This window comes from Pholcus phalangioides, unplaced genomic scaffold (assembly GCF_987345545.1).
Source record: "Pholcus phalangioides strain wild (caught in Gottingen) unplaced genomic scaffold, Ppha-v1.0 ptg000008l_1, whole genome shotgun sequence".
NCBI classification, from domain to species: domain Eukaryota; kingdom Metazoa; phylum Arthropoda; class Arachnida; order Araneae; family Pholcidae; genus Pholcus; species Pholcus phalangioides.
The window spans coordinates 39,667,633-39,811,811 of NW_028301601.1; the positions used below are offsets into that span (position 1 = coordinate 39,667,633).

Below are 144,179 nucleotides of genomic sequence, written 5' to 3' on the forward strand. Positions count from 1 at the left end.
TGTCGGTAGCTTTGGCAGTTTTCTCGAGACCCCTGAGAAGCACTGAAAAAAAATTGGATCTTTTTTCTTTAGGCTTAGGCGTGAGCCCTTCGTTGTGTAGCCAGTCTTTTGCCGCCAAGAAGTCTTTTTTTGCCTGAAAAGAAATTTTGATCTGACGATCTATTATGGTCGCGGAGAAGTGGTCGGCACAAATTCTGGATAGTTGAACGTCTATGAAAAAACCAATTTCCTTTACTGTCAATCATGATCGACCAGGCCTCTGAGCCTTGCTCTGGTTGGCTGTCCGGGGCCGTTGGACCAATAGGAGATGAGTCGGACATCTCAGGTTGACAGGGCGTGTCTAGAGTCGAAATCGTTGGATCTTTGTCAGATAGGGTTGATACCATACGTCCTTCCGGTGAGGCATACGGGACGGGCTTGTCTTGTAGCTCCAAGGGTTGGATGGAGGATTCAGCGTCCGGGAGAGGCGTCGTTTCGTTGACAGCGATTACCTCGGGTGTTAATGATTTAGCACCCGGACATTGAGATCTGAAAGTAGAAGAAGTGACCTCGGTCGGATTTGGCGAAGCCTGATCCGGGAGGATTTCGTTTGGTGGTTCGTCTTCGTAGAGGAGACAAGAAGTTCCCTCGAGGTCCTTTAGCCTGACCACGACGTCACTCTCATAGGTGGAGGTTCGATGAGTGTTAACAATTTCCAAGAATTGTCGCTCTAATTCACATCGGATCTCGGTGGTGATCCTGGAATTAATGTCCTTCGAGAGGTCTATGAGAAGACTCACGGCTTGGCTCTGGAGATGTGGGTCATTCGCTGTCTCCTCTCTGGAGCGAAGTTTGTAGTCGCGCCGAGTACAGTCCACTTCCGTGAAGAATTTTCGCCATGCAATTGAATGCTTATCAAAAGATTCGTGATGCAGCAGGCAATGGTGTTTCTTCCCGGTAGCAGGCGCTGGCTTGGTAGCGGCTTGCCTCGGCTTCTTTTTAGTCCTAGCCATGTCGGGACCTGTAACGAAAAAAGAAATGGCTCCCTAGTTGGAGCGAGCAAAAACACGTCCGTCCCCTTCAGAATCTGGGGCGTTGAGTGTTGATGTGTTCTTTTCAAGTCACAAAATTTTTTTAATATCTGCGTCTACGTTTTTGAGATAAATTGACCCACTCCGCGGTACTAGTGTTAATAAAACTTGGAAAATGCAACCAATAAGTGTGTCGGTTACATTGAATCGAATATAATAGTGCTCTTATTGGTTGCATTTTCAAGTTTTATAAAAGAACTTTTGTAAAACTTTTACAGGTTAATACCGGCCTAAGGCCAGGATTACACTATAAAAGTTTCATAAAAGTTCATTTATAAAACTGGAAAATTTCAACCAATAAGGTTGTCGATTACATTTGACCGAATGCAACCAACAGGCTCATTGGTTGTTTCACGTTTTGTAAAATATCTTTTATCAAACTTTTATAAACTTAGAAAATGCTACCAATAAACGTTTACATATGCTCAAATTTAACCGATACGTTTATTGATTGCATTTTTCATGTTTTATAAATGAACTTTTGTGAAACTTTTATAGGACTTTTATCCCGGCCTTAGACAAATCATGTAGTGCAAGACACGGAAAACCAGATGTTGCGTGAAAATGCTTATTTTTGAAGATGTTGATTTTTCTAGGGAAAAAATTCATCTCTGCCTCTACCGGAAGTCGAACCCGGGTTTCTCGTTTGCTGCACAAGTGCTCTCACCACTAAGCTACAGAAATTTTTCTTCCATGGAGCGTATATGTTACAGCCGAAGCCCGAAATTGGTCACTTCGCGAACTGGCCGGCCCAGTTGATCCAGCCAATGTCCGAAATTTGGGCTCTCGCCGGGTTTTGGCGGCCTCCATCTGTCGTTCCCTATAAAGGGAACGACAGATGGACATCTGAATATCTTTATCCTAAGATAAAGATATTCAGATTCCTTTGATTGTTGGGGTTGCCATAGCTACCTCAAGGCCTAGGCCATAAATGATCAAAATTATCATAAAAAATATGCCAACACGGAGTTGACCCCGAATTATAGGGATCGATATAGGAATGTGTAAGAATTGACATACAAAGGCCGGCCAAAGACAGGCAGAAACCCGAATTTTGGACATTGGCCATTGTTTAGTGATGCGATGCTACATCGATTATGAACGAGAACATAACTAAACTTTAATAATCATTCAGCAGAGACATATCTTTCAGTGCAGAAAACTCATCATCCACCCCTGCCCAAAATTCAAAGAGTGATTCAATTTATTACTAAATTGTCTTTTTATTTCGCCACTTGCCGTGAAGTCTATGAAGATTTCTTCTAAGCAGTTGAGAGACCATGGGGAGTATTTCGAAATGGATCCCTAACCCACTCGTAACTTGCTACCAAGTTATCGTCAGCAAGAAAATACTTTTTGAAATTCTTTGCCAGCATGGATAAATGATTTTCAATGGTTAGAAAAACCACTTTCACATGTTGTTCTTCAGCTTTCTAAGTTTTAACACATTCATCCACATTTGCAAACATTTCCAAGTTTTTTTGCTTTAAATTTCTGCTCCACAATTCTAATTTTCTACAAAAAGCATTAACTTTATCACTTGTATTTGCTCCTTGGAGTTGAAGATTCAATTTATTTAATTTATCAAATATGTCTACCAATAGCTCAATTTCATCACAAATAAACGATCTCGAAACATCTCGGCTTCCGGTCGGTTTTCCTCTTCTAGAAAAATTGCGATTTCATCTCTTAATTCATAAACACGTTGCAAAAATTTCCTACGTGATAACCATCGCGACTCGCAATAAAATAGTAACGCTGAATGTACTGCACCCATATCTTTACAAAGTGCAGAAAAAAATTCTTGATTTTAGGGGTCTCATTTTTATATAATTTACTACAGTCACAGCCGTTGTTAGCACGTTATTAAGACCAGGGCTCATTTCTTTGGAAGCCAAAGCTTCTCTATGGATCATGCAATGTGTCCAAACACACTGCGGGGATTTTTGTTTCACGAGTGCTTGTATGCTTTGAAATTTTCCAGACATTGAACGAGCACCATCGGTGCATATTCCAACGCAATTTTTCCACTCTATTTTTGCGTCGTTTATAAAATCATTTAAGATAGCAAATAATGAGAGTGCTGTTGCTTTGAGTTCTATTTGTTTGCAGAAAAGTAGTAGTTCTACTGCTGACGTACCATCACAAAATCGAACATAAGCAATGAGATGAACATCTTTATTGATATCTGTTGGCTCATCAAGCTGAATTGAAAACAATTTGCCACGTAACTCCTCGAAAAGCTGATGCTGTACATCTTTAGCTATATCACCAATTCGACGGGCAACAGTATCATTTGATAGAGGTATGGACTGTAATTGTTTGGCAAAATTATCCCCAAACATAGTTTCTACAATCTCGATTGCAGCTGGCAAAATAAGCTCTTCACCTATGGTGTGAGGCTTTTTACATCTGGCTATTTTATATGAAACTTTGTAAGAGGCAAGTAAAGCTTTTTCATTCACAGACAAAGTTCTTATAAAAAATGATTTTTGCTTTTCATGCGATTTTAATTTCAATTCAAAGAATTCTCGGGGTTTGTTAACGTACTCACCATGAAGCGTTTCCAAATGCCGTTCAAGTTTATTAGGTTTCATGCTGTCTGCTGCCAAAATTTTTGAGCAAATGACACAAAGGTCTTTCTTCATTTACTTCAGTGCTGGTAAAACCGAAATTTAAGTATTCTTGAGAATATTTTCTTGATTTCATTTTTGGAACCACGCTACTCTGTGCACTTGTCGATGCTTCGTCTACTGCTCGCTAGCGCCCACTTAAACATTTATCCATGTTTCTGTACAAATCTACTGCGGCAATATGTATTTAATACCGTTGTAAAAACCGTATACACCTCCTCTAGAATAAAATCACTTGAAATCCATTGTTTTTTTTCTTTTAATTTTAAATAATTTAATATTAACTTGAATACGACAGCGCAAAAAAAAACTATTTCCTATGAAACATACACACAAACTCTTCTTTTGCCGTGATCTCGTCTCCACAAGCATCTCCCTTCTCTTCTTTACTCCTTTTTTTTTTCTTTCCGCAGTCCCCCCCCCCCCCCAACCGAAACTAAAACTAATGTCGTTAACTCCCACGAATAAAGGGGTCCTTTACTGCAGTTTTTTTTGTCTCAATCAGCTAACACGCACGCAGATTATAACATACACATTCACGATAGATTCGATAGTGATAGGGAACGGGGGGGGGGGGGGATACAGAGCTCCCTGTTGGGAGGGATGATTTTTCTAATTGTTGTGAATGGGTTGACATACATCCCATATTGTTCAGTATTTTCGTGACTTTCTCAGAGGAAAGATTGTTTTATTTTCGTTTAAAATAAGTTGATAAAAGTAATTTTCAGCAAATTATTTGAATGTAATATTCCATATGAAAGTTCCAAAAATTTCATAGGGGGGAGGGTGCCCCCCTGTACTGCACTTGTGGGGGGGGGGCGCGATGAAAATTATGATTGAAAATTGGGTCGCAAATACTGAAAGATTGAGAAACGCTACCGTAGAGTATTGTTATATCGAGGTTTTACTGTATATTTAAACTAAATAAGAAAATATAATTGTGTGTGTTTGATAAATATTATCATACTTCGAGATATGATTATGTGATTTGTATATAATTTTACGCAATACAATAGAGCTCCCCTATGGGCCAGTTAAGAGAACGAATTGGTTAGGCGATATGGTTTTCCCATATTCTTCCCATATTCCATCTTCTCATAGGCGTTCTTTTTTCCTGCAATAATTTTATAATAATTTTCCCTATAATCTCGGCTCGGGGGGGGGGGGGGGGTTAGAACCCTAAACCCCCTTTGCATACGCCAATGGTGATCGTGATCCATGGTCGGAAGGGCCGCAACTGGGGGGGGGGAGGGGACGGACAAGCAGGTATCTTGCCCAGGACCAGAAGAGTGCGCAAAATTCACCTTTTATAGCCTCTTCTTCAAAATTACGGGGGGGGGGGAGGGAAGGAATGTCAAAATATGTGCTTACCTCAGCTGATCAAGCATTTAATTGCGGCCCTGATGGCTAGTGTTCAATGTTAAAGTCTCTCGATTAACGATAATACCTCTATTATGGTATTTTTCTTCGTTCGCAGAATATCGTTATACTGAGATTTCACTGCAGTTTATCAAGCATAATACTAGCTACAATACCCGGCGGCTGTTTTCTTCATTTATTGGGAGGATTGGAAAAGTGACAAACCATTACAAAGGAATAAATATATAATACTGGCAGGATTAAAGAAGTGACAAGCCATTGTAAAGGCACGTGTAAAACGCATTACTAGGGAACCACGGTAATCAAAGTAAACATTCCGAAAGTGATTGTTGAGGCCCAGAAACCATTGTTCCCCGACGATTCTTCGTCCATTTCGGGTATCTGCCCTTCTCTGACGAACTTTTAAAGTAGCCTATCGTTCAATCCGGGCCCTGTTTGGTATATATCCAAATTTTGGTGACGATCGATCTAAAATTGTGGATTTGTAGAACATACACACAGACAGAAAATTAATTATATATAGATATATATGCACAGTATAAAATTTTTCCTTAGTTTCTCTCAGATAAGATATCCACCGCATCTCTATAGTTTCGTTGTTCACCAAGCAAGCAAGTATACTCATACTATACCAAATGAAACTACTGTAGAATCTCTACACATGACGAACCAGTTTGAAACGTGTTTTACACAAAACAAAATTTCTATCCAAACGTTTAACTTCAATTTAGACTATCAAAGATTATTCCTATAACGCACGGGTTCTCAAACTGTGCGCCTCCAACCTTTGTCATGGTGTGAGGTTTTCGAAAATATTCTTTGTTAAACAGCTCTGGAGAGCTGGTGGAGCTCGCGGATAAGCATTGAATAGGGGGAAAGGGCGCCTCAGGTGGAAAAGGTTTGAGACGCTCTGCTCTAACGTGAAGTTATTCCATGCAATGATTTTTTTGATAAAACGAAGCGATTCCGTTTTGCCAGGCGATTCACTACAGGCGTGCAAAAAGAATAAATAAATTTAGTGAATTAAAGAGTTAACCCTATCGACGGCTCAGGGTCGAACACAAAACCTCTTCAAAAAAAGCTACTTATTTTCACGAAATCTTTTCAAAATGACCACAGGGTCACGTGATTCTAGAATGCTTTCCCCCCAATATGTGACAATGGGTAATTGGCATGCATGATAAGCCGTCGAGAGGGGGCTGAACCGAAGTGAAAGGCTGGTAACGCCCGGTGATTGACCCTTTCTTCCCAGAAATGTACTTTCTCCTTCCATTCTCCAAAGTTTTTCTATTTTCCGAACTAAATAAAAAACACATAAAGGCGGGATATACGCAAAATTTTGAAGGAAATTATTGTAGCGTGTTTATAGATGCTCAGCATTCTATGGTAAATAACTCTATCAATATAGATTAGCTTTAACAGGCAATAAAATTTACTTGCTTTCGCTTGTGAAATATTGATATGATTAACTTAGTAACGGAATGTCAGAACGTACTAAGAAGAAATTACTAACCCATCCACTAGGTATTTAAAAATGTCCCAATATGTTCAAGTTGAACACTCTAAGTATTCTGAATCTCGAGAAGCATTCTATATATATGCCCCTTAATATTTTAATTGTATTTTTTAAATTTGCAAGTGTTGCAGTATGTTCTCGCGATTTTGAGGTTCACCTAAAATGTAAATTTTTTTTGAAAATCGCAAAGCTTTTTCGTAAATAATGTGCGTTGATTAAATCAGTGTTGTTGGAATTACTACTATTCGAGGCAAGGCATTGTAACAACTGGTATTTATCAGTTGATACAAATCTATTCGAGCAAAACTACAGCTACTTCCCAACCTTGGAACATCATTAAATAATTAATTTATCAAAACTTTCGGGTATAAAACTGCTTCTCAATGCTTTACTCACATTCTTTTTGAATATTCATTTATTTTTTTCATGATATCTTATGATCGTGGAGTTAATTTCAATAATGAGCGTAGGTTTAGTGAGATTGAATACGCATATTAGATATACAGTCATTTGCATCGGATTATAATGAAAGAATTCTCTATGAAATATATAAATTTGGTGCATTAAATCATGTTACAAAAAAAAAAAATACATGAAAACAAGTAACATACTGAGAAAATGTTTAAATACGCAAATACTAGAAGTAAATAAAGTCTCTGGAATTCAAAACGGGAAAGAAAGTTAAAAGAAAGTTAAAAGAGCCCGGATTAGACGCTAAAACATGCACTAAAAATAAAGTTTAATCTGCATTTTTAAAAATGTCGAAATATACCATGAAATAAAAACACCCGATCTTTTTCAAAAAATTAGAACACCCTAGAAATTTACGAGAGCAGTTCATAAAGAGCTCAAGTTGGAAAGCTCAAATTAAGGGTATGGTTGTAATTTACATTTTCATCTTTCCACCTATGTGACTTGCTGCAGCAATTAAGTAATAGCTTAGAAAGAGTCAAAATCACGATAGAAAATGCAATTTCTTTCTCCATACCATACGTCTTCAACTTCTGGAATCAAAAGGTAGAGAGCCTAACGTTCACACCTCTATCTAGAGATGTCTTCTAATCCATTGGCCTCTATTTTTTGTTTCCTCTGAAGACTTCGTTTGAAGATGAAAAACGCAGATAGTATCAAGAATTTGCCAATGTGTATCAAACCTCATCGATATTTCGATGGTTTCGTGATATCTGATGATTGTACCTGATACTAGTCTTTTCAAGAGATTGCGGACTCGAGCTAAAATAAATAAATTAATAAAAACTGATCAATTGCAAACCGCTATTGATAACTGTCCGATAGCGAAGATGGGATTTATAGCTGAGGCCCGATTCGGGTCTGTGCCGGACACTCATAAATTGAATGTCTTGATGCATAAAATCCATGGCCAAGACCAAAGATGGCCACAGCACAATGTATTCGTACGATATCAGCACGCGTCCCCCCCACCCCACAGTCCTAGCAAATACATTCGTAATTTTCTGCGTTTTTCAGAAATTTCCCGTTTTTCTACCCGCATTGCGAACATTGAATGCTTGTAGGTTTGCATACATAACGAGGAAAGACATGAAACTCTTATTCGATCAAGTTGATGTAAATTTGCATGAAAAAATTCATGTAATACAGTAATAGGTTTTAAGCCAAATGTTCTAATTTTCTCAAACAGCATTCGGAGTGTTCCAATTTTTTGAAACAAAGAGGAAAAAATTAATTTGGTATTTTACGACGCGTTTAATCTACTTTATGCAAATCTTTTGACACCGATATGCTCAAGATATGAATGCTCATATGATATGATCATGATAGAAAAGGAAAATGCAAATTAAACTGTACTGCTACAACCTTGAACTGCGCTTTCCAACTTGAATATTTCATGAACTGCTCTCGTAAATTTCTGGGTGTTCTAATTTTTTTTGGAAAGGATGTATATATGCGAAAAATTGAAACCATCGTTGAATAATCCCGAATTATGGCATCAAAAATGAAAAAAAAATGCACGCAAAATTGAAAAAAAAAATTATATATGCATTTGAAAGAGATAAAAAATGAATTGGAATGTTCCAACAAATCAAAAAAAGAAGCAAAAATACTCATATTATAATGCCGAAATATGCATAAAATATAAAAATATGTGCCTTAAAAATGCGTTAATATGCCTGCCCTAAAGGCTCAGAATATGTAGGGGGGGGGAGTATTGAAAAATATACGTATAATTAAAATATATATATATTTATTTATTTATATATGTATTTAAAGTGCGGAAATTTCCCTGAGAGGAAATACACCCAGGAAAAAAAGAAAAATCGTCCATTTCGGAATTCAGAAATAAGTCAGAAATGAAAAATATGCTAAAAAAAAGAAAACGCATTTATAGTGCAAAAATATGCATTTAAAAATTTCCAGAAATATGCCTCAAAATGAACAATAGTCAATGTTGGAATACTTTATTTAAAAAAAAATTGAGTTATCTGATTATATCGAGCGAAAAACTGAATGAGGGGAAGTCATTTTACTCGAGAATCGAGTAATAGTTTGGTATTTTTTATTTTTGTGAAAAATGGCATAGAATCCAAGGAAATGACTGAATTCGAATTCAAAAAGTAGCAGATCACATGGGCGGAGATACGGGGAGGTGGGATGAGGTGCACTGCGCCCCCCCCCCCCTTCCCCACCAACGTCAAAGGTTAAGTCGACTAGTCTAATGTATATGTGTATAGATATCATCATCACCTTGCTCCCACAGCAATACTGGCCGTGCCCCCCAGACTTCCAAGTTTATCACCGCCTAAGGCGGATAATCTTATCACAAGAGAGATTTCTGCACCTTTTCCAGGAAGTTTACATTCCTCAACTTTTTTTGGGGATCGCGAATCTTTACAAAGAAAACTATTAGTAACATCACAATAAAGGAGAAAAAACAGGACATTCCATCTTTGCATCAACCATTTTGACAAAAAAAAAGGGTTTGCCAACTTGCCTCGGCATTTATTTGATACAATACAGGTTCCTTTTCTGAGAAAAAGCGTTCACTAGTTCTCTCTCTCTCTCTCTCTCTCTCTCTCTCTCTCTCTCTCTCTCTTTCATTTTCGATTTATTTTTGTTGCACCATGGTCATTTTGTGCACACTTATCTGTTGTACCTACTGTGCGTACTAGAAGAATAGCCAGTTTTAAGAAGTCCGATAAAACAGCTGTTGTATTGGCACACAATAGACAATTGAAAGTGCAACAGAGATGAGATTTTTTTAAACTCAAGCACCTGTTATTTTGCTGTATTTACAAGTCTGGATTTACTGGTTCGCAAGTAAAATGACATGCATTCTGTATAAGAATATCTTAATACTAGGGGGGCTCTGCCCCCCCCCTGCCGCTTTTTGCGGCCAATCCCCCCCTTCCCTTCTCTTCACAACATATTTTGTTTATCTAGTCCCACTTCATCAGAGTGCTATAGAAAGGGACACGTGAAAGCACCAGCTTACTGAAGAAGCGAATTTTACAATAATAAAGCAACAAAAAACAAATGTGATTCATCAAGTAACCCCACAAAACTTCTCCACGAGGGTCCCCAGACTCCAATTCGCTGAATTTTAGTGAGGGACCCAGACTGGATTCATCTCGGGCTTCTGCTGTTGCAAAATTCCACGGAAAAAAATGATATTCATCCATGGCCCGCCAAAATTAATCCTGTCAATTTCCACATGGGGCCCCCGACCTGGAAGCTTGTCGGTCATCCCCCGCTGCGAGTGCTATGAAATATTTTCATTTGTATTCATTTTACCAACGAATAAAACCCATAGCCCCCAACAAAATACGTTTACAAAATACATTTATTTCGGACTTTAGCTGTTGCAAGTTCCACAATGTTAAACAAAAGACAACAATGAGATTAATCCAGGGCCCCCAAAATGAAACCTATCAATTTCCACATCGGTCCCCGACAGGCTCGTCATTGGGGGGGGGGGGGGTTTGGTTATATATATATACACATACATTGAGTACATGTTCTTTGCCCCCCCCGCTGGAAAAAGCTAAATGACGGCCCTGGTCCCCGACCTCGAAGCTTTACCGACTTCCACAGCTGCGAGTGCCACGAAAATTTTTCATTTGTATTCATTTTACCAACGAATAAAATCCAGCGCCCCACGCAATCACTCTGGACCGAATTCGCAGATTTTTATGAGGTGGGGGGGGGGGCTGGACTAGAAATATCTTGGGCTACCGCTATCGGAAATTTTTCAGTTTTAAAGCAGCAAGAAAACAATGAGGTCCATCGAGGGCCTCTGGAAATTAAGTTTTTTAACTTCCCCATGAAGATATATGTGCAATGCCATCCCCAGGTACCAAGATCCCGTGTGTTGGGAGCACCGGTGATTTATGTATATTATACAATGTCGGCATGACCCCCCACAAGGGCAGGGCTGACAGGGGCTGGAACGATTCTTATCACTTTTTGATTTTTCATACTATAAATTAACCTCAGAGGGGCCCGTGAAAAAGCTGGTTTGGGGCCCGCTATCTCTCCCATCCTAGGGGCCCCTACTGTAGGAAGTAGGAGCCTCTCGGTACTTACACATAACTTAGTCCCGATGGGGGATATGCAAGAGTTGGTCCCAATATGCAAGAGTTAAATGAAAACTTGAACCAAAATTGTAACCGACTTCCGTAACCCAAAAACGTAACAGATTTTCGTTACATAAAATCGTCACTAATTTCTGTTGCTTAGAAACAGGCCCTTTTCGAGTTTGGGATTTTATATTATAGAGTAGATAATAATTAATTCAAAGCAAAAAAGATTGAAACCCCTTTAAAACGTTGTTCAACGGACGGCTTTCAAAACGACGCAACGTACCAACGAGAACGACGACGACGGGGGGAGGGGGGCAAAGCATATGTACTCAATGTGTGTGTGTATATATACCATTTTTAGTGTATTTTTAAAAGCCGGGAGGGGCAACGCCCCCCACCCCCCGATGCCCCAAATGACAGGCCTGCCCAAGAGGTTAACGAAGCCACCCTGGAGACTTTTTTCCATGAGATGCTTCAATAATTTGGTGACAATTTCAGTAGAACATTAAATTACACAAAAATCATAGTACATAAAACAAATGGTATATAGAACATTCGTTAAAAAATATACACGACGATACCCTAACCCAGCGGTTCTTAAATTTTTTTCACTCACGGAACCCCGTGGACCTTTCATTTTAATTGATTTATCATATTTTGTTTATTCATTTCATTTTCCTCGACCTGTCACAGAGCCCTGGAAAATGCACACGGAGCACCGGTTGAGAACCGCTGCCCTAACCAAGCTACTAACGAGTGAATTAGCTCAAATATAATTAGTAATAACTGGAGAAAGAACTAATAACTAGTTCTCTTAGCACAAGCTGTAGCTTTCTGCGTGGATGATGAATGAATTATTGGATTTGGAATAAACCTCAGAACAGTGGTTAAATTTCATAGGTTTGAATACATATTCAAACGAATATTCAGATACGAATAATAAATATTTTTGTCAAAAAAATTAACAATCTCTAATTTACTGGTAAAAACTTTCCTTTTCTTTCTTTCTTTTTTTCAACTACAACGTGGGTATTTGTGCCCTTTTCAAACCAAGTAATCCTTCTTTTCTCAATAAGCTATTCTTCTTTTCAAACATTGATAAGTTTGGGGAGCAGAGGACTGTATTGTTGCAGGAAGGGGCAGTTTGACGACACTGTGTACCTGTCACTTACCGTACAATGAGACGGGGGAAGGAACTGGTTCTTGGCGAACGCATTTATGAGTTCGAGCCGAAATGACGGTAGTTGTCTTCGGACTCATATATGAGTTCAGGCCGAAATGACGGTAGTTGTCTTCGAACTCATATATGAGTCTTCACCGTTTAGAAGGTTAAAGTAATAATACTACTACTAAACCACACATGTACCTCGTTCATATTCCCCTGCGGAACCTCTAACGAAATGGTACATGCGGGAATGTGTGTGTGTACGTGTAGTGAAACCTGACGTAAAGTTTGTTTCTGTGTAATGCTTGTTATGTGTAGTGCTGCCATCTGCCACCAGTTTTTCTAAATACTAGTGAAGTGTAATGATTGAATAATTAATCGTTGTGGACCTGTTGCTCTCTGTGGCGAGACTTTTTAATGGGGAGATCGGCTCGCATTTGCGCCTCGAAGTTGGGAACGACAGGAAACCAACTTCAGCCGACCACCGCTATGGCGACGGTGGCGTAAAGTAATAATACTGAAAACTATTTTCATTGGCCTTGGTTGAAGCACCGGCCTGAAAAATTGTGTGTGTGTGAACTGAAATAATACAAATATTTATGTTCACTTCATCTATTCAACTGAGCAACTTTACAATTCTGTTACAGTCATTTATACGACGTTCAAGAGGCCGAGTCAAAACGTTTCATAAAACGTTTTATGTATAAGTCGAAGTGAATATAACAGACTTTTTGAAAAATTATCCCCCCCCCCTCATGCATATAAAATGTTATAAAATTTTATGTGTTTAATTGCATTCCAATTCTGTTCTAAAAAAATATTTCATACTTAAGAGGAAATTAAATCACATTTCAAATCATTTAAAGAAATAAAATTTGGCACAACATTACCTTTGGGACACGACATTGAGTACAAAATTGCAACAAAATCTTCTCGACTTGAAAAAATTTCCCCATCTTGGACTTTTTTTTTGGCAGTAGATTATTTTCAATCAGGAGCTTGCTCTTTGGCTGTCTCTCTACTTTATAATCGTTTCAAAAAGTTGAAACGAACATATTCAACTGGTTTGCAAGTAGGGCCGTTAAATCTTCCAAAATTTCCAGTTTCTTTAGAGAGAGCGTTTTTTGTTTTTCCGACATTACGAACGACGAATTTGACACAGTCAGCAAGCAGTGCCGTCTGAACGCATGGACCCACCCGAGCACGGCCCGGGGACCTCAAGAGAAGAGGGAGGGGGGCTCACAAAAATGGGAAGTAATTGAAATTTTCGAAAACTCTCTAGGTTGGGTCTGAGAAAATCAATTGGCACGGAGGCCCATGATGCTCTTAAGACGGCCCTGTCAGCAAGCAAAGCACCACATCGAAAGAACTTGCTGTGCATGTATACCTATTTTCGACAGACCTGTACCCCCCAAATGCTTACATCAGACTTTCTCCCCCTCTCGGGATAACGTTGAAAACATAGGGAGAGAAAAAATTCTTAAAGGTCATATGGACGTCAAAACAATTGAAGCCCATTTCTTCGGGACTCTCCACATCTGCGAATTTTCAGAAAGAGGCAATAAACAAATCATCTTAGTGTCCACTCTAAATGGTCATCAGCCATCTCACTGGTAATTTTCGTATACGTCAGCAATTACCCTAAAATTTATGTCTTTTGCGGTGACAATATGCTAGAACTGTTGCAGCAACGCTTTTTCACTGCATACAAAAATTTTGTGCGCATTTGATGGATATAAATTACGTTTTTCTTTTTTCAAAAGTTTCCGAGTTTTAGTCGGAGTGAAAACGTCGAATAATTGAGGTTTTACGTTGAATAAATGAATGAAATATTTTAACATTAAAATGTGTTTGTTGCATTGTTGTTTAAAATTCCAGCCAATTGATACCCAAGTTAAACATCGTATAAACATGAAAGTTGTATAACTGAGTGACGTATGAACGAGGTTACCCTGTAATTTGTAGATATGCCCTATTAAAAATAATCGTTTTTAAACTTTATGAAACAAAATTCAACAAACATCGCAACTGGCCTCGATGCAGGGCCAAACTCTTCTGACATTATTATAGTTAACTCTTAATGCTCAAAATTAAAATTTAACAAAAATTCAAATTTTTAGCTTTGTTTACCGTTCTTTTGGGCTAGAACCATAGGATTCATCCACGTGGGGAAAAAAAATTAATCCTTTATGTACGCAAACTCGTTCAACTATTTTACTAAAAGATTTCGAACAACTGTATTTTTGCAGACGCGAACCGTAAATATTTTTCTGTTCAACAATATCGTCTGTGAATATAAGTTTTGAGGCGAGATGTGTCCTCAAGACAGTACAGCGAATAAAAAAGGCCGATGCAGAATGTAGCCTTTTTTTTCAGAAGCAAGGAAAAAACCCCTTGATTTGTTCGGACTGGGAGAGGGAGGGGGTTACTAGAGGGCCGTGAGCGAAATCACGTGATTCAGTACACACGTCATTACAGCCATTTTGTACAATACTTTTTGCGGGAAAACGCTTTAAACGAGAAATCTCGATGAGTATCAGTAATAAGAGTTGGCACCAGAGAGAAATAATGCGGGATCCACTGTACACAAAAGCTTGCAGCAAAGCTGTCTCAGTATCGTAACCCACCCACGAGAGTGGGGCTGGCGGAGCTTCAGGCCTGGGGGGTCTGGACCATTCTTGTCATTTTTTCCACACTATTAGTTCACTAAAGAGGGGGTCCGCTGAAGAGCGCAGCCTACGGGCCCTGTTCCAGGTTGTTGGGGGGGTGGGGGTTCATGTGCTTTATCGGCACCCAGAGGCAATTTCACTGTGGAGTACGACGTCTGTTTACTTCAATTTTCATTCTATCGAGACATTATGGCCTTCTACGAACTGAAACAGCAGGGGTCGCGCGGTAACCCTGTAGGTCTCTACACACGCTCGACGACTAGATAAGGATTATTCTAGTGGCCTTCCTTATTCTAGTGGCTATAGCCCTGAGGACACACAAAATGCTGGTGTCCTTGACGTCTCAGTAGCCATGACCATCACAATGTCCTTTCTTCCTTCCAAGGAGAACGACTGCCATGAGAGCCGGGGGGGAGGCACCTTGTACAATGTTCTTTTCTTCGTTTCCGGGTTTTTTTTTTTTTTTTTTAGTTTTTTTTCGTTTACTTGTACATGTGTATAGTTTAAAAAAATTTCAATGAGATCTAAGGTACGTAGTTCAAGATATCCGTCCATACGAGTACAAATTGATATGATTGATATTAAAGAGTCCTGTCTATTTTCCTATGGGACATATCTGAAAGAAAAAAAAAATCAAAAAGATCTTTCCACGGGGCCCCCCGACTCTCGGGCTGGAGCCCTGTCAGCCCCCCCCCCTTGTGGGGGCCATGGTTTTTGCACCGGGTGCCACTAGACCTTAGACCTGCCCTGTGGTAACATACACAGTTTGATTTACTTTATGCAGACAAATATGTTAAATTAATAATAACAAAGATGGTAGAAAATGTATTTAACACTCACCTGTATTTGGATGTTTCTCAGAAGCTAAAATTGGCAAAGTTGAAATATCATTCAGCTTGATTGTTGAATCTCATATTCGAAGTCACTGAAAAAATGCCTTCCTCTCAGCTAAAGCAAGCAGCAACACGAACGAGCAGCGAAAAAAAGTAAGACCCAGTTGGTCACGTGACTTTCGAGTGCCATAGCCCTCTCTTTCTCGTTAGCCCCGGGGAAAAAAATGTATGACGTTGTTCGGATTTGAACACAGACACCGTTCGAAGATTGTCCCTATACATCTCACGCCATGCCTCTACCGATCGCGCTATCATAACCCATGAAATGTCATGAAATGAACTGATATTTCATTAAGGTCATCAAGTATCACGTTATTTCCTCACCTTTATTGTTCGTGGAAATTAAATGACTTTTTTGAAATTACGTGATTTTTTCACTGACGTCATTCAGAGAAAATGACCAAATTTTTACGTCATATTGGACGTCAGGTGACTACTTGGGTTATAATCTCGCCTAGCTCATGTTTCTTTGGAATCAGCGCTACCGGTCGTGATGTCACGCTACGCTATTATAGAAATATCAAATATGACCATATATATTATTCCACGAATCACACATTTGTGTGATTTCTGACCACGAGGTCCTGATGACGACTCTCCATTGTAGAGCCGAAACGGGTCGCCCAATTAAAATTTTGTCTTGGAAACGTGTCAATTTTTTGTATAAATATGGTCACGTTGGATCGATCTTTCTTATTTTTCTATCAGGGGATAGTCATAGTAGCGTAACGCTCGTATAATTGAAGAAGAATAGGAATTTGAAATCGATATATTACAGAGTGACTTTAGTAGGCACAAAAGAAAGTACATTATTTAGTCAGAAATCTCTCTTCATATGCAGGTGAAAGTTTTTTCCTCAAGAGGTTGAAGAATTTTCCTTTGCAATGTTGGATCATGCGAGATCTTACAAATCAGTGTGAGGTGCTTTTGCGCTTCGGCTGAAATGTCCTTCACGATCGCTTCAAATTTATTTTTTTTGTGCACGGTTTTTTTGGTTCAAGAAGGTGTGTATATTTTAGGAAATGAATTATATCCCTCCCCTTTTAATTTTCGCCGTAGAAGTATTGTATAAGCATCAGTTATGTGGTCGTTTACCTGCTTTAGGGAACCTAGTTCTCCCACGCATATAGGCCACGAACGATCTCCATATATAGTACCTTTTTTGCTGAATATACAAGGCTCTTTTGGAATGAAGTTGAATTTCTGGTTGTATTTCTCTTGATTTTAACATTGTAAAAATATTATGGAGCATGTGCGTACATCATGAAAAAAATTACAGGAAAAACCAGTTGTGTCAGTTCAGCTTATTTTCTAAATTGATTCGTAACAGAACACGCAAACAAACTTGCACAACTGAAATACAAAATGGTTAATTGCTCAAATTGTAGTCGATACATGGTATCAGTATTAGACTTGCTTTTGAAATTTTTTAGTGAAGTTAACACACGTGATCCCCTCTCTCCCCATATAGGATATACAAAAAAAAAAAAAAGAATCAAACAGAGCAATAGAACTGCAATAGCAGAAATATTCAACTATTACACTTTACTCAGTTTTACTTAGGAAGATTGAAATTTTTGATTTTTTGGTTGGTTAGTGTGGTTTTTGAGCTTTGAGGCTCGAATGTGAGCTGGTCTTCCATTTAAAAAGTCTCTCTGCAGAGAACAGGCAGACCTACAACACTATACTGACATAACATGTAAATTCAAGGATTTCTATCTTTACTTCAGAAAATGGATGGCTGCATGAACATGAAATAAGTGCAACTCTACAACATAAATATGTTAGGGCCAAGAACACGCATTCCGGCATGTGCGAATTCGTTAGAAATTCCGTAGAGGAATATGTACGAGATGCATGTACTGTTGGGTAGTAGTAGCAGCACTAAAATTCATGTACAACACTAAGTACACTTTCAAACATAAATAGACTCGTAATTGTGCCTCTTCTGGCACAGCTTTTATGTGCTCGGTGTGCAAGAAAGTATGAATGAAAGAAATGGTACCAGTTTGCAGATTTAAATTTATCATTGCAAATAAAATTTACGAGGCCTTCCTATATATATATGTACATGATGCTTCTGCGTGGACCCATGTATTGAGATGGCACTAGCCCCCAAAGCAGAATGTGCCGAAATCTGCGACATACGTCGCAGAACAATTACAGCTACTGCAGAACGATTTCGAAGAATTTTAAGAAAAAGTGCAAAAACCACTATTACGTGATAGATGCGGCCTGGCAGTTGAGTGGTTAGGGAACTGGCTTCTCACTGTGCAGGTCTGGGTTCGAATCCCGGTTCGGCATGGATGTTTACTAACACTAACAAATTCCCTGGACGGATCATACTGATCCCTTGGGAATACGTGTGGATCACGTTTTTAATAATAAATTTACCGCAGAACATTTCCAGTCAGCCGATGGCTCGTCGCAGAACACTACTAAACATTCTGCTTTGGGGACACTAGCAAGAACACAACCTGATACTAAAATAGGACATACTAAGAGATTTTTTTATTATCCTTCAACAAATTTTTTGGCAGAAACTTTTTTTACATAAAGCCGAGGTGGAAGAACTGAAAGAAACGTTTTCTCCTCTTCTATAGAGGGCCACTGCTATTACTTAACCATACTTGTATCTTGTAAACATTCCCTTCGGAAAATTCTACGGTTGGTAAAAAAAATTTTTTGGTTTAAACTAGGTTTTTTTTAATTTGAACCATTTTAAATAGCATTTACATTAAAAACCATTATATTTCTGAAAAATCATTCAATCTTTGAAGAATTGATTTAAACAAATATTTATTAACGTATCAAGTCTTCAAAATGTTTTGAAAAAATGGTACAGGTGCTGTATAATCCAGACTGCCAAATCCAATATAATCCAGATTGCCAAGGGCGCTATAAGTCGCCAACGCCGGCACTCTCAGTTCTTGCCGGGTTGTCATTGTTGTAGATTGTTCCTCGGTAGCTTCTTTCTAGAAGCTTCCATTACCCATCCATTATAGATGTCGCTTAAAGCGCCGGCGATTCAAACTGCTAACGGCGGTTTTTCCCTTTGTGCAGTAGCGTCGTTGTCTTGGATTATTCCCGATTACCTTTCGCTAGTTGTTTTTAGTGTCTTTTCAAACGTTTGAACAGCCATTTAGTTTTTTTTCGTTCAGAGCGTTAGGATTACATGAACCGGATTACATTTTCGTCGACTAGTAAGGTTGTGTCCTTTTTATTTGTTTTTCTTATTAATATTCGTTATTTCATTTAATTTCCGTTATTTATTTAGAAAAATCTGGATACCCAGAAAAAGTCCGGTTTTAATTTTTTTATACCTAGAGTATACTTATTTATACAGCATGCAGGACCGTTGTTTATTTAAAACAATCTGAATACCCAGAAAAAGTCCAGGTTTTAATTTTTTTATACCTAGAATAGTGTACATACCTAGTGTACTAGTAGTTATATTACTTCACAGACATTTTAATTTTCTTTCCCATAAGAAGTAGCACATCTCCTAGTGTATATCTTCCCGTCTTAATATTCAATAGTTGTTTTTTTATACTTTCACCGTTAAGCCCAGTTAATCAAGGTTCTACTGTATAGTAGTTACAAATTTATGAAAAATAATCAGCTATATACAATTTGATTATAATTAAAGTTTCGAGAGATTCCAAAACTACAATATATACATTTACTGGCCAGAATGACTTGAAAATTTTCATGGATACTCCTGAGCAATGGAAATTTCTTTGGCAAAAGAAAAAGTGCAAGTAGTGCAAAATGTACAAGTAGATTATGCTGTACTTGGCCAGCAGTATAATCTATTTTGTGCAACCACATCATTTCCGCACTTCCACAGCATCAGTGTGTGGATAGAACATATTCTATCAAGATGCACATTGCAATACCAGCAAAGCAGCTGCTGAAGACCCATTTTGACAGGATGCACCTTAACCTTTGCAACTTCTGGCTCTGGGGAAGGGGGGTACACCTCACTGTTATAAACAGTGGTCAGATTGCAAATTTTGGTGAATTGCAATCTCCAGCACATCCCCTATATGTTAGAAGTTCCTCAGGAATATTAATGTGGGGGCGTGTTTGATTTAATAAAACTGAATTGCAAGCACAATTTTTATTAGTTTTTGCAAAATAGCTTCCTAGTTAAGTATACTAAAAGTAACTGGAGAAAAAAACCTTTATCTATATACAGGGTGATCAGTGAATAAGCCCTTATTTCAAAATTAAATATCTCTACAACAAAGATCAATAGAATTATGCGGTAAATGGGGTACGTTTATTAGCAAAACGGTAAAAATGTTGTACAGAAATTTTGAAAATTTCTTCTTTTTTTTAAATTTTTTAAAATTTAAAAAAAACAAAACAAAACTGGAGATTTTGGGGTTCCGGAAATCCTCATTTGTGTGAAGAAAAACCACTGCATTCGCCTTAAGTTACTGCACGGGCTGCGGTATGCGCCGGAGGCATTATCCGCCTCTTCTTCGTGCGAGAAACGATCACTACTGAACGTTACGTTACAATTTTGGAACAATTGGTCAGCACACATGGCGCATACCACAACCCATGCAGTAACTTTAGGCGAATGCTGTGGTTTCTCTTCACACAAATGAGGATTTTAGGAACCCCAAAATCTCCAGTTTTTTGTTTTTTTTTAAATTTTAAAATATTAAAAAAACTAAATTTTCGAAATTTCTGTACAACATTCCTACAGTTTTGCTAATAAACGTACCGTTTACCGCATAATTCTATTGATCTTTGTTGTAGAGATATATAATTTTGAAATAAGGGCTTATTCGCTGATCACCCTGTATATAAAATTGATTTTCTGTCTCCGCTCGTGTGTGTGTGTTCTCTATACAAATCTACAATTTCAGATCGATCGTCGCCAAATTTTGCATTTATACCAAATAGGACCCGACTTGAATGATAGGCTACTTTAAAATTTCGTCAGAGCAGGGAAAGTGTCCCAAATGGGCAAAAAACTGTCGGGCAACAATGGTTTTTGGGCCTCAACAATCACTTTCTGAACGTTTACTTTGGTTACCGTTGTTCCCTAGCAATGCGTTTCAGACGTGTTTTATGTGCCTTTACAATGGTTTGTGACTTCTCTAATCCTGTTAGCATATGTATAATAGTTTATGCCTTTATAATGGTTGGCCACATTTTCAATACTCTCAGTAATGAGGCATTTGAATAGACATTATAATCATCATCAGCATCGTTTTGAGCGTCAGGAAAAGGGTGATCCTCATAGAAATCATGTTAAAATTGTTGATTTTACTGTAGAAATACAAAAATTTGGTGTGTTTTCTCTCACATCAGTAATTTTAAAATTTTATTGAATTCTTAGTTTTTGAAATATTGAGTTCTCTTAGAGATATATGAAGCCCAGGAGATTAAATATGAAGTAATTATTTGGACCTACTTTCGAGTTGGATATCCAGGCAATAACATTAATTTCCACTTTTTATTTATATCTTCTCAAGCATGAAAATTAAGTTCTCTGTATTGTCTTTTGATATTCAACTGCATAAATTGATATAGTTTAGGTTGTTTTAAAATCAATTATGGGTCTGTAAAGTACATCAAAGAAATTCCACATCTTTATTTAAGCATTTTTGGAAGCAGAAACAGGCAGAAATAGATAACTTGAAGTTCGGGAGGGGGATTGAAATACCTAGTGCCCCTTGAAAAAGGAAAAAAAAAAATGTTTCTATGTTTCAATGCTTTATCTACCGTATTACTGGATAATTGTTTTGTTTCATAATTTTTTTTGGTAGGTCATTTTACTTTTAATTAAAGCCTAAAAACAAATTTTTGCAAAAAATTAGTAAATAATGAATTAATTTACCTGGTATACTTTGAAGTATCATCAGTTCTTATACACTTACAATAAAAATCAAAACTAAATTTTTTTCTAATAGATTAATAGTTACAGTCATAAAATGTGGTAAAATGAATAAATATTCATTTTACCAAAACGAAATTCTTAATTTGTTATGTACATTTGTTAGAAAATACTTTAAGAGTGATACTTGGGTGGCATACATTTTTGTAACTGTATAGGCTATTGTTCAAAACTCCAAAGTCGATTTTCTTTTTTTTGTGGGGATGTAGCACGCAGAAAGTGTAATATGTAAACTTCATAATTATTAGTTTCTTGGAGATAATTGCTGTTATTTTGGGTTGCTGTATTTTAGATATATTTGACAAATATTATTAAGGACATCTTTTTTCAGCCATCTCTTTGGGCATTTTGCCTGTTGTGGTCTGTGTTTCTATATTTGTTTCTTTAAATCTAGATTTGTTTATTTCACGAAATCGCGCAGGAAGTCACCATATTGGTGAACTTAGACATGGTTTGCATGTCCCTCAAAGAAAGAGGGAGATATCATGTGATCCAAACAGCCTCATTGAAGAAAACCCGGGCAGCGCCGGGTATTACAGCTATATATTATATGATTAATAATATTAAAAGAATTTTCAAACACGCAAGTAATCCATTGAGTTAAGCAAAAAATAATTAAATTGCAAAAGTTGGTTTTTGTTAAAATGTAAGTAATATTTATTGATTAATTAATATGGGAACAGTGTTTATAATTACATTAATAAACATTTTATTTTAATTAATTATTAGAAATTTGAATGATTTTTCAGAAATTTTGTTTTTTTGGTGTTTTTTTAAAAAAAAAGTTCTTTTTACCAACCCTGATTTGAAGTATAGATGGCAGCACTGAGATATCAGAAACAACACTAGCTATACGCTCAGACTGTTAGGTGCACTCGCTTTGTTCCAGACTCTGCACGAAGCTGGGTGAAGAGATCTCGGCAACGGGATAAGTCCGGTGGTAGATCCCCTGGGCATTCATTCATGACAGTGTTGACACGATTCGAAACAGCAACATTGTGACAGAAACCTCACATTTTAAAATGTGGCAAAGCTCATGGTTTGCTTCAATAAATACATTCTGGCAGTGACTGATGAAAGACACAACAGTTTCTCTCTTCCTTCACTCTAGGTGAAAGAACTCCTTTCACAGGCAGTCTAGTCGATGCGACGATGACTTGTCATAGATTGCTAATAGCTTCTCCCATGCATCTATGGCTGTTATGCACATTTTTACAAAGTCAAAGTTCGCTTCACCTAGGCTCTGAGTTATGAGCAACAGTGCTTTTGTTACACCTGTAGGTGTAAACCTTGAGTAGTATGATTTCATTCTATGTGTAGATGTATGTAAGATTTCTTGAATTGATGAAACTCCACAGCCTCGGCAAGCAACGAGTTTCCCTTTTTGTTTGGAGGCACTTTCTCTCCTGTGACAAAATCCAAAAGTTTGTCGGTCTTCAACATTAGTGGCGTCATGGACATCTTCCATCTTGTCCATTCTTTTTGACACTGCAATCTGACAATCTGGAACTTCACGTCCATCGGATCCATGTGATTTCACTTCCGTCGAATGATCACACAGTAACAACGTGACCTCTGTATCGTTCCAATTTTAGTATATGTACTGCCAAAGCAAGTACAACAACGTGACCTGGAGCCAGACTTCACTATCTATTCTCAATAACCTCTTTCGACTCACAAATGCAAGATGTAGAATGCAGAGTTCAAAACACAATACGATGGCAGTACGATATCAGAACTCAACTTTTTAGAATAGTTGGACACCAAATGATAACGAAAAATGTGGTTATAGTTCATAAAATATGGGTAATATGGTCATCTTGTGTACAACTTTTTATTTTGATTCTTATTAGCCCCATAAAAAAATTCAAAACAACAATTCAAACATTCAAAAATGTTTGTCAGAATTTTAAGGAAGTTGCCAGATTTCCATAAGAAAGCACAGGATTTTTATCTTCTGAAAGTTGGCAGGTCTCAAATGGGTTCTCAATGTGCAGATAGCTTAACTTCAGATTACAAGTGATTACAGAGACGAGTAAAATTTTTTTGTTTTTACTAACCTTAAGTAGTATGATTTCATTCTATGTGTAGATGTATGTAAAATTATAGTATAATTTTTCATCAGGTTACTCTATCGTGTGTACAAAAGAAGAAATTTTTGGAGATACAAGACCTCTAATATGTCCTGGACCCAATGATTCTAAGGAAAAGATTTATTGTTGTGGACCAAAAAAACTGCGGTACTGCTGCAATTATGCTGATTACTCTTCAGCTATGTATGTATTATTTATCATTTATTAGCAATATAAATTTTGCATGGGGCCATCCAAGTATAACGTCAGCATCAATGGGGGATTTTTCAGATTTGTTTGCTTTTGATGATGGGGGGGGGGGAACTCTCTCTCTCTAATTATGATTGTTATCATGAAATATTTTTGATGGCATCTTTGCTAGAAATGTCAAAATATGCCAGTGAAAAAAACCTTACCCTAGTTTGTGACTACCTGAACTAACATTCCTGTCGAAAAGTCTTCTATATATACCGCTCTGTCCCATCTTACATATTATAGTGGGGCGGGGAGCAACTAAATTTTTTTGTGTCCACTCTGTGCATCTAGTGTGTTACCCTTAAGTGATTTGCTGGACCCCCATACAAAAGGAAATACATGCTCTTCTAATGGGAGCTGGGAATCACTAAGTGTCCATAGTGAATTGGAGGGGACTCCTCTACTTTTGTGTTCTTACCTATGCCAATGTTAAAATTTTTTGTGAATGAAGGGACTGTCACCCCCTCCTCTGTGCCGTCTATGCTCCCATATGATAAGGACAAGATAAAAAAACTGATAACTTGTAGCAAACTTCCTTGTTACAAAACCTTGATTTTGTAACAAGGAAGGAAACTAACTCATGGAAATCATTTTCTTATAGGTGGAAGGTTGTGGTTGCAATTGGTTTGTACATAGGTGGGATATAAAAAAACAAGGAAAAGCCTGGTGTATTTTACATAACTGGTGTAGGCTCGGGAAAAATTAATAATCATTGGTTAATCAAGATCAGACACATTCACAATAATTCTATCATCACATTGATGACTAATAGAATGGATAGCTAAAATTACTCAAATGGTGGTTTTTAAGCAACCATCTTGCAAATTAACATCTGGAATTTAGAGAAACCATGGTGAAAAAATTAAGAGTTTAGTGCTCAGTACCTCGGACCAACTATAGCAGTGGTTCCCAACCAGGGGTGCGAACTGGAAAAAAATTACATGTTGACTGATTATATACTCAGGAAAATTAAAATAACAAAAATTGAATTTTTCAATTCTTAAAAAAATATGAATCATTGCAATATTTCAATAACTCATTGGCTTTCACTTGCTTCGCATATGAAATTTTCGTCATAAAAGTTTCTTTTTCAATTGGCAATCATACTTGTTTCCCAATTTGGTTGAGAAAAAAATGTCATTATTTACCTAAATTATTTCTGGCTTGTTTGCATTGGTATCTCTTATTATTAGTATGTTATGCTTAGATTTGATACTCGTGAACATAACTCGGGATAAAACGTCAAAATATTTAGTGAAGTGTCAAAGAAACATTAATTTATAGTTGCTGCGACTAGAATCAATAAGTGAAAAGCTATTTAATGAATCTTTTTCTCCAAATCTCAAAAAATGTTTCAAAGGTTTTTTTTAGTTTTGTTTTTAAATTAAATTAAAAAAAAACAAAGCCAAAATTAAATATTAGCCATGGCCGAAAAAAAGACCTTAAACAATTAGTAAAAGAATTAATAGAAATTAATTACTGGATAATTAATGTAATCAATAAAAGAAAAAGAACCTGAATCTTGTAACAGATAAAAACAACATATAATCAAAGGAAGTGTCTTCCCGCACTTCCTTGGATAGCAGTTTTCTTTTCCCATGATCACACATCATGTGTTTCTGCTCGCACTGTGATAACGACTTTTTCTCTTTTCTTTTTTTCCTCTTCCCTTTGACCTTGAGGTCTTTATCTTTATTTTAAATAATTAGTAGTTTTGTTTGTAGCGCCAAGTGGGCGGTTTACTGACATTATATATATAGGTAGACTGGCTGATGTTTTTTCTACTTCTTACTTATTTACTTTATGCTTGCCATGAATTAAACTGGCTTTAATGTCGATAGCTTATTTTTAACCTAGCCCGACTTGACTTTCACAATTTTCGACTTTTAATTTGATGACTGCAGAGATGTCATTGATGTGCTATAATCCATCAAATACGCGAAATTTCAAAAAAGGACACATAAAAATTTGGTTCACGCGTCCTCCGGAACATGTTCTGTCCTAGTTAGAAAAAAGTAGAGGGAAAAAACCCCAACTACTTTGTATACTGTACTGTATTGATATACATGCGGGTTGTTGAATATATTTAGTTTCCCTTAATGATGAGCCATGTACAGAATTTTCAAAGAGAGTTTTGTAGTTTATACTCCCCTCAGGTTAAATATCTGAAATTACAGTACTTTCACTGCTATCTACTGGCATTCAAAGACAGCGGTCTATATGGTGTAAATTCATCTTGTTCTTACAAGATTGCAAATGCACATTTTTTGAAAAATCGTAAAGGATTTGGAAATCCTGTTCAAAGTGTAAAACATTTTCCGAGATCGGAAAATGAATCTGTAAAAACTCTACCTTGAATATCCACAGTTTTATTATGTAGCTGCTGTGTGGTAGTCACTGCATCTCATTTTAAAAATCACTAGTGTGTATGCAGAATCAGCTTTTGGAGGAGCAGAAAGATTTCTTCCATAGAAATTGTGGATCACGAATGCTAAAAAAAATAGTATAAGACCATTTTTTCCAATATTTTAATTTTCTACGAATATATTTTTGATTTTCTTTGAGGGGCATGGGCCCTCATACCCCCAGATTTTGTTTTTGGTGAAAATCCGGGTGTGGAACCCGCGATAGCGCAAATGGTAATCAGCTAAAAATACAATTTTCTAAAGTTTTCCAATTTTGAGTCAGCTATTCCTTCGAAAAAAGCTTTGGTTGCCATGACAATCACACAAACCTGCAGCACAAATATGTATATTAAATTTCAAATCCATGCATTACCAATTTCGAGGATAGATGCAGGGCCGCAACTGGGGGGGGGGGGAAGAGCAGGCAGGTGTAGTGTTCCCCCCAGGCTCTATACTAGAGGAGGCCGAGAAATCACCCGCTCGTTATAACTGCTTCTTCTACATTACTCAGGGTGCCAAAATGTGTTTGCCCCATTTGAGAAAGTTTCTAGTTGCGGCTCTAGATAGGTGATACCACCTACTGAACACAAAACAGGCTAAATGCTGAGCACACACAAGAACACTGTTAAGTTTCACCAATATAAATCTGACATAGCTCCAATATTCAGGTGTGAAAATATGTGGCAGTTAAATGGTGACAGATCAGATTGGTGGACCATCCGAGAAAGAAAATAAAATCATTCTACCATGAAATTGCATATGAATAGGGAATCGGAAGATAAGCATCTGAGTGAGAGTGTACTGAGAGAGAGAATCTCATTTGCTTTGAATTTAAATCAGAAGATATTATTAAAAGAACTAAGATTTTTTTAAAGAAATGAAAAATTAATCAGGAGGGAATTTATAGATTGATTTATTAGTAAATATATAAATGTGTGTCTCTAACTTTTAATTACAGTGGATCCTGATTATAACATTTTTCAAAAAACTGTCACAAAATAACGTAAGCAGGAAAACACTTCAAACGGGAAATCTTAATAAGAATTAAAGTTGGGTCGGGACCATGAAAATCAGTAGTACTAAGTGGAAAAACGTTCTAAATGGGAACGTTATAAGCGGGATCAACTGTATATTTGGTTTATACTTGTTATATGTGCTACATTCCATATGTTAAATTCTCAGTGTTAATGGGCTTCTTTGTAAGTTTTTCCTACTACTAGACAATGAAAGTAAATGAACCTTTGGATAGAACATGTTTTTTAGAAACGAATTACTTGATTCACAGATACCTTCTTCTCTTACCCAGAACATGGCCCACCGTTCCAGTAAGGGATGCTAGGGCATGCTGGAAAAAGAATTCATAGAGATACCAGTGAATTATGGGAGAGTGGAGGGCATACTTTTGCAAGATATTTTTTTTGAGAGGGACCCATTTTCACTCAAAAGGGACCCAGATTTTTTTAATACCCTGGGTCCCGGGACCCAGATAAATTAGAGTAGTGGCATCTTTGGACTGAATAAGATTGGTTATGGGCTATTTAGTAGGTAGTCATCGTCTTTTAAATATTTTACTTAAACCCGTGGTTAGCATTTTCCTGAAGATTACATCAACGTAGAGCTGTAATATGTACCGTATATATACTAATGTATAAGCTGACTTGTATATAAGCCGCCCCCACTTCAGGACCACCAAAACTGCAATAAATTGAAAACCTGTGTAAAAGCCGACGCAAAAAAATATTATATTTTCATGCAAAATGAATAGCTTACGGAAATTTACAATAGAAAATGATTCAAACTTTTTAATCCATTTCATCGTGAGTCTCCAGGCTCATCGTAATCCATCGGATCATCATAGGGTCTGCATCTTTGTTTTTATCTTCATCTGGGCTATCTCATCGCCATTGTCACTTTGAAAGAGGATATCATTTTCAGTTCCGTCCATCGTATTGTTGATGCAACACTTTTTTGGAGGATCGGATGATAATTTCGATGGAAACAGAATTCCACACCTCGTGTACCCATTGGCACATTAGGCCAATGTCAGGTTTCTTCAAGGCATCACTTTTTGTGGAATCCACTTATGTGGAACCACTTCTGATCATCGGAACTCATCCATTCGATGCGCAAATCCCTCAAATAGTCTTTGAAAGGCTTGTTGATGCTCACTTCTAAAGGCTGTACAATCGACGTTAGCCCACCCGGTGTCAGTCAATGATGTTTTTGATTTCTTTGCCTCGGCTTTGACATTATAGGTTCTGTGGGGTTTGAATATATCCTATACCAATAATGCCAGTTTCTCGAACACTACTACAAAAATGACTAATGATTGCAGGGGCAATATTTTCTCATCAAAAACTGACCCAATTATAAGCGACCCCCCCCCCTCCCCCCACTTGAGGAACGAATTTTTCCACAAAAAAAATTTGGCTTACACATGAGTATATACAGTAATCTATTGAAAAGCTGTGTGGAGATAATTACTTCACATGGAAGGAGTCCTTGTCCTTCTAATGGAAAAAGGTGCCTGGAAATTCATCACTGGTGAAGAACCAGAGCCAGATCCTGACACTGTAACCAGCAAGGAACTCAAACTATAACCTGCTGGAAGATCTAGCGTATTTGACTATCTGCCTCGCTATTGAAAAGGAATACAAAGCTCTCATCTCTGACACAGCCGATCCGATGGCGCTATGGCCTGGAAGAAGCTGGAGGAACATTTCCGACCTGATACCCGAGCTACTACTTTACATCAAACACCAACTCTGGCCATTTCACTATATTGCAATTTACTGCCATCAATAAGATGGGTTAGAAATGAAGGCGCTGTCTATCGGTGGTCACTTCAAGCTCGTTAGGGAAATATCTTATCTATATCCTCCCTTGGGTTTGAACCTAGGACCCTGACAGCAATCTTCATGGTGGTAGATGAGCATCTTACCACCACGCCACTTGGGCATCTCTGATACCTGAGCTGGCATCATTAGTTTGCTGGATCACTTCTTCAACTGCCGATATCAAGAGGAAATCTGTCTGTTCGCAGCAAGACTCAAGAAGAACGTATCTCATCTCCAAGATGCTGGTCATCCTTTAAAAAACCTGTATCAAGCTTTCCAGCTGATACATTACCTACCAGAAGATTATAAAGGTATTGTGCAATTTATATATAGGTGGGATGACAAGTCATTCAAATTTCATAATGAAAGAACTTTTGGCAAAAGAGAGTCGACTTGAGCAAAGCTTTAATGATATTGATAATGTTGCTTTGAAAGTCAAGCTAGAAAAGAATGACTCTGGTAAATTTCCAATTACTAAACGTGCTAAAAATAAGCCTAAAGCTAAGAATTTTTTTTAGGAAATAACTTTCTTCAAGTGTCATAAAAAGGAGCACATCACTGCTAACTGCAAAGTTAAAACTTCATTAAAACCTGATACCAGTATGATGGCACTGGGGTATCTCTGCAGCTTGTATACTTATTCTATTTTCTGCTGGTGGCAACACAACAAAAATCGGGAGTCAAAGGTATCTGGCGGGGGCCGGCATAAGATCCTGGCCTGAACACGGTGGAGCGTGACGCTCCACCATGTTCATATCTTTAAAAAAAGTCAAAAGCAACACGAAGATCGAGTGGACGGAAACATCAAATCAAGCTTTTGTAGATGGCTAGCAAAAACTCATTTCTGCTACTCTTTCGGGCTTTTCCACATCTATCAGCCAAACTCTCTATCATGGTAGGTGCATCCAACACAGCAATTAGTGCCTGTCTACAACAGCTTGTCAACTCGCACTGTCAACCTCTAGCTTTCTACTCTAGGAAGCTTACCAAAGCTGAGATGAATTATAGCGCTTACGACAGAGAGCTATTAGCAGCGTATGTGGCAGTGAAGCTGTTTCAACACATGATCGAAAGAAAACATGTCATCCTCTACACCGATCATAATCCTTTGATGTTTGTGTTTCGTCAAAAGTCTCACAAGACATCTCCCAGCAAACACGCCATCTTGACTTTATCGGAGAACATACCACAAACGTACGACACGTATCAGGTGTAAAGAACCAAGTCTCTGATGCTCTTTCTAGAATACAAGCCATTGCATGCCCTCCATCAATAGACTGTTTCAAGATCGCAGAAGTTCAAGCGATCGACAGTGAACTTGACTCGCAATTAAGAGCTCGTTGCATGAAGACGATGAACCTCTTGAAGGTCATCTCTTCTACATCGTGGGGAGCAGACCGTAAGTCGCTCCTTCACTTATATAAAGCTTTAATAAGATCGAAGCTCGACTACGGCTCCATTGTATACGGGTCGGCACCTTGGAGCTATCTGAGTGTGCTCGACCCAGTCCACCATCTCGCCCTGCGGATTTGTTCTGGAGTTTTCCGGACGTCTCCAATGGAGAGCCTGTATGTCGAATGCAACGAGCCATCACTGACATGAAGACGCCAACAACTTTCTTTGAAATATCATATCAAAATGAAGTCTTTGCCAGGTCATCCACTTCATTGTGTCATTTTTAATCCCTCATTTCATAGACTTTTTGCTGCTCTACCTTCATGTGTTCCATCTTATGGTCTTCGTATGAGGGCACTTGTGGAAGAACTAGAATTAGACATCAGTCGTGTGGCCCCAGTTGCCAAGCAACTGGCACCATGGGAGCAGTCTCTGCCAGATGTCTCTCTTTCATTATCATTATACCCTAGAGCCACTACAGCAGATGTCATATATCGACAGATATTCTTCAGGCACAGGGGTAGGTACAATAGGTACTTCCCCATATATACCGACGGCTCTAAGAGCCCTGGGCATGTCGGTTGTGCCTACATCTGCTGTGAGGAGACATCTTTCAAACTTCACGACACATTCTTTATTTATTCGGCAGAACTGTACGCAATCCTTCAGGCTCTACGTCATATACGACGCAAACGCCACCGACAATGCATCATTTATAGCGACTCTCTCAGCGCATTGCAAGCACTGTGTTCCTGTACGTTTCACACTCATTCATTCATTCATGCCATTTTTCATGAACTACATTACCTCACTCATCATGGTACCACAGTAAAATTTTACTGGGTACCAGGTCATGTAGGAATACCGGGCAACGAAAAAGCAGACACCGCAGCTCGAACAACAACCAACATTGATAATAGCCTTTTGGTATCTGCCAGTGACCACTTCTCAATCCTCCGGGAAGTGATGCATCGCCGCTGGCAGGAGCATTGGAATAATCAAGTTAATAATAAATTGCATGCCATCAAGCCCACACTTGGCCATTGGCGTTCGAGCTGCAGAACTAACCGAAAGGAGGAAGTTCTGCTTGCCCGGTTGCTCATAGGACACAGTCGTATCACACAATCATATCTTTTATTACGAGAGAGTCAGCCACAGTGCCCACATTGTCAAAGTCTATTGACCATTGCTCATGCTTTTACTTGTTCATATCGTTGTCATCATTTTACGACTGCTTTTGGTCAAAGTCACCTTTCACTTCATGACATTTTTAATGACCATAGCGATGCATTTCACATTTTTAAATTCATTAAAGCCATTGGTTTTTATAAAAAATTATAGATTTTTACAATTCATTTCATTGCTTTTTATCATGCATAGTTTTAGTATTTCGACATGACAAAAAGGATGATTTTATGTAATAATTTGTTTTGGCGCAGTTTGACCATATTGGTCCTTGCGCCAATAATTCCAAAATCCAATCCAATCCTTAAAAATCAACCCGGGAAATGATGTCAACATACAGGCCTTTGCCGATGATATTTTGATAATGGTCTCTGCGGCAGTACCAAAAAAATTTACAAAAACGACAACATGAAAACTCAAGAATGGGCTGACATCTTTGGACTAAAATTCAACAAAGAAAATCGTGTGTTTTTGATTTGTAAAGAAAAGAGGGAAATTAAAAGCGTCCCATCAATCAGATTGGCCAATTTTCCCATTGTATTCAGAACCAGCTTTGAATACATGATTGGTGTATCCCTAGGGACCACCGCACCTGCAGACAAAAGACAACTTTCTTCCTGACAGCCCTTCAGTAAATGTCTTCTATGACGTTTTCTGGTTACTTTGATGAATGGGGCATCATCATCAACACCAGCTCCAGTCATGGTGTTGGTTGTGACGTTTGCCGACGACGAATCCTGCTTAGCCTGAGGTGATACAATGGAGCGTTGTGCAGACTTGTTCACTCCCTTCCAGGGAATAGTTCGCACAGTTGGCGTTTCCTTCTCACCAGTGGTGACGGTGGAAATTGCTGAAGATACACTATTCTTTGTTGGGGATGTTTGCCCATTCTCCATGACTGAACATCTTTTGAAAAATACGCCCAGAAGCTGTATAAAGCCCAGCATTTCACACACCATGGCCTAGACACCTTCACGCATGGCTGTGTCCATGTTGTGATGTGAGCAGAGTGCTTGATGAACATAATCCAAATTATTTTTAAACAGAGAAGCAATACGTGCATCCATATTCATCGACGCCATTGGCGACTTTTTAACCCTGGAGGGTTGTTTGATAAATAAGGTAAAAACAGTTTTTTTGGACCAATTCTATTTAATTTTTCACCATTCTCTCCTTCAAAGTGTAAGTGTTCTCTCCTCAAAGAAAGTGCATGGAGCATGCACTTTCTCTAATGATTTTCAAATTTCTTTATCCCGCCAGTAAATTATGTTTTCTCTAACTTATCAAAGTAGTCATTTATAGCTGTGATGGCCTCTTCATATAAGGGAAAAAAAAATTCCCACAAAGCCAAACTTTTAAGTTTAGGTACAGGAAAAATTCACATTGGAGGCCAAATTCAGTAGATGAGAGAGTGGTTCAAAGCTTAATTTGCATAATTTGGCCATTGCAATGGTGGATTTGTGAGATTGAGCATTGTCTTAGCGAAAAGTGTCAATCCTAGCTGTTTCTTCTGCAGCTCTGTTTTTCAAATTTTCTAGAAGTATGACATGATGTTCTCTTATTATAGTCGATGCTCGTTTTTATGAGCCCCATATAGACATATGATAATTACTTCATAAAATTGAAAGTTTATAAATGGAAGAGAGAAAAATACAGGAAATAAAAAATGAGTTATAGTCACTCATGATTATTTGATTTCCAAAATGTATTTATTATTGTTGACTTCATCGTAACATTTTGCAGTGATTTCAGTAATTAAAGATTTTAGCTTCCCTTCTTTCCATTCACTGGTGACAATTGTATCGTATCCACATCTACACTTTCTAGTGATAGGTTGAAGTTGGTTTTCTGCGGTTCCCCAACTTCGAGGTGGGGATGCAAGCCGATCTCCCCATTAAAATGTCTCACCACAGAGAGTAACAGGCCTACAATGGTACAAATATTCAATTTCAAATATAGATGGCACAGCACTAAAAAAATATTTCACAGTCGATGTTCATTTTTATGATCCCCATACAGACATATGATAATTGCGTCATAAAATTGGAAGTTTATAAATGAGAGATGAAAAAAATGCATGAAATAAAAAAAAAATGGTTATAGTCACACTCATGATTATTTGATGACAGCTGATACCCGGCAATATTTCCCGCCCTGTAAAAAATTCATATATGTATAGCTAATTAATTATTAATTATTTCTCAACAAAAAAAAAATTCTGCATCAAGTCAAAAAAATAATTTTAATATTAAAAATTTTGGGCAATCGTTGTGGATACATAATGTTTTTTACAAGATATACTGAAGACTGGATGTTGTGAAGATATTTATTATTTTAGGTGTTAATTTTTTTTTTTTTTTTTTTTTTTTTTTTTTTTTTAAGGAAGGAAAAAACTCATCTCTGCCTCTACCGGGAGTCGAACCCGGGTCCCTCGATTGCCGGACGAGTGCTCTGACCACTAAGCTACAGAGGAGATAGAGATTTTCCTTCGCTAGAGCGTATATTATTTATAATTATGTTAATGTTATTAAAAATTAACACCTAAAATAATAAATATCTTCACAACATCCAGTCTTCAGTATATCTTGTATTAACAAGTGGAGAGCGACATTCATGTCATATAATGTTTTTTGTTTTCCCATCTGCTATGTAGATGTAAAATTTTTTGGGATTACCAACATGCAAACAGGCAACGTAAAGTTGTCCGTGTGAAAAACGGCTCAAGTATGTTGATACCTGCCACTGCTAACGACTGGCCTTGCGCTTTGTTGATTGTCATGGCAAAAGCTAAACAAATCGGGAACTGTAATCGCTTGAAAGTGAATGGCATTTCTTTGGTGATAATTGGGATGCGTGGAATGAAGACTTCTTTTTCTTTGTCATATCCAGTTAGAATCGTTGCTTCAATGATGTAATTGTTCAATTTCTTCACTCAGAGTCTGGTGCCATTGCAGAGTCTCAGTGTCTCCAAATTTCTTAATCATTATAGGTGCACCAACTTTGAGGGTCAAGTTGTGTGGTGACACACCTGGAATATCCAGAGAGTTCAGAAATTATGCAGGATAGAGAACTGTGTGTGCTGTGTCTGACAGTGTCAACTGATTTGTAAGATTTGGAGTCTCCTGGAATAATTTTTAGGATTTTTTCATTGATCTTGTTCACACTGTCATTTTTCAGTGCCAGAATCGCTCTCTCATGAAGCCACTTGTGGTTTTGGTGATTTTGTTGAATGTTTGGGAAAACTTTGCCTGCAAGTTCTTGAACTGAGTTTAACAATTGGTAAAATCAATTTTGGGAACGTCCAGTGTTTGGGTCTATGGGAATTCTTCCATTGCCAAGTTTGATCAACTGATGTGAAAATGATTGCAGTGTTGAGTCATTTTGCAGTTGAACTCGTATACTGGTGGATAATGATTTTTTTTTTCAACTTTGTGCCAGAGTGTTGATGATTTGAGGCAAGCAGCTGGTGTTGAATGCAGAACTACAGGCAGAGTCTGATAAATATCTCCAGCCAACAAAACAACCACTTATTCCATAAGTGGCTGATTTCCTCACACATCTTTGTGTCATGTTGACAGATTGTAGAGCCCGTTTGTGAGACATTGTACACTCATCTCAAACTATGAGGGTCACTTATAGCATTTTTGCTGGGCCTGTTGGCAATGCAGCAAACTGGAGATTCGTTCTGATTTATGTCCAGTGGTAATTTAAAGGTGGCTTGAGCCGTCCGACCTGTATTTAGTAGTGTTGCAGCTATGCCAGGCCACTGCTACTGCAATTTTCTTTTGTTGCCTCACCTTCACCAAAAGTAAATTGATAAGGAACGTTTTGCCAGTGGCACCGGAAACATCGAGGAAACAGATGCCACCATTTTCATTGCTTATCGTTTGCTGAATTTTATTTGGTCGAAATTTAAAAGTGCAGACCTGCCAACTCTCCAGATTTGGGCGGGAGACCAGATTTTTTGCCCTTCCTCTTGCTCTCTGGATTTAATAAAAATTTCTCCAGATTTTGGCAAAAAACTAGATTTGGATAAAAAAAAGTTTGATTTCTTTTAAATAAAAAACTTTTTAGATGGTGACTTTAGATTTTCCTTGAGCTTTCACGATGTCGTGACACAATGACTCAGAGATGCCGCTGTACCCTAATTTACTTGGGTCCATGAACCCAGGTTATTTGAATAATCTGGGTCCTTTTTGAGTGAAAGTGGATCCCTCTCAGAAAAAATTTATCGTTAAAAAAATTATTCCCACCCCTATAATTCACTGGTATCTCTATGAATTTTCTTCCAGCATGCCCCAGGTCTTTGATCACCTGCTTACATTTCTTTGTTGAGAGTGAGCTATGGCCCATGTTCTGGGTAGGAGAATGTAATGGGAATCAAGTATAATTAATTTCTAAAAACATGTTCTATCCAAAGGTTCATTTACTTTCATTGTCTACTAGTAGGAAATGCAAAGAAGCTCATTAGCACTGAGAATTTAACGTGTGGAATTCCGCGCATGTAGTAAATCTAAAACAAATATACAGTTGATCCCACTTATAACGTTTCCCCCAGTTAGAAGGTTTTCCACTTGGTAAATCTTATTTTCGCGGTCCTAACAATTGTCATTAAGATTTCCCATTTAAAGTATTTTCTTATTTACAATGGTTTTTTTTTTAGAAATGCTATAAGTAGGATCCACTTTAATTAACATTTGGAGGCGCACATTTATTTACTAATAAATCAATCTATAAATTCCTTTCTGATTGATTTTACATTTCTTAAAAAAAAAGAAAAATCTTAGCACTTTCAATATTTTCTGATCAAATTTGAAGCCAATTCAATTCTCTCTCTCTCAGACACTTACCTTTTGATTCCCTATTCATACTTTGGTTTTCCTGGTAATTTGGGATTAATGATTAAGATTTTAATGATTTTATTTTCTCTCCCTTATGGTCCACCACTCTGATCTGTCGCCATTTAGCTGCCACATATTTTCACACTTGAATATAGGAGCTATCAAAATTTGGAAACCTTAAAAAATTATATTTTAGCCGATTACCATTGTACAATTGCAGGTTTCAAACTCGGATTTTTCACTTAGAGCAAAATTTGGGGGGTGGGTTATAAGGAGACTCTTTCCTTTCCCCCCCCCCCCCCAAGATTAAAAATATTTTTGCAGAGAAATAAAATATTGGAATAAAATATCTTTTATACTTTTATCTGTATATCTTTTATCTGTTAGTTTAAAATTCTTTTCCAGTGTTAATGACCCAACAGTTAGTTAAATTCAAAACATCATGGTGGCAAGTCGCACATGTACATAGCTCGCATGTCTTGTATTTGAAATTAAATCTAGTTCTAAAATGTTGTCTCGTAATTCACAACAAGCAGCCGCGAAGCAAACCCCAAAAAAATCAGCAACTGCATATTGTGCAGCGCCATGAATTATGGTCCGTTGAGAAACCAGAGGCTCTTCGAGGGTACTTGTTTCGATTTGGAATCCGGACAGCTTGGCGATAGCAAAGGAATCTTAGTCTACCAAAATAAAAAGCAAGTGTTATCGGTGAGTGAACTCAACTCTTTTCTGCGCCATTTCAGTTCAGATCAAATAATTTTCAAATACGCTGAAATCGAAATCTAGTTATATTCTCTTGGGATTTAAGCTCTGGACCAAGGAAATTCTAATGGCTGAGGGAGAGGTGTCAGCCATTTTAGAATCCGATGACATGTATTTGCTGCAGGAATTCAAGCGCGAGCTAAAAAACTTGAATCAGAATCTAGAGAGGTGCTACTACCGCGATATTTTGAGATCCAATGAATCACTCAGTGAAGTGGCGTATGACGGCTACGTAGAGTGTGTAACATGACATCCTCCGGGTCATGTTTTCCTTAATTAATGTCAAGAGAGTACTTACCTTTAGGCCCCAGGGGCCGCTTAGCCACCGGAAACCACTGAAGGTTTCGCTAGCATACCGGTATGGGCTAGTTCATCCGCTTAGTCTTTCGGCTGGAGGGTGGGGTCTTCCAGTCACTTGACGAGGATGAGACTGCAGGTCGGGCAGCTAATGCCCCACTTAAATTAATCTCTCGGCATTATTATCCTTAATTCTTAATCTGTTGGTGCCTCCCGGGAGAGATGTCACCTAGTCTCATTGTGCCAGAGTGGCATGGTGGTAAGATGCTCGTCTACCATCGTGAAGGTTGTTGTCAGGGTCCTGGGTTCGAACCCAAGGGAGGATATCGATAAGATATTTTCCCTAACGAACTCGAGTCGACCACCGATAGACAGCGCCTTCACTTCCAACCCATCTCACTAATGGCAGTAAATTGCAATATAGCGATATGGCCAGAGTTGGCGTTTGGTGGAGTAGTAGTACCTAGTGTCATTGGAGGTTGTGTTCTTCGTATGTTCTAAGTTTTATGTTAACACAAGCATTTCGTTTGCCGGCGGATGGCCGCGGACCTCCGTTGGTAAACTTTCCAGATTGTCGTTGGTCGTGTTGGATGAACCTGACCATTTCGCCTGACATGTTGCCAAACGGTAATTTAATGTTTATGCTAATATTTCGAAATTATATGCAAATTATACCGATGTTCTTTTTTGTTGTGATGTAATATTTTTCATGATGTGAGGGAGTATTTCCGCGGTCCAAGTGGACCAAAATACTTGTTCCCCACTAGTGTATATATACAGGTTGTGGTTATTGAACGATCGCATCATATCTCATCACATCCCGTTGCATTGTTCTTCGCCTCACTCGTTTAACGAATTTGGTGCTCCGATGTTGTTAGCACAGAGGTGCTAGTCTTTCACCAGTCAGGTATTATGTAACGTGACTTCATCTAGCCTTAGGCTTGGAAATGAATCTTATCATGATTATCTAATTTTGCATTTGTGTCTCGGTAGGTCCGAACTTTTAATAGTAGTTTTACATATGAGCAACAGCTTGGTTCTTCAAATGCTAGTCAGGTGACGTCGGAAAGGTCTCTGAAAAAATACCCAGAATTCCTGGTCTAGTTGGAATTGCCAACTAAGTGAAATAGAGTGTCGACAACGGCTGATCTCAATATCCCCCTCATCGCCGCATGATTCCCGATCTCCTATAGCTGGCTCCTCGACACCCGCTGCTGCACTGACATCAGACGATCATCTCTCCTACAGGCTCACACCTGTTACTTTGCAAGACTCTTGGTTCCGATGTTGTGCTAGCTCGAGACAGTACGACTGCAAATAGGAAACACGGCTCCCGGCCGGCTTCACCCATCTCGGGGCCAGTGAGGATCGGCCTGTGACGATCTCCCCGCAATGGACGTCCACTTCAAATCCGGATTTAGTGCCTCATCTATAACCACATGCTGAAGCTCTGGACCTACCCCAGATAAGTGCAATACATGAAAGTCTCTGTGATACTTTTACATTTTTTTTTAACGTCAAACTAAATTTTTAATATCGTTGAAGAATTATTTATTATTGTGATAAAAATAAAATCCAGGAGGTAACGTTTAAAGCGTTACAAGAGCTGAGACAAAAAATTCGTGAGCTGACAAGTTCAGTGTCTATGTTCAGTGAAGATGGTTTGAGCCAACCCAATGAAAAATCTCAGTCGAAGGGCAATAATCTCAAGCTGCCAACGTTTGAGTTACCGGAATTCAAGGGCAAGTTCGGAGGTTGGCTGAGATTTAAGGAAATCTTTGAAGGTTCTGTCGGGAACAATCCCAATTTATCAGATGTCCAGCAGTTCCAGTATCTGAAGGTGGCCCTGAAAGGCGAAGCGACAAGATTAGTGTCAGGATTCGCGATTACAAACGCGAGCTATTCTCAAGCGTGGGATTCTCTGAAGTTGAGATATGATAACAAGCGTGAACTTGTGTATGCCCAGTGTGCCAAGATCTTCCAACTGAAACAAGTGAAAATCGTGAATTCAAGAAACATCTTGGAGCTGCTGGACACTGCGAATGAGGCAATACGAAATCTACAGTGCTTGGGACTTGAAGTAAGTGGTCTCTCGAATGTACTGTTGGTGTACTTTCTAAAACAAAAATTAGATGATAGTCTAATCAAACAGTTGGAACTACATCAAGTTCAAGAGTATCCTGAGTATGATAAATTCATATCTTTCCTTGAAAAACAGGCATCTAAAGTCTGTCCAAGAGGGTCCCAGACCAAGGGAAGAATATGAAAGGCAATTCCCGACTTGCTTTTTTCCTGTGCCATTCGTAAACAAACAAATGTGTTGTGTATAGTGTGTAAACAAGATCATAAGCTCAGTGATTGTAACAAATTTAAATCTATGACATTCCATGACAGGTGGATTTTCATTAAGTCAAATAAGCTATGCTTCAATTGCTTGAGGAATAATCACTCAGCTGCAAAATGTTTGCTCACAATCTGTTGCCAGTGTTGTAAAGGAAAGCACCATACTCTCTTGCATGAATTCAAGGTACAGCCTCTTGTCATAACACCTATGAGTGAAGAAGCAGCCGTGTCGAACACTTTCAATGTTTCGAAAGAAAATCAAGTCAAGTACTGTTATCTACAGCAGTCATAAATGTCTGTGGTGATTATGTAAAATGTTGAGCACTCTTGGATAGTGGCTCCTAGATATATCTCATAACCAAGGACTGTTGCAAGAAAGTAGGGCTGATATTGAAATCTAAGCATTCGATTCTAGATATTGGTGATGAAATATGTGATACGTCAGCAGCACAAGTGAATCTGAAATTCATCGTACATTGCGGTAAGAGTCAAATCCATACACCAACTGCATTAGTTGTCGAAAAACTGTCTTCAAGAGTCTTTAACTTCAAGATATACGTTCCTGAGGGGATGTTTGGTGACATTCAACTAGCTGATTCTTAATTCTACAAGTCGAGGCCAATCAATTTAATTCTAGATGCAGATGTTTTCGATATTCTGGAACCGGAATGACTCTCAATGCCCAGAGCTTCACTTGCAGTGCGGACAAAACTGGGATGGATACAGACTGGGAGGGTGCCGGCTAAGGGGAAACGGCAAGGACTCAAAATCAGCTGCATTCAGGCTCAGTGTTGTAGTGCCAGTGTGGATGAAATTCTCAACCGGTTCTGGAAACTGGAAGTGATTCCCACCGAAAGAGCTGTCCAATGAAATGATGTGCGAGGAAATTTACTCTGCAGATGTCAAGAGAAGTGGTTCGAGACGATATGTAGTGAGTCTGCCATTCAAATCTTTAACTGCTGAGTTGGACAAATCTAGATCTATAGCAGTCAAATGATTCAAGACACTGGAGAGACATTTGTCAAGCCAACCCTAACTCAGAAAGAAATACGTGAACTTCATAAACGAGTGCCAAGAACTGGATCATATGAAGCTCATTCCAGCATCAAGTGTGAATACTCCTTTCCTAATACTCCTTGTGAATACTATATGGGTCATTCCATGTCAAATCACCCAGCCATGACACCCATAGTCTCAGATTTCAATGATTGTTTTTTTATTTGTTGCATCCTTATTAACCGTGTGAAATATTATTTGCATATCTCTAAAACTTTTTGAGAAAAAAATGTTGAAATTTATCAAAAGCTGATGCAGATGACTTTTCCGAGGCTCAATTTTTAAGCGGCATTGTTTGAGAAAATAAATCATAACTTTTTCAATTTTCAATATATTCAAGTGAAACTTTCACTAAAGTGTTCACAAAAGCATACAGAATACGAATAAAAATAATTCATACACTTACATTTGAAATTTACATGCAAAAAAATTATGTAAACTTTGTTTTTGTGGAATTTTTCATTAGAAAAAATACAATTTTTCAAACGTATTTTTAGACCAGAGGCACAGCAGTTACCAAAACAACTTTTATTTTAAATTTCTCCTAAATATATGAAGTAAAATACTGGAGAAAAAAAAATAATGGTTTTTTGACCGTTAATATGTTTATTCTGGCTCGCAATGCAAAATTCATCGAAATAAGACTGGATCGTTTTGATTTCAAATCATTCAACTAGATACTGAAATGCAACCCATCATCCCGGATTCCAATTATTATTATTTATTAATTGCTTCTACCATGCTTGTTGACCATGCAAAGTTTCATGTACATATCTCAAAAACTTTTTGAGAAAAAAAATGTTTTCTAACCTCACGAATGACGTCTCTTAGGCTAACCCCATTCAAGCAATATTATTTGTGAAAATATATCATAACTTTGCATATTTTCGATATATTCAAATGAAATTTCCACTAAAATGCTCACAAAAAATGTAGATTATGATATAGGAAAGAAAATTTAAACCTTTGCATTAAAAAATTAGATTGCAAAAAAATCGGTGAAATTTAATTTCTGATTATTTTTATAATAAAAACACAATGGCTCCCCTTTGCTTTTTCATTTACAAAAGCTCTCCTGCACAGCATATTCAGTGACATTGAACTCTTCAGATTTTTTTTTCCTGGTTCCCCTTTCTTAAAGCAAGGGCCAGAGTTAAAATTTACAGTTTTCCCCTTGTTGTGATGGTTAAATTGAGTCTTATTTCTAATTAACTTTATCAAAATAATCATATTTGCTTTCTGTTTAATATCTTCATTAAGTGTGCTTTGAGATTCATTTTCTGGTAATTCTTCAAAAACTTTACAAACATTTGATTTTAAAGGGTTGCAAGCAGATTCAACTTTTCTTTTGGCATTGTTTGACTGGCACTGTGGAGCTACTCTATGAAGTTTAATTGGTGACTCTTCTATGTTCTGTAGAGATGAATTTATTTCTTCAAGTGCTTCTTGTTTAATAATTGGCCTTTTTTCAAGTTACTTCTCTACATAACTATCACTGTTCATCTCTTCACAGTATTCAGTTTCTTCACCTAATTTATTGTTGTTTATATTCACTGTTCCTACAGGCATGGCATATTTTTTGCTCGGGAATTGATTTTGTACAACCATTTATTTCATTTATACATGGAAAATACAAGTTTACTATCCTTAAACCTTTTGTTATTTTTTTCTTATGACATTTTAAAGGATTAAAGCATGCTTTCGGATATATTTCATACTTTGAGAAAAAAGCTCTATGACACACAGTAGATAAATGTTCAGAACTTGCTCCACTCCTCAATATTGATGTCTGATGGGTCCAATGATGTAACGGGTAACAGATTTTACACTTTTGCATAACACTTTTTATGACAGTCAGATCCAGTTTTTTTCCCAACACTATAAATTTCAGTGTCTTTTCTGATATTTTACTTTGAATTCCAAAATGATATAAAATATTTAGCTCAAATGGAAATTGTGTTATCATAAGAAAAATTTGCTAACCCTGGAGTAGGCTACTTTATGGAGCACATTTTCTGTCTTCAGCAAGATCATAATTGAGACTTGCATCATTTGATCCGGGGGGGGGGGGGCAGGCAGTTTAGTTCTAACACTTTTGTTTTAGTCTTTCCAATGAAGCAGCAGCAATTACTCTATCACCTGCTGGGATGATAGTGTCTTATAATTAAATAAGACACCAGCTGCCCTCTGAAGGACAAAAACCAGTGTGCCATAGTTTATATCTTCACAGAAGCTATTATTTTTTACAATCGTCATCACAAGAAACATCACATCTTATACATCACCACCAGGCATTACATACATTAGGTTTTCAATTCTACTCTCTTCCATCTGCCCCAGCTACAACAATTAGGTTGTAGCTGATAATTATTTCATTCTTTGTGAATTAATGCCTCATATTCTGGCTTTTTATCAGCAATTTTAAATTATTTCTTGGGAAAAATATATATAGACTTGTGTTAAATATTATAATGTAGATTTTTTTTCACACAAGTATAACCATTTCATATTTATCATATATATTCAATATATGTTTGTTAAAATATATGCTGTAAAAATCAAAGTAATTTAAAAAAATTTAACACTGTTGTGGTAAAATAACTTTATAATTAAGCATGTTGAAAAACTTCAAAAATACATCTATATATATATGATTAATATTATCTGGATTTATCAAATACAAAATAATTCTTTATGCAAAAATATATCAGATTGCAAAAGTTCGTCTTTGTTGCATCATAAGAAATATTTATACATCAATTAAAAGTGAAACTAATTATTTGGAATTTGAACACTTCTAAGAATCTGAACATGAAGGTTTAATTTGAAAAATTATTTTATTCACCCAAAACCCTTTTTTTTCACCAACTCCCATTTGACACATTACATTAACATTTCCAATTATTTCATGAATTCATTTAATCCTAGAATTTTAAAATTTATTAATTGTTTTGAATTATTGCATTAACTACTCGTGAAACTTAATTTAGTGAATACTGTAATAAATGCATAAGGGTACATGAAAAATAAAATATAAATTTCTTTTTACTAAGCATGAACTATATTAAGTCAAAATGTACAAATATAATTAATGTAGGCATATAAGTACATTGTGTTTTGTTACTCAAATGTATTAACTGTCAAAATAATGTTTACTTTTCTACAGTCTTCTTAATATATTAATAGGATTAAATTTTAAAAAAAATTGAAAATTCACGCTGTGCATCCAAAAAAAAGTGTTTAAAAAATTATGTTAAAAATAAAAAAAATAATAAAAAAATTAAATTTAAATGACTTTTTTCCTCTAAGGTTTGCATTTTGTCTATTCATAATCTGCATTTTTTTTGTGAGCATTTTAGTGGAAATTTCATTTGAATATATTGAAAATCTGCAAAGTTATGATATATTTTCACAAATAATATTGCTTGAATGGGGTTAGCCTAAGAGACGTCATTCGTGAGGTTAGAAAACATTTTTTTTGTCAAAAAGTTTTTGAGATATATACATGAAACTTTGCATGGTCAACAAGCATGGTAGAAGCAATTAATAAAAAGTAATAATTGGAATCCGGGATGATGGGTTGCATTTCAGTATCTAGTTGAATGATTTGAAATCAAAACGATCCAGTCTTATTTCGATGAATTTTGCATTGCGAGCCAAAATAAACATATTAACGGTCAAAAAACCATTATTTTTTTTTCTCCAGTATTTTACTTCATATATTTAGGAGAAATTTAAAATAAAAGTTGTTTTGGTAACTGCTGTGCCTCTGGTCTAAAAATACGTTTGAAAAATTGTATTTTTTCTAATGAAAAATTCCACAAAAACAAAGTTTACATAATTTTTTTGCATGTAAATTTCAAATGTAAGTGTATGAATTATTTTTATTCGTATTCTGTATGCTTTTGTGAACACTTTAGTGAAAGTTTCACTTGAATATATTGAAAATTGAAAAAGTTATGATTTATTTTCTCAAACAATGCCGCTTAAAAATTGAGCCTCGGAAAAGTCATCTGCATCAGTTTTTGATAAATTTCAACATTTTTTTTCTCAAAAAGTTTTAGAGATATGCAAATAATATTTCACACAGTTAATAAGGATGGTAAATGCAACAAATAAAAAAAAATCATTGGAATCTGAGACTATCGGTGTCATTTTGTCATTTTGCCGGGGGATTTGAAATGGAATGACCCCTATGCCGCGCATAGTGGTGTCCTGAGAGAGCAGAGCAGTACGACTAAACCAAGGGTGGTGTTTGATACCTTGTGCAAGACATCATCATGTAGCTGACTAGATCAAATTCTGTATTCGGGTTCGAGCAGTAGTGTATTTACAGGGGGCTGAGTGGGCTATAGCCCAGGGTGGCAAATTCGGAGGGGTGGCAAATTTTGGAGTACAGAAAGAGGGGAGAGAAAAACATTTTTTTAAATTCACGTTTCCTAAACGTGTGGAATTGCCATGTTTCATTTCTATCGTAAATAATATATAATTATTAAACCATATTGTTTGCTTTTATTTTTTGTGTTTGTTCCACACAGACCGCCGTTCAAGTAAAAAATTTATAACTTTACTATTTACAGTGTTATTCACTGCGCTTTCCAGCTGACCATATTTGCTATCAGCAGGGCTGGAACTAGAGGCAGTAGTGTATTTGCAGGGGGGCTAAGTGGGCTACAGTCCAGGGCGGCAAATTTTAGAGAATAGAAGGAGAAGAGAAAAAAACAATTTCTTTTTAAATTCACGTTTCGTAAACATGTGAAAGTGCCATGTGTCATTTCTATCATAAATAATATATAATTATTAAACCAGATTGTTTATTTTTATTAATTTTTGTGTTTTTTTTTCCACAGAGACAGCTGTTGAAGTAAAAAAAATATATGATTGTCTAACCTTCCTATTTACAGTGTTATTCATCACACTTCCCAGCTGACCAAAAGAACATTTCAATGGCTCAATTTCGGCTCTCTTTGAAAGTAAAGACAGAACATTTTACAACGCAGGTTTCCTGAATATGAGGGGAAAAATATCCTCTAATTTTTTGACGACGTCTGCCATATAAAAAAGAATCTTCTGAAACAAAGGTGCTTTTATTGTTGCCGGTCGAGACTTAGGTGGGAGTCTTTGGGCTATGGTTGACAGAGGCGGCTCGACCTTACCTGCCGCCCGGGTGCGAAGCCTCATGTGCGCTCCCAATGGTGAGCTGATAGGGCTTCAGTGAAGGGGACCTGGAGAAAAATAAACCTGATTTTTTTTTTCAGAAGAAAGCTGCACAATACTGTTTACCATGAAAAACGTACGTGACCATACATCCCGCTTTTAAAGTATAATTTTTTTTCCCCTCCAGTATTATATTATTATTAATAATGCCAGATAACTTAATCCTTGAAACAGCACTTATTTTTGTGAACCATCATCACTTATCCTGTAAAGATGATATCCAACAGGGTAATTTTTATTAGGAAATTTTTTCCCAAAGGTGTTTCTAGTACTCCAGGGGCCGGACAAGTGAAAAGCCAAATTTTTCCTTTGCTTTCATTTGACTATTGTGGAACAAATTCCGAGTGAGGGCATGGGCCCCTAGGCTGGGATCTTTCGCGCCCCCCCCCCAGTCAGATTTTTCACAGCCCCTTCTATAGTTAATTTATAGCATGGAAAAGCCAAAACATTGAGAATTGCCCCGGGCTCTTGTGGGTGCCATGGGTGAGGGAACCAAAATGCACACACGCCCCTTGCAATAGAGTACAGGGGCGGCGCTGGGCCATGCGACCCATCGCTCAAGAGTGGTACTAAATCCGAAATGAAAGGACGAAAAAGTTTTTTTTGTTACGAATTGTTTGGATAAGTTATGAGGGGAAGGCGTGACCTTCTGGGGGGGGGGAGGGGTGCTGACAGGGCTCCAACTTGAGACCCAGGACTAAATCCTTATAACTTTTCTTTTTTCACTCTATAAATTAACTATAGAAGGGGCCCCACAAAAGAGTCCAGCCTAGGGGCCCTGATGCAGGAGGTAGGGGCTATGGAGGGGGCAATAGGTAGGAGACACAAATAAGTCTCACACGGGTACGGATTTTTTTTCGAGCCGCTCAGATAGCTTACATTCTTGTTTCTGGTATTGCGGGCCCTGTCTAATTTCTCAACGTTTCCGTTGTCGACTCAAAAGCCTGATGTCTTGTGAATTTTGTGTGTGTGTTAAATTTTTGGGTCTTAAGTAAAGTCTACGCTGCCCCCTTGCACCCTTGCTTAAGCTGCCCCTGATGGTTGACCGTCTGTGGGGATAGAAACAGTGTTAAGTGGCTATAAATTAAATGGATGAATTCGATTGCAACATGGTTTTTTTTAAATTGTTTGGGAACCAAAATGGGATGAAGCTGGTCAATCCAGAACAACATTCGTTTGCAGTCACTAATTGGAATATAAAGAAATCAGGATATAGAATGTGCTAAGCAGCGATTTGGTACTAAGGACAGCTCTCCTCATGTGGCGTTTTCCTGAAAAAAAGGGGGAAAACGTGGAGCTTGGCAGAACCCAAATTTTTGTGAATTGCATACAGTATTACAAAACTACATTCAGTTATAAACGCAAGATTACCAACAAAACGGAAAAAAGCTCATCGTTTTACACTTTCTTGACAAAGTAAGTAAATATCAAATATAGCTACTGGTTTCTGATAAGTTCATACGTTTTATATTTTGTGAGAGTTTTCTTCAATGATAGGTAATTTAGAATCCTCTGCAATACAGTAGACTCTCGGTAACTCGACATCCTAAAAGTATCGACTTAGGATGTCGAGTTAGCGGAGTTTTGCTCTAAATTTTTGTCCGATCGTTTTTGTGTACGTAATTATACGCATTCAAACAATTCCATTATATAAAATGCTAATTCTCTCATTAATTTTAATTTGGGGTTGTTTCATAATAGAATCGAAACATATAAATAAATTTACCTTATGAAAAATAATCAAGTATATTTGTTTGTTTTTCTTTCCGCAGAGAAAACAAAAATTCTACACTTCCGTTCAGTTTATCCCGTGATTGTTGTACCTGAGTGCGTAGGAGTCGACGTATCACAGCTTTCAATGCATCATGGCGAGATGAACTGCGGGTTTTTGATTTTCCGATAAAAAAACTAACGGTTTCAATTTTTCTAGTTTGCAGCCAAAAGAACTGTCAAATGATCTTTGTGTTTTTTACCTCCTTCACATTTTTCGCCTTCGAAGGCAAGCGTTTGGTTAAGCAAAAGGCAAAAAAATAAATCTGTCTCATCACAATTAAATACATCTGCATCTTTATACTCTTCTATCAATTTTGGTTTTAGAATATCATTCTTCCAATTTTCAACATTTTCTTGAGATGCAGATATGCTCTTTCCACAAACTTTCCTAAAAACAATGCCATGGCGCTGTTTGAATCGGGTCAACCATCCACTGCTCGCAGTAAAATACCTTGAATGAGATTTTTTGCGAAACCCTTTGCTTTCTCTTGAATTATTGGTCTGGATAATGGGATTGAGTGAGATCGAGTGGATTTGAACCACAAAAGAGTTGCTTCTACGTCACTGAAGTCTGATTTTCTTATGCATTTTCTGCTTGGTTCATAAGATTCAAATGCTGACAAAAATTTTTCCTTATTTTTGGCAAATGTTGAAATAGTGTTCCGTGCAACTCCATATTCTTTGGTGAGTTCAAGAGACAACCAAATGACATATTCAGCATCTAACTAGGCTTTAGCTCTTTTTCTTTTACTCTTTTTCGAAGAAATCGTGAAACTGAGTTCCACCGAAAACATTCTTTACAGCAGACGATATCAAAACTCCCAATAGATAAGATTTTCATCCCTATTGGATGTTGACAATACTCACACGTTTTTTTGACCATGAAAAGAATGAAAGACCTTGTTTGGAAACTCCACTAAAATGATAAGCCAGCCAACAGATTTCAAACATTCATTCTTCACATACACGACCGCCCCCAATGCAAAAAAGGGACCCATCATAGAGAATAAAGAAACAAAGAATTCTCAAAGTACCCATGAACAATGTCAAAAAATTCTTATAACTGATAATAGAAGGCCAATTGTAAAAACCACTCGTGGTGAAGAGACAAAAACCGTAGTCGACTTAAGCGGAGTTAAGCCAAACATGTGTCGAGTTAGAGAGGTTTTCCTACACTGAAATTAGTATTGTGCCAACCAAGGGAATAATAGATGTCGAGTTATCCGGATAGTCGAGTTACAGAGAGTCTACTGTACTTGCATTCAATAAGGCACAAGACTTTTATTTTTTTATACAATACATCTATAAATTGGAAAAAGTTTGAGATAGTGATTATTTAAGAAATTAAAGTAAAAAAGAATAGTTATTGTATTTTATTTATTTACTAGCTATAATATCCGGCATTGCCCGGGTTTTCTTCAATGAGGCTTTATGAACCACGTGATATCTCCCTCTTTCTTTGAGGGACATGCAAACCGTGTCTAAAGATAACCAATACGGCGACGTCCTGCGCGACTCATGAAATAAACAAATCTAAATTTAAAGAAACATAGAAATGAATAGTCCCCTCCCCCCTTTTTTTTGATGGGTGCTAGGTATTTCGATTCCCTCCCCCTGAACTTCAAGTTATCTATTTCTGCCTGTTTCAGCTTCCAAAAATGCTTAATTAAAGCTGTGGAATTTTTTCGATGCACTTTACAGGGCCCATAACTAATTTTAAAAACATCCTAAACTATATGAATTTATGCAAATAAATATCAAAAGACAATACGGAGACATTAATTTTCATGCTTGAGAAGACATAAATAAAAAGTTAAAATCAATGTTATTACATGGATATCCAACTCAAAAGTAGATCCGGCAAATCATTCATATTTTTAATTTTCTGTGCTTCGTATCTCCAAGTGAATTCAATATTTCAAAAATCTAGAATTCAATTTAATTTTTAAAATTATTGATGTGGCAGGAAACCCCCCCCCCCACTAAATTTCCGTATTTATGCAGTTAAATCGGCAATTTTAATACTGATTTTTATGAGGATCACCCTTTCCCTGACCCCCAAAGCGATGATGGTGATGATTATGCCATCTATTCAAAAAGCCTCATTACTGAGAGTATTGAAAATGTGGCAAACCATTATAAAGGCATAAACTATTATACATAACTGGCAGCATTAAAGAAGTGACAAACCATTGTAAAGACATAAACACGTCTGAAACTCATCGCTAGGGAACCACTGTAACCAAAGTAAACGTTCGGAAAGTGATTGTTGAGGCCCAAAAACCATTGTTGCCGGACAGTTTTTTGCCCATTTGGGCCATTTCCCCGGGTCTGACGAAATTTTAAAGTAGCCTATCGTTCAAGTCGGGTCCCATTTGGTATATATGCAAAATTTGGCGACGATCGATCTAAAATTGTAGATTTGTATAGAGAACATACACACACACACACACAGAAAATCAATTTTATATATATAGATTGTGATTTATTGAAATAAGACTTGTGTGTGTGATGTTCTATGCCTATGTTCATAGTGTAACATGAAAATGCAGCAAATTAATAGTGTTATCAATATTGATAAAAATGGACATAGTATTTTTTTACATATACGCAGTTTTTTACTGCTATGTTATATTAATTCCCTTATTTCATGGAATGAACGTCACCTACGTTTTGAAAAACATGATTTTAGGGACTGGTGGTGTCCACTGCGAGAGATACAGGACCGGGGGCACCACAAAAAGTTGCCAAAATGTCTTTTTATATACAATTTTTTTCCAGCATTAATCATCCGGCAGAAAATTCAAAAATTTTCGATTGTGTAGTTGAAGATATTCATTCAAAGAATGGCATAAATACAGAAAAATTGATAATATTGCAAACTAGAGACCACGTTAATGCTGAGTTTTTGGAATGAGATTTCATGCAATTTCTATAAAGTTAGCTTGAGCCATTTTAACAGCATCATGGGGGGGGGGGATGCTTTGACAAACTGATTTTTCTGAGGGACCCTCTCTACTAGCTAAAAATTTCCTGCTTACCAATTTGCACACTAACTCTCGCAAATTGTTAACAGATCTACTTGTCACGAGGTCCTCAGGTTGTGTCCGGGTGAGGCCCACGCATTGATAAAGCAAATCATTATCATTGTCAACCAATTCCAAAAATGACAAATTTAAGAGTATGCCAAGTTCTATAGAATAAGGACCTGAACTTAAAAATGCTCAAATCTTTGATGAGCAGATTGACAGCATGGTTTCAGGGGTTTTATCTTATAGTTAATTATTATTACCCGTGCGAGAGACAGTTCGGTACAGTATCTTATATTAATCCCTTATTTCATGGAACGAGCATTGCGTTGTCTACGTTTTGATAAACATGATTTTAGAGACTGGTGGTGCTTGCACTGAGGGAGATGCGACGCGTATATGTTTATTTTCGTTTCAAAAACACAATTTCCAAGAGATTGGCCTATTGAATCATATTATATTTAACTGTCAATTAACGGAGTAGCGTTTTTAAAACCGGCAAGCATTTGAGAGGCATTACTGAGCATTTAGCAAGTATTTCTGAAATTAAAAATAAGCATTTCATGCATTTTATATCTGATATAGTGATAGATGAATGATTAGAATTATTTGTTTCAACCATTTTTGGCAAAACTTTTCACATTTCACAGAAAAATTACTCCTTATATTGCAGATATAGTTCGTGTTTAGTTCTGCTCCATTTTCAAAATTTCTGCTCCAAAAATGAAATTTGCTGCTCCGAAATGGACGAGGGACACTTGCACCCCTGATATCAGAAATGTGCGGCGGATGCTGACCTTATGTTAAGTTTATAAACATAATGCCATTCATATATTGATGGTTCTTTTTTTTTTTTTCCAATACAGCGACGCATATGTTCATGTAGTGCTTATTTCAAGAAATACGGTACTGTGTTAAACTACAAGCACCGCAATAAAAAAAATATACGTAATGCAATATAGAAACAAAAGACCACAATAAAATATATATTAGTTATTGCTCATTTCGTTTTTAATTCTAATAAAAAAAATTAATTGCCACTCAGTAAATCCCATATTAATTCCTATTTAGAATCAATTTAATATAATAAATTTTATTATTCGTAGAATCGAAATTATGGAAATTTTTCTAGGAATGGATGAACATGCCAAGTTTTGGAAATCGTGATGCATTTTGGTCACTGATTTTAACGTAGCTCATTTTTGAATATCATGTAAAAACTTTTTCACAAAAACTGATTTCTGTAGCACAGGAGAAAATGTATAAAATATGTATTATTCTAACCTTTTAAATACCTTCCCTCCCGTTATATGGTAATCATTACGCATCGGAATAGGATACAAATACAGGACAGAAAATTGAAATGTAGGAGCAACTATATACAGTACCACTTTTTTGTCTTTTGTTTATGATTTATTAGTAATGACATAGGTGGGGTGGAAGGGGGGGGGGGTAAAAAGTTAGACTAAAATAGTGGGGCGGCAAAATTTGTATAGCCCACAGGCGGCAAAAATATAAATACGGCCCTGGGTCCAAGACTACAGGAAGATATCTTTGATGTTCTTATACCATTTTGATTGCATGCGATTGCACTCCTCGCCTCGCCAACATAGAAAAAATGTTTCGACATATTCTCGTTCAGAGGAATAACTCAGAGTTTTAACGCATAGTGTGGAGAAATGATCCAAAGGAGGAGTTGAAGGACTATAGACTGACTACAGTTACTTATAGTACAACCTGTGCTCCGTTCTTGGCCATTCGAACAATTCAGCAGCTGATTCAAGATGAAGAGCGTCAAATGATAAAACGAATGCAAAAGGGAGGCTTCCAGTTGAAGAAGTGGAACTCTAACATCAAGGTGGTTATGAATGACCTTCCCCCGGAACTTCAAGGCTCTACAAATCTGGTTCAATTCAAAAAAACTCTGTTCACAAAAATTCTGGGAATTCTATGGAATACATACCTTCAGTGTTCAAATTGATGAAACTTCCACAGAAATCCTCACAAAAAGACAGCTCCTATCCCACGTTGCTAAGGTTTATAATCCTCTGAGTTTTTGAAGTCAGACCACCATGATCCTAAAAATTCTGATGCAAGGTCTATGGAAGGATCATAGGGGTTGGGATGAACCTTTGGACGACTTATGTCTTGTCAGATGGAGAAAAATTTGTAAGGAATTTTCTCTCCTCAAGGACATTTCTGTTCTCAGATTTCTTATGGGGAGTACAAGGACTGTCAGGAGTATGGACATTCATGGATTTTGTGATGCATCATGTAAGGCATATTCTGCTGTTTGTTACCTTCGCACCAAGTTTACAGATGATGCAGTGAATGTGGCCTTGATAGGCCAAAGACAAAAGTTGTCCCATTGAAATCTATAATCATACCACATCTGGAACTGTGTGGAGCAATGTTGCTGGCTAAACTATCCGAACGAGTGAATGGAGCTTTGAATCTGAAAATCAACAACACAATTCTGTGGGCTGACTCGAAGGTTGTGCTTCATTGGATGAAATCGTATCCTGCTAGGTTGAGGGCATTAGTCACGAACTGAGTGAAGCAGATTCAAGTATCAAGTGATCCAAATCAATGGCATTACGTTTCCAGCAAGGAGAACCCAGCTAATTGTGCATCCAGGGGGTTATCACCGTCACAGCTGAGAGAAAAGGTCTTGTGGTGGAGAGGGCCGGGCCAGATTGATTAAGTGAAGGTGGTTTGGTGATACCATCTAATTACGACCCTTCAGACCAGTTGATGGAAGACGAATTATAACTAAAGAAGTCTGTGAATGCAGCCCAATCTCACAAAATCGTGGAGGAATGGAATTTGATCAGCAAGTATTCATCGTTTGGTAAACTCCATCGTGTTGTTGCTTGAAGTCTTCATTTCATCCACAACTGTAAATCTAAGAACAAAATCGTTGATACACTAAGTGTCGCTGAATTAAATGATACTAATCTAGCATTAGTTCGGATCATGCAGAACTCAAGAGTTCAAGGACGAACACAGTTTACTCGATAAAGAAAATCCCATTCCACCCACAAACAAATTGTTGTCACCAAGTCCATTCATCGATTCAAGAGGTTTGATATAAGTGGATGGTAGATTGAAACATTTGGATCTTAGTAAAAATGCTAAGCATCCATTACTCTTGCCTAAAAATCATCATTTGACATCCCTGATAGTGGAACATTTCCATCTCAAATACCTTCATGCTGGAGCTGAACTTGTTCTCTCAATAATTCGACAAGAATTCTGGATTATGTTGGGTAGAAGCACCGTAAAAAAAATACTCAACGGGTGCATAACCTGTTGAAGATTCAAGGCACGACCTGAAACATCAATGCTAAGTAATTCGCCCACACATAGAGTCCTGCCCTGCAGACTGTTCCAAAGAACTGGTGTAGACTTTGCCAGACCAATTACAACGAAGCCGATATTGAAGAGGTTGAAGGTTTGACTCAAGTCATACTTAGCATTGTCCGTGTCCTTCACAACAAAGGCAATACACATTCAAATTGTGTCAGAGCTGAATCCCCTACTGCCAGAGTTTGGTATGAGCAAAATGTCTTATCAGTTGAAGGGTGGGATTTTATAAGTTGGAAACCAATCTAGGTCAAGGTCACTGAACCTGCTTTTTCAGTAAATGGATAAAGGGATTCCTCTTTTCCATTGTTGAAAACAATGCCAATACCAGCTCTAATTTCTTTTCTATCTCTTCTGAGAAAATGGTTTATCCTCTTGCTTTTTCTTTTTGCTGCCTCTGTATAGGGGGCCATTCAAAATATATGTCAAGATGGGAGGTTCTACCTGTGGGTTGTATGGAAGGCAGCTGGATGGGATGAAACAACTTGTCAATGGTGTATATTTTTTGTTTATAGAATTCACCTCCTTGCTACACACAGTTAGCGCAGACATTACAACACATCACAAAGGAGTTCAATTGAAAGAGAATTCATTGTTTTCTCTGAATTTTTTTAGTAGGAGATGGGTTGAAAATGTTATTGAAAAAGGGAAAGAGCTATAGACATTTTTGTCAATGTGAAGTTTATATAGTACAACAAGTCTCTTTCAGGTAAGCCTGTTACCTTTGTTGGCCTAGCAGTGAAAAGACCCCCCATTAAGTGTGAGATGAGTTTTTTTAAGACTGTCCTTCTGGATTGAGAGTCATTTCTGAAAAGATTTCAATGCTCCAAACATTTTTGTTTGAAGTTCTTTTCAAGATCTCATGTGAAAACTTATTGCAAGATTGGAACCTGATAAAAGATGGAGGCTGCTGCTTCTGAAAAAAAACTTTCTGAAATTGATCTGGATTGGGAAGGTGCCCCAATTTTAATTTACCTGAATAATTAGTCAACATGTTTTTTTTGTTTTGTTTTTTTTAATCTCACACCCTCAAAATGCTCTTTTGCATTCCCGGTTAAGAACCACTTTTTCTAAGTTTTGTGACTGATGCTACCAATACATTAGATTGTGTTCTGTATTTTTAAGGCATGCAGAGGTATAAAGAATGTTTACAAAGCTCTGCAAAGAGCTAGAAAAAAAAATGCTGTAGCCTCGTAGGGTTGAAACTACGATATTTTTATTTTCAAGGGACTGAAAATTTACATCTGGGGGAAAATCCGGCTAGAACAAAACATACACCGCGTGGGCGACATCACAACAACTTCCTCGTTCCCCACTACTCTCGAACACGACTGCCACGAGAGCGAATCTCGGGCGCGCCACCTATATTCGTGAATACGGTCGGCCTTGACCGTTACAGACTCCCCCTCTGGTTTCATGAAACCAAGAAGTTTTCAAACATAAACAATACGGTGCATATAAACAATCAAAAATATTTGACGAACACATTTCAATAATCGAGGGCAAAAAAAAAATAAATAAAAATCATATATTTTCAAAAATAATATATATATATAGTTCATTCTTCACGAGAACGATGACTTGTAGGTAGATCAATTTATACGACTTTTTCGGAGGACGGCCTCGTCGACGCATAGGCATCACCGGTGTCTGTGCAATTTTTTGCAAGGTCGAAATGCTGATGTATGATTCACTCCAAGTGATACCTGAGGTGAAGATGTACTGGCCACATCATGTCTACATGGAGATCTCTGGGACACCGCAGAATTTTGGCGCCTTGGCAATGAGCGTCTACAGTTTTCGCCTTTTTCTTTCGTCTTGTGGAACTCTACGTGATCCTGGAAGACGGATTCGTCCTCGAAGGTCATCTCACAGTATTGACAGACGATCACCTGGACGCGAATCGGCTGTCGCGATTCTGGCGATGACGTTGCCGTTTCCTCGGCGTACGCCTCGTTCATGTGGGTCATGATGTGCTTTATCATCTGCAATTTCTGACTGAATGTGGACTGGCAGATTCCGCAAACGTATGCAGCCTGCAAGCGACTGGCGGACACGACCTTGCAGCTGCTTAAAGTTGGTGACTTGGAATGGTTTTTTGAGCGTTGCTCGTCAACGCGTCTCTGAAACTGACTCTTCTGAACGAACTGGCAGACGTGACATCTGAATAAATATCTGGTGTCGAGCGAAGGATTCGCGGCGACCCTTTGCATCGTCTTTTCCGGGCATAGCCGTTGTTTCTATCAAGGCTTCGACCTTTTTGCGTCCCCTTTCTCTCTGGCTTCGGATGTCCACGAGTCGAGGCGGGACAGGCTTGCGACCCCTCTTGGTTTTCGCTGGATACATTCGGTACTGAGACACAGGTGTTGGTGAAGTATTACCAGTGTTGATGAACTATTACCAGTGTTGATATGATGTTGAACGAATGGAGTAGGCTGTCCCCCTGGTTTGAAGACATCCTGATGTTCGCTTAGCGGGGCGATAAGTTGACGCTTTTGCTCGGGAGTCAAATCTCTGCCCTCGTCAGCACGCAATCGGTATGAATGCATGAGGTCCACTGATTCTGATACTGCACAATCAGCCGCTGGAAGCTGTGGGAATGAGAATTGGTGATGGGGAGTGCCACTGAAAAACCAACATTTCCTTTTTAGATCCACAGCGATGCCTGCTGCCGTCAGGAAGTCTAATCCCAGCAGCGATCGGTTTCCCTTTGCTCCTGGAAACACTAAAAAGGTAGTATTGACAGTTCGATTTACAATGCGTACAGGTACTTTGACTTCATAGACCTTGCCGATAGATCGGGTACCATCCGCCAGACAAATAATCGTGGTGGCACTGTTCATTGGTATATTTTTACTTAGGAAAAGCTTGTATAAGAGTTCCCCTGCAACCGTGTGTGTCGCACCTGTGTCGATACATATGAGACCACGATCTTGACATACTTGAATTTCCATCAGCGGTAGCGATACCTGAGCATACCTACCGACAGCTGTCGCAGTCGATTGAGAGCAATTTGGACATTTTGCTTTGATTAACCCTGGCATACAACATCCATAGCAAACGATAGACGATCTGTCATGTAAAGGTACGGATTTTTGGGGTTGCACAGTTTTACGAACTTGTTCGGGTTTATTCGAAAAATTGTTTCGGTTGAAAACACTTCTGATATTGTCATAGGCATCCAGTTTATCGGTAAGAACCGTGGGTGAGATTACTTCTATCCACTCATCCATTAGATGCTCTTTGCATTCAGGAGGGACTTTCTTTTTCATCTGGTCGGTAATGATCAAGTCCTTTAACCCATGGAAAGTTGTGATGTTCGATTCAGTTAACCAGTTGTCGAAGAACGACCTGAGCTCGAAATACACTGCTGGCCACCCAAATTGCAACACCAAGAAAGACAAGAGATATCGCAACAATATTTATTTTGTAGATAACATGTTGACCAAGCATCAAATGATTAAATTTATAGACTTCTGTGAAGTGTGGTTCCTGCCAAAATCAGTAGCCACCATTGTTGGAGATCACCGCTGCCACACGCCTCGGCATTGATTCAAAGAGACTTTGGATGTGTTCTTGGGGTACAGCAGACCAAGCAGCTTCCACGCGTTGCCAAAGTTGATCTGGTGTGGCAGCTGGGGATGTAATCTGGGTCAATCGTTGAGCAACCATGGACCACATGTTTTCTATCGGCGAAAGATCCGGAGAGCGAGCTGGCCAGGGAAGCAATTCAATCTGGCGATTGACGAAGAACCTTTGGACAATGCGTGCCACGTGTGGTCGCGCATTATCCTGTTGAAATATGGCTGTGGGCAAGCCCTGAAGGTAAGGAAGGACAACTGGCTCCAACACCTCGGACATGTAGCGCTGGCTTTTTAAAGTACCGGCAATGCGTACTAGAGGAGTGCGAGAGTGATATCCAATACCGCCCCATACCATAATACCTGGTGCAGGACCAGTGTGGCGGTGCATAACGCAGCTGTTCAGCATCCTCTCTCCACGGTGTCTCCAGACTCGAATCCGACCATCGTGGTGTTGCAGACAGAAGCGTGACTCGTCAGTAAAGACAATTTCATTCCATTGTGCTGTCCACATCCTTCTTTCATCGCACCATTGGTGGCGGAGACGTCTTGTAACGTGCCGATGATCCCCCGGCGTAAAAGTCCGTAGTCACCGTCACGTGATCTGTTGTCATAAATGTTACTAGTCTGCAGCTGTGATCGTATGGCGACGATCAAGGCCGATCGTGATGTCCGCCTGCGATCGGATGCAAATGAGGTGACCTTGAAGCCGATTGGCTTGATCAGACACGTGCGGTCTGATGTTTTCCTTTAAATACCGGCCGTACGTTGTAACAGAGCTGATTCTGCGTTCGTTTAATCTTGTTCTATTCAACTGAAGCCCTCTAGTAGGACGGTTCACCGTCTTGCTACCGTATCCATTGGCCTTAGGCTGAATTGTTAAAATGCAATAATCTACATTATTTGAATCCGTTTTCCGGCAGGTCCGGAATCAAAAATATAAAATAATCTTCACAGTCAAAGTTCTTCATTGCTGATCGAGGTGGTCCGGCCCTCAACCGAGAGGCCCCCCGGAGCTGATCAAGGTGGGTCGGCCCTCAACCGAGAGGCCCGCCGGAGCTGATCAAGGTGGTCCGGCCCTCAACCAACAGGCCCCCCGGAGCTGAGCAAGGTGGTCCGGCCCTCAACCGAGAGGCCCCCAGGAACTGATCAAGGTGTTCCGGTTCTCAACCGAGAAAACTCCTCTGATATTTACGGGAAAGGTTAACAACATCGGATGTCCGATCACTGTACAAGTTGACTGTTGATGATCATCAATTGGTGAGCCAGTATCCTTACTGTTAACGTCAAATAGAGGGCTCCACGTTATACTAATCCACTGTTAAAATTGACTAACCCTATAATTAATTTGAATAAATAATAATATTTCATGCGAAAGTTTGTTTGCAATCATTTTCCACTTGTCGTTTGCCACTTTATTACTGGATATTTCGAACCGGGCAAGCAACTCCCATAAGGGACGTTGCAGTCTGTGGTTCTGTGTCAAGGGTAGACGAAGCAATGGACGTCTTGCGGACAGACCACTCTGCTGTAAACGGCGTCGAATGGTACGCGCAGACACTGGATGATGCGGTACAGACTGAATGTGTTGTGCTATGGTACGTGATGTGGCTGAGCGATCCGTCACTGCCATACGCACAATACGCCTGTCATCACGTGAAGTGGTGCACTGAGGTGGATGCGATCGAACACGTCGGTCCGTCGTACCCTCCTGCATCCAACGATCACATATCCGCATTACAGTTGTTTGGTTTCGTCCAACACGACTACCGATTTCCCTGAAAGATAATCCACAATCTCGGTAGGCCACTATCCTTCCTCTGTCGAACTCGAATACTTGATCAAAAGATGATCGCTGTTTTCTACGAGGCATAATTGATCGTTTTTTTGAAAAAAACACAATTGCCGTACTTCAAATCGTCCAAATCTCCAAGCCTTAAATAGCGCTTTGAAGTGGCGCCACAGGCGCGCGTGATGTGCGTCTGCGCTGAAATTCTAATCATTTGCATATCGCACCTCCGCTAATGCATGTTGTAAATTTCATATTATTTGCATGTTTCCTTCAGGGTGTTGCATTTACGGTGGCCAGCAGTGTAGTAATCACGCCAAGTACTGTCTTTCGATTTCTTGTGAGTAGCGAACAGTTGACAGAATTTTTCAGCAGATAATCGGAAGCGTTTCAGGAGGACCCCTTTTACATGTTGATAATCAGATGCTTTATCTTCGGGTTCCTGTGCGATGAGCGATGTTACACTACTCGGCAGGACTGTGATGAGGTGGGATACCCAAAATTCTTCAGGGACCTTCGTCAATTTGAGTTGCCGTTCAGCGAGAGATAGAAACAAGGATATGTCATCCTTTTGAACGTTGAAACTCGGGAGCAGTTTATGAAGTTCAAATCTAAATTCTGGTGACGTTGACACAGAGTTGGCACCGTTATAAGCGACTTCGGGTTGAAGTTTGAGTTTTTCAAGTTCGAATTGCATTTCCAACTTTCGGATTTCGATTTCCGCTTGAAGCGTGGCTTGTTCCCGCTGATCTTGGCGTTTAGAGTCCGAAATTCTCTCATCGATGACAGTTAGCAGGAATTCTTTCATAAAGTCCTCATCATAATCGTCGTGGTTGATTATTGCAGATTTTATCTGAATGACTGTCATGTCAGTTGACACTGCTACTCCTAATGCTTGAGCTAGAACGATGAGGTCTTGCTTCTTTCCTTTTGCTAAATAAGCCATGTCACACTATATATAAACCAATGTTTCAATAACAATTAAAAAAAAAAAATCTACACTTTTGAGACGTGCAGAACGACATAAAAAAAAACGAACATTAAACATTTTCTCACTCAACGAACACTTTCGCGAATTTCGTTTCAGGTTGAAAACGAACATCGGACGAACATTTTCACACTCGACGGACACTTCCGCGAATTTCGAAACAGCCGATGCGATGAATTCTTTTCAGGTTGAAAACGAACACGGATGAACATTCGAAACGACTGATGCCATGAGTACTTTTCAGGTTGAAAACGAACATCGGACGAACATTTGCGACGAAAGTTACCCTTACCAATTCGTAGGTACGTTCAGGCTGAACGCTGACGATTTCCGTCGAGTTGAAAAAAACCCGTCATATTTCACGTTGGGCGTCAAATTGTAGCCTCGTAGGGTTGAAACTACTATATTTTTATTTTCAAGGGACTGAAAATTTACATCTGGGGGAAAATCTGGCTAGAACAAAACATACACCGCGTGGGCGACATCACAACAACTTCCTCGTTCCCCACTACTCTCGAACACGACTGCCACGAGAGCGAATCTCGGGCGCGCCACCTATATTCGTGAATACGGTCGGCCTTGACCGTTACAGTGCTTCATTTATCAAAAACTATGACACTAGCATTGAGCAGTAAAATGTAAACAAATCCCTTTAAAAAAGATTGTTAGTACAGTAAAAGCATCCAGTTCACCTGGACTTATTTACATTGGACCCTGTAATTTACACATTTTGCACTGTGATTTTGGAAGTGTACGCAAAGGAGTGTCATTCTTTAAAAAACTTGCATGTCTTCGTAATTTGTTGAGCATCAAGGAAGAGAGGTTATGCACTGGACTTTGGAATACTCCTCGAAAAAAGAAGGTAACATATTGTGAGGAGAGAGAGAAAAGAATTATCTGTGGTACTAGTACACTGTTTTGGCCAAAGAAATTGTTTTTGTTGCCAAGTCATTCCTGTTATTTTGCTTTAGCTTGTGTCAATCTTGTAGGATAGTAAAATAGTGCTGTGAAAAAATAAATTATTTTTCAATTAAAAGAAAGGTGGTTATTGAGGGATTTTTTTAATGTTATGCTATGATTATGTTGTCTAAGGGGTTACCCCATCCTACTTTTTCTAATTTTTTGAGTGGGAACCCTTTTTATGCGTTTTTGGTCAGGGAAATGATCGAGCAGATTTTGCTGAGAACCTTTTTTTTTTCTTAGAACTAGGAATGAATGTGTTCCGGAGTACACGTGAACAAAATTTTTATGCGTCCTTTTCCAAAATTCCGGTTGTTTGACGCGTTATAGCACGTCAATGGCATCTCTGATGACTACGGCTGCCATTGAGAAAACCACAAAGCTGGCAATGACGTGACTTTGTTTAGTGTTTATCAGCAACCATTTATTAGAGGATGGTCTTGGCTGCCAAAGGTCTTGTATAATATTATTATTTTATTCTACACTGCTGGCCACCGTAAATGCAACACCCTGAAGGAAACATGCAAATAATATGAAATTTACAACATGCATTAGCGGAGGTGAGATATGCAAATGATTAGAATTTCAGCGCAGACGCACATCACGCGCGCCTGTGGCGCCACTTCAAAGCGCTATTTAAGGCTTGGAGATTTCGACGATTTGAAGTACGACAATTGTGTTTTTCTTGTGCTTTTTTCAGAAAAACGATCAATTATGCCTCGTAGAAAACAGCGATCATCTTTTGATCAAGTATCCGAGTTCGACAGAGGAAGGATAGTGGCCTACCGAGATTGTGGATTATCTTTCAGGGAAATCTGTAGTCGTGTTGGACGAAACCAAACGACTGTAATGCGGATATATGATCGTTGGATGCAGGAGGGTACGACGGACCGACGTGTTCGATCGCATCCACCTCAGTGCACCACTTCACGTGATGACAGGCGTATGGCAGTGACGGATCGCTCAGCCACATCACGAACCATAGCACAGCACATTCAGTCTGTACCGCATCATCCAGTGTCTGCGCGTACCATTCGACGCCGTTTACAGCAGAGTGGTCTGTCCGCAAGACGTCCATCGCTTCGTCTACCCTTGACGCAGAACCACAGACGTCTCCGCCGCCAATGGTGCGATGAAAGAAGGATGTGGACAGCACAATGGAATGAAATTGTCTTTACTGACGAGTCACGCTTCTGTCTGCAACACCACGATGGTCGGATTCGAGTCTGGAGACACCGTGGAGAGAGGATGCTGAACAGCTGCGTTATGCACCGCCACACTGGTCCTGCACCAGGGATTATGGTATGGGGCGGTATTGGATATCACTCTCGCACTCCTCTAGTACGCATTGCCGGTACTTTAAAAAGCCAGCGCTACATCTCCGAGGTGTTGGAGCCAGTTGTCCTTCCTTACCTTCAGGGCTTGCCCACAGCCATATTTCAACAGGATAATGCGCGACCACACGTGGCACGCATTGTCCAAAGGTTCTTCGTCAATCGCCAGATTGAATTGCTTCCCTGGCCAGCTCGCTCTCCGGATCTTTCGCCGATAGAAAACATGTGGTCCATGGTTGCTCAACGATTGACCCAGATTACATCCCCAGCTGCCACACCAGATCAACTTTGGCAACGCGTGGAAGCTGCTTGGTCTGCTGTACCCCAAGAACACATCCAAACTCTCTTTGAATCAATGCCGAGGCGTGTGGCAGCGGTGATCTCCAACAATGGCGGCTACTTTGGCTACTGATTTTGGCAGGAACCACACTTCACAGAAGTCTATAAATTTAATCATTTGATGCTTGGTCAACATGTTATCTACAAAATTAATATTGTTGCGATATCTCTTGTCTTTCTTGGTGTTGCAATTTGGGTGGCCAGCAGTGTATTAATTAACAACCATGTGGCAAACACAATGATAGATATTAAGTGTACATCACATGATAGTAATACTACTGCAGCTTTATTTCATCAGCAGCTTTATATTGAAGTTTTTTAATTGTTTTCTCTGATTAAATGTCTTCAAAAAGAAAATATACCTTTTACCTTTGAGAGTTTGTATACCCAAGATTATCCATCACTGACTCCTTCCATGATGATTACATTCTGCTCAGGGGCTACTCAGTTTTTGCCTAGGGAGGGGGCACTTGTCTCAATTTTGATAGAAATAAATTTCACAAAAAAAATCGCAAATTTTTTGAAAATCTTATCCATAGGTGTGAGATTCTCTGGATTTCTTTATTCCTGAAGTTGGCATGTCTAAAAGTGGTTCTTTCACTGCAATATATGACTAATTCATTAACATAGTAATTTCTCAACCACATAACGTCATGAGTGAGATTGTTGGTGAAAGAAGTAAAGAGCACTGTCTGAGGTCTTTTCCAGTCATTGACAAACAAAGATCTTCTAGATGGATGAGAGCTTGATTGTACATGTCAGGTGAAAATTCAATTTGTAAATTTGGATTTACTCGTCTGATTCTCATTAGAATGTCTTCATCGAGATCTTCTTTGTATTTTTCCTAGTTGAAGTGTATTTGACACATATTGAAATAAAATGCCAAAAATATGTCTTAGGCGAACGGCAGATTGAGAGATTTTAGCTTCAGTCATTGCCAAATCTCAGTGGTCATCATTTTCCAGCAATCCTTGCTTTGGCATGGTTCTTGCATGGTTGCACAAACTTGATCATTAAATGTTTTCAAATCATCGAATGATGTTGGTCTTTTGATGATGTGAAGCAACATACACAGAGAAAGAAGCATTCGCCACTTGACGGATGAACAATATAAATGGGGTCAAGTGTTTCTGATGATTTAACCCCATTATGTCCTGCCACACCAGCTTCGTGTTTGTGTCGCTGCCACTTTTTGCTGGATGCATTCTATGTGTAGAATCGCGGAAGATCACAGTAGAAAAGTGTTCTGGCAAATACGTCGGTTTTTCATAGTTCAAAGAATCCGGTCAGTGTTGACCTTGGTGGCTGTTGCAAGTTGTTTGCTGGGAGTTTTTCTGGATTAATATGCCCTCTGACCATTTTCCAGGTGAACACTCAAATGTTGAACCGATGGGTAGGGTTCGGGAATTTAGAAGCTGAAAATTCGCCAAATCGTTTAATTGCTGCAAATGTATCTTCCCCATTTAAATGTTGAAATCTCATCATTCGTTTGTTGGTCCAATCTAAAAATTGCTTGGTCATTTCCTTTGTTGACATACTTGCAAATGTTGATGGCTTTTACAGACTGGCAAGACTACATTAATGTGTGCGTGGATATTTCTTGAGGCATTGGCCGTTCATAAGCAAGGAGCATTCATGTTTAGTGCTCCACCGGACCCGTGAATCATATTTTTGGTGATGGTCTGAAACAATGATGGATCTTTATCAGGCAATTCTGCAGAAATGATGTCGATATCAGTTGGCCGGATTCCTTCTTGCAGCGAGATGAGGATGTGGGAGATCTATTTTTTGCCATTCGATTGAATACATCCAGCACCTTGTTTCTCCGAAAATATGACACTTCACGACGTTCATCAGTTTGGTTAATTTTTTCTTGAACACTGGCATGTCGATCTGTAGCTTTCTGAACAGGCAGAAGGGCCTTTTGTACTTCAGACCAAACTGAAGGTGATGAACAGGTCAGGGCGACCATAACTCCTGACATAAGTCATTGCATCCTGGGCATATGTATTGGACTGCCAGTAAAGGTTGCTGGTAAAATCGCCATTCTCCCCAGTTCATTTGGATTCACGTCATTGGCCATAGCATCTCTAAAATGAATTTAGTCATCTACCCTCAGTTTCTCTTGGTTTATTCAGATGTAGAGTAGCTGTTCACTTTTAATTTTGGCATACATATTCACTACAAACTGATGGAGTAGCTGCTGGGATTTTAATTAATGGTTTTCCATCTCCTATCCTGCTCATCATTCTGAATGCATAAAAGTACATGGCAGCAGGGCCGTCATTTCAACTTTTTCCAGGGGGGGGGGGCGCAAAGCACATGTACTCAATGTATGTATATATATATTTGTGTATATATATATATATATATATACCCTTTTTAGTGTATTTTCAAAAGCCGGGGGGGGGGGGGAGGCGTTGCCCCTAAATGACGGGCCTTCATGGCAGACACCTTCTTTTCCAGTAGTGGGTCACCTGTGGTTGGATTGATCTGAGGAATTCCAAAGTTATAACCATCATTGCCTTGCCAAAAGATGATCAGGTATTGGAGAGCATCATACGATCTATCGTCCATTACTCTCTGTAGCCTGTTATTTCTTTTCTGTAAAACAATATTGCGCCTTTCAAATTCATTCGCCGCAATAAAAATCACCACCACATCAATTGTTGGTGCATTGAATGTCTGTGAATGGGCACCTACTGGAGTCTTATCTGCTCTGATAATTATTTGGTAATCATCTCTTGGCGTATGCTCCACTCAGTCTTGAACAAAGAGATAGGTCACAATGAGTTATGGTGAATGGGGAATTTTCTGGTTGGACATGCGTCACAAGTGGAGTTCCTCAAGGAAGTGTCCTTGGCCCTATACTTTCTTCACTTTTTATCGATGAACTCGATCAGGGTATCGATGGGATTGCTAGCAATTCTAGAACATGGTCACTCATTTTGGTGCGAACAACCCACGGTTCTCTTACGAGTTGAATGATGTCGCTATCCCGAATGCAACTAGGGTCACCGATTTGGGAATTTTCATGGAAAGCGGCTTAGGTTTTCTGAACATTTTCCAGCTGTGGTAAAAAAAGCAAATAGAATACTCGGTCTCATTTTCAAAAGGTCTCTTCGCGTTCTCCTAAAGTCATTCTTCCGCTTTTCCGAGTCTTAGTTCGTTCTGAACTGGAGTATGCTGTAAGGTTTTGGAGACCATGCCTACAGAGAGACATAGACTTGGTTGAAGGGGTGCAGAGAAGAGCTACATGTGTCCTTATTGGCACACAGGGCTTGAGTTATGAAGAGAGACTTCATTTTTTGAATATGTTTACATTGGATAAACGCAGGTGTTGTGCAGATATGATTGAAGTGTTCAGAATTTTTAACGAGATGGATAGGATGGACCGTGGTATGGTACACCGTTAATCAACTGCTTTTACAAGGGGACACCAGAATCAATTGGTAAGAGACAATTCTAGGTTATGGTGTCGCAGGGAATTTTTCTCTAATTGGGTTGTTAATAAATGGAATAGCTTACCCCTGGAGGCAGTAAATTTCAACAAAATTGACACGTTTAAAAAGAAATACGATAAACATGTTGCGGTAAATCGAGAAGCTATCCATACTTAGAATTAGGCAACCATAAGTATTTTTTATGGGCATTGTATATTTCATCATGCACATATATATTGTTTGTAATTGCATTTTTAATTGGGTTGCTGTATTTTTTAAATATATGTCATCCATATTTGTTATGGGCATCTTTTTCTCAGCCACCTCGTTAGGCATTTTGCCTATTGTGGTGTTTAATTTGTATATATTTTATTGTGGTCTTTTGTTTTTATATTTCATTGCGTATGTTTTTTTATCACGGTGCATTTATTTTAACACAGTACCGTATTTCTTGGAATAAGCACCACATGAACCTACGTGTCACTGTATCGGAAAAAAATAAACATAAATATATGAATGACATTTAGTTTATGAACTTAACATAAGGCCCGCATCCGCCACACATTTCTGATATAAAATTCATTAAATGGTTATTTTTAATTTTGAAAATGCTTGCTAAATGCTCAGTAGTACTTGTCAAATGCTTGCCAATTTTAAAAATGCTACTCTGTCAATTGAGAGTTGAATATAATGTAATTCAATAGGCAAATCTCTTGGAAATAGGGTTTTTGAAACGAAAATGAACATATGCATCGCATCTCTCTCACCACCAGTCTCTAAAATCATGTTTTTCAAAACGTATACAACGTGATGCTTGTTCCATGAAATAAGGGGATTAATATAACATAGTGCTTTTTGCATATATGCAGTATTTTAACTGCTACGTCTATTTTCGTCAATATTGAGATAATGCGTCAATATTGAGATAATTTGCTGTATTTTCACTACACTATAAACATAGGCATAGAACATCAAGTCTTATTTCAATAAATAACAGTAAATATATATATAAAATACAATAACTATTCTTTTTTTACTCCATTTATCGATGTATCACGTAAAAAAAATATGAGTCTCGCACCTTGTTGAATGCAAGTATTACAGAGGATTCCATATTACCTAAGATTGAATTGTGGCGATTGTTCATAAATTCAGAAATAAACTCAGAAAATACAAATCATGAACTTATCAGAAATGGTAGCTATATTTGATATTTACTTTTGTTTTCATCAAGAAAGTAAGTTTAAAATGGAGATGAGCTTTTTTCCATTTTGTTGGTAATCTTGCATTTATAATTGAATGTCGTTTTGTAGTTTTGTAATACTGTGCACAATTCATAAAAATTTGGGTTCTGCCAAGCTCCACATTTGTCCCACTTTTTTTAGGAAATGTCATGAGGAGAGCTGTCCTTAGGACCAAATCGCGTGACCCCGACTACCATTCTGTACTATGATTTCTTTATGTTCCAATTAGTATCTATAAACGGATGTTTTTCTGGATTCACTTAACGCTTTTTCTATCTCCCCAGATGGTCAACCATAGCCCAAAGACTCACCAAACCCGACCGGTGCCAATAAAAGCATCTTTGCTGCAGAAGATTTTTTCTCATATGGCAGGCTTCGTTAAAATTAGAGGATATTTTTTCCCCTTGTATTCAGAAAACCTGTGTTGTAAAATGCTGTCTTTACTTTCAAAGAAAGCTGAAATTGAGCTATTGAAATGTTCTTTTGGTCGGCTGGGAAGTGCGATGAATAACACTGTAAATAGGAAGGTTAGACAATCATATATTTTTTTTACTTCAACAGCTGTCTCTGTGGGAAAAAAAAACACAAAAATGAATAAAAATAAACAATCTGGTTTAATAATTATATGTTATTTATGATAGAAATGACACATGGCGCTTTCACATGTTTACGAAACGTGAATTTAAAAAGAAATTGTTTTTTTCTCTTCTCCTTCTATTCTCTAAAATTTGCTGCCCTGGACTGTAGTCCACTTAGCCCCCCTGCAAATACACTACTGCCTCTAGTTCCAGCCCTGCTGATAGCAAATATGTACACTATCAGTTCTTTCTTTAAGAGAAAAATCTTTGAACAACGGAACTCAATACATCATTTACTTTTCGCTTAGATATAGAAACCAAAAGCAAAACAAACAAGTATAGATGTTTTACATAAAGTTTAAATAACACTTTTTTTTTTCTGTTAAATCTTGAAATAAATACCATAAAATTGTTATTTGTTATGGTATTTCTTTTCAAGCATAATTTTTTTAATCAAAACGATAGAGTTTTTGCAATAACATTTTTTGGGAAATGTCCGTGGATAAAGGGGGGAGGGGTAATTTTTGAAAAAGTTCCAGTTATACGGTTTTCGTATTTATACAACGTGTTGTATAAACAAGGTTCCATTATTTAAACCTGAGCCCCCCAACATTTCAATAAGTTTATGCCTATGGTGGCATTCAATATTTCTTTTATTCTCTTTATTTGTCCCGGAGGGATAGATGGGCATGAGCGGAGATACGGGGGGGGGAGCATTGCCCCCCCCCCCCCCCAGCGTCAAAGGTGAAGTTGACTGATCTCTGATCTAAGATCTGATGTATATATGCGTATAAATTGACATCGTGCCCCCCTCTCCAGACTTCCAAGTCTATCTCTGCCTATGTAGATGGGTAAGTAGCAACTGAAAAGAACAATGCCAATATGTAGCTACCCTACATCGTGGCAGACATTATATGGGTGGGGCAAAAAAGCTGTTTAGACTGGATGAACAAAAAAGAACTTTTCTTTCTTTGCTTGTCTGGACCTTTTAACATCTGTAATATTCCCCCTAAAGCAGTGATAATTCCTAGAGGAGGAGAGGGGATTGTAATAGACCATGGCAGTAGGTAGTCCTCGTGGGAACAATATTGGTTTTCCGTACAAAAGACATGATCTTTCCCCTCCCCCACATCATGGAGCAGGGTTGTTGGATCTTTGGCGGGTCCGCAAGTCAGATTTCACTGAGGGGACTCTGTAGTAAATTTATAGCACGAAAAAACAATGATGGTGATTGTCCCGGGCCTTAGGGCTGCATCCCTGTCAGCCCCATCCTTGTGAGGGACAGGTGGCAGAGCACCAATGTTCTCCCCCACGAAAGATTTTTTTTTAAAAACTATCGTCTATTTTTTATTTATTTTGATCTCGTCGTTCTTTACAGACTAACAGTAGTGAACGACAAAATCTTATGCATGCGACAGAACGAGAGAGTTCAAGAAGACTGACATTGGACTCATTCGCCATTAATTGTGTTGCGATATAACTTTCAGGCCGAATTTAAAAGAGCACCACAGTGCTTCTTGGAAAGCTGCCGTTGAAGCATGAATTATGCAAGGGAGGCAGCTGACAAAAGTGAACCATTGGAATACTGTAACAGACTTGCGATCTAGACCAGAGGTCTTTAACCTTTTTCCAGTCGCAAGCACTGCCTGTACCCATCATCAAAAGATGATAAGTTGTTTACGTCATGTTTGACATACGAATGCATGAAATCCGGATGATTTTAATAATTGAATGCATTTTGCACAAGGTGTTTAAATAAAACTTTGATCAAGTGCTCGCAAGCACCAAATCGGGCATGAGCATACAAATACAACGCCACAACAGGCAAAATGCCCAACGAGGTGGCTGAGAGCCCTCTGAGTGCTTCGGGGAGCACCATGGTGCTCACGAGCAACGGATTGAAGATGCCTGATCTAGACAGACACCTAAGCATGACAACCGTCTAATATTGGGCTTCGAAAAATGTCAGGGGTTCAAGAGCTGCGCTAAACTGCGCCGAAACGGTTCTCTTGCTACATGGTGCGCCAAGACGCTGAATCCCTGCGCATTTGCGCCAATTCTTGTTTGTGGTTCACGGAGGTACCGCTAATGCACGTAGTGCATCAAATACCCAGAATTTAAGAAAAAGACGCATGAAAATTTTGTTCACGGAACGCGTTCTTTCCGAGACAAGGAAAAAGATATGGAAAGGGAAACTTTCAATTTTTTTCACTTCCCACCATCTACCACAATCACGTCATCCCGTGACCTTGGAAAGTAGTTGTACTACTTTGGAGTAGTCCATTAACGGTCCTGTACTGGTATAACCTGCGGGCTATTAAAGTAACTGAATGAATATGCCGAATTTTCCGATTTCGGAGAGCGTTTTTTCTCCTGCGGGTTATATACTGAAAATAACTTTAATTTCTCCGCTACCAACCTGCGTTCAGAGACAGCGTATCTACGGTGTGAATTCGCTTTATTTCCCGCAAGATTGCACACACGCCTTTGCGAAGAATCGAAAAGGGGATTGGTTTACTCGTTTAAATTACCGAAATTTTTCGAAGATCTTTGGGAAAAAGCGGGATCTGTAAAAACTGCAGCTAAAATATCCATAGTTTTGTCGTCTAGCCACTATGCGGTCGTGTGGTTATCGTCGGCGGTTGCCGATCGTGACAATTTCACATCGCGAAAATCAGGATATGGCGAACAGGGCCAGCTCAAGGAAAAAATCTCTACCCATGCAGAACCTATTTACTGACAACGTTTTTTTTTTTTGATAGGCAAAACTTTTTTCACCCTTTAAACTCCATTGGGCACCCCTCTTAGAGCGGCGCCCAATATGGCCGCACGGTCCGCCCCTGCGTTGGTGAAGGAGGGGCATGCTCTTAACAATAGTCAAAGGAAGGAGTTTGTACTAGGAGCATGTGCTCATTTTATATATACATAACTTCTGTGAGATACCAATTCTATATAAATGTCCTACCTTTCCAAAACATGTTGGAGAGAATGAAATGTTTGCACCCTCTCTTGTTTTTCGCACTCCCTCATGCATTTCTGGGATGGTACATTACTCCTTCACGTATTGCTAGGATGTTACTTAACATTGTATCACCAACAGAACTATCAATTAGGAGTAATGAATGGGTTGCACTACAATGCAAAGAATTACAAGAAGTGAAATCAGTTCAAAGAATAGATAGATAGCAGACATATTCAAACTTTGTAACCTTGAAAGCAGCCCAAAGTTCAAAATTTTGCCAGTTTTGGTGAAGGCTTTTTTATCTTTCGCACATGGTAATGCAGACAGTGAAAGAGAATTCAGTGTTAACAAAAGTGTGTTTGAACAGTGAAAAATCTGTCTATCCAATGCTTTAAAAGAATAAGAGTCACAAAATCTTTTGTTCAAGGGCATGAAAAATTTGAAAAAAATTGTCATTAAGATGCTGAAAGCGACTCGTGATTCGTGTAGAAAATATTGTAACACTCTTCAGGCTCAGAAAACAGCAGATAAAAACATTTTTAATTTATTAACATGCTATTATGCTGAGAAATTGTTTAAGTAAATAAGGTATTTATATTTTTCTCGTTTTTTGCATTTCGCTTTTAATTTAATCATTTCTTTAAATTCTGTGAGAAGCTAACTTTTTTTCCTGGAAACCCTTATTATATTCTGTACGCACTTTTTTTTTACCATATCAGAATGAACAAGATTTTGGTGTTCAAGCAGCAGAAATTCTTGCGGTCTAGGTTTTCAGTATGCATCCATGGTGCTTAATTTGAAAAGAGTCTAATTTTTATTCGTCATTTCAGTAATGCATGTTTTAGTAGTGACAGATAAGATACTTCAGAAAATTTTTTTTTTCTTTCTTTCCTTTAGTTTTAAATGATATGGTAAATTGGTCTATTCAGAACAACACAACATCCATTTGCAATCTACAGTTCGATTGGAACCATATGGCAAGAAAGGAGGGACTGGTGATTGACGTGCGTACTGAATCATAGGATTTTACTCATTGTCCTTCAAACCTCCCCCCATGGGCGGCGTTACGGGGGGGGTGGCAGGCCCAGCGTTAAAAGTGGAGTGGGCAGATCTAATGTATATATGAATTGACATCATCATCGTCGTGCCCCCCAGCAGCAATGATGACCTTGCCCCCCCCCCCCAGACTTCCAAGTCTGTCTCCGCCTATGACCCCCTTCCCCCAGTCTGAGAAAAACAAGGGTTTCTTGGTTCTGATCTGAAAAAAGAGGCTACATTGATGAATCGGTCTGACCGAAAAATATCCATAGTTCACGTTTGACAAATTAGTTATTGTATTAGGTTGTTCAAAATAAAAATTGTTTTTCGTCAGTTAGTTGAACTTGAAGTGTGTACACATAGGATTAATTATTATCCATGTTGATGAATCCTTGAGATTTTTCTCCTATTCCAAAATAACTAAGCAATGCTAAAAATGTATATTTTTGAGAAGTTTTTGTTTTGAGCATCTCAATTTAACTATAATCTATGCAGCCAAAGAGTTGAGGCCAGTTATGATGATTGTTTAATTCTGTTTTATAAAGTGCAAAATACTTATTTTTAATAGGACATATCTATAAATTAACAGAATTGCCAAGCCAATGCTAAGTTGAGTAGTTGAGATGAACATAAATATTTGAACTCAGTTTCGTTTTGCAGGCCGATGAAAATTATTACTCTACAGCTGTGGTTCCCAAACTTTTTAAAGCATGACTCCCCTACATACGATGACCATGTGTATTTATATTATTTGAATATTCTCAGCCACCTCGTTGGGCATTTTGCTTGTTGTAGCGTTGTATTTGTATAACATTTTCATGGTTGTAGCAGGCCACCCTTGCTTTATTATCCAAAATTTTTTATGACTACCCAGTGTACTCCTCTTAATAATTTTAATCAAGGTTGGGTTTTGACGTCAATCAAAAACTGGTTTTTGACATGACAAGCGTCAAAAACAAATTTAAACCGTCAAAAACCGGTTCAAACCGTCAAAAACCTAAATGAATGCCTTTTGATAATGTTTTGAACACAAATAGGTATATAAAATAATGAAAAACTTATTTTTGTATATTACAATGTTTTTTTTGTTAAACATTAATTTATTACAAAAAATAAATCAAAATGTTAATTAAAATTTGCCATTTTGAATTTTTCAACATAAGAGTCTAGAACATATAAAATATAATTTTGTGGTTTATTTTAATCTAAGCTACTGATTACCTGTGTTCAATTTGGAATAGAGCTGCTTATTCAAAATATGTACACTGAAGAGCCAAAAAAACTGGCCCAACTGACAATCCTTATTCATGAATTTGCTAAAGATAGACTATCAGAATGTAGCCAAAGGTTAGAAAATGTTGTAAGAATGAGAAATTTTGTATATAATAACTTTAAATAACTAAGATACTTCATATGAAATATATATATTCTGGCCACTTTTATGAGACTTTTTGAAAAAGAACCACTTATAAACTGAAGAGCTAAATAAACTGGTACAGGCATGCGTATGCAAATAAAGAGATATGGAACCAATCAGAGTACAGCGCTGTGATCGGCAATGCCTATATAACACAACAAGTGTCTGGCATAGTTGTTAGATCGGTTACTGCTGCTACAATGGCAGGTTATCGAGATTTAACTGAGTTTGAATGTGGTGTTATAGTCGGCGCACGAGAGATGGGACGTAGCATCTCCGAGGTAGCGATGAAATTTGGATTTTCACATACAACCATTTCCCGAGTGTACCGTGAATATCGGGAATCCAGTAAATTATTAAATCTACAACATTGCGGCCGGAAAAAGATCATGCAAGAACAGGATCAACAACGACTGACGAGAATCATTAAATGTGACAGACGTGTAACCCTTCCGCAAATTGCTGCAGATGTCAATGCTGGGCCATCAACAAGTGTCAGCGTGCGAACCATTCAACGAAACATCATCGATATGGGCTTTCGGAGCCGAAGGCCCACTCGTGTACCCTTGATGACTGCACGACACAAAGCTTTACGCCTCGCCTGGGCCCGGCAACACCGACATTAGACTGTTAACACGTTGCCTGGTCTGACGAGTCTTGGTTCCAATTGCTTCGAGCTGATGGACGTGTACGGGTATGGATTCAACCTCATGAATCCATGGACTCTACATGTCAACAGGGGACTGTTCAAGCTGGTGGAGGCTCTGTGATGGTAATGGGGCGTGTGCAGTTGGCGTGATATGGGACCCCTGATACGTCTAGATACGACTCTGACAGGTACGTAAGTATTCTGTCTGATCACCTGCACCCATTCATGTCCATTGTGCATTCCGACAGACTTGGACAATTTCAGCAGGACAATGCGACACCCCACACGTCCAGAATTGCTACAAAGTGGCTCCAAGAACACTCTTCTGACTGGCCACCTAAATCCTCAGACATGAACATTATTGAACATATCTGGGATGCCTTGCAACGTGCTGTTCAGAAGAGATCTCCACCCCCTCTTACTCCTACGGATTTATGAACAGCCCTGCAGGATTCTTGGTGTCAATTACCTCCAGCACTTCTTCAGACATTAGTCGAGTCCATGCCACGTCGTGTTGCGGCACTTCTGCGGGCTCGCGGGGGCCTACACAATATTAGGCAGGTGTACCAGTTTTTTTGGCTCTTCAGTTTATGATATGGCATCAGAGTTAGGTTTTATACTTCAGAAACTAAATCAGTACTAAAACAGACAAAAACTTATTGTCAATGTTGTCAAATAGTTTTTGTTAACCTGATAAATATGTTTAATCATATGTAGATGTGTTTGATTCGTCTTGCTACAAACTCGTCACGGTACGAATTTGTTAGTGTCAGTTTGTCGTGGTACAAGTTTGTTGCAGAATCAGTTCGTTGTGGTACAAATTTGTTGCAGAATCAGTTCGTTGTGGTACAAATTTGTTGCAGAATCAGTTCGTTGTGGTACAAATTTGTTGCAGAATCAGTTCGCCGCGGTACAAATATGTCGCAGAATTCAGTTTTCTAAGTTCAATTTTCACGGTATAAGCCATGCAATGTCCCTTATGGGAGTTGCTTGCCCGGTTCAAAATATCCAGTAATTGTAATAGCAAACGACAAGTGGAAAATTATCACGACTAAACGTTCTCATGAAAATATTATTTCTTAAGTTCGGGCGTTAGTTACACAATTTTAACACAAGATTATTCGACATAAAACCCTCTATTCGATAATGAGAAAGGAACCCTCTCACCAGTTTATGGTCAGTCAATAACCAGTCTCTTGTTTGCCGGTCGGGAAGCCGAGGTTGACAGTCACTTCGATGCAGTGTAGTGTAGTCTAGTCAGTACCAGCGGAGATCTCTCGGTTGGAGACCGGATCATGTCGATCAATTCCAGGGGGCCTCTTGGTTGAGGGCCGGATCAACTCCAGGGGGCCTCTCGGTTGAACTAGAGGGTTCTAGTTTGAATGAACAAAGGAAGAGGAGGCATGTTAGCCAAAGAGGGAGGAATTTATACACCCATTTCATAAAATTTTAGGACCAGACATCCTCGCAAGGCCTTTTCGCCTCAACAAAAATATCTCATTTGCATACTCATGCGTTAATGAATAATAAACAGGGTTGGTAAAAAAACCGTTTTTTTGAAAAAAAACCAAAAACCGGGTTTTTTTGGTTTAAACCAGGTTTTTTTTGGTTTAAACCGGTTTTTTTGTTTTAAATTGTATTACATTAAAACAATGAAATTTCTGAAAAATCATTCAAACTTCCAATAATTAACTAAAATAAAATGTTTATTAATGTAATTAACACTATTCCCATGCTAATTAATCAATAAATATTTATTACATTTTAACAAAAACCACCTTTTCAAATTTAATTATTTTTTGATTAACTTGGAACATTGTGTGTTTGAAAATTCTTTTAATGTTATTATTAATCATATAATATATAAAGGTTTTTTCTCCTAGTTACTTTCAGTATACTTAACCCTTCGACAGTTACGCATATTCAGATAAATCCTTTGAAAATGGGCAGAGCCTGTTCAGGAAAGACGATGCTTTCCCCCATTCTCACCAGCGGGTAGCCGGATTTTCGGTGGTTGGGGATCCTCCCATCGCAACAATACCTCAACAACATGAATAGACCTATTGTAGGTTAGCCACAATGGCCTCACTGAGTGTTTAAATGTTTATGAAACCTAGGAAATCATTTTTCCCTGATTTCTTGGAGAAAAATTAGAAATTTTCATTTTCACCAATTTCTTTCTAATTTTTGGATTCATGCAAAAAGATCATTATTTTAATTGAAAGATAATCATAAATAATTATTATTACATGAAAATCTCGAGCGTCAACGTTTTTTCATTCATAACAGAGTATTCGATTGAAAATAATGAAAACTTCGAGAATTCCAATAAATTCTATAAATTTTCACTTCTGAAAAACGTTCAATGTTTATTAATTTATTTTTTTTAATCAAGTAATGGTAAAAAAAATTAATAAAGAAATCAAAGAACGTAAGTGGAAACGTACGAAGAATTTTAATCATTTTTTTTAAAATTCTTTGACGAAAATTATGTGCGTCTTACTTGAGGCTTCGACGACGGTATTTTTCCACGAAAACTTTTTGTTTTTCCTTTCTAGATGTGGCTTATACATCCTTACCAGAATTTACGGTGATTGAATTGAAAGTTTCGTGAATACTCAATATAAAATCAATTTCTATTGTATGACACACATAGTGGACATTCAATGTTTACTGGATAAATGTCAGTCTATTAATTTATCTGTTGGTATTCAGTATGCGATGATACGAATATTCATATATGTACGCTATATTTAAACTTCCGTAAAATGTTTTGAAAAAAAATATCAATAATTAACAGTTGATTAGTTACCATACAAATGAAATAATTTTTTCGTGGATAATTTTGTCTTCGACAAAGTTTCGTGAAATGTTTGTCTTAAGCTGCCCCAATTATTTTCAATATACAAGTTAGTTTTCATCAACTCTTTATACTAGGTGTCCTGTAAGCAGGACCGGAACTAGAGGGGTGCGGGAGTGAACTGCCCGGGCGGCAAAATTTAGGGGGAGGTAGTTTTAGGTGGTAACAAGAGCACCTTTAAAAAAAGTATATCAAATTTTAAAGTTGTGGCGGTGGCAAAATAATGTTGGCTCCGGGTGGCAAAAATTCTAGTTACGTCAACCGTCCGTCGTAGAGGTATGATTTCAATTTAAAAAACTCTCAGCAGGCGTTCAAAAATTCCCCTGTACTAGTTTTGAGAGTGAAAATACAGTGTGTAGCAAAATAAAAAAACTTAAATTTTCATACCGTCCTCCGTGCTTTCAATTAGAAAGTTGTTGTCCAATTTCATGGTTTCTAAATGCTATATCCACAGAGGTATTCGAATTCGAAAAACGGAGGAGATTTCGGAAAAGAACAGCATTAAATGCGGGAAAACGGTTTCACACGCTTTTAACTCTGTTCTTCCCAAATTGCCTCCACTTTTCGAATTTGAATATCTCTGTGAATATAGCACTTGGAAACTTGGAATTTTTTTTTGGATTGTTCGTGTCGCACCAACACGCTTTGATTTTGGTGCCACATTATTTTGTTGAATATATTCTGTAGCAAAGTCATTGATCTACGTTACTATGTTTTCAATAACTGGTTCATAAAAAAAAAAAGAAGAAAAGGTTTAACTAGTTGAATGAATTTGAAACGTTGTATAGTGGGACCTATATGCCTGGGTTCCCACTAAAATGGCGTACTCGAGGTGGTGGTGGAATTTTCAATACAACACGACTGCACTAGTCTCTTACACTCTGGAGTTCATCCTAAGATTTGGATGAAACTGATGAAAACGAGCAATCGTTCTCCGAACTTGATATTAACTTCTCTCATCGAATTCATCTTCACTCAATAGAGCCAGTATTATTGTACTTATGGGGGGTTTGCTTTTACTCGCCTGTCAAATAGTATGAATGTTATACTGAATCATCAAAAACCATTGTGAAACACACATGGCTCAAAAAGTAGAAAAGAAGAGCGAGGAGAAAGGAAATAGGTGGGAAAGTAGGAATGTGTGAGATCACGAGACAAGCATTGTTTGAAACAACCAAATGCTTATTTGTGTTTACCTCTGATGTTGGCTATAACAAGCCACGATGGTAAGAGGCTTATACTAATGGGCGGATAAAGATAACTTCACGGGTACCAAATGAGAAATTCTTGTCTTTTTCTTGAAATTCTTCCTCTTCCTAGAATTTAGTTCTGCCTCGTTCAGTTATGATCAGCTCTGGTCAATACAACCAATTTATTTTGAATGAACTGCTTGCTTTCTTCCATGGGCGTCCGCAAAACCTACCTTTGGGGGGGGGGGGTAAAAAGAGACACTGGTGGGATTGAAAAGAAGGAGTGTTCACAGAGTCTCTTCCAAAAAAATTGAGTTAACTCCCTAATGCAGACTGATCCGTGGTCCCGTCACATTTGTCAAGCTGTTTTTTCTTTCAAACTTAGGCCGTAAGAGTTGAAGAAAAAAAACCAAGTTTTTCTTCGTTTTATTTGAATGCATTAACACCTTATATAGTTAGTTCTCTTTATATAACCTTATAATCTTCGGACATCAGTATACATACCTTTCCAGCTCAATCGAATTTCCTATTCAGTTGTGACATTATCAGGTTAAAAAAATTGTAAATAAGATGACAAAGGCTAATGCTATACAATTGATCCTAGCTGATAAGACAGTTAAAAAATTTTCGCCCATGGCACAGGATAAATACGACAGATCACCAATGATCTTTACTGAATAGAAACAGGACGTGAAAGTTTTTGCTCTTTGTGGGAGCTTTCTTTACTTTTTAGCACGCAAACATATAGTATAAAAACAGTGAGAGAATAAAATAATGCGAGGAAAGAACGAACACAAGGCTTTTCCTTTTCATTGAGTGTAGCACTCACTACGAGGAAAAAACAGATCTCTGATAATACAGATTAAAGAATTGATTGGATAATCTGGTATTCAATGCTCTGCCCAAAGTATATGCACCTGTTTCTTGGGCATTGTAAATATATTGAGCATGAGATTTTTTTCTTTTGTGACAATGAAATCCAAAATTTTGACACACCACACGCTTTCCACCTTATTCTTCTTTCTACCATCGCCCAACTTGTATTCAGTGATCAACTTCACAAACGGTCTTTTTTTTCGGAATACCGAACGGCCGTTTCATAAAAGTTTCATCGTACTTTCAAAATGTTATTATTTTGAGAGCGTCAGAATTTCCCAATGAACTGCATCTTATATCACAACCCATGTAAGTGGGCATTCTGTGATCCACGCAGTTTCGCTACAAGAGCACTTTTCTGAACACAATATTGACATTTATCAATCACAGAAAGAACATACAAGACTACACCAAAGAGGTGAATGTGATCATAGGCGTAGGCAGGATTTTCTCAGAGGGAGAGAGGTGCGTTTCAAAATTTAATATTTCCTTGGGGGGGGGGTTAAGTTTTTTCCTGCAAAATAACACTGTTATACTGGCTCATGGGGGGGGGGGGGGGTTAGACCTTCCCTTTTGCGTTAACTCAGGAATGTGATAAGTTAGGATTGGAAGATTGTGCAGGCTTGGGAAAGTGTCACTTCAAAAACTTCACAGAACTGACTGCAATGTACGACCTAAAGTTCCAGAAGTTTAAAATAATTATGGTAATATTCAAGTTCGCAAAGAACGTGAAAGATGTGTAATGGATACTAAAATTTCTATGTTTTTGGAATACATCAGCAGTGTAATAAACTCGATTTATAGACTGTGAGGTTATTGAGGAAATGATATGCATAGATAATAACGAGAGATTGTAGTTGAAAAAATAAAGAAATGCTGAAATTGCGAAATTCCTTACATTTACTCATACAATATTGTTTGTCGAGACCGATACAAAAGAATGTGTTTGATTGTGACAGACTGTGATCAATGATAGTTGAGGGGAGAGAGTTTTTCCATTCGACTATAGGTGTGAGGAAAAACAAACTATATTTAAAACAGTCAGAAGATGCAGAAATAGGATTTAATTTTTGGGGATGGTTTATATTCTGTTAGAGATATAGGATGGATGGCTTAGTTACAGTATCATAGTTGACCACGGATAATTTTATATAGCATAGTTTAGCGGAAAGTAAGTCAGTTTATGATGAGAGGGTGAAGGAGTGGGGGATCCTTTCTTTACTACGAAAAAAAATTCAGCTCAAGAGGTGTTAGTTTAACGTTCATAGTTATTTTGAAACATAAATTCTGTATCATATCCATTTCTAAACTAATCATCACCCGAAAGTTTAAAAAATAAAAAAAAAATCAAATATAGAAGAAATAACTGAGTGAAAGGGAAAAAAAGCGATACTCTATTTTTGGACTGAAAAAAAAAATACTTCAGACCACAGAAACATCTTCAAGAATTATCTTTCCCTACAACCCTTTGCACCTCAAGATAGCAATTACAATGCAAGGGATAATAGCATTGTTACCGTGTGCTTTCTGTATTGTGTAGCTGTATAGAGCATCCTACAATGTCATGATCTCTTCTGAATACTGGAGGAGGAGCTCGTCAACAGCAGGGGCGACAGAGTTACACAAAGAAAGTAGGGGAAGGTAACTGATCAGGTCGGCCGGATATATACGGCGCTGCCCAGATTCGCCACAACATTTTTGAGCGGATATATACGGCGCTGCCCATCGAAGGGTTAATTAGGAAGCTATTTTGCAAAAAGTAATAAAAATTAGGTGAATATAATGTATTTAATGAAGCATAAATAATGCTGATTAATTAGCAATGATTTACGATATACAGGGTGATTATAACTAAGGTTCTGATTTCAAAACACTGTAAAAAAAGAACAATTGTCAGAATGACTTGAAAATTGACATGAGTATTCCTGAAAAAATTCAATTTTATTTGATAAAGGGGAAAAAATACTTAAAAATGTCAAATTAATGACAAATCCGACATGTGGGAAATTTGCTCGCAGAATAGAAACGATAGCCAGTCATGGCAGAATAATACCTTAATTATAGCATTTCACGATTTCATAATTCATGGAAACATCACAAAAAACGAAGTGATTGTACAAATAACACCTTACTTAAGAAATGTTAAATATTTTGTCCACCGTGTGTTCTGGCTATGAGGTTGAAAGCACAAAAATTCTTGTTCGACAACAGAATCGGAGTATGCCATGGTCATAATGTGGATGTGCTTGCAATTCAGCTTTATTAAACCAAACACGCCCCCCCCCCCGTTAATATTCCTAAGGAACTCCTAACATATAGGGGATGTGCTGGAGATAGCAATTCACTAAAGTTTGCAATCTGACCACTGTTTATAACATTTTGAGGTACTCCCCCAGCCAGAAGTTGCAAGGGTTAAGGTGCATCCTGTCAAAATGGGTCTTCAGCAGCTGCTTTGCTGGTATTGCAATGTGCATCTTGATAGAATATGTTCTATCCACACACTGATGCTGTGGAAGTGCCAAAATGATGTGGTTGCACAAAATAGATTTATACTGCTGGCCAAGTACAGCATCATCGACTTGCACATTTTGCACTTTTTTCTTTTGCGAAAGAAACTTCCATTGCTTCAGGAGTATCCATGCAAATTTTCAAGTCATTCTGATCAGTACTTATTGTATAGTTTTTGAACCAAATCTTAAATTATAATCACCCCGTATATAGCTGATTATTTTTCATAAATCTGTTACTACTATACAATAGAACCTTGATTAACTGAGCTTAACAGTGTGTGTGTGAAAGTATAAAAAAAACAACTATTGAATATTAAGACTGGGAGATATACAGTAGGAGATGTGCTACTTCTTATGGGAAAGAAAATGAAAATGTATGTGAGGTAATCTAACCACTAGTACACTAGTCTTTGTCCTTTAAGGACAGCTGGTGTCTTTAGTGGATTATAGGACCACCTGCCCCTAGCATGATGGTGTCACTACTGTAGCTGCTTCTTTGTGAAGGGAAAAAGAAACCCTGTGAGATAATACACCACTACATTTAGATGTGTGATGCAATCGTCATTCATGAATTTGCTAAAGATATATAGAGCATCAGAATGTAGCCAAAGGTTAGAAAATGTTGTAAGAATGAAAAATTTTGGCTTTTATATATAACTTTAAATAACTAAGATACTTCATATTAAAAATATATATTCTGGCCACTTTTATGAGACTTTTTAAAAAAAACCACTTATAAAATCTGATGTCATTTAAAGATATACCATCAGAATGTACCCCAAGGATATAAAATGTGGTAAAAATGAAACATTTTGGCTAATAATGAACCAATATGATATTTTTCAAGGGAAAAAAATGATATTTAGGCAACTTTTATTTGATTTTTTGAAAAAAACCACTTGGTTAAAACCAAGGTTTAAACCAACGTGTTGTTGACCAATGTTGGTTGTTTAAACCAAACGACCCTGATAATAAACATCACAAAGAAAATATTACATCGGAAATCTGCCAACATGACACAATCCGGAGAGCTGATCAGACTTTCCCAACTATGTAAACATTAAACAAATAACACAAAATGAAATGTTCCAACGGAGGTCTGCAGCCCCCCGCCGAAAACAAGTGAGTACAACTCTTATCAAGGAAACAGTTATTTTCCGGATATTATGCTGAGGTGAGCTCGGAAAGAAAAGTCATCACGTCTCCGCGTTTCTTTCCGAGCTCACCTCAGCATAATATCCGGAAAATAACTGTTTCCTTGATATCTCTGGCTGAGAAAAAAGCCATCTATATCTCTCTAAACCGTCCCACCCGGGGGCCATTTCCTGAAGTTAAGAGAGGCTACTAATGCCACTACTTCAGCGCCTCACGACACAGTGCGTGAAATTAGGAAGGCAGATTCATGTGTCTCCAGTGGTGTAGATGGTAGCATGCTTGCCCGGTATGCAAGAGGGCCTGGGTTCGAGTCCCGGCGGTGACGTGATGACTTTTCTTTCCGAGCTCACCTCAGCATAATATCCGGAAAATAACTGTTTCCTTGATATCTCTGGCTGAGAAAAAAAGCCATCTATATCTCTCTACAACTCTTATGTTTTCCATATAACGAGACTTGCAATAACTTCCCTGGGAGGTCCCTTAATGGAAATAAAAATATTTTTCAGGATGAACTGAACCTTTAAGCCTCGCCCAACCTACACAGAATTTTGAACCAGACCCCCTCCACGAAAATAGCAACATCGTCGTCATGAGGGAAATTAATTTATGCGTGACATAAGTAGCCCAACCTCTGGCCCGTTCTCGTTCGACAGCCGAAAGGCGCCGACTGCCGAACTAAGCTAACATTCTGGCCCTTACCGGTTTGCCAGCGGGTCCTCGGGTGGTTTCCGGTAACTGAGAGGTCCCTGTTGTCTAAAATAAGAAGGAATTTCCCACATAACGACAAGATCACCATTAACGTAGAGGGATCGGATCCCGATACGTTACAGCCACACTTCCCGCTTTCTGGCGGAATTTCTCGCAGCAAGGAGTGTTTGGGAACACACCAAGATAGTAAATTAGGATCAATGACCCCCAAGCACAATTTCCCTAATTCACTATTGAATATATATCTGCCATGTAAAGAATACATCTTTGAGGAATTTTTTACCAACAATATATCTAAGGCCAGTATTACACTATGAAAGTTTTATAATACTTGAAAAATTCAACCAATAAAATTATCGGTTGCATTTGCTCGAATGTAACCTATGAACTTTATTGGTTCGATTTTTGAGTTTTATATAAGGGATTTTATTTAAACTTTTATAGTGTAATATCAGCCCAAGTTTCTATACTTAATAGCTGTAAAAAGTCTTATTTTTAAATTATTTTTTCGCAATGTCATGTACATTTCAAATCATCTTGCACTATTATGATAATATTCAGACACTTCGGCCATAGGCAACGTAACCTTGTGGCTGGGGTCATTTGACCCCCCCCCCCCCCAAATAAATTTTTTGAGGGTCAGAGATCCTCCCTCCAAATAATTCATGAGTATACAATGCACTTTTCCGCCTCCTGCGTATGGGAATACTTTCTAACTTCTACCAAATTTTGGTAGTTTCTACAGATTTCTATCTTAAAGTACGGAACTTTGGCAAAATGGTAAAAAAAATACAGAAATCTTTTTTTTTAAAAACTACTTTTGTTCATTTGATTGGATTTCTTTGAATTCACTTATCCTATCGAGAGTACAAAATGACGTCACGCAAAGACAGAATCTCCAAAGAATAAATAGCAAAGCCAAGAATAATTATCAAATTTATTACAAATCAACCAATTCACTGAAAAAGTTGAGGTTTACACTGAGAGTACTGTGGTTTACACACTTATCATCACATAGAGTTGTTTTTGATAAATAAAAGAAAGTTCAACTTTTATTCACAGATTGGGACAAATAACTCGAAACCTATGTATATAAAATTGATTTCCTGTGTGTATGCTCTCTGTACAAATCTACAATTCCATTCCGATCTTTGCAAAATTTTGTATGCGTACCAAATAGGTCCCAGCTTATGGCAAATGCCTGAAAGGGTCAAAAAACTGTTCAGCAACAATGATTTTTGGAATGCCTACTTTTGTTACCTTGGTTCCCAAGCAATGGCTTGTCACTGTTTTAATGCTCCCAGAGTATGAAGAAAACCCGGGCAGTGCCAGGTATTACTGCTAGTTCACAACTTTCTTTTAAAAGTTGAAGGAAATTTATTTGAGTTGGAAAAACAAAACAAGAAAAAGATTTGGAATGGGGATTACCTTTTCCCCCAAAAATATATATATAGGAACATATATACATAGGAAATTTCGATTTCTAAATCATTTCTGTGAGTGCTCATACTCATTCCATAAAGTACCTTAGGCACCCACAGCATCCCTGTCTCTGACACCACTGCAAATATCAATCAATTTTTGATTTTTTTTTCAACTCTAAAGTAACAACTCTTGAGTAAAAAGAATGAAATCAGACTTTTAATTAGCCCATTGTATGTAACTTCATGTACATGACACTCATACGGCTCCAGTCAATGAGTAGTAAAAATTTCTTCTTACAACACAAGTGAATTAACATTAACAGACAATATAAGATTATATTCAGAGGTATATTTCCTGGGTGGGGAAGGGGTATGCGGTCTTTGTCCCAAGATAAGTTCAAGTGAAAGGGTGTAACCAAAATTGAGTAATTGGTGGTCAAGAACATGAATTAGAAAGGGAGAAGGGAGGCAAGGTTTGAATAGCCCACAGCTGGCAAAGCTATAAATCGGCCTCTGATTTTAGCCTACATTTATCAGGATAATTTTAATTTGAAAAAAGTTTTGTATCATACATATAAACACTCCACAATATCTAAACCTTTATTTATTTTCAGTGCCTTTGAGTAACATTTTATTTAAACACTTATCTAATGTGAATATCGCAATAAAACGCCTGATGATTAATAGAATAATAAGTGATGCTATTTTGAACCATAATTTTTTCTTTTTTTTAACGATACATAGAATATTTCAATTCAAACAATTTAATTTAAAAAGTACTACATTATTTTTAGTCATACGCGTATAATCTGTATCTCTGTTTTATGACACAACAAAAAAACGCAATTAAAGAAAATTAATTATAGGCTAATTCATTCAGTCATTTATTGCATTAAAAATTTTTCTAATTTAGGAACATGAATTAAGGGGGAAAAAACTTTTAAACACACACGCAAACCAACATATCATTTCTACGTTCGGTTTTGCAATATTCCACGTTTTTGCCAACAGGAATATGTAGACCAAGCACACCAACCTTGTACCAAAAGCTTAGACGCTAATGAAAACTATGTGAAAATATTCAAACAAGCCAGCCAAAGATACGCGACTGACTATAAGAAACTTTAGATTAATGGTTATATTATATCTGTGTGACTGACTCATAGTCATCTTTCTTATTGGTGATTACGTGGTCTTTGTCAGTGCTCATCCTTTGGGCAATATGAAAGCTTCATCAAATTGTCTTTCATAAGCACTGTAACCCAACTCTCTTCACTGCGAGAAATAGAAATCCTGACAGGAAGCAGGAAGTGTGGCTTATACGGTGAAAGTTAAATATTAATTTAATTGAATTATTAATTAATTAAATATTTCAGGTTCTTATGGAGATACTGTAATGGGAAATGTTGGTGACTCTCAGAAGGGGGAGAAACTCTCGAGCCCATGGGGCAGATAGAAATTTATCGTTAAAGATAGGCTCACTGAAATTTGGGGAATATCATACAAACCGAAACTTTTCCACATGATATTGAAATTTTATCACAGCAAAAATCAATTATTTAACATTTCAAAATTTTTATAACTGAATTTTCAAATATAATTAAATTTTTATATGCAGTTAAATTTTTTCAATGTAATTGATATTGTAATTTTAATTTCTATGACCTTTCCGCAGTGACAAAAAATAATTATTTTCAGTAAACTGTGTGTACATTTTTGTTCATGTTTCTTATTTCACGTGTAAAACAAAAACCTAAATACAAGCTCACGTGGAACGTGTACAGTGAAGAATTGACAGTTCGACGAATTGTTTCTGCGATAAATTGACGTCATGACGAATTGACACAGCGGCTAACTTGTACAGCTACGAATTAGAGCTGCGACAAATTTGTACCGCGACGAATTGACCCTACAACAAACTTGTACAGCTACGAATTGACCCTCCAATGAACTTGTACAGCTACGAATTGACACTGCGACAAACTTGTTCCATGACAAATTGACACTGCGACAAACTTGTTCCATGACAAATTGGAGCTGCGACAAACTTGTACCGCGACAAATTTGTACCACGACAAATTGAGGCGCAACAAGTTGATTGCGGCAAATTGACTGGCTACGGAATGTTTAAAATTACTTTTTCATGCCCATTGCAAGCAATAGTGATGTATTTTAAATTTACTAATTTACTTATTTCAGAAATACCATTGGAATCATTGTTGGTGTACTGGTCATTGCAATTGTTGTAGTTGTTATCATAGTGGTGGTGTCATGTTTCTGCTGCAGCTGTTGTCTTCTGGCAAAGAGGAAAAATCATAGAGCAAATGTGTATTGTGAGTATATCTACTTAAGACCATCTTTCTGTATTTAAATGATATCATATGTACAATGGAATGTGATTGAAATCACAAATCAATAACTTGCTTTGGGTGAAGCAAAGAAAGAGTAAAAAAAATAAATAAACATATCTTTCAGCACTCATGCCTTGTTTTCAAGGCAGAAAACAAAAAACCTCCTAGCGCTTCAAGAAATGTTGTCATTAATAAGGAGTGTCTGATGTCAGAGTTGTTTGCATTAGTACACCATTTTCTTATTTTTGACCTCAGAGTTGTTGCTATCTTAAAATGGATTACCTTTTGGGTTTGATAATATGATTAAATAATCGACGTTTTGGAATTTTGGGTAAACCAAAAATGTTGATTATTTAATCGTATTGTTGCTATCTGTTGTAAACAGGGTTGTAAAAAACCCATGTTTTATGGGTAAAAAAACCTGGGTTTTTTTGGGCAAAATGGGTAAAATTGAGAATTTGTCATTTCCAAAACCTCAACATATCTAATTTAAACATGTGTGTACATCAGGGTAAGCTACGGTCACATTTTTCACTTAATTCAAAAGAAAATCGTAGAATGCGAAAAAAGTAGTAGCCACTTTTGCAAAAATGCATATAGGAGGTACGCAAGGAGTAGACATCCAACCATCAATCATTACATTAGCATTGTAGCATTTTGCTAAAGCTTTTCTCCCCATTTTCGTTTTTTTTGCAAAAGGAATTTTTTATCCATCTTAAACCCTGATGTACATCCTTTATGTGTACATTTTACATTATGCCTAAATATACATTTTTGGTGCACGTTAAACTATGTATTTGATTAATAAAATTGACCATACAACAAGGGAATAATTGTTCACACACAAAAACACCCATTTCTGCATAATTGTATCCGAACCAGGGTTGGTCTGATTTTGCCCAACCCAAAAAAACACAGAAAAAACCCATGAAAAAAACCAACAAAAACTACACCTCAAAACTGCATTTACTTGCAAACAGTATACTTTCTAATGATGTTATTGCATTGTCATACTCTATCTCAAAAGAAATACACAAATAAATCTGTGTATTCAATGCTATTTAGGTTATAGGAGTTAGAAAACTCATTAAAAATTACACGTTTTTGTCCACCATTGTCCTTTTTTTACAAGTAAAGAAAATAAACATTTTCATGAATGTTTTCTAACTCAATCCTTTTCAATAACACCTTTTGATTTGAGTGATCTCTTTCACTAATTTCTTTGCTTTTTCACATCCAAGTTTGTTTCTCAGTTTTGACCATACTAGTCAAAAAGTAGAAAAAATACGCTCAATTGATGCAGATGTGGATGTAATTGAATGCAGGTCTTCCAAAAAAATTTACAGAAGTCTGCACTTAAAATATGTTTTTCTGCTTTCAATGCATGATTTTCCACGACTTTTTTGCTTCAACTGACTATCACGTTTTGTGAAAACATTGTTCCTGGATAGAAATCTGTGTCTTGTATTTGAATCATCTGTAGTGCAATAACAAATTCTGTATTTAGTTTTTCGATCCATTGTACAGCAGAAGCTTCTTGTTTCTTAATTAATCTTTTTCCTCTCAAAGCAAGATCAGTCATATTTGCAAGGAAAGGAAATGGAGTTAGTGCTTTTTCAAAGCGATGTGCAACACACTCCTTATACTAAGATAGTTCTTTACTTTCCAATACATCTAGCCATATTTCTACTGTCTGTCCAAGAGTACAGCTATCTCTTTGTAAATTATCTCTAGGGCTTTACAATACTCTAACTTCACTTGCAAGTTGACACATTCTCTTAATCCTATGTTATCTAAAACATCACAATACTTTTTCCAATTTCCTTATGTTCAATGGATATTTCTGTGTATTTTTGGTAATTATGGATGAATGAAGATTCATAAAATGGGCTGAACAGCCAAAAGCATGGACATGTGGATGGTTTTGGACAATTATGTCACAATTTTTTTTCATTTTGTTCTTGTTATCGCAAAAATCAGCAAAAACACTATTATACTCTTGCTTGATAGTATCCATAGCCCTTTCAGCTATTTCTGCACAGAATTCTGCTTTTTTTCTTGTGAGAGCCACATTCTACAGTATCTATTAAGTGGGTGCTCCAGCCAGTGTGGATACACTGCGATGATGGAGTCAGCATTTTCATTTGACCAACCATCCAACATCAGAGTGATAGTTGAATTTTTCAATTTCTCTGCCATTAGCATATCAACAGTTTTATCTGCCTCATCTAATAATGATCCAGCTAATTTCTTCCTATTAGGAGGGATATAACCCGGATGCAAAGCATTTACCATTTCTCTAAATGCACCACTGTCAGCTATGTTAAAAGGTATAGTATTAGCATAAAAAAATTTTGATACTTTTCAAGAACTAACCTCTGGCAGTCACTTGTTTTAACAATAAATTGTCCCATTGGCCTTTGGTTTTTGATATGTTCCAGCATCCACAATAATATTTGAACTTCCGCATGTAGAAACATCATCTTCAAGATGTTGCTCTTTTTTAATGAAGTAGATGTCTCTTCACTGCATGAAGGTTCATTATCATCAGTGTTTGATGAACATGAAAACAAGAATGAACTTCAGATTTCTTTCATTTATTCACATGAGCACGGATTCTTTCCACTTTTGCACTAACTATGGTATTGCAAAACTTACATAAGTCACTTGCCATTTGTTATATTTGTTATCAGTTTTATTCACCATAATCCATTCAATGGACTGTTTTCTTCCAGAACCTTTAGTCCTTGGCATAGCTGACTAAATTTTACCACTGAAACTTACACTTCTCTCAAAGTAAAATTTTAGAACTTGGACAGTTTATACACATAAAGTAACAAAAACACTTGTCTAGTTAAGCAGCTGGTGAAATGCTGTATCCCGAAGGGAAAACATCCATTATCTAGTCCAGTCGGAGTGATCTGTTTCAGAATTTAGTTGCTTACAAATAATTTGTTAGGGTTTTTTTTTTTAAACCATAGTTCTAATAAATTCTTTACTCCTTCTTATTATTTGGGAACAGTGTTTCTCCACTAGGTGTTTGAACTCTGGTTATGCTTTAAGCACACATGAAACCAGCTAAAATTTTTATCAATACTGATTTAATGTTCTGTTCTGATTATTATTAATATACTTATATACATAATGACTGCCATAAATTACCATCTATTATATTTATTTACAGCATATATAACTTTCTTTCCTTATGCTTCAATATCAAAAGTCCTGAAAAACCCCAAAAACCCTGAAAAAACCTGGAAAGGTCCAGTGGGTTGGGTTTTTTCTGAAAAAACCCGGGTTTTTGCCAACCCTGATCCGAACTGTGAGTTGCATGCAAGAAAATTATTTGTGGTGAAACAAATGAATTTGGATAATGAAAATTCTGAGAAATTAGGATGGTGCCTGAATTTTTTTTCTCCAATTTTTTCAAACACCAGAAAATGTATTCAAAAGTGTCCGGAGTGTAATGTGATAGGCCTCCTCGTGGTGCACCCTGAGTAATGCTAAATCTATCTCGCGTCATTGTCATCGCTTATTTGTGCTCATATCCTTCACTTTCAATAGCCCAGATTACATGTTTTTTTCTACACATCTTACAGTACTTGTCTTGCGTCTCGTTTTGTCTTGTTTATGTCCTTGTCTTTTGTGTGCAACCCCTCATTGTGGGCCTCGCTCATTCGGGGAAGGGTCCTCCAAGACGGGGCATTGCTTCTAGCGTATGCTCTATCTGGGATGCTGTCTACCTGCGTGTTTGCCGTGCGTGGAGACCCGTAAGGCTGGAGATGGGGATCCTGATTAGCCTGATGCGATAGCTTTGGCCTCGGATTCAGCCGAAACGGGAGGCCTGGATTAGCCCTGTCTGGGTCAATCGTCTGGTCGCCTCGGTGGCTGAAGGGGTTACATTACTGGGCAGGTAGAGGGGCCGGGCCTCATTGAGGTTTGTTGGTGCTGCTTCACGGCGATCTTGGATCTTGAACTCGTCTGCTCGCCTGCTTCGGTGGAGTATAGCTCCTACCTAACCTAGCGTTGCTACTAACCTTCATCGGTTACGTGTGCGCGTCCCCTTGTAGGGCTCCATGGTGGGCATTGTCGGTAGGGGCCGAACACATTATCTCCAAAATGGGGAAAAATCAAAATGCACCAAAACGTCAAAGAACTGCTATGAGTGAAACTATTGTCACTGATCCTGCTCCTACTGTTTCATTTTTCTTCCTGCATTGTACTGACCCTGATAAACCGCTGGCCAAAGTATCACCATTCTTAATAGACAAAGCTCTCAATGGCGCAATAGGCACATTAAAATCAGTGAAGGCTCTTCGTTCAGGAGACCTTCTAATTGAAACTAACACAACCAAACAATCCGAACTCATTCAAAGGCTCACATCTCTTGCAAACATTCCCATAACAGTCAAAATACATCCCACGTTGAATTATTCACGTGGTGTCATTTCAGACACTAACTTGATTAACATGGATGAAGAACTACTAACAGAAGAGCTGGCGTCTCAAGGCGTAACATCTGCCAAACATATCATGAGCCGCAAAGATGGCAACCCGGCTCCATCACGCAACATAATCCTTACATTCCCATCGCCAACATTGCCGAAAGATATTAAGATCGGTTATTACAGCCTCAAAATCTGCCCATATATACCTAACCCTGTAAGATTCTTCAACTGTCAGAAATTCGGTCACTCAAGAACGCGTGCCGAAGTCAACCCACCTGCGCAAAATGCGGTGAGAAGGACCACATTTTGGACAACTGCGCCTCAACATCATTCAAGTGCGTCAATTTTGGTGGCAATCACTCCGCATTTGACAGAAAGTGTCCGATATGGAATGAAGAAAAAGAGATCCAGAAGATCAAGGTCCTTAATAACATCTCATATATTGAAGCACGTCGTCGCGTAACATCTAACCAAGCCCCAATAGTTGGTAAATCATACGCCAATATGACTACACCATCACCGACTACTAACAATATCACCGAAGTTTCTATTACAACTCAGACCGAACCAATAGCTAACACATCTACTCAAACTTCATCCAATCAACCATGCAATAGTTGTGGCTGCTGTTGCTCCGCTGGATTCCGGAGGGAAGCGGAAAAAGCAATGGCTAACATATTCAATAAATCTGGTACTAAACCCAAGATCAATTCTGGAAATAAATCTAAAAAGAAACAGTTAAAGACCGGATATTCAAGAAAAGCGATACAGAGAGCAATTAAATGTCCCACCATCCAGAATGTATCACTAATTGATGACAAGTCAATTGGTGACATGGATCTTGATAATCCGTCACAAACTGGTGGTACTCGCCGGAAACTAGACCGGAATAAATTCAAAGATGTTGAACCGTCTACTTCTACTTAATTTATGGCCAACATAATTCAATGGAACATTCGTGGTCTTAGATCTCAAGGATTTGATCAATCGCTATCATCCTGTTTGCGTGGCACTTCAGGAAACTTTTACAAAGCCCTCGGAGACATGGAACATCAGGCGACATTCCCTCTTTCATATTGACTACGATGACGGGAGTAGGGCTTGCCGCGGTATTGCTCTGCTGGTTCCACATCTCGTGTCGTCGCACGTTTTAACGCTGCGCACGAACCTGCAAGCCATCGCAGTGGAAATCTCTACAGGCCTAAGAATTACCATATGTTCCATTTATTTGCCACCAAATGACACCATCTTACAGAGAGATCTAGAAGATCTGATTGATCAATTACCACCATTTTTCTTCTTGGAGACTTCAATGCACATAACATGATATGGGGTTCTAACAGCAACACCCCTCGTGGGGAAATGGTAGAACGGCTGTTAGACGACATGGACCTTGCCATCATGAATGATGGCAGTTTCACTCATTTCCATGCCCCAGACAATAGTTTCACTGCAATAGATCTATCCTTATGTTCACCCTCACTCTTGCCAAACTGGTCCTGGTCGGTCGATCCGTACCTCCACGGGAGCAATCATTTTCCTCTAGTGGTTAAGTGCCTTGACCGACGCCATAGCATAACTGAGGGACCACCTCGGTGGAAGCTTGTGGCCGCCCGATGGGCTGACTTCATGGTCAAGGCAGAAATCACGGAGGATATGGTTTCGCAATCCGAAGTCGACCATTGTATCGACCTTGTGACCAGTTGTACGATCTCAGCAGCCAATGAAACAATACCCAAAGTCTCCTCGAAACTTCATAAATTTCCTAAACCTTGGTGGAACCACGAATGTAATCTTACGATTAAAGCACAAAAGAAAGCATGGAGTAGGTTCCGGCGGTATCCTACCCATGACAACAAGTTGGCATTTTTAAAAGCAAAGGCGATATCGAGAAGAACCAGGCGCCAGGCTCAACACGAGCCCTGGCACAAGTTTACCACAGGAATCAATTCATCTACTTCATCTAAAGTCATTTGGGACCGGATCCGAAAAATCAATGGTCATTATCAGTCTCATCCGATCACTATTTTAAACTTGGCACTATCATCAGCGATGGGAGGGATATTGCGGATACCATCGCCGCCCATTTCGCCACTGTCTCCAGTGATGCAAATTATCCCCCATCGTTTCATCCCATTAAATCATCGGCCGAATGTACATCGTACAACTTCCGGCCTTTCACACCGGAGGGGTACAATTCATTGTTCACCCTTCATGAACTGACGACGGCCTTGCAGCGAAGACAACTCCCGTTGTCTGTCACTGGCGCACTCTACGTGGATGATCTGTTGATATCGTATCAATCAGTGAATATGAGGTCAGCCGAGAGACAATTACAAACCGTGCTCAGCAAGATCAGCAAGTGGGCTCATGATAACGGCTTCTCTTTCTCCGCTGACAAAACCGTCGCTGTGCATTTTTGCCGGCGTAATGATCTTCATGATGACCCACAATTATTTTTAAATAATCGTCAAATACCTATTGTACAGAATACAAAATTCCTGGGCATTACATTTGACAAGAAACTTACATTTAAACCTCATATTTCACAGTTGAGAGCTCGTTGCATGAAGACGATGAACCTCTTGAAAGTCATCTCTTCTACATCGTGGGGAGCTGACCGTAAGTCTCTAATACAATCTCTAAATATAAAGATATATTTAAAGATATATAAAGATATATCGATCTACGATATATAAAGCTCTAATACGATCAAAGCTCGACTACGGTTCCATTGTATACGGGTCAGCACCTCGGAGCTATCTGAGTGTGCTCGATCCAATTCATCATCTCGCTCTCTGCATTTGCTCTGGAGCTTTCCGAACTTCTCCCATGGAAAGCCTCTATGTCGAATGCAACGAGCCATCACTGACATCAAGACGCCAGCAACTTTCCTTGAAATATCATATCAAAATGAAGTCTTTGCCAGGTCATCCACTTGATTGTGTCATTTTTAATCCCTCATTTCATAGACTATTTGCTGCTCGCCCTTCATGTGTTCCATCTTACGGTCTTCGTGTGAGGGCACTTGTGGAACAACTACAATTAGACATCAGTCATGTGGCCCCAGTTGCTTGGCAACTGGCACCATGGGAGCAGTCTCTGCCAGATGTCTCTCTTTCATTATCATCATACTCTAGAGCCACCACAGCAGATGTCATATATCGACAGATATTCTTTAGGCACAGGGGTAGGTACAACAGGTACTTCCCCATATATACCGACGGCTCTAAGAGCCCTGGGCATGTCGGTTGTGCCTACATCTGCTGTGAGGAGACATCTTTCAAACTTCACGACACATTCTTTATTTATTCGGCAGAACTGTACGCAATCCTTCAGGCTCTACGTCATGTACGAGGCAAACGCCACCGACGATGCATCATCTATAGCGACTCTCTCAGCGCATTACAAGAACTGTGCTCCTTCACTTTTCATACCCATCCATTTATTCATGCCATTTTTCATGAATTGAATCACCTCATTCATCACGGTACCAGGTCATGTTGGAATACTGGGCAATGATAAAGCAGACAACGCAGCTCGAACAATAACTAACATCGATAATAGCCCGGCAATTATGGCAGACGAATCATGATCGAAAGAGTCAACCACTTTTCACATCAAAATTTTCAGAATAAAATAATGCGGCTTCCACCCACGTTCTCCCATCTAGTCAAAACAAGTTCGGATGGCAGGGGGATGCTTGGACATGCTTCTTTGTATACTTTTGATCGCAATGGGGCTTTCACAAATATTTTTTTCACGGATGAAATGACATTGTTCATTGACACATTCAGCTCTATAACTTCAGCTCTGAGCTAAGCACGTTACGTGTACAAGATTAGGGTAAAACACTTTGAGTGCTTTTCTAGCTTTCACCATGTACGGGGCAGCATTACTTATAAAAGCAAGGACGTTTTCACAGAAGGGATCACTTTTCGGCCATAAAATGCGCAAAGAATCATTTATAAATCTGGCGATTCCAGAATGATCTACTTTTTCAAGAGCCTTGCATGCGAGCAAATGTGGTCGAAAGAGAGATCCATTTTTGAAACCATTTTTCCACATATCAAATGTGCCACATAGCGACCACAAGCATCAGTGGTTTCATCTACACTTATCCAAATATGGTTGTTTTTCAAATCAGTACGAATTTTCTGAAGCACTTTATCATACACAATCTCCAAATAATTTTTCCGAATGTTTGATTTGCCCGGGACATTCTGATTTTACAGTCCTTTTTTAGAAAATTTCTAAAATTTATATTGTTTAGTTTGTAGAAAGGAATGTTGCTTTCTACCAGAGCATTGCATAAATCTATTGAAAATTTGTTTTTCCCTTCACTCTGCAAAGTTGAAATGGTGGTCAACAGTGCCTGCATAGAATGTTCTTCACTCTTTCCTTTCCTAGCAGTATGTCCACTCGTTTTCACGTGCTGGTCAACTTGGAATTTCTTTTCGCCAGCAATATTTTTTTCACATAGCCTGCAATATATTATTTGCCCATCTATCATCAAATCTTTAGGGTTTCCGGAAATCCATTTTCTTAACAAATCGCTTCTGCATCCTTTCGTTTTAAGCATTTCCAAGTGCGGTCACTAACGAGAAAAAAACGGAGAAAATATCTGGAGAAAAGGAAAACGACTTGCTTATGCCAGTAGACTAAAGAAAAATTGAAGTGAATGAATATGCTCACCTCACATATTTTTAAAATCCTGTTAAAAATAAGTGAATGAAGAACCGTGGTTCTTAATTAAGAAATAATGGGAGTGGTGATATAGTCTGCCACCAGAAAAATGTTGCCAGATTTTTTTTTCATTTGTACTGTTAAAATATTTTTAGAATAGCAAATATTCTTTTCCTTTTCCGAGAAACATCAAGAGATACAAAAACAAGAAAGAAATCTGCGTGTTTTATGGTGAGCTGAAATATGTCTCTTCATGAAAGTTTGAACAATTATCCTATTGTTCTATTGCCTTCTGCTGCCTAACATATATTTTCTAATCGTCAGCTTTTTTTTCCAGGTTTGCTAGAGATGCTCGAGTTCCCCAGGAAAAAGAGGGGGCAAAGTGCTTCCAGGTACAGAGCCTGGGCGTATCTTTCTAGGGTACTATAGATATGTATCTCTTCGTGTAGGTATTGGTATCCCCAAAGCAGAATGTGCGGAAATGTGCGACGTACGTCGCAAAACAACCAGTGCTGTTGCAGAACAATCTGGAAGAATTTTAAGAATAGTGTAGAAAAATGCTATTATGGAAATGCGAATTTTTACCGCAGAACATTTTCAGTCAGTTGAGGGCTTGTTGCAGAACATCGCAAAACATTCTGCTTTTGGGATTGGTATATATGAGACATTGGTCCAGTCTGCGTTCCCTTGACAAGTGAAAAAAATAAAAAAATAATTCATTTTTATATTCATCTGTGAAATTTACTTAAATCACCCTCTGTCAAAACAACCGTTTCGGAACGTATGGTCACTATTGACTTTGAACCTTTGACAAATGATGGATTGCTCTTTGGACACCCCCAAAAGCTAAAGAATATAAATAGCTAAAAAATTATAATCTTCTTTCTGCTTCTTTTCTTATCCTCTCTTTGTTGCGGTACGACATATACTCTTTAGTGTTCAGTGTAAGTTGGAAAAAAATATAAATTTGGGAAAAAAGACAACGAACTTGGAAAAATTCAAAGAAATCAGCTGAAATTGAATAAGTATATGAAAATATGCACTTATTTTGAAAATTATGCTGTTTTATGCATATATACTCTTTAACGACAAAAATGCTGAAATATACGATTGCATATGCATTTGCATTTAATCCGGGCTCTAATAATGAACCTTCATGCAGTGAAGAGACATCTACTTCATTGAAAAGAAAGCAGCCTCTTGAAGATGATGTTTCTACATGCGGAAGTTCAAATATTATTGTGGATGCTGGAACATATCAAAAACCAAAGGTCAACAGGACAATATATTGTTAAAACAAGTGACTGCCTGCGATTAGTTCTTGAAAAGTATCTGAATATTTTTATGCTAACAATATACCTTTCAACATAGCCGATAGTGATGTATTTAGAGAAATGGTTAATGCTTTGCATCCGGGTTATATCCCTCCTAATAGGAAGAAATTAGCTGTATCATTATTAGATGAGGCAGTTAAAACTGTCGATATGCAGAGAAATAATTGGACATAATTGTCCAAAACCATCCGTATGTCCTTGCTTTTGGCTGTTCAGCCATTTTATCATAGCCGGTCAATTTGTCGCAGTGCCAATTCGTTGCAATACAAATTTGTCACAGCTCCAATTCGTTGTGATACAAATTTGTTGCGGTGTCAATTCGTTACGGTACAAATTTGTCGCAGCTCCAATTCGTAGCGATACAAATTCGTAGTTGTACAAGTTTGCTGGCGTGTCAATTTGTCGAACCGTTGATTCTTCACTGTACATGTTCCACGCGAGCTTGTATGTAGGTTTTTGTCTTACACGTGAAATAAAAACATGAACAAAAGTGTACATGCAGTTAACTGAAAATAATTATTTTTTGTCAATGTGGAAAAGTCATCAAAATTAAAATTACAATATCAATTACATTTAAAAATTTAACTGCATATAAAAATTTAATTATATTTGAAAATTCAGTTATAAAAATTTGAAATGTTAAATAATTGATTTTTGCTGTGATAAAATCTCAATATCATGTGGAAAAAATTTCGGTTTGTATGATATTCCCCAAATTACAGTGAGCCTATCTTTAACGGTAAATTTCTATCTACCCCATGGGCTCGAGAGTTTCTCCCCCCCCCCCTCTTCGAGAGCCACCTACATTTACCATTACAGTATCTCCATAAGAACCTGTTGGCAAAAACGTGGAATATTGCAAAACCGAAGTGGAAATGATATGTTGGTTTGCATGTGTGTTTAAAAGTTTTTTCCCCCTTAATTCATGTTCCGAAATTAGAAAAAATTTTAATGCAATTGAATGAATTAGCCTAGAATTAATTTTCTTTAATTGAGTTTTTTTGTTGTGTCATAAAATGGAGATACAGATTATGCGCGTATGACTAAAAATAATGTAGTACTTTTTAAATTAACTTCTCTTATGTATCGTTAAAAAAAATAAAAAATTATGGTTGTTTAAAATAGCATCACTTATTATTCTATTAATCATCAGGCGTTTTATTGCGATATTCGCATTGTGTATAATAAATGTTTAAATAAAATGTTTAATAAAATGTTACTTAAAGGCACTGAAAATAATGGTTTAGATATTGCTGAGTGTTTATATGTACGATACAAATTTTTTTTTAAATTAAAACTATCCTGATAAATGTAGGCTGAAATCAGAAACGGATTTATAGCTTTGCCACCTGTGGGCTATTCAAACCTTGCTTCCCTTCTCCCTTTCTAATTCATGTTCTTGATCACCAATTACTCAATTTTGGTTACGCCCTTTCACTTGAACTTGTCATCTTCGGATAAAACCCGCATACCCCCTCCCCACCCAGGAAATATGCCTCTAAATATAATCCTTTATTGTCTGTTAATGTTAATTCACTTGTATTGTAAGAAGAAATTTTTACTAATCGTTGACTGGAGCCATATGAGTGTCATGTACACGAAGTTACATACAATGGGCTAGTTAAAAGTCTGATTTTATTCTTTTTACTCAAGAGTTGTTACTTTAGAGTTGAAAAAAAAATCAAAAATTGATTGATATTTGCAGTGGTGTCAGAGGCCGCTGTGGTGGTCGAGTGGTCATAATGACGGACTCTCATCAAGGGGATCCGGGTTCGAATCCCACCATCACCGCAGTGGTGGTCGGCTGAAGTTGGTTTCCTGTGGTTCCCAACTTCGAGGCGCAAATGCGAGCCGATCTCCCCATTAAAAAGTCTCGCCACCGAGAGCAGCACGCCTACAACGATAAATTATTCAATCATTACACTTCACTCACAGTTGGAGGAACTGGTGGCAGATGGCAGCACGACACATGACAAGCATTACACAGAAACAAACTTCACGTCAGGTTTCACTACACGTACACACACATTCCCGCATGTACCAATTCGTTAGAGGTTCCGCAGAGGAATATGGACGGGGTGCATGCGTGGTTTAGTAGTAGTAGTAGTGGTGTCAGAGACAGGGATGCTGTGGGTGCCCAGGGTACTTTATGGAATGGGTATGAGCACCCAGAGAAATGATTCAGAAATAGGGTGGAACGAAAAAGGATGTTTTTTCACTTTTTTTGGAAATTGATGTTGCCTTAGTATCCAAAAGATGCCTTTCAAGGTTTTAAGAAGTTATACCAAAATCTAGGAAAATATTTTAATATCTTGAGGTTCCTCAGAGACCCTAAAGGTCGAGCAAAGAGACTTTTCTAAGTACACATAATAAAAATCTTTTCAAACATAAACAAAGTTGATGATTTTTAAAAAGCATTCTCACACTTAAAGAAAAACACTTAATTTAAATGTTATTCAGTACACATGAGGCAAAAATGAATATTTATAAAAGCCCAGAGAAATACTCACAAGTTAAGAGTTCCATATATAAGTAATAACTGACAAGCAAATATGCAGCTGTCATGGCATTTGAAAGGAGAATTTTTCAAGCACTCCGAATATACTGATTGATGGAGGGAGATGAAAATAAACCCTTTTTTTTTGGGGGGGGGGGGAACAAAACTATAATCGTGTTCCAAATTAAAAAACAAAAAAAACCCATAGTTTGACGATATAGGTGTCAGGAGAATGCCTCTATTGCTTCCTCTGTTATCACACTGTTATTACATTTCACTTTTTTGCAAAATAGTCCACTTTTTTTTCAAACGATGGAAGAGTACTCCTTGATTTTATTCTGGCTTGAATAGAACATGGAATGTACGGATTTCTGCTTCTGATAATCCTTCATTTCTAATTTTCTTGATTCACAGTTTTTTGTAAATGATATTCTCATCTGAGAATAAGGAGAGCAATAAATTCTCTGGGTGGGCGTAGTTTTTTTCTCCCATCGCCCCCAACACAATCTAATCCATAGGATCCCATGTTATACCTGTAGCTTCTACCGCCCCCCCCTCCCGGAACATTCCATAGGCCCCCAGGGGGCATTAACACCCACGTTGGGAATCACTGATCTAGATACTTCACAAGATGCCTTAGAGGTAACTCATTGAAGTGAAAAAGTCAAATAAGCCATTGCAAAATGGATGGCCTATTTCTTTCTCTATTAATCTGATAACACCATTTTTATGACCAATATTAGTAACAGTCCCGTCACATCCGATCGCCATCAATTCTTTCGTATTAAAATCTTGCTTCAAAAAGTCTAGGATTGATGATTTTATATCCCTTGCTCTACTGCTTCTTGGAGTTGTGTGACCGAGATGAATTGACCCAAGTTCCTGCAATATAAAGTTATGTGTTCTTCAAATATGGTTCTTCTATGGAAAGAATCACCTTCTTTGGCATTAGCTAAGGTTTTTTCTTTTCAACCATCAAAATATATTCCTCGCACATTTTGTTCTAGGAATTTTATGTTGCAAAAGAACTCTTTTGAAAGATTTCTTTCTTCACGCCTTATTTTCATCTGGTCTATCGTCAAATTTTGGCTTCTCTTTCGTCAATAGCCCAACATCTTCCAGCACAGCATTCACAATAATTGCAGCTGATCGATCAGACACACCAGTTCCATCACAAGCAAGAGGAACATTTGGTAATTTAGTTCTCATCTGTGAGGATGATGGTAGAACTTCAGAAGCAAATAAAGAACTTGGTTCGGCACCGATTGATGGGCCAGCTTCAGGTACTGGAAGTAGATGGAAATGCCAACTTCAACGGTAAACTGTGTTTTGGTTCATATAGATCACTTTCCTCAGAATCGTTGGATATACATGAGTTTTCAGTGGTTGATGAACTAGTTTCCGCCGTTTCTTCTTGAGATGACTTCAAATGGGATATCATTTTCATTTTCCTTTGTTCATTGTTTTTCAATTTCTTCGTTGTTAGGATATCTGCTCGACCAATGGTCATCTTGCGTGTACTTTGATCTTGCAAGAAATCTCGCTCTAAATTTGGGACCTTTCTCAACTTGCCACACTTAGTCTTCAAAATCACATTTGCTTGCTGCAATGTCGATGAATTTCCGTGCTTCGCACTGAAATGATTTCAAGTTCAACTTGAAAGTTTGAGAAATTTTTCCTTGCTTTCATATTTTTCTCATGATTCTTGTATTTACAGTAAAAGTCTTTGAAAATGTTCCATATTCGTTGGTAAGAAACCGTAGGAATTGAAGCAGTTTTCCAAATATTTTGGCACGATCTTTGGCACGATAATTTCAAGAATGTCTGCAATAGCTGGATCTTTTTTTGATTGTTGTGCCTTCATATTGCGTTGAGTCAGCAAATAACAAAGCTTAACATCGCCATAGGCGGGTGAGACCCGAGAATCCCACTCTTCAGGATTTCCTAAAATGTCACAACAATAAAAGCTTCTGGTCATCATTTTGACTGCTAAACACCCGCTCAGTTAAGGGGCAAGATTGCAAATGAATATTGAAAACGAGGGGAAAAAACATTGAGGTCACTGAACGAATCACATGTTCAGGGAAATAGGAAAGCCTCCTTCGCGGTGTCATGCTATAGAATTCCACACATGATTAAAACTTTAGGGGCGATGAGGAACCTCAAGAAGTTAGAATTTTGGGGGGGGGGAAATTATGAATGGCATTTCTTCACATAAAGGCATATTTTAAATTCTATTACAATGGCAATTTTGAAAAAAAAAAATTTGTTCAGAAATCAAAATTTGCTACTTCAAGATCAAGACAAGAACCCACAAGTTTCAAAACTTCCGGCATCCTTGGTCAGCCTCCAAAGGTGCCGACATGTAGGAAACATTGGGGGGGGGGGGCTGAAAACCGCCATTCATTTGGTTTATAAGGGACTCGAACCAGTACTCAGGAGGCAAAATGGTGCATTGCATTGTATATTCATGAGTTATTGTAGTTGGGGGGGGGGAAGCTGAAATGGCATCAGCCCCCAGTTTCTGGTGCCTATGGTCATATTCTATAAAAGATATATTCTCTGCATGGATACATTTAATAGTGAATTACGAAAAATCGTGCTGGGGGACCACATTGATCGCAATTTATTATCTCGATGTGCACCTCCAACGCCCCTCGCTGCAAGAAATGGAAATCGCTACGGAAAGATTGAAGCGCGGCGACGGAAACTAAATTTTCAAAATTTATTTGATCCCAATTTGTTATTTGGGTGAGCTCCCCAACGCCCCTCACTGCGAGAAATGGAAATCCCAATAGAAATGTGGCATATATGGTGAAAATTAAATATAAAAAATTTATTGAATTCCAATTTATTATCTTGGTGTACATTCCAATGTCCCTCGATGACTTCAATGAATACTTTCCTTCATTTTTTAAAAATTAAAACAGATGGGAAGGGGGAACATTTCCAATAAATGAGAAAAAAAATTAGTTCAATTTTTTATGCCTAAAGCAACTACCCTATTTATAAGATCACAACAAACATATGAATTTTAAAGAAATTCAAATTTGCCGTGACAAATTGACAATACAGTGACGAAATGAGTCTGCGAAAAATTTGTACCAGGACGAAACGAGTGTGCGACAAATTTGTACCGCGACGAAGTGAGCCTATGACGAATTGTCTCGTGACAAGTTGACCTAGACCCGCATTTTATGAATCTTCATTCATCCATAATTACCAAAAATACATAGAAATTTCCATTGAACATGAAGAAATTGAAAAAATAATGGGAAGAAATATAATTTAAATAGCACTGAATACATTGATTTATTTATGGATCTCTTCTGAGATAGAATATTACAATGCAATAAAATCATTAGAAAGTATACTGTTTTCGAGTAAATGCAGTTATAAGGTGTAGTTTTTGTTTGGTTCTTTCACCTGGGTTTTCTCGGGTTGGGCAAAATCAGAGCAACCCTCGCTTAAGCTGCCCCTGGACATGATTATATATAGCTCTCAAATCGCTAAAGCTACGAACACACAGGCGTGAAGCGGGAGAGGGAAAAAACTGCAGAAAAATTGTACGGGACCGGTCACACAACACGTGTTCCCCGCGCAAAAGTCCAATACTTTCTAAAGCAGAAGGCCTGACCCCGAGATTCGTGACATCATCGAGTTCCGTCCTACGAAACCCATCTGTCCTGTAAGATCGTTTTCCAGCACCACACTAACGCTGATGTGTTTTAAACAGAATTGACCCACGTTGCTATATTTTTTCTCAATGTTATATTAAAAAAAGGCCAAATTATTAAAGACTTGCACTCGAATAGGCAAGTTTATACTTATAATTCATTATTTCCAAGTATCAATTAGGGCCAAAGTTTTGATAAAAACTTAACAATATTTCAAAAAATTACCTTTTGACCTCAAAACTTCCCCAAGAGCATTAATTTTTCAGAACTTCATTTCTGTTGATTTTAACCAAAAAATATCCATTGAATACCAAAAGAAAATTGAGACCAATTCAACTATATAATATCCTTTATTTTTATCACATACAATATATATTTTAAGTCATTTATAAAAAAAATAAATTTGTAAAAGGAACTTTTCATGAAATAAATATAATAAATAACTTGAGACTTATAAGTTCTTGATGAGAATATTCTCCTGTTATTTATAATATAGTTACATATATCCTTGAGAACATTTTCTGGAAGGACTACTTTCATAAATTACTGGTAGAAAATAATTATTCTGAAGTTATTAATAATAATACTTGTGCGAGAATATTCTTCAGTTACCAAAATCTTTCCAGAGAGTATCAAGAATATATGTAATAACATATATTATAATAATCTAGATAAATAACTTGAGAATAATTTTTGATAAGAATATTCTCAAATAGTAGTCCTTTGAGAGAATATTTTCTGTCCCCGTCTCTCTTCCCGTCAAGATGGGAATGTTGAAGTTTGTAGACCACAAATGAAAAATTGAAAGCAAGAAAATTAAACCAACAGAGCTGAATTGCACAACTTTTAAAAGAACTGAGTGATACAGAATTTAAGTGTATGTGCATTGAAGAAAACAACAGTTCTGTATCTTCTTAGAATGAAAGTGGTTGTATAAGAATAGCTTCCTTTATTAATCAACTTTGATTTAATTTCTTTTGTTGTGAACTTATTTTTGAAAATACATCTGATTCTAAAATAATTTTTTAAGGTTTCTAAAATCTTTATATAACCAAACTTTTGAAACCTCTCATCATGGTCTGAGAATATTCTAGAACTAAAAGTTGTGATTGGGGGTGATTATACCAAAAATTGTTTTGTTGTAAATGTTTCGGGCAAAGAAAACTGATTTATATTTCACAATATAAACAAAATTAGTAAAAAAATTTAAATTACTTAAAAGAAAAATGAATATTCTTGATTGTTCTCCAATTTTTACATCCAGGATAATATTCTCACCTCGTATCTCTAGATTCAAGTAGTAAAAATCAAAAATAGTGCTGTTTTGAAAATGTCACCACTTTCCTTTTTGCATAAAATTTATTCACCATAATTTTCCTTTAAAAGTGCATTTTTATTCGAAGGTTCTTTAGAAATACATTAGAAAAAACTCCACAGAAAATTACCCCTTCCCACATACTAAAACTTACCTCTAAGAAATATTGTTAGTACCTGTCTATATTTCCCAAACCTGGCTTTTGAATAAGTATTTGTATATATTTTCCAGTTAAAACATGGAAAACCCAATTCATCAACACAGTATTTTGTAATTTCTAAAGAACCCAAAGTTGTTTATCATAACGCATTGCAAGTCTAGTTCGAAAATGCACCTTCTGTACCAGTTGGTGTACCTGTCGAGAAATTTGTTAATTTATATGGAAAAATAAATTGACATTTTTTTTAACCTAATAGTCTAGCCCAGATATAATGCCACCACCCATCCCAAAGAATTTTGGCATTATAATAGGTAATATGGTTGGAATAGTGTTTCAGAGGGGCTTCATTACATAAATTCACACATTTATAATGAAACACTGTGTCTTATTAGTTATTCTATAAATATTTCAACACTCATTTAATTTTAAGACAAAATTCATGAAATTTTAAAAACTGTACATCATTACTTGAATATTTCTTGATATAAAACTTGAGACACATATTTTACACTTACCATTGAAATTATTTTAGTTCTACATCACATTGTAATCCCAATATAGATGTGTGCATTAATCATTTATATCAAAAATTTCAACAAAAAAAAAATCACCCTGGCAAATAGGGTTGGTTTGACTGATATTTGAGTGACTATTGTATAACATCTTTACCAACTTTGTGATTTGGCTGGTGATGGTGGTGCCTGCTTGGTTTTACTGCAAATTAAGGTTTTTGCAAAAAAATGATATTGTTACCTAGAAAATGAGTTATACAGAGCTTGCTTTGTATTCGCATGTAAATGACCACTGTACCATTATTTTTCTTGAACTGTTTCTCTCATTAGGAAAAGGCTGAAATGTTGTGGTGTCATTTTTTTTTCCAAGACTGAAATTTTTATTAGCAATGACCTTCCAAGATCATTTATCCCGAAATTGTCAACTTTTCTCTTTCATGCACATCAATACACTTGCACAAAACACAAACACATATCTCCCCTTCTTCATAGGCCTATCTGGGCCCGTCTGTAGTCCCACAGTCAGCCCTTATGGAGCTGGGCATAGGGAAAAAATTTGATTCTGGTCTGGTGGTTCTATCCAGTCCTCACTCTTCTTGGACGATCAGCAAATTCACATGATTCTGGTCTGATCCCACGATACTGTCCAAGTCATACACACCTATTGACATGAAATAAAAGCATCATTAGACGTTTGAATTTTTTTCAAAATTTGTGAATGTATTTAGTTGAAATTATAACATTAAAAAAATTTAGAATTTCCATTGCTTTGACCCTAGCAGGTCTTACCAAGTGACCCAGTTTCAGGAGGGGGCATGAAATAAAATATTTCCTTTCACGTAACTATTTGAAGTTCCATCAAAGGCTCCAATGAGAAATATTAGAGTGGGATCAACTAAAAATTTTATAGAAGCCTGGCTCCTGGATGTGAGGAGGTGGCGGCCCATGAAATATATTTTCTGTAATTATTCTAAATTCCCTCCAACTGTTTATTCCTTAAAAACTTCTTACGTTGAAGGATAACATTAAAAAAAAGATTCAAATAGCACAGTGTCAATATTATCAATTGACTTAATAAAGCCCTATCCCTATGTATAGCACTGAGTTTATGAAAATTGGGATTATGAAATTAACTATGTTTGCAATAATAATATTACAGAATATTCATCAATGCATTTTATGTAATAGTAAAAAATGAACTAACCTGCGATTTTATATGCAGCTGTACAGATAGGCCTATACTTAATTCCACGAAGCTCACTGGTGGCCGGATTAGCTGTTGTTTTCTTCAACTATTCTTTTTAAAGGACTTGTGCAACAATATTATTTATTATCTTGCCCATAAATTAATAAAATAAATGTTTAAAATAAAAATTTATCACTAAAAAACTGTGCGCACATGCGTTCTTATAGCTGTCGACATCGCGATCAGGGAAGAAAAACTATAGACGGGGAAAAAACAGGCCGTAGTGTCATGACGTCACAGCATCGAAAAATCGCGGACGAAGGCTTCTTGCTCTAGAAGGTGTTGAAAAGGCGCGTTCTCAAGGTCGCACGCACAAAAACGCAACTGGTTCCATGTTTTTCGTCAGTTTGGTGGACACACGAGAATTTTATCACGCTGCTGTTTTTTTTTTATCCCCTCTATTTTTTCATCTTTTTGCCAAAAATGGAGCATTTGGATAGCGAGTTGATTATTATAACTAGAGCCCGGATCATGACCCTCACAAAGGGGGGCTAGCCTGGGGCCCAGAACAGTTCTCATCATTTTTTGCTTTGTTCACGCTATAAGTTAACTTTTTTTTTTTTCAAGCTGAGCACAACTCAGGTCTATCGCCATGGGCAATTTACTACCTAGTGAGTGGTGCCAGAAGTGTAAATATGTGTACCTAACAGTCTGAGTGCGTATCTACTGTTTTGTATGATTTTTTAGTTTTTTTATTTTTTCTATCTATATCTCAGAAGTGAAGTGTAATGACTGAATATTTTTACTGTTTGTAGGAACTGTTGCTCTCTGTGGCGAGACTTTTTAACGGGGAGATCGGCACGCATTTGTGCCTTGAAGTTGGGAACCACAGAAAACCAACTTCAGCCGACCACCACTGTGGTGATGGTGGGGCTCGAACCCGGGTTCGAGCACTCGACCGCCACAGCGGCGCTATAAACTAACTACAGCAGGGCCCGCAAAAGATTCCAGACTAGGGGTCCAGATTATATGCAAATGCATATTCACTTGCATGTTTTGGCCTTTTTTTAGCATTAATACATAATAAATGCATAAAATAAGAGAATTTTCAGATTTTTTTTTTTTTTCCCCGGAGGTAGGATTCAATGAATTAATAGATATATTTGCAATACAGTATTTTCAAAATATCAACCGTGTTATTGTACTGTGTTTTCCTGTGTATAATCCGCGGTGGCACATAATCTGCATGCGAAATTTGAATTAAGAAAAAAAACCCCACGTATATATATATATATAATCTGCGGCAGCGTATTATCCACAGGATTTAAAAATAATAATAATAAAAACTTACCTTGTGTTTCAATAATCAATCCAATACGCTGATTAATGGTCGCACTGTAATAAAATCACTGTAAACAAGGCTATTGTTTATTTACGCCTTTTTTACAGTTCAATCAAAAACCTTCAAATTTACGCATCAGTAGAGCTCTGATTATAGCACTTAAAAGTGGCGAAATATGCACTTGAAAATGCAAAGATATGCATTAAAGCTCAAAATATGCACTAAAATATCCTGAAAAATGAAAAATTCCGAAATATGTACCAAAAAGGAGAAAATACTGCTTATTGAGAAATCTGCTTATGAGAAATACTTGAAAAAGCTGCTCCAGTAACAAAATACCAATAAAAAAATAATTTTGACGCTATTTCTAAAAAAAATTAAACATTTGACATATCTCTCTAGAAATAGCGTTACAATAAAATGATTGATATTGGGAAAATACTGTATTACAAGCATCTCTATTAATTCGCTAAATCCCACCTCCGGAAAAAAATGTTATGAAAATATTATGAGCAATATACTTGAAGCATTATTCAAAAAAAGTGGTTGAACTTTAAATAAACCTTTAAAAATATGCACTTATTCTAAAAATTCTTTTATTTTATGCATTAAATGCATTAATGCTGAAAAGGCCAAAATATGCTAATATATATGTACATATGCATTTGCATATAATCTGGGCCAGGGTATGAAAAAATCGGTTTTTTAAAATTAACTGATTGCTTATTAATTTCAACAAAATAATTAAATTAATCAAAACAAAATAATTAAATTAATCAAAACAAAATAATTAAATTAATCAAAACAAAATAATTAAATTAATCAAAACAAAATAATTAAATTAATCAAAACAAAATAATTAAATTAATCAAAACAAAATAATTAAATTAATCAAAACAAAATAATTAAATTAATCAAAACAAAATAATTAAATTAATCAAAACAAAATAATAAATTAATTAAATCATAATCATAGGAATCGATATAGGGATATATAGGGCCGGTGAAAGCTCGAATTTCGGACATTGGCTGGGTCAACTGGGCTGGCCCCTTCGCAATGGTCATAAGGCGCTTATGACAGACAACCAATAAGGAGCTGGCACTGTGACATCACAAAACTTGCATTCGCGTCCGAAATATGCTCTCGTGTTGTAACATGACATCCTCCGGGTCATGTTTTTCCTTAATTATAATATCAAGAGAGTACTTACCTTTAGACCCCAGGGGCCGCTTAGCCACCGGACACCACCGAAGGTCTCGCTAGCATACCGGTATGGGCTAGTTCGTCCGTTTAGTCTTTCGGCTGGAGGGTGGGGGGTCTTCCAATCGCTTGACGAGGATGAGACTGCAGGTCGGGCAGCTAATGTCCCACCTAAATTAATCTCTTGGCGATATTATCTTCCTTAGTTCTTAATCTGTTGGTGCCTCCCGGGAGAGATGTCCCTTGGTATGTTTTAAGTTTTATGTTAACTTAAGTATTTCGTTTGCCGGCAGATGGCCACAGACTTCCGTTGGTAAACTTTCCCGATTGTCGTTGGTCGTGTTGGGTGAACCTGGCCAGTTCACCTGACATGTTGCCAAACGGTAATTTAATGGTTATGCTAATATTTCGAAACTATATGTAAATTATGTCGATGTTTTCTTGTTGCGACGTAATAGTTTATAGTTATGACGTAATATTTTTCTTGATGTGACTGAGTATTTCCGCGGTACAAGTGGACCAAAAATACTTGTTTCCTGATTAGTATATATACAGATTCTGGTTATCGAATGTTCGCATCTCATCGCATTGCACCTCACTCGTTAAATAGACGGGTCGACAACGGCTGTTCTCAACATCTGCCTCCTCGCGACCTGATTCCCGATCTCCTGCAGTTCTAGCCCTTCGGCACCCGCTGGGCTGACGTCAGGTGATCATCTCACCTACAGATTTGCATCTCTTGCGTGGCCCGACTCCTCTTGGTTCCGATGCTGTGCTAATTCTAGACAGTGCACCTTGAAATGGGAAACACGGTTCCCAGTCAGCTTCATCCATCTCGGGTCCAGTGAGAATCTGCCTCTGACGGGTCTACGTGACAGCGGTCATCCACTTCAAAATCGGACTTAGTGCCTCATCTCTAGTCGCTTGCCGAAGTTTTGGACTGCCTTCAGATAAGTGCAATACATAAAAAAATCTGTGATATATTTACATTCTTTTTTATTTAATGTTAAATTAAATTTTTAATGTCATTAGTAAATTCTTGAATTAATATTGTAACAATGTTTAGCTTTTTGTTATTGAATAAATGTCTTGATTTGAATTCTGGTATAGATTTATTTCCTTGTGCTGTCAAAAACTTGAGGATAAAAATAGAATCCGGGAGTGCACTAAACACGTTGCAGTGTGACCAGAAGGTAAAAGCTGTTCGAAAACAGGTTTGCGTCCAGCGGGAAAACTGGAATGGAACATTTTGTTGCAAACCATAATGAGAGGGTGAAAATTGCAAAAACCGCATTGACATCACGCTGGAATGACCAAGTACAATAATGACTACAAAAATATTTATTTAATTAATTAATTACAAGAGTTGTTGGAAGTAGCTGCCGCTGACATCATTGCACAGTCTACAATGATGAAAAATTATTCCTGAACGCGCTCGAAGATACCAGGTATGCGTTTGATATCTGCTGCAGCAATAACAATCTAATTTACGTCATCTGTATCAAGTGATCCTACCCCAGCGCATTGTGACACTACTTAAACCAGATATGGTGAGTGAACCCATGAATTCATTCAGCGATCAACTGATATCCAACTTTCATCTCCTCTGGACTCAGAGCATGCGTGCATTTTTCACGATTTTCACTCTCTCAACATGGTTTGATACACCATGTTCCATTGCAATTTCTGTCCCTCTGATGCCAGCAACAACCCTCGGAGTTTGTTTGTCCATTACCAGAACACCCTGCATATATATATGTAATGTCTTAGCAACATATATACAAAACCAAGTTACCCTTAACAACAGAGATATCCAGTGTGAAATTTCAAATTAGTGATATTATAATTGCTGCAATTTATATTTTTACTGAAATTTTTTTTAGCTGCTGGGCAGCCAAATGCGACCACTACGACAACAACTATGCATTATCCACCTCAACCAGCATATCCAGTGCACACTTTTCCTGCAACATATTCAGCTCAGCAGCAGTATCCTCAACAACCTTTCATACAAGAGCATTTCCAGCAACAGTATCCAGGTCATTTGTACCAAAACTCTGGTCATTATCCAGGAAGTGGGTACCAAGCAGGATACTCTACTCCTCCTGGAAATCCTCCTCCATATCCAGTGAGTGATCAACCAGCTTACAACCCTTCTTTTTCAGTTTCACGTTAAGTTTGCCAGATGTAAAACTGTCTTTTTAAAAGATTTTGAGAAATCGTATGTATTCGTGAAGTTTTAAATGTACAGTAGAGAGAATCTCCTGGTTGAAATTTTTGCTATCTAAATTGTTCAAATGTCTGAATGATAACCATGGCTGTATTATTTTAAATGATCATGAAATTTTCTGACTGCATGCACATGTGAAATGGTAATTTTAATGTGGTCTCAATATTCCATTTCAATGGCAGTTTGATTGCATTAAGTAAAATCTGCAGAATGAAGAAAAAACTTTACCTTGTAATCCAATTTTTCTGGAAAAGGTTTTGATTGACAGTAAAACTGAAAATAACTTTATCATTACACTGCTCAACATATAATGTGGTGCCAGGGTTTTTTAAACTGATTTTATGTGAATTTCATGTGCCGAAAACAAATAAGATGTTAGTTTTTGCCCGTCAGCTCATGTTTGCGAGATATAGCAGTATTTATTTTTTTTGTTACATCAAATTAGGCTAATGGTACAGGCATTAAATTAAAAAACTTTTTCCGTAATAAATTGTAAAACAGTGGTTCTCGAATTTTTTTTCATCCACGGCTCCCTTGCCAAATTCATAATTCACCTGCGGGTTCCCAGAATAGCTTTGCAGATATTTTCACTCATAAAAGAGCCACTTCAAAGCATGTATAGGCACACAAATCAATATCTCAAGCTCACCACGGAGACCCAGACAAAGGTGGCAACTCCCCTTAGAAGATCCAATGCACACTTTGAAAAACACTGGTGTAAAACATTTTAATTAATTGAAAAAAAAGCACAGCAACAGTCCTGTGAATAACAGCGTGAATTAGCATGATAATAAATGTTAACAATAGCTTAATTTAAAATTAGAAATAAGAAGAATATACATACAGTGAAACCTTAATATAACAATACTTTGCAGACCAAGAAAAATATCATTGTAGAGGGATTACCATTATATTAAGAGGTAACATTATCACCAAGCACCAACAAATTTATTGCTGTTGTTGATTTCTCTTCTGAATTGCCATTGTTAGTACCATGACAAAATGCATTTATAGCAAAAATTCTAATTTATTAGTTTTAGAACAAAATTCATTTAGTTGTTGAAGGATCAGCGTGGATCACTGCCTCAAAATTGGCTAAAATATTGAACAAAATATTTAAAAAAGTAACCAAATAAACGATGAAATTTTGATTATCAGCAATCGTATGAACATTTTGTACTAAGCCTTGCATTCGAATGGAACTCTTCCAAATTGATTTTAAACTGATTTTAACTGAATTGAACTCTATCCCCCCCCCCCCATTGTGTTAACCAGAGAAGTTTTGAATAACTTAGCAAAGCAAATTTATCAACTATGTGAGAATTGCATTACGTCATTTAAAGGTAACAGTTTCAATGCCTTTCCCTCATGTTGCTTTCTACAACCTATCTCAAAATCAATTTAGCAGGAAAAATTTTAAAACAGAAAAAGTTTTCACATTCAAAAAAGAAAAAAAATTAAATAACACAAAGTTTGATGGAGAGAAGTTTTTCATCCACATACTGGTGGATATTTCATTCGTGTTATGCTATGAATGACAGTATACCTGCAAAATACACTCAAATTTTTTTTAACGCTAGAAATGCCGTTGGGGTCATTTTCACCCTTTTTCTGATTTCCCCTGCATATTCTCAACAAACAATCAAATGTCAAAGCTGATATTTTCTGACTTTTCTTAGAATATTCCAGGGCTGTGACTAATTTTTATATTTCTATGTTAATTATTAAAATCATAGAAATACCTAGAACACACACAGCCAGCAGGGTCATTTTGACTCATATAGGAAAAATGATCGATTTTAAATTAAATATCTGTAGATTATTTGTGAAACAAGTATTGTGGGGACTACCAGTGTTCAAAGAAACAATGTCACACAATCAGTACCTTGAAATCATGCTGTATTTTACTTAGATTTGACATCCAAAGTATCAGAGCTGAGCGCCTGGCTACTAACAAATTTGCTCTCGCTTCAGAAATCTGGTATAAGTTGATGGGAAACTTATTATTAGTGCATAGTCCTCGACCAAAAATAACTGTTAACTGTTGATGAGCAATTGTTGCCATGTAAATAATGATGCAAGTTTATCCAATACATGGCAAATAAGTTTGGCATTAAGTTCTGGTTAAGAACTGGTGTGAAATCCACAAAATATATTTTGAATGGTTATCTGTATTTGGGCCAGGGACGCCGGAACATATCTGCTCGTGTTGCTAAAGCAATACCAATCATTTGAATGGTGTTGCTCAGCAATACCAATCACCATTTGAACATAGCTCAAATATTGCACTGAAAGTACTTTTTTAATTAATTAAAATTTTTGAAGACGTATCTTTGGGACCCTTTCCATGTAAGGAGTTGCATAGCTATAGCTCTTTTTGTTTGCAAGTTATTTCTGGTCCAAGGGACTTTCCCATACTCCCTGTATATTCATTAAGCATGAGAATAAAATGATCATCATAGAATCTCAATACCACAACGGTAGTCACAGCAATAGACTTGAGACAGTATGTTTCATCGCTGATTTCAGACGAATCTCAACCCTTTGAGTGGCATTGACAAGATATCTCTCCTCCTTATTTTAGCATTGGTAAGCCCAAATATTTTGTGAAGTTAATCCCTCTCTCAGTGGAACAGTTTTCCCTATACCAATGGTTCACAAACTTTTGTCAACCACGGCTCCCTTGCCTAATTCATGATTCATCAGCAGCTCTTCAGGATAGATTAATAGCTATTTTCCCGTATAAAAGAACTTCTTCAAAGCATAAATAGGTGCACAAATCAATATCACTAGCTCGCCGCGACACCCCACATAAAGGTTGGAGATGCTTCTAGAAACAGTGACGCATACTTTTAAAAAGCTGCTCTATATACATTGCTTTTTCATTACTTTATACTCATTTACTGCTGAAAATCATGAGGAAGCTTATTGCTATTATGCCATGTAAAAGGGTTAAAGAACATCAATGAGTAGTCTCATCGATGTAGTTAAAAAGTACAAAAAAAGTCGCTGAGAAAATAAAACTTGTAAAATAGAATAAAAAATAATAAATGCAATAATGACAGCTTTGTTACCTGAAGTTTATACTGCAAAAAAACCATCTGACTACAGAATCGTTTATTCCAGCGCTATTACCAAATTAAAATTCAAAGCTCAACATAAATATATACAAACCAAACACAGAAACATGTATTAAAAAAAACATCCTAGTAAAATAAGATGCTGTATATTGAGATTCAAAGAGGAAGGAGAAATGGTTCGACGTTTGTTCTTCTATTTTTCATGACTTCTGGCAGTGTGAGGGAGAATTTGTGGGGGGAAAAAAATCATAAATGACTTCAAATAAAAAGAAACGATACACGTTTTAATTATCACCAGGAAGTTATTGTTGAAAACACCAGTAAACCCCTCTGCTTGCTACTACTTAAAGAACGCATGTGAATAATCATTTCAGCATTCTATATTTACAGAAGACAAATCTCAACTATGTGTCTTGTGCATGAAAGAAAAGATGATTCGATAAATGAGATCAAGCACTGATTGCATGCACCATGAAAATTGAGACAAAAATGTCTCGAGCATCCCTTTTCTGTGCATAAACTATGTTGTACAATGGAAAAGTGAAGAAAATTTTTTCAAGTAATTAAAAAAAAGTATTTTAAATCACTATTTTAATTTGCGTATTTTTTTTAAATTTTCCGCACTGCCAACAGTAAAAGCCACCATCCACCCCCCATATGCGTAAACTTGTATCCGGCCCACCCAAGCCCCCCACCCAATAATTTTAAAAAACAGGCTCAGTCCCCTCCCCCCCCCCCCCCAAAAAAAAAAATTAGCATGATTTGTTTCCCATATTTGGCTCGGAAATGCCAAAAAGCAATTTTTATGATTAAGAAAAACTGTCCCAAAAAATGTTTACTAAAAAAATCTGCTCAAAATTTTATTTTAATACTTTTTTAAAATCGCAATCCGCGTGTCCTTGGCTTTCTTTGTTTGTAACAATTTGTAGTATTTTTCTGACTGTCAACGATGACATTCGATCTCCAATTATCATTCTCCCTCAATGCCAATCGTAGCTGCCCAAAGGCATGCATCTCCAGATGGCATCTGGAGACGATATAGGGTGGAGGTGCTTTGGTCCTTTCTTGTTCCCGCTGTCGGAAAACTTTCGTGGGACTTCAGAAGCATCTCTTCTTCTTTTGTTTGAACGTGACCCTTGGGAAAGGAGGCTTCCAGACGATGCAGGAGGAAAAGAGAGGTTAAAAAATCGGCCAATATATAATGATTGAAACCAAAACACGTACACTTCCAGAGCCATACTTTACTTATCGAGTTCAAGAGCCCGGGCCAAAACATTTTTGACAAAATAGTAAATGACTAATAACACTAATAAACAATAGCTAAATGAAATGCAGTGAAGCCTCGATATAACGATTGCTGACCAAGAAAAAATATCGTTGTAGAGGGATTATCGTTATATCGAGAGGCAACATTATCATCACATGCTCTGAAATTTCTGTTGCTGTTGCCATTTTTTCTGAATCTGGGTTGTTAGAGAGAGAGAGAGTACCACCAAAAAAATGCGCTTTTGAGTATTTATTCACCGCAAAAATAATTTAATTGATAAATAAAATTCATTTGGATGTATTGCCCTCGTAAAGAGCTTAATCGCAACATGCCGTGGCATGGCCCTCACATGCTGTAGTAGGGTGCCTAGGCTGGAATCTTTGGCGGTCCCCAGCCAGACTTTTCACAGGCCTCTACATAGTAAATTTACACTGTGAAAAATGAAAAAATGACAAGAACCATCCCGGAGCCCTGTGAGCCCCACCAATGTTGGGGGGCCCCATGTAGAGGCGCCCACATGAAGAAAACATTGGGGGTTGAAAGTTCCTGGTTGTCTCGTATATTTGATACTCAAGCGCGTGTGCAGGAGAGAGGGTGCATTGCATTGTTTTTTCAGAAATTATTGGGGGGGGGGGGGCTCAAATGGCTCTGTCGATCCAGGGAATTAATTTGAAAGAAATTAAGTTTTATTTGAATATCAGTATTTCATCAGCCACTGCAGAAAAATAATGTGCGGTGTGTGAAACGCAGTGATGTTTTCCCAAAAACTTTTGGCCATGGGCAGCAATTTTGAAAGGACAGCAAATTTTAGGGGAAACAAAAACTATCTTTCAAAGTTATCGACTTTAGAGCTGATCACTGTGGAGGTGATGTAAAACTACATTTGCTTCACACTCCCCCCCCCCCCCACAACAATTATCTACAGCAGCTCGACAGCAATTATCTACACTCTTAGTTAAAACCCTGTCCGCGGCACCCAGAAAGTGCTGCAACAAACAGATTGGGAATCACAGCCCTATAAAAATACAGTACAGCATAGTGTACATTCAATATAATTTATCTGCAAAGTATCTCTCAGCACTGCCCCCCCCCCCCACGTCATCTTACAAGGCTTCTGGATTGAGATGTTTTGTGGGTACCAGGACAGGATTTCCCAATCCCCCCCCCTCCTCCCCATCTGTTGTGAATTTATATGGTAAAAATCAGAGAAAATTCCTCCCGAGACTCCAGCCAACAGCTCGGTATAACCTCGATCACTTACCGTCAGCACGCCTATAATGACAGTTTCTATCCTGCTAGCTTATATAACTGGTAAAACATTTACTCGTTATTAAATCACCCCATTAATGAAGTCATTTATTCGTTACTCAGGTGTGGCTGATGTTGAAATGTCGTTGGACTCGGAAAAGTGGTTTGTTGCAAGGAGCAGATCAACCCGAGATTCAGAAATAAAAATTTGTTGCAAGCATATATTTGTAATTGTTTCTGCAAATATTGAACACTCATAGCCCTCACATCTAGAGCAGGGCCCCTATGCTGGGATCTTTTGCGGACCCATTATGGTGAATTTATAAAGTGAAAAAACAAAAAAAATGATGCAAATCGTATCAGGGCTGGAGCCTTATGGAGGGCCATGAACGTCTGGCGCTTGCTGGGGTCTGCGTCGTTTACAAAACCGGATTGTTCTTAAAGTGAACACCTCCCTGACCGAATGCATTGTCATCTTCCCGCCATTTCATGTATTCAACACTCCCTCCTGTGATTTGCTTCCTGTTGAAATTCTCGGTGGTCCTCAACGCGATGCCCGAGGGCACCATGGCCCTCGAAATTACTACAACGGATATTGTTAGCAACTTACCGGTTTTTTTTTTTTAACCAAACGTTTCTATAAGAAAGAAGAAAAATCGTTTTTTGCAGACTACATACTGAACGCGTGCATTCAATTAACAATAATTGGATCGGTCCGCCTTTTCTTTACTCAATGAAAATGGAGCCGCTGATAAAAGCATACAATGAGTGAATGCCAAGTGGTTCAAGTGTCCCTTGCTATTTTTTTGCGTAGATATACAGTATTTCCCACATGAGGAAAAAAACTCATTTCTACTGCTGCACAGCCATATACTTTTTCCAAGAACTTTCTATGGCGTGTGTGTGTGTGGCAAATATTTCTCATCTCTGTTGGATGATCAGTTGCATATAGGGAATGCGACCGTTTCCTACTTGACGCTCAGTATTGGAATGATGAAACATTATTTTGAGCAAAAAAGGGAGAAATACATAATATTTGTTGCCTCAAAGAATTTTGTAGTGACACATTGATGAAGTAGATTCTACTTCACTTCAAGGGGGTAAGTCCACTTTTATCTAAATGAGTTCTAGAATTTTATTTGTATCAATAACTTTGGAAAAACAAACTTCTGTCATTTTTATATAAATTTTTTTTTTTTAAATTCAGTAGTGGCTCCCACAAGGGTGTGTAGCCCACGACAATTATCTTTATCTTTTGTTTTTTCATGCTATTAAATTCACTACAAAAGGGTCCGTGAAAAATGTGGCTTGAGAAATTGAAAAAGATCCCAGTCTAGTTGCCTTGCCCGAAACAATTCTTTACCCTAGTCGTGGAGGGAGGGCTTTTTGCTTTGAGCAGGGGTCCCCTCACGTTAGTGTCAGGCCCTGACCAATGTGCTTTATCATCGTTTCGGTGGTCCCCCCCCACTCCTCGGTTAAAGCCGTGGCACCCAGCAGGTTTGAATTCGGGGGGAGGGCAATCGCTCGACCCAAGATCCGGATATATATTGAGAAAATTTGTGTCGTATGAAATACGGGATGATCCTACGTACCTACACAAAGTCGCCCCTCCTGCCATGTCGGATGGATGCGATGATCATCGGTCTGTGAGTAAAATTCCATACACCCTGTTACCTATGCACCGTATATATAAATTGTGAGGAAAGGAGCATTGTCTGTTAGTTTAAGCTGTTCGTCCCTACTTTTCTCCATTTTTGAATTCAAATATCTCCACGAATATTGAGCGAGATATTTTGCGATCTCTGTTTGAAATACAAGATACACATAACTGTATACATATAAATTGCATGGATCTTTTGTAAAAGAAAAGAAAAAATTGAGAAACCCACAAAAAATTATAGAGTGGTGCAACTCTTAAACTGATTCAGTTCAATTCATTCCAGCTTTAGAGGTAAAAAAAAAAAAAACTTTTTATTTAAAGGCTCATTTTTATGATGAGAATTTTTTTTTTAGCATAATGTCCCCATTAGCATGAATTCCTAATGCACAGAGCTAACATCAGTTGAATTTCCCTATGCCAGAGCTACATGAGAATGACAGATCATGGGTTGAACTGGAAAGGCGTTAGTAATGAAGTAACAAAACGATTCAAACTTCCCGGATTTTCATGTTGTGAGCGAGTTGTTTGTAAAGCAAAACATCTGTTCCACGACGGTGGCGAAAGTCATCTGTACAAGTGACGGCAGGCAAAGAGACGATACGACATATTCGGAATGGGAGGGGGGTCAAAGCCGTATTAAACAGATCCGTCAGAATTGGGGGTTCTGTGGGTGCTCGATCACCCGCGGTAGTTTGTGACATAGGTCCGAGCAAACCCCCACCCCCGAACTATAATTCAGAAATCGAAATTTCCTCTATAAGAACAAGACAAGAATCCACACGTTCAAAATGCTCCCGACGTCCCTGGCCTGGATATGGCCTTGGTTGGGATTCAGAGGCTGCTAGCTCTATCACTATAGTAAAAAGTCTAGTCTGCGGCCAGTCTAAGATCCCAGCCTAAAGGGGGCCTCGCTTTAGGGTGGGGGTTCCACGAATAAATCATTCACATGGAGAACTCCAATTTTCTTTGGAACCACAGAGATATATGAAAGAGAAATGGAGAAAAAAATGTGGAATTCGAATTTGACGAAAAAGGCCAAAAACGGGACATTTTTGCTGAAAACGGGGCGCATGGTCACACTTTATATCGAAACTAAAAGTTGGGTGGACGCAGCGAGCAATACCAATCATTTTTGACTTCCAGCATCCCTGATTTGGGTAAAGATGAAGTGCGACCAATCAATGCACAACTTTCGGAAAGTGTGATATTGCTGCAACCACATTTAAAGTTCAGATGCACCATCACAACTGACAACTATTTTACTTCTGTGAAGCTTGTAGATGAACCTGTGACAAAAACAGAAATTGCATGTGACACTTCAATGCCATAATATTGTCCTGTTGCATTGTGAAATATAAACACACTCGCGATATATAGGTACAAGAGCAAAAAGACTATCGTAATTCTTATTACCTTGCACAGGAATGTGTCTACAGATGACAGTGCAAAAAAAACACTCACTTATTACAATTGCATTAAATGTTGCAGAAGAGATGCTGAGGATGCTGCAAGATGTGGAACTCGCAGGTAGGCTGTTCTTGTATTTTATGATGTTCTTTTAATTGTCACACTCAATGCTTGCATAATTTTCAAGCAATCCTTAGGCTCCACAGTTTCACGCTGAGGATTTCTTGTGCTGGTGCTTTGAACATCAAATACCCTCCAATTCTCCTACGCAACAAAAAACGAAAGAAATTTGCCTTCAATTGTGCAAGAGACTGAATAAGGCTTCTGACAGTTGTGAAGGATACTAGAAACCATTTTGTGGAAAATGTACTGCTGCTACTGTCAAGCATGCTCATTGTTCAATATGTGCCGATGTCTAACAAACTGTTGAGCATATTTGGGTTTTTTCGTACTTCATGTTAATGAGTATAATTTCACTTGGAGGCATGTACTAATTTATAAAACGTGTTGAGCCATAAAGCCTTTTTTTGCTCTATTATAATTTGCACTTGTGCAGCAAAAGTCACGAAACAAGTTAAATGTTATACAGTCAGACCTGGGTAATATACCTATCATCTCTAGACACCAAATAAAAATGACTTCATAAGTGGGGTGATTTGATAACGAGTAGATCTTTTTGCTAATTATGCTAGCAGAACTTTCGAAAAAGTGATGTTATGGGCACTGTGACATTAAAAGAGGTTAGCATTATAACAAGGTCTTAATGTATATGGTCATTTCAACATCTTTCATCAGTCAAACAACATTTACTTTTAATAGGGCTTGAATTTCTTTTGATCCCTCATGGCAATTTTAGGTTGCCCAAAATCTGGCGGTTCTAGTGTCAAGTATCTCGACCCAAACGGTAATCACTCTCGTGGGTCAACAGAACTCACCGGAGGCAAGTTGAAAGTCCTTACCATTGTAAGATTTTATTTCATTTTGACAAATTTTATGCACTAATTGCAGCTGATTACAGAACCGTCTGCACTAGTGTCAATGTTGACTTGCACAAAAACATAATGATCAAATTTTTAAAACAACAGGTCTTAACATTTTTTGCCGATAGGAGTTACACCCAGAGGACACACATCTCTCCCTCATGTATTCCCAGACTCGTTTCCCTGTGCCTGTAAGGGACAATTCCGGCAGACATGGCTAGTCTGACAGTTAAAGCAGACTACTTAACCTCGTACACATTCCTCTATGGAATTTCTAATGAATCGGCACATGCCGGAATGTGTGTTCTGAGTATGTGTCAGGGTTGTTTGGTTTAAACCTTGGTTTTAACCAAGTGGTTTTTTTTCAAAAAATCAAATAAAAATGGCTTAAATATAATTTTTTTTTCCTTGAAAAATATATTAATTCATTATTAGCCAAAATGTTTCATTTTTACCACATTTTATATCCTTGGGGTACATCTTTAAATGACATAAGATTTTACACTGAAGAGCCAAAAAAACTGGTACACCTGCCTAATATTGTGTAGGGCCCGCAGAAGTGCCGCAACACGACGTGGCATGGACTCGACTAATGTCTGAAGTAGTGCTGGAAGTAATTGACACCATGAATCCTGCAGGGCTGTCCATAAATCCGTAGGAGTAAGAGGGGGTGGAGATCTCTTCTGAACAGCACGTTGCAAGGCATCCCAGATATGTTCAATAAAGCAGAAGTGTCTAAAGTCAGAAGAGTGTTCCTGGAGTCACTTTGTAGCAATTCTGGACGTGTGGGGCGTCGCATTGTCCTGCTGACATTGTCCAAGTCCGTCGGAATGCACAATGGACATGAATGCCCCATACCATCACAGATGGTATGGGGCATGGATGGTATATGGTTCAATCATCATACATGGATGGTATGGTTCAAGCTCCACCAGCTTGAACAGTCCCCTGTTGATATGTAGGGTCCATGGATTCATGAGGTTGTCTCCATACCCGTACACGTCCATCAGCTTGAAGCAATTGGAACCAAGACGCGTCAGACCAGGCAACGTGTTTCCAGTCCTCAACAGTCCAATGTCTGTGTTGTCGGGCCCAGGCGAGGCGTAAAGCTTTGTGTCGTGCAGTCATCAAGGGCACACAAGTGGGCCTTTGGCTCCGAAAGCCCATATCGATGATGTTTCGTTGAATGGTTCGCACGCTGACACTTGTTGATGGCCCAGCATTGAAATCTGAGGAAGGGTTGCACGTCTGTCACGTTTAATGATTCTCGTCAGTCGTCGTTGGTCCCGTTCTTGCATGATTTTTGTCCGGCCGCAGCGATGTCATACATTTAATTTTTTAACGGATTCCCGATATTCACGGTACACTCGTGAAATCGTCGTACGTGAAAATCCAAATTTCATCGCTACCTCGGAGATGCTATGTCCCATCTCTCGTGCGCCGACTATAACACCACGTTCAAACTCACTTAAATCTCGATAACCTGCCATTGTAGCAGCATTAACCGATCTAACATCTATGCCAGACACTTGTTGTGTTATATAGGCGTTGCCGACCACAGCGCCGTACTCTGGTTGGTTCCATATCTCTTTATTTGCATATGCATGCCTGTACCAGTTTTTTTGGCTCTTCAGTTTATAAGTTTTTCTTTTTCAAAAAGTCTTATAAAAGTGGCCAGAATATATATATATTTTTTTCATATGAAGTATCTTAGTTATTTAAAGTTATTATATACAAAATTTCTCATTCTTACAACATTTTCTAAACTTTGGCTGCATTCTGATGGTCCATCTTTAGCAAATTCATGAATAAGGATTGCATCACACATCTAAATGTAGTGGTGTATTATCTCTCAGGGTTTCTTTTTCCCTTCACAAAGAAGCATCAACAGTAGTGACACCATCATGCTAAGGTCAGGTGGTCCTATAATCCAATAAAGACACCAGCTGTCCTTAAAAGACAAAGACTAGTGTACTAGTAGTTACATTACCTCACAGACATTTTAATTTTCTTTCCCATAAGAAGTAGCACATCTCCTAGTATATATCTCCCAGTCTTAATATTCAATAGTTGTTGTTTTTGTACTTTCTTTGTTAATCAAGGTTCTACTTTATAGTAGTAACAGATTTATGAAAAACAATCAGCTACATACGGGGTGATTGTAATTAAAGTTTTGATTCCAAAACTACAATATTATACAACTATTGGTCAGAATGACTTGAAAATTTGCATGGATACTCCTGAAGCAATTTAAGTTTCTTTCGCAAAAGGAAAAAAATGTGCAACTAAATGATGCTGTACTTGGCCAGCAGTATAATCTATTTTGTGCAACCACATCATTTCAGCGCTTCCACAGCATCAGTCTGTGGATAGAACAACTTCTATCAAGATGCACATTGCAATACCAGCAACTCAGCTGCTGAAGACCCATTTTCACAGGATGCACCTTAACCTTTGCAACTTCTTGGGGGGGGGGGGGGGGGTACCTCAATGTTATAAACAGTGGTCAGATTGCAAACTTTGGTGAATTGCAATCTCCAGCACATCCCCCTATATGTTAGAAGTTCCTCAGGAATATTAATGTGGGGGCGTGTTTGATTTAATAAAACTGAATTGCAAGCACATCATGACCATGGCATACTCTGATCTGTTGTTGAACAAGAATTTTTGTGCCTTCAACCTCATAGCCAGAACACGGTGGACAACATATTTAACATTTCTTAAGTAAGTTGTAGTTATTTGTTCAATTACTTCGTTTTTTGTGATGTTTCCATGAATTATGAAATCGTGCAATGCTATAATTAAGTTATTTTGCCATGACTGACTATTGTTTCCATTCTGTGAGCAAATTTCCCACATGTTGGATGATGTCATTAATTTTACATTTATAAGTATTTTTTCCCCTTTACCAAATAAAATTGAATTTTTTCAGGAATATTCATGTCAATGTTCAAGTCATTCTGGCAATTGTTTTTCTTTTTACAGTGTTTTGAAATCAGAACCTTAGTTACAATCACCCTGTATATCGTAAATCATTGCTAATTAATCTGCATTATTTATGCTTCATTAAATACATTATATTCACCTAATTTTTATTAGTTTTTGCAAAATAGCTTCCTAATTAAGTATACTGAAAGTAACTAGGAGGAAAAAACCTTTATATGATTAATAATAACATTAAAAGAATTTTCAAGCACGAAGTAATCCATTGAGTTAAGCAAAAAATAATTAAATTGCAAAAGTTGGTTTTTGTTAAAATGTAAGAAATATTTATTGATTGATTAATGTGGGATTAGTGTTAATTATTACATTAATAAACATTTTATTTTAATTAATTATTAGAAGCTTGAATGATTTTTCAGAAATTTTATTGTTTTTAATGTTAATACTATTTAAAACAATAAAACTGGTTTTTTTTACCAACCCTGGTATATGTGTGGCGTTAATGTATTTATGTTGTAGAGCTCTGCTTGTTTGATGTTCATGCTGCTATCTATCTTCCATTTTCTGAAATAAAGATGGAAATGCTTGAATTTTCATTGTTTGTCAGTTTCGTGTTGTAGCGAAAACTGGCTGTTTTCAGTCAGTTTCGTGTCTGCTCTCTGTGGAGAAACTTTTTCAAATGGGAGACTGGCTTGCATTTGCTCCTCAAAGCTGGGAAACTGCAGAAAACCAACTTCAGCCAACCATCACTGTGCCATCAACAGGGTTCGAACCTGAATCCTTAGGATGCGTCCTACAGGATGCAAGACTCTAATGCGAGGATGTGTTTCAAAATTTTGTTGGTCATTACCGTTTGAGATTCCTTTGCTTTGTGGTGTGGTCTGCAAGGCGGCATACTAATCTAAAAGTACAAACAAACTTTGTAAAGACTCAGGCCTCCTTACTTCTAAATAATACCTAACATGACTAGGTAATTGTTATATCATTAGTTCTATTTTATCTGTAACAGAAATAGACGAGTTCATAAACTCTGGACTAAAAGTAGGATTAGGACAGAAAATAACCATTGTTGAGCAATTGTTGCCATATAAATAACAATGCAAATTAATCCAATATATGGCAAATAATCTAGACGAGTTTGGCATGAAGTTCTGGTTAATTACTGTTGTGATAGCTACAAATAAATATGTCTTGAATGGCAATCCACGTATTTGGTCTTATAAAGTGCGACCAAGCAATGAACAATTTTAGGAAAAAGTGTTGTTACTGCAACCACATATAAAATCTGGATGCACGGTCATAACTCTGACAACTATTTTACTTCTGTAAAACTTGTTGATAAACTTACTGTCAAGAAAGCCGCAATTGCACGTGGCACGTCAATGCTACAATATTGTGCCAACACACTCATGATGTATAAGTGCAAGAGCATAAAGAATGTCACAACTCTTAGCATCTTGCACACGAATGTGTCTGCAGATGACAGTGCAAAAAAAAAAACTGAACACTGCCACTAACTAACTATTGCAATAGCACTAAATGTTGCAGACAAGATGCTGAGGAAATGTATTACAAGATACGGAACTTACGCATGGCCTGTTCATGTATTTTACAATGTAGTTGGCATTGTCACGCTCAATTCTTGCATACTTTACAAGGAATCCTCAGGCGTGAAACTGTGTGTATGCCGAGGATTTCTTCTTATACTGGTTCTTTGTGTAACAAATACTACCCTCCAATTTTCTTACACACCCAAAAACGAAAGAAATATGCCTTTCAACCAAGGCTGCAACTAGCTGCTTGGTCACCCGGGGCAAGCGCACATTTTGACGCCCCCTTGTAATGTTGAAGGAGAGGTTTCAGAATGAAATTTGCACCCCCTCGGGCCCAGAGCACGAGACCCGCCTGCTCCCCCTAGTTGTGGCCCTGCTTTCAACTGTGCAAGTAATGGAATAAGGCTTATGACAGCTGTGAAGGATGCCATTTTGTGGAAAATGTGCTGCTGCCACTGTCAAGCCTGCATATTGTTTGACTTCTACTGATGTCTAATGAACTTTGGAACATATAGTAGGTTCATTGTATAGTTCATGTTCATGAGTATAATTTCACTTTGAGAGAACATATACTAATTTATTATATATGTTGTGTCATATTGCCTTTTCTTTGCTCTATTATAATTTGTATTCATGCAAAAGTACATTGTGAAACGTTAAATCTTATACAGCCAGACTTTGATAGAATGTCACCTCTAGACACCGGGGTGTAATGTGATAGGCCTCCTCGTGGTGCACTCTGGGTAACGCCAAATCTATCACACGTCATAGTCATCGCTTATTTGTCCTCATATACTTCACCTCCAAGATTACATGTTTATTTCTACACATCTTGCAGTACATGTCTTGCGTCTCTTTTTGTCCTGTACATATCCTTGTCTTTTGTGTCCAACCCCTCATTGTGGGCCCCGCTCAGGCGGGGAGGGGTCCTCCCGGATGGGGCATTGCTTCTAGCGTATGCTCCATCCGGGACGCTGTCTACCTGCGTGTTTGCCGTGCGTGGAGATGGGGATCCTGGTTAGCCTGATGCGCTAGCTTTGGCCTCGGATTCAGCCGAAACGGGAGGCTTGGATTAGCCCCGTCCAGGTCAATCGGCTGTGGTCGCCTCGGTGGCTGAAGGGGTTACACTACTGGGCAGGTAGAGGGGCTGGGCCTGCCGGACGTCGTTGAGGTTTGTTGGTGCTGCTTCACGACGATCTTGGATCTTGAACGCGTCTGCTCGCCTGTTTCGGTGGTGTATAGCTCTCACCTAACCTGACGTTGCTACTAACCTTCACCGGTTACGTGGGCGCGTCCCCTCGTAGGGCTCCATGGTGGGCATGGTGGGTGAGAGTGGAACAATACCCATTCAAATATGGGAAAAACAAAAAATGCACCAAAGCATCAAAGAACTGCACTTAGTGAAACAATTGTCACAGAAACCGCTTCTTCAAATCTATCTACTGTCTCATTCTTTTTCTTGCACAGTTCTGATAACGATAAACAGCTGTCAAAAGTATCACCATTCTTGATAGATAAAGCTCTCTATGGCGCAGTTGGAACTATAAAATCAGTGAAGGCTCTTCGTTCGAGACCTCATCGAAACCAACACTCCCAGACAAGCCGAACTCATTCAAAAGCTCACATCTCTCGGAGACATTCCCATAACAGTCAAAATCCATCCCACGCTGAATTATTCACGTGGCTTCATCTCAAACCCTAACTTAATTAACATGGATGAAGATGAACTAACCCAGGAGCTAGCGTCTCAAGGCGTAACATCTGCCAAACATATCATGAGCCGCAAAGATGGCAATCTAGCTCTATCACGAAATATAATTCTGACATTTTCATCCCCAACATTGCCGAAAGATGTCAAAATCGGTTATTATAATCTCCATAACCGGCCATACATACCTAACCCTGTAAGATGCTTCAACTGCCAAAAATTCGGTCACTCACGAATGGCGTGCCGTAGTCAACCCACCTGCGCAAAGTGCGGTGAGAGGGACCACATTTCGGACAACTGCACTTCAACATCATTCAGAGATCCAGAAGATCAAGGTCCTTAATAACATCTCATATATAATCCGTCGTATAATCCCTAACCAAACTCCAATAGCTAGTAGATCATACTCTAATATGGTAACAAATCCATCAACAGCTAATAAGACTATCAATGTCACCAAAGCATCTGTAACAACTCAGACCGAACCCATAGCTGATACATCCACTCAAACATCATCTAACCAACCATGTAATAGTTGTGGCTGCTGTTGCTCTGCTGGATTACGGAAGGAGTCCACCACCTCCGAAGAAGCGGGAAAAGCAACAGCAAACACATTCAAAGTAACTACAGGTACTAAGCCAAAAATCAATGCTGGAAATAAATCTAAAATAAAACTATTCAAGACCGGATATTCGAGAAAAGCCATTCAGAGAGCAAAGAAGAACCCTACATTACAAAACATGTCACTGCTTGATGACAAATCAATTGGTGACATGGATCTGGATAATCCGCCAGAATCCGGTGGTACTCGCCGGAAATTAGACCGAAATAAGTTCAAAGACCTTGAACCGTCTACATCTATTTGAAATTTATGGCTAACATAATTCAATGGAACATTCGTGGTCTTAGATCTCAAGGATTTGATCAATCGCTATCATCCTGTTTGCATGGCACTCCAGGAAACTTTCATGAAGCCCTCGGAGACATGGAACATCAGGCGACATTCCGTTTCGTATTGACTACGATGACGGGAGTAGGGCTTGCCGCGGTGTTGCTCTGCTGGTTCCACATCACGTGTCGTCGCGCGTTTTAACGCTGCGCACGAACCTGCAAGCCATCGCGGTAGAAATCTCTACAGGCCTAAGGGTTACCATCTGTTCTATTTATTTGCCACCAAATGACACCATCTTACAGAGAGATCTAGAAGATCTGATTGATCAATTACCTCCACCATTTTTTCTTCTTGGAGACTTTAATGCACATAATATGATTTGGGGTTCTAACAGCAACACCCCTCGTGGGGAAATGGTTGAACGTCTGTTAGACAATATGGACCTTGCCATCATGAATGATGGCAGTTTCACTCATTTCCATGCCCCAAACAATAGTTTTACTGCAATAGATCTATCGTTATGTTCACCCACACTCTTGCCCAACTGGTCCTGGTCGGTTGATCCAGACCTCCATGGGAGCAATCATTTTCCTCTAGTGGTTAAGTGCCTTGACCGACGCCATAGCATGCCTGAGGAACCTCCTCGGTGGAAGCTTGTGTCCGCCCGATGGGCTGACTTCACGGTCAAGGCAGAAATCACGGAGGATATGGTTTCGCAACCCGACGTCGACCATTGTGTCGACCTTGTGACCAGTTTTATGATCTCAGCAGCCAATGAAACAATACCCAAAGTCTCCTCGAAACTTACTAAATTTCCTAAACCTTGGTGGAATCACAAATTCAATCTTACAATTAAAGCTCAAAAGAAAGCATGGTTTCGGCGGTATCCTACCCATAAAAACAAGTTGGCATTTTTAAACGCAAAGGCGATAGCGAGAAGAGCCAGGCTCAACGCGAGTCCTGGCAAAAGTTTACGACGGGAATCAATTCATCAACTTCATCCAAAATCATTTGGGACCGGATCCGAAAAATCAATGGTCATTATCAGTCTCATCCTCTCACCATTTTAAATACCAATAGCACTATCATCAGCGATGTGAGGGATATTGCGGACACCATCGCCGCTGTTTCCAGCGATGCGAACTATCCCCCATCGTTTCATCCCATTAAATCATCAGCCGAACGTACATCGTATACCTTCCGGCCTTTCACACCGGAGGGGTACAATTCATTGTTCACCCTTCATGAACTGACGACGGCCTTGCGGCGAAGTCCTGACTCGGCTCTAGGGCCCGATGCTATTCATTATTCCGTGATTCGGCATCTCTCACCAGAATCACTGTTACATTTACTCATATTACTCAATCGGATCTGGGTCAGTCATTCATTTCCTGACATATGGCGAGCAGCCATAGTTCTTGCATTCCTGAAGCCTGGTAAAAATCCCCAACAACCAAACAGTTACAGACCTATTGCTTTGACCTTTATTGTCTATGTAAGCTCATGGAACGCATGGTCAACTATCGCCTTATGCACTACCTTGAGGTTAACAATATTTTATCGAAGCATCAAAGCGGCTTTAGACGGTTCAGGTCCACAACATGCAATCTGTTACGCCTTGAGACATCAATAAGACAAGCATATGTGAAGAGGGAACATATGCTAGCCATATTTTTCGACATACAAAAGGCCTACGACCGTACTTGGAGGCACGGAATTATTCCGACCTCTATAATTGCGGCTTGCGAGGCAACATGCCCATTTTTATTAATAACTTTCTTGTTCGCCGCATCTTCCAGGTACGGATTGGAAGCACATTATCAGCTCCCCAAATCCAAGAACAAGGTGTACCTCAAGGTAGCATTTTAAGTGTAACACTTTTTATTTTAAGACTCAACAGGATGTTGAACCAACTCCCGTTGTCAGTCACTGGCGCACTCTACGTGGATGATCTGTTAATATCGTATCAATCAGTGAATATGAGGTCAGCCGAGAGACAATTACAAACCGCTCTTAACAAAAATCAGCAAGTGGGCTCATGACAACGGTTTCTCTTTTTCCTCTGACAAGACTGTCGCTATGCACTTTTGTCGGCGTCGAGACCTATACGATGACCCACAGTTGTTTCTCAATAACAATCTAATACCTATTGTAGAAAACACTAAATTTATCGGCATCATATTCGACAAGAAACTCACTTTTAAACCTCATATTGCACAGTTAAGAGCTCGTTGCATGAAGACGATGAACCTCTTGAAGGTCATCTCTTCTACATCGTGGGGAGCAGACCGTAAGTCGCTCCTTCACTTATATAAAGCTTTAATAAGATCGAAGCTCGACTACGGCTCCATTGTATACGGGTCGGCACCTCGTAGCTATCTGAGTGTGCTCGACCCAGTCCACCATCTCGCCCTGCGGATTTGTTCTGGAGCTTTCCGGACGTCTCCAATGGAGAGCCTGTATGTCGAATGCAACGAGCCATCACTGACATCAAGACGCCAACAACTTTCCTTGAAATATTATTTCAAAATGAAGTCTTTGCCAGGTCATCCACTTCATCGTGTCATTTTTAATCCCTCATTTCATAGACTTTTTGCTGCTCGACCTTCATGTGTTCCATCTTATGGTCTTCGTATGAGGGAGGACTTGTGGAAGAACTAGAATTAGACATCAGTCGTGTGGCCCCAGTTGCCAAGCAACTGGCACCATGGGAGCAGTCTCTGCCAGATGTCTTTCATTGTTATACTCTAGAGCAGTGGTTCTCAACCTTTTTTTTGTCCATGGCCCCCTTTCAACCATTTCTCATTCGTGTGGCCCCCTTACGAACATGAATAATTTTCTACCCCCCCTTCCTTCCCCCCCCCCCCGTTTTCCCATTAGAAGATAGTTATTCAAAAATTGTCTGAAGTATAAATATTTTTGAATTTAATTTGATTAATTTTTAATTTATGAAAATAACGGAAAAGCAAAATAAACATAATAGAATAAAGTAAAAATTGAATAAATCCCTTGGAGTCACAAAGTGTCTGTATCATCGTAATTAAACTTCACAAAAAGTAACTTGTTTTGTGTTTTTCTCAGTTTGATTTGTATGTTTTTTGTGTTGTATCAGTCCAATTAAAAAAAAAAATAGAAATTTAATGAATGTAAACTCTGCGCTTGAAGACGGCACAATGTCATCAAGTTACTGTACTGGATGAAATTTTTATTATTTTCAAATTAGTTTTTTTTTTTTTTGTGTAAAAGATTATGGTTTCATTGAGAAATGTCAGTTGTAGCTTCCGAAATACGCTTTTCTTATAATGATAAAAATCGCAAAAAGTGGTAGCAAGCAGTTTTGTTAATTTTATTCTCTTCGTGCGGATAAAAGTAGTAATGAAGGAGTAGCCGGGTGTGGGTCATAATCCCGACAGACGAAATCCCGACACGGTCGAATTTAAAAATTCAATTTCCATGTATAAGCCGCATTTCGCGATTTCTGTCGGGATTTGAATTTTTCGCGGTGAGGGGCGTTGGGGCGCCGATGAGAATGATAAATTGCGGTCAAATTTAATTTCGCCGTATAAGCCGCACTTCGCGATTTCTGTCGGGATTTGGATTTCTCTCGGCGAGGGGCGTTGGGACGCCGATGAGAATGATAAATTGCGATCAAATAAATTTTCAAATTTTGATTTCGACGTATAAGCCGCACTTCGGGATTTGGATTTCTCTCGGCGAGGGGCGTTGGGACGCCGATGAGAATGATAAATTTCGATCAAATAAATTTTCAAATTTTAATTTCGCCGTATAAGCCGCATTTCGCGATTTTTGTCGGGATTTTAATTTCTCTCGGCGAGGGGCGTTGGGACACCGATGAGAATGATAAATTTTCAAATTTTAATTTCGCCGTATAAGCCGCACTTCGCGATATCTGTCGGGTTTCCGTTTGTCGCCGCAAGTGGTTTGTGGCGCATACCAAGATCAATGGAGATCAATAGTTTGGAAATTCATTTAGTTTTCCAACTTGGCGAAAACCAAAGGATTCAGGGTTGCATTTTTCTGGCATTTGTCGCTTTTTCTATCCGCCACAAATACTGCGATTCCTTATTATTTTCTTTGAGAATTTTTCGAAATTCTTTCTCGCTCAAGTTTCAAATAGACTTAAAATGTCAAATAATATTGCACAAAGTTAGACCGTATCATGAATATCTTAATTTAAAATTTTCAAGGTTTTCCGAAAGCAATGTATTAGTAGAGAAATCTTTTTATTCACATGTATAAAATTACATGTCTTGACAGCTTAATTCACTGATTCATCGCCGAGTCGCAACCACTGAAGGTCAGGCCCGTATCCAGAAATTTCATTCGGGAGGGGGACAAAGTGGTCAAATAATGTATTTGGCCATGTTTTACCTTATTTCAATAATTTTCTCACATTTCGAAGGGACCGGATCCCCAATCCCCCCCCCTCTCACTACGGCCTTGCTGAAGCTGTAAACATAAAATAATTCTGTCAGTAGTTTTATTTTATACTGTTGAGACTCCCAAAATTTTTTTTTAATTCTACCTCTAAGTTGGTCTTAAGGAAGAATTTGCAGATTACTACATCCACGCTAGTGAAGACGCGTGTAATAGTTAGTTCCTTATTCATGGATATTCCCAACGTTTCATAACCCCCCCCCCCCCGCGATTCATTTTGTACTTCACTATAGACAGAACCCGTGCACACGGCAGTGTTATTCTTGGGGGCCCAGTTTCCATGGCACCACAGTGGGAGCTGGGGGGGATTTAGCCCAGAGAAGAGAATAACGGTTTATATGTTACTGCCAAAGCCCGAAATTGCCCACTTCGCAAACTGACTAGCCCAGTTGACCCTTCCCATGTCCGAAATACAGGCTTTGGCCAGCCTTTTGTGTGTGTATCCCTATATCGATGCCTATGGTTCGAGGTTATCACCGAATTGAAGTATTTTTTGTGACAATTAGGCCATTTATAATTAGCTATAGCTAATCGTAATTATTATGGTTAGCTTTGGCAACTCTAACAGTCAAAAGAATCTGAATATAGATATCTTAGTGATCCATATATAAGGATCGACATGTAGGGCCTGGGGAAAGCCCGTAATTCGGACATTGGCCGGGCCCACTGGGCTGGCCAGTTCGCGAAGTGGCCAACTTCAAGGTTTGACAGTAACATATATACATATGTATATGCAGTCATCGCTCGATATAACGACCCCCCTCGTCTCTTCAAAATGAACGTTATAGTGGGAGGGTCGTTGTATCGAAAGTAAAATATATATGATTGTCGTTCAGTGAAAACATTTGGGTCTTATCCCACTGGTCGTTGTAATGGAATGATCGCTATAACATGAGGTAGTTATAATGAGAGTCGAGTGTGTGTGTATATATATATACACACACGGGATGGTAAAACTATCGCCTGGCCGATGATTACACACATAATTCCTTGTGAAAAACTAATGTCAAAAAGTGTGTTCCGTTTTAGGATCGTCAGAATATTAAATGTATTATAGCAGTTTGAACTTTTGTGACGTATCATTTTTATAACGGCCAGTTACGCGCCACACAACCAACGAAAGTTAAATTCTTCCCCAGCGGAGTGTGGTGGTCTTTTTGAAAATGAACTGAAATATTCAATCACGTTAGAATCCAAGTTCGATTGTCTTCCTTCACGATTGGCACTTTTCCCTCTTCGTGGAGATTAATGTTATAACCTTGTTATTACGTAATAAATTCGATCACTATATAGGCAAATTGATCACCAGATGTGTAAAGTGTTTGCCAAATGACTTTTTTTGACCCACACATTGCATTATAAAGTATGCAGAACAAAAATTATGCACAGTCGTCCTGAGCACCAGGGCTGGTACCCTTGTAGGAGCCACGATGACTCCAAAATACTCGAGGTCGTACGCATTGCCCTAGCTAGCCTATTTGTTGAAGGAAGCCCTGACCAGGACCGTCTCAACAGCATGAGACGTCACAACGTCATACAGCATACTAATAATGATGAAAATTTTCTCATTTTCATGATGATTTGCGTACCGAAAAGAATCATTTCTCTCTCTCAAAATTGACTTAAACTGAAAAAAGAAATAATTTCAAACTAATAAAATGCCTTCAATTATTTTTTGTCCCTCTGATTAACCGGGTTTCCGTTGGCCCATTGTACGCGGAATTAAGCCGTTGTTAATTGCTGGAGTTGTTCGCCCGTGGGCTTCGTGGAGAGTTCTGGTTTTTCTCACAATGTTTGATAGGTTGAATCCCTGGATTATAACAGTTGAAATTTCTTTTCACATATAAAACGGTAAAATTAATTTTTACAGTGCAGTTCGAGGATTGAGCTCAATACATTCTTGATTGCTTTTGCAAATACAGTAAAACCTGTCTGCAATGGAATCGCAAGGAACAGAGATTTTTTTTTCCGTTGAGAACAGGTTTCCGCTTAATAAAGGTTCAATTGATATAACGTGTGAAATTATGTAACGATCTCTTAGGAAATTGAAATAACATAAAAATAAATTAATTGAAAATAAATAATTTAAAACTAGATGATAAAATTAATTATATTTAAAATAATTGGATGTAACTGAATAATCAGTCTATAATTACTAAATAATGTATTTGAGTTCTGGCAGCACCTCTATAAAGTTCCGACCTACACTGTGTTCTAAAATAACGACACATTTACGGTTTTTTTTTTAACTTTCTCAAAAATTTTCGATCAGGGTGTCATTGTCTGTCGTGTCAGGTTCAGATTGTACATTATCGTCAATGTTTATGTAATCCTCAGCATCAGAACCTTAAATAGGAATTTTGTTAGGGAAAGAGCAACATGGTCTTGCTGCCCCTACCACTGTAAAATTCGAAGATTTTGTAGCGGTGTTTTTGTTCCCACCTAAAATTTATCACCCCGTGAACTTGCCACTAGTGTAGTAGCCCCCCCCCTTCCTCTCTCTAAATAATTCCGGCCCTGCTAAGCCTTGCGACCACGGAATGCACACAGCTTGCATACAATTTTGTAAGTCTTGCATAACATTTGAAAATTGAATCCTTATACTGATTTTTGCTGTTGAAAAGCCTGCTCTTCTGAAAAATTTTGTTACAATTTCAGAAAGCAGCTGTTTTACTATGGTTATGGCTTATCAAAACCACTGCATTAAGTACAGAAAAGATTTATGCTAATCTAAGGTGTTGATAATGTATAACTCTCATTTGCGAGCATAGATTGAGATGAAAAATTTTACCTACTCAAAAAGGATTGAGTTCATTATTTTACTATTACCTCATAAATTGTCCTCCGATACCATTTTTATATCATTCTGATGATTATCGTCCATTGATCGCCGTGTGTGAAATTTCCCGTTGAAGGATACAATTTTTCTTTCTGTTTCCACGTTAGACAGGTTTCGTTTAAACCCATTTGCATCATTCGAAAAAGTGGAAAATTGGTCCATATCACCAAAATTTGTTTATTGTATAAAGTTAGAAATATTTCAAAATGATAAAAAGCGAAAAACAAAATGGCGTACACAAAGAATTTATAATTTTACTTAGTTCAATGAAGATATACATTGAAAATAATTTGAAAAATTAAATTTAATAGTTTGATACAGTATATGATAGTAATCTAGTGTTTTGTTCTTATGCATAAAAAACTGGAGCGCATATCTGCGTTTTGGTGATGATGGCCAGGAAATTCCGCGCATATATGCGCTTATAATGCAAATGGGTAATGCAGGTTTTTTGTGTATTTTGGCAGTGAAGAAATCATGGGAGCACGAAATTTTTCCGTTGAGAAGACGGGTTTTACTGCATTTCCTTTTTGCAATCATGGAGGAAAAAGTAAATTAGCAAAGTAAACGTGTAAAAGGCAGCTTAGCAGGGCCGGATTAACCCATATGAAGGCCCTAAGCACTAAAGTGATTTTGGTGCCCCCAATTTTTGACTTCAACGCATGCTCCTCCCCCCGTGATAATTAGATTTGTTTACAATTTTCTACTGTAAGTATGAAAATTTTGATAAGCAGATAGTTTATGTGGGGTTGAAAATAATCATTTTACCACGAGCAATCTATGATGCCACTGCTACTGAAGAGCCTCGAGTGTCAGGAAGACCTCGTGACAATTTGATCTGGTTAAAATTTTGAAGAGAGTATGCAAATTGTGAGGTAGTTTAGTTGCATACAGGGTGTCCTTTAAGAGTTAGTACGGCCATTGTCTCCTCAACCATCCGTGGTAGAGATGATTTCAGTTTGAAAAGATGCTCCAAGGCGATCAAAAAACACAGTGTGTAACAAAATAAAAAAAATATAAATTTTTAAAACTTCTAATTATAAAGTGACTGCACCGTATCTCCTGAGATCAACGAAATAAAATCCAAGTTGACAAGTACAATGTTCGCTGAGGTATTTGAATTCAAAATTAGCGGCTTATACGGCGAAATTAAAATTTGAAAATTTATTTGATCGAAATTTATCATTCTCATCGGCGCCCCTCGCCGAGAGAAATTCAAATCCCGACAGAAATCGCGAAGTGCGGCTTATACGGCGAAATTAAAATTTGAAAATTTATTTGATCGCAATTTATCATTCTCATCGGCGTCTCAACGCCCCTCGCCGAGAGAAATTCAAATCACGACCGAAATCGCGAAGTGCGGCTTATACGGCGAAATTAAATTTGAAAATTTATTTGATCGCAATTTATCATTCTCATCGGCGTCCCAACGCCCCTCGCCGAGAGAAATTAAAATCCCGAAAGAGATCGCGAAGTGCGGTGAAATTAAATTTGAAAATTTATTTGATCGCAATTTATCATTCTCAACGGCGTCCAAACGCCCCTCGCGGCGAGAGATTCAAATCCCGACAGAAATCGCGAAGTGCGGCTTATACGGCGAAATTAAATTTGAAAATTTATTTGATCACAATTTATCATACTCATCGACGCCCCAACGCCCCTCGCCGAAAGAAATTCAAATCCCGACAGAAATCGCGAAGTGCGGATTATACGGCGAAATTAAATTTGAAAATTTTATAGGGAATCCGATTTCGAATGCCATGATTTTTCGGAGTCATTTTTCCAAGGGAGGAAAAATGACTGTGGATTTTGGAGACTGTGGAGTTACCGTGGATTTTCGAGAAAAAAAAATTTCAAGCTAAAAGGAAACCATTAGGTGCATTTTATAGAGAATCTGATTTCGAATAAGAAAAAGTCAACCGCGTAACTCGTACCCGTGAGAAAAAAATCGAAAAAATCTGTTTCGAATGCCATGATTTTTCGGAGTCATTTTTCCAAGGGAGGGTACTGTAGATTTTCGAGAAAAAGAAATTTCAAGCTAAACGGAAACCATTAGGTGCATTTTATAGAGAATCTGATTTCGAATAAGAAAAAGTCAACCGCAACCGCGTAACTCGTACCCGTGAGAAAAAAATCGAAAAAATCTGTTTCGAATGCCATGATTTTTCGGAGTCATTTTTCCAAGGGAGGGTACTGTGGATTTTGGAGAAAAAAAAATTTCAAGCCAAAAGGAAACCATTAGGTGCATTTTATAGAGAATCTGATTTCCAATAAGAAAAAGTCAACCGCAACCGCGTAACTCGTACCCGTGAGAAAAAAATCGAAAAAATATGTTTCGAATGCCATGATTTTTCGGAGTCATTTTTCCAAGGGAGGGTACTGTGGATTTTCGAGAAAAAAAAATTTCAAGCTAAAAGGAAACCATTAGGTGCATTTTATAGAGAATCTGATTTCGAATAAGAAAAAGTCAACCGCGTAACTCGTACCCGTGGGGAAAAAATCTGTTTCGAATGCCATGATTTTTCGGAGTCATTTTCCCAAGGGAGGGTACTGTGGATTTTCGAGAAAAAAAAATTTCAAGCTAAAAGGAAACCATTAGGTGCATTTTATAGAGAATCTGATTTCGAATAAGAAAAAGTCAACCGCAACCGCGTAACTCGTACCCGTGAGAAAAAAATCGAAAAAATCCGTTCGATAATCGGTACTGTGGATTTTCGAGAAAAAAAAATTTCAAGCTAAAAGGAAACCATTAGGTGCATTTTATAGAGAATCTGATTTCGAATAAGAAAAAGTCAACCGCAACCGCGTAACTCGTACCCGTGAGAAAAAAATCGAAAAAATCTGTTTCGAATGCCATGATTTTTCGGAGTCATTTTTCCAAGGGAGGGTACTGTGGATTTTCGAGAAAAAGAAATTTCAAGCTAAACGGAAACCATTAGGTGCATTTTATAGAGAATCTGATTTCGAATAAGAAAAAGTCAACCGCAACCGCGTAACTCGTACCCGTGAGAAAAAAATCGAAAAAATCTGTTTCGAATGCCATGATTTTTCGGAGTCATTTTTCCAAGGGAGGGTACTGTGGATTTTGGAGAAAAAAAAATTTCAAGCCAAAAGGAAACCATTAGGTGCATTTTATAGAGAATCTGATTTCCAATAAGAAAAAGTCAACCGCAACCGCGTAACTCGTACCCGTGAGAAAAAAATCGAAAAAATATGTTTCGAATGCCATGATTTTTCGGAGTCATTTTTCCAAGGGAGGGTACTGTGGATTTTCGAGAAAAAAAAATTTCAAGCTAAAAGGAAACCATTAGGTGCATTTTATAGAGAATCTGATTTCGAATAAGAAAAAGTCAACCGCGTAACTCGTACCCGTGGGGAAAAAATCTGTTTCGAATGCCATGATTTTTCGGAGTCATTTTCCCAAGGGAGGGTACTGTGGATTTTCGAGAAAAAAAAATTTCAAGCTAAAAGGAAACCATTAGGTGCATTTTATAGAGAATCTGATTTCGAATAAGAAAAAGTCAACCGCAACCGCGTAACTCGTACCCGTGAGAAAAAAATCGAAAAAATCCGTTCGATAATCGGTACTGTGGATTTTCGAGAAAAAAAAATTTCAAGCTAAAAGGAAACCATTAGGTGCATTTTATAGAGAATCTGATTTCGAATAAGAAAAAGTCAACCGCAACCGCGTAACTCGTACCCGTGAGAAAAAAATCGAAAAAATCTGTTTCGAATGCCATGATTTTTCGGAGTCATTTTTCCAAGGGAGGGTACTGTGGATTTTCGAGAAAAAGAAATTTCAAGCTAAACGGAAACCATTAGGTGCATTTTATAGAGAATCTCATTTCGAATAAGAAAAAGTCAACCGTAACCGCGTAACTCGTACCCGTGAGAAAAAAATCGAAAAAATATGTTTCGAATGCCATGATTTTTCGGAGTCATTTTTCCAAGGGAGGGTACTGTGGATTTTCGAGAAAAAAAAATTTCAAGCTAAAAGGAAACCATTAGGTGCATTTTATAGAAAATCTGATTTCGAATAAGAAAAAGTCAACCGCGTAACTCGTACCCGTGGGGAAAAAATCTGTTTCGAATGCCATGATTTTTCGGAGTCATTTTCCCAAGGGAGGGTACTGTGGATTTTCGAGAAAAAAAAATTTCAAGCTAAAAGGAAACCATTAGGTGCATTTTATAGAGAATCTGATTTCGAATAAGAAAAAGTCAACCGCAACCGCGTAACTCGTACCCGTGAGAAAAAAATCGAAAAAATCCGTTCGATAATCGGTACTGTGGATTTTCGAGAAAAAAAAATTTCAAGCAAAAGGAAACCATTAGGTGCATTTTATAGAGAATCTGATTTCGAATAAGAAAAAGTCAACCGCAACCGCGTAACTCGTACCCGTGAGAAAAAAATCGAAAAAATCTGTTTCGAATGCCATGATTTTTCGGAGTCATTTTTCCAAGGGAGGGTACTGTGGATTTTCGAGAAAAAGAAATTTCAAGCTAAACGGAAACCATTAGGTGCATTTTGTAGAGAATCTGATTTCGAATAAGAAAAAGTCAACCGCAACCGCGTAACTCGTACCCGTGAGAAAAAAATCGAAAAAATCTGTTTCGAATGCCATGATTTTTCGGAGTCATTTTTCCAAGGGAGGGTACTGTGGATTTTGGAGAAAAAAAAATTTCAAGCCAAAAGGAAACCATTAGGTGCATTTTATAGAGAATCTGATTTCGAATAAGAAAAAGTCAACCGTAACCGCGTAACTCGTACCCGTGAGAAAAAAAATCGAAAAAATATGTTTCGAATGCCATGATTTTTCGGAGTCATTTTTCCAAGGGAGGGTACTGTGGATTTTCGAGAAAAAAAAATTTCAAGCTAAAAGGAAACCATTAGGTGCATTTTATAGAGAATCTGATTTCCAATAAGAAAAAGTCAACCGCGTAACTCGTACCCGTGGGGAAAAAATCTGTTTCGAATGCCATGATTTTTCGGAGTCATTTTTCCAAGGGAGGGTACTGTGGATTTTCGAGAAAAAAAAATTTCAAGCTAAAAGGAAACCATTAGGTGCATTTTATAGAGAATCTGATTTCGAATAAGAAAAAGTCAACCGCAACCGCGTAACTCGTACCCGTGAGAAAAAAATCGAAAAAATCCGTTCGATAATCGGTACTGTGGATTTTCGAGAAAAAAAAATTTCAAGCTAAAAGGAAACCATTAGGTGCATTTTATAGAGAATCTGATTTCGAATAAGAAAAAGTCAACCGCAACCGCGTAACTCGTACCCGTGAGAAAAAAATCGAAAAAATCTGTTTCGAATGCCATGATTTTTCGGAGTCATTTTTCCAAGGGAGGGTACTGTGGATTTTCGAGAAAAAAAAATTTCAAGCTAAAAGGAAACCATTAGGTGCATTTTATAGAGAATCTGATTTCGAATAAGAAAAAGTCAACCGCGTAACTCGTACCCGTGGGGAAAAAATCTGTTTCGAATGCCATGATTTTTCGGAGTCATTTTCCCAAGGGAGGGTACTGTGGATTTTCGAGAAAAAAAAATTTCAAGCTAAAAGGAAACCATTAGGTGCATTTTATAGAGAATCTGATTTCGAATAAGAAAAAGTCAACCGCAACCGCGTAACTCGTACCCGTGAGAAAAAAATCGAAAAAATCCGTTCGATAATCGGTACTGTGGATTTTCGAGAAAAAAAAATTTCAAGCTAAAAGGAAACCATTAGGTGCATTTTATAGAGAATCTGATTTCGAATAAGAAAAAGTCAACCGCAACCGCATAACTCGTACCCGTGAGAAAAAAATCGAAAAAATCTGTTTCGAATGCCATGATTTTTCGGAGTCATTTTTCCAAGGGAGGGTACTGTGGATTTTGGAGAAAAAAAAATTTCAAGCCAAAAGGAAACCATTAGGTGCATTTTATAGAGAATCTCATTTCGAATAAGAAAAAGTCAACCGTAACCGCGTAACTCGTACCCGTGAGAAAAAAATCGAAAAAATATGTTTCGAATGCCATGATTTTTCGGAGTCATTTTTCCAAGGGAGGGTACTGTGGATTTTCGAGAAAAAAAAATTTCAAGCTAAAAGGAAACCATTAGGTGCATTTTATAGAAAATCTGATTTCGAATAAGAAAAAGTCAACCGCGTAACTCGTACCCGTGGGGAAAAAATCTGTTTCGAATGCCATGATTTTTCGGAGTCATTTTCCCAAGGGAGGGTACTGTGGATTTTCGAGAAAAAAAAATTTCAAGCTAAAAGGAAACCATTAGGTGCATTTTATAGAGAATCTGATTTCGAATAAGAAAAAGTCAACCGCAACCGCGTAACTCGTACCCGTGAGAAAAAAATCGAAAAAATCCGTTCGATAATCGGTACTGTGGATTTTCGAGAAAAAAAAATTTCAAGCTAAAAGGAAACCATTAGGTGCATTTTATAGAGAATCTGATTTCGAATAAGAAAAAGTCAACCGCAACCGCGTAACTCGTACCCGTGAGAAAAAAATCGAAAAAATCTGTTTCGAATGCCATGATTTTTCGGAGTCATTTTTCCAAGGGAGGGTACTGTGGATTTTCGAGAAAAAAAAATTTCAAGCTAAAAGGAAACCATTAGGTGCATTTTATAGAGAATCTGATTTCGAATAAGAAAAAGTCAACCGCGTAACTCGTACCCGTGGGGAAAAAATCTGTTTCGAATGCCATGATTTTTCGGAGTCATTTTCCCAAGGGAGGGTACTGTGGATTTTCGAGAAAAAAAAATTTCAAGCTAAAAGGAAACCATTAGGTGCATTTTATAGAGAATCTGATTTCGAATAAGAAAAAGTCAACCGCAACCGCGTAACTCGTACCCGTGAGAAAAAAATCGAAAAAATCCGTTCGATAATCGGTACTGTGGATTTTCGAGAAAAAAAAATTTCAAGCTAAAAGGAAACCATTAGGTGCATTTTATAGAGAATCTGATTTCGAATAAGAAAAAGTCAACCGCAACCGCATAACTCGTACCCGTGAGAAAAAAATCGAAAAAATCTGTTTCGAATGCCATGATTTTTCGGAGTCATTTTTCCAAGGGAGGGTACTGTGGATTTTGGAGAAAAAAAAATTTCAAGCCAAAAGGAAACCATTAGGTGCATTTTATAGAGAATCTCATTTCGAATAAGAAAAAGTCAACCGTAACCGCGTAACTCGTACCCGTGAGAAAAAAATCGAAAAAATATGTTTCGAATGCCATGATTTTTCGGAGTCATTTTTCCAAGGGAGGGTACTGTGGATTTTCGAGAAAAAAAAATTTCAAGCTAAAAGGAAACCATTAGGTGCATTTTATAGAAAATCTGATTTCGAATAAGAAAAAGTCAACCGCGTAACTCGTACCCGTGGGGAAAAAATCTGTTTCGAATGCCATGATTTTTCGGAGTCATTTTCCCAAGGGAGGGTACTGTGGATTTTCGAGAAAAAAAAATTTCAAGCTAAAAGGAAACCATTAGGTGCATTTTATAGAGAATCTGATTTCGAATAAGAAAAAGTCAACCGC

At 37.9% G+C, this 144,179-nt stretch overlaps 1 protein-coding gene across 1 annotated transcript; it reads left to right on the forward strand.

The window, feature by feature from the left end:
* Positions 1–16,482: 16,482 nt before the first annotated feature.
* LOC149084293 (uncharacterized) lies at positions 16,483–113,556 on the forward strand. The gene is made up of 4 exons (XM_089234659.1): positions 16,483–16,889; positions 23,928–24,078; positions 87,880–88,013; positions 112,273–113,556. The coding sequence occupies exons 1-4, from the start codon at positions 16,829–16,831 to the stop codon at positions 112,563–112,565; spliced, it is 639 nt and encodes a 212-aa protein (XP_089090785.1). The 5' UTR covers positions 16,483–16,828; the 3' UTR covers positions 112,566–113,556.
* Positions 113,557–144,179: the final 30,623 nt, after the last annotated feature.

Excerpts from the sequence above, each read along its gene's own strand:
- LOC149084293 (XM_089234659.1), top strand. The coding sequence starts at position 16,829 with ATGTCCTTCACGATCGCTTCAAATTTATTTTTTTTGTGCACGGTTTTT. Across the intron at positions 16,890-23,927 it reads GGTTTTTTTGGTTCAAGAAG|GTTACTCTATCGTGTGTACA; the intron begins GTGTGTATATTT and ends ATTTTTCATCAG. Across the intron at positions 24,079-87,879 it reads GCTGATTACTCTTCAGCTAT|AAATACCATTGGAATCATTG; the intron begins GTATGTATTATT and ends TACTTATTTCAG.